This window comes from Lissotriton vulgaris, chromosome 7, assembly GCF_964263255.1.
Source record: "Lissotriton vulgaris chromosome 7, aLisVul1.2, whole genome shotgun sequence".
NCBI classification, from domain to species: domain Eukaryota; kingdom Metazoa; phylum Chordata; class Amphibia; order Caudata; family Salamandridae; genus Lissotriton; species Lissotriton vulgaris.
In genome coordinates, this window is record NC_141695.1 from 434,062,947 (window position 1) to 434,207,125 (window position 144,179).

The following is a 144,179-nucleotide window of genomic DNA, read 5'->3' on the forward strand; positions in this document are numbered from 1 at the left end:
CAAAGGTGGCAGACCAGGTGGGGAAGATGCTGACACAGCCTCCGACAGACTTGATAAGCGCATTATTGCGGCCCTGGATGATACAGCTCCCCTCTATAAAAAAAAACCCTATGGCAGGCCCCATAAATCGGCCCCTTGGTTTAGTGATGAACTCCGCCTAGCCAAGGCGGAATGTAAGAAACTAGAAAGATAATGGAGGGTGGCGTACTTAGATCAAGCCAAACTAAAATATATAGTAAATTTCAATGGGGTACACCCTAAGAAATCTCTGACCTGGGTCAGTATAGGTAGTTACAGTAAAAATGGTCAGAGTCTATCGATTCGTGAGAACAATAAATGTTAAGCAAGTAATTAATCAAAATGTAGAACAAGACAATGTTATATCCAAAGTGTGCTTACACTATTTATTCCTTAATTCAGCATAGTATAAATCAGGTACCTGGTTCAATTCCATGGGTACCTTGACACAAGAGGTATCTTTACATGCAGACACAGGAGATACAATAATCAATTACGTCATTGAAACATATGTACACCAGTAGGTGTTATTCTTATATTGAATACACCGTTAATAAGCTTCATATAGAAAAACCAAACATTTTGCGCCAATTATTTACATGAATGTCGCGCTCAGAGTGATAGAAATAGGGGAATAGTTAGGTGGGATAGGTGTGATAGGAAACAGGTGAGGACTAGGTAAAGGTGGTTGTGACTAAAAGCAATCACAGTGGCATAAAATAAACCCTTTACAGTCTGTAGTTCGATCTGAAGTTCCCATATACACATATGCATAGGATTCGTATTACTCTGTAGATTTAATCCTATGATTGGAGATTGGTTGTGATCAGGTCTACGTTTCGACCCCCAGGTTTAAAGGGTAGGTTTGATCCTCATAGTGGGGTCTTCATCAGGACGGGGCAGAGCAGGAGCGCCTATGAATAATAATTCTGAATGAGTGTATCATATATTAAAAAAAAAAAAAAACTGAAAAGCACACTGCGGAAACACATCAATGGTTATGAATGGCTTACTTTAGCAGAGGCCCTTATGTGGCCATAATGGTAGGACCACCATGGGTTCCTTTCTTTCGGGGTGGTTACTCCGCCTTTGTCTGAAAGGGGAGAGTTAAATTACTAGCCAAACTCGGTTAAAGCGTGGAGTACGCATTAATTATCAAAAGGTCCTGAGGGGGTACTTACTGGGATTAAAAGCTTTTCATCCAAAGGGTTGTTTCTCTTTTGTGAAGGTTCACAGCTAATTCACCGATTATGTGGTCGTGGTTCTCGCACCACACGCGATTCTGAAGGAAGAGGAAATCGCCAAGTGTTAAAGGCAGTTGCCTCGATATGTGGGGCACATTTTTTCAAAATGCCGATATTGTATATCGCCTTATCTTTAAAGATCGGCGCTAGAATGCAGCGCTAGTCATAGAACTAAATTACACGGTAGTATGTTGCTAACATATAGCATTACACATGAGAGCTTGGAAGCGCTGCTGTATATAGCGCGCACCAGGTCTCCCTAGTTGCTGGGACCCGAGGCTGGAAAATAGCTCACCGTAAAGTCTTGACAGCAGTGGCTGTCTATCAAATGCTTCTTCCTCGTATGCCGGCTGTGTCTGAGCCGCGAGGTGCAGCCGCCGGATACTTACTGGAGGCTCGACTGCTCATGGCCAATCGGAGCGCATGGACGTAGGGGAGCGTCTACAAAGTCCTGCTGATGGGTGAACACGTTAGGGACTGTACGGCAAAATGGTTAGATTCTGATGCATACACGCAGCGTGTGGGGTGAAAATTAGCGGTAATGCATGTATCTAGGGAAAGCACAGTCTTTCAGTAATTGCATATGGATAAAGTGAGGACAAAGCAAGGCTTATTACAGTTTCTTCTATTGCAAAATACCTAAACAAGTGTCACATTCTATGCACAATTACATCGCCTAATGGGTTTAGAGAGTTATGAACTTAATGTTACCACATATTTAAGATAAGGGCAGTATTAAATAGTACATGACCGCTAGCATGGTATAGCTAATCTTGGTGGAAAATCTTCTGAGCATAGAAAAACAGGTATCATAACACACAGATAAGGTTCACATTTCTACATATCCTGTCGCTATTGACTGAGTAGTGCCATTTGAGAGAAGGTGGCATCCTGCTCATTGAGGCCATTTTGCACAGAATTAAACAACTGCATCCACTTACATTCACGTAGGTTTAGGATTGAGTCTATGTCTCCACCCCGGGCACCAAGTGTAATCTTCTCAATGACCACCCATTGGAGGGATTCAGGTGTATGGGCCATTGTAATGAAATGTTCAACTAGGGGTGCTCCTGTAGTTTGACACCTTATCCTGCTGCAGTGTTGCAGTATCCGGTTTTTTACCCTTTGTTTAGTCTGACCTATGTAGATTTGTCCACATGGACAGAAAATGGCATAAATCACTCCCTGACTATTGCAATTGGTTAGTGTTTTCAGATGGATGGTCAGATTGTTATGTGTGATTACCTTCGTTTCTATACACATTGTGCAGGCTTTGCATTTGGTACATTTGTAATTACCCACTGTGGTGGGTAGATTCCACATAGTTTGTATAGTGGGTGCTGGAGGGGTGTCGAGTAGTGAACGTACAACGTAGTCTCTGACGCTTTTAGCTTTTTTGAATGCATGCATCGGAGGATTGGGTGTCTCTATTGTCTCTGCTACGATGTGCCAATGCTTGTTGATCGCCTTGCGGATCTCGTTACTCTTGCTACAGTATGTAGTTACACAGATCATCTTATCTTCAGACGGTGTGCGTTCTTTGGGTATCAGTAAAGATGCTCTATCACTGAACCAAGCTCTCTTACGAGCTCTCTTAACCAATCTCTTGGGGTATCCTCTGTCAATTAACCGAGAAATAAGATCATCAGATTCAGTAAAGTAATCATCCTTCATGGTGCAGTTCCTCCGGATCCGGAGGAACTGTCCAAAGGGAAGGTTGTCCCTTAGGGCCCTGGTGTGGTGGCTTGAATATCTTAGTAACGTATTCCGTTCAGACTGCTTCCTATAGAGTGTGGTATAAAGTAATCCTTCATGCTCCTTGATGCTAATGTCCAAGAAATCAATGGAGTGGTTACTGCTGCTGCTGGTAAATTGAATGTCTTGTGATTGGGTGTTCAACCATCGGATAAATTCATCAAGCTCCTCCTCTTGTCCAATCCAGATCATCAGGATATCGTTGATATACCTGCGGTATTCCTTAATTTTATTGGCAAATGGATTATGAGGTGACAGGATGTAGTTCTGCTCAAATTCACTCATATATATAATGGCTAGGTCCGGGGCGAATGCTGCCCCCATCGCCACTCCCTTACATTGCATGTAATATTTGTCCTGGAATATGAAGAAATTCTTCGTCATCGCGATCTCCAAAAGGTCGATCAAGAATTCTGTAGGTACCTCCGCTGGTTGGGGCCTAGTGGACAGTGCTCTTCGTATAGTAATCAAAGCTGGTAGTTGAGGGATACTTGTGTACAATGACACGATGTCCATTGTTACAAGGAGTTGAGTGTTCTTGTCAAAGGGTTGTTGATCCATGAGGTTGATGACCTGCATGGTGTCCCTCAAATAGGTGGGGGTTGCCTCTGCCAAGGGTTTCAAGAAAATGTCAATGTACTTACAGAGTGGTTCCAGGAGGGATCCACACCCTGAAATAATCGGTCTACCAGGTGGTTTAATAGGGTTCTTGTGAACCTTTGGTAACACATAGATGGTAGGGGTGCGAGGTTGGTCCACGTTTAAAAAGGCATATTCTTTTTCAGTCAGAAAGCCAACATCCTTGGCTTTTTCAGTAAGCAATTGAATTTGACGCCGAATCTCCATTGTGGGATTCATAGCTACCGGCCGGTAGCTTGTCCTATCGCTTAATTGGTAGTTAATCTCTTGTCTGTAGTCATTGACATCCATAATGACTACTGCTCCCCCTTTATCGGCTGGCTTGATGACCAATGTTCTGTTTTCCTTAAGTTCTTCCAGGGCGGCTCGCTCTTCCTTAGTAACGTTGTGTTTCACGTATTGCTTGTTGTTACATGCCTTGAGGACATCCCTGAGGACCAGACTTTCATAGGTCAAAATACGGTGGTCAGTCATGGCGGTATGCGGGGTGGAGGTGGACGGTGGTCTTAAGTCGGTGAATGATCTATTCGGAAGGGGGGTTTTGTGCATGAAGAAGCTTTTGAGTCTTATCTTGCGAAAGAATTTTGTTAGTTCTGTTTTCAAGTTAAACAAATTCGCATGGGATGTGGGGACGAATGATAGACCCTTACTCAAGATCCTCATTTGATCCTCTGACAGCATTTGACCGGACAGATTCATAATGGGATTCTCTTTAATCACCAACGGTAGGTTTTCCTCCTGGTGTTTATCTCCCCGTGATTGTCCTGCTGGAATCTCACTTGCTTGTTGCTGTATCCCTGCTGTCTTGAGTCGTCCCAGTTCCTGGGGTTCTCCGGGTTCTGGCCTCTGGTTGGGCGTCTGTTCTGATGATCTGGATTGGACAAGAGGAGGAGCTTGATGAATTTATCCGATGGTTGAACACCCAATCACAAGACATTCAATTTACCAGCAGCAGCAGTAACCACTCCATTGATTTCTTGGACATTAGCATCAAGGAGCATGAAGGATTACTTTATACCACACTCTATAGGAAGCAGTCTGAACGGAATACGTTACTAAGATATTCAAGCCACCACACCAGGGCCCTAAGGGACAACCTTCCCTTTGGACAGTTCCTCCGGATCCGGAGGAACTGCACCATGAAGGATGATTACTTTACTGAATCTGATGATCTTATTTCTCGGTTAATTGACAGAGGATACCCCAAGAGATTGGTTAAGAGAGCTCGTAAGAGAGCTTGGTTCAGTGATAGAGCATCTTTACTGATACCCAAAGAACGCACACCGTCTGAAGATAAGATGATCTGTGTAACTACATACTGTAGCAAGAGTAACGAGATCCGCAAGGCGATCAACAAGCATTGGCACATCGTAGCAGAGACAATAGAGACACCCAATCCTCCGATGCATGCATTCAAAAAAGCTAAAAGCGTCAGAGACTACGTTGTACGTTCACTACTCGACACCCCTCCAGCACCCACTATACAAACTATGTGGAATCTACCCACCACAGTGGGTAATTACAAATGTACCAAATGCAAAGCCTGCACAATGTGTATAGAAACGAATGTAATCACACATAACAATCTGACCATCCATCTGAAAACACTAACCAATTGCAATAGTCAGGGAGTGATTTATGCCATTTTCTGTCCATGTGGGCAAATCTACATAGGTCAGACCAAACAAAGGGTAAAGAACCGGATACTGCAACACTGTAGCAGGATAAGGTGTCAAACTACAGGGGCACCCCTAGTTGAACATTTCATTACAATGGCCCATACACCTGAATCCCTCCAATGGGTGGTCATTGAGAAGATTACACTTGGTGCCCGGGGTGGAGACATAGACTCAATCCTAAACCTACGTGAATGTAAGTGGATGCAGTCATTTAATTCTGTGCAAAATGGCCTCAATGAGCAGGATGCCACCTTCTCTCAAATGGCACTACTCAGTCAATAGCGACAGGATATGTAGAAATGTGAACCTTATCTGTGTGTTATGATACCTGTTTTTCTATGCTCAGAAGATTTTCCACCAAGATTAGCTATACCATGCTAGCGGTCATGTACTATTTAATACTGCCCTTATCTTAAATATGTGGTAACATTAAGTTCATAACTCTCTAAACCCATTAGGCGATGTAATTGTGCATAGAATGTGACACTTGTTTAGGTATTTTGCAATAGAAGAAACTGTAGTAAGCCTTGCTTTGTCCTCACTTTATCCATATGCAATTACTGAAAGACTGTGCTTTCCCTAGATACATGCATTACCGCTAATTTTCACCCCACACGCTGCGTGTATGCATCAGAATCTAACCATTTTGCCGTACAGTCCCTAACGTGTTCACCCATCAGCAGGACTTTGTAGACGCTCCCCTACGTCCATGCGCTCCGATTGGCCATGAGCAGTCGAGCCTCCAGTAAGTATCCGGCGGCTGCACCTCGCGGCTCAGACACAGCCGGCATACGAGGAAGAAGCATTTGATAGACAGCCACTGCTGTCAAGACTTTACGGTGAGCTATTTTCCAGCCTCGGGTCCCAGCAACTAGGGAGACCTGGTGCGCGCTATATACAGCAGCGCTTCCAAGCTCTCATGTGTAATGCTATATGTTAGCAACATACTACCGTGTAATTTAGTTCTATGACTAGCGCTGCATTCTAGCGCCGATCTTTAAAGATAAGGCGATATACAATATCGGCATTTTGAAAAAATGTGCCCCACATATCGAGGCAACTGCCTTTAACACTTGGCGATTTCCTCTTCCTTCAGAATCGCGTGTGGTGCGAGAACCACGACCACATAATCGGTGAATTAGCTGTGAACCTTCACAAAAGAGAAACAACCCTTTGGATGGAAAGCTTTTAATCCCAGTAAGTACCCCCTCAGGACCTTTTGATAATTAATGCGTACTCCACGCTTTAACCGAGTTTGGCTAGTAATTTAACTCTCCCCTTTCAGACAAAGGCGGAGTAACCACCCCGAAAGAAAGGAACCCATGGTGGTCCTACCATTACGGCCACATAAGGGCCTCTGCTAAAGTAAGCCATTCATAACCATTGATGTGTTTCCGCAGTGTGCTTTTCAGTTTTTTTTTTTTTTAATATATGATACACTCATTCAGAATTATTATTCATAGGCGCTCCTGCTCTGCCCCGTCCTGATGAAGACCCCACTATGAGGATCAAACCTACCCTTTAAACCTGGGGGTCGAAACGTAGACCTGATCACAACCAATCTCCAATCATAGGATTAAATCTACAAAGTAATACGAATCCTATGCATATGTGTATATGGGAACTTCAGATCGAACTACAGACTGTAAAGGGTTTATTTTATGCCACTGTGATTGATTTTAGTCACAACCACCTTTACCCAGTCCTCACCTGTTTCCTATCACACCTATCCCACCTAACTATTCCCCTATTTCTATCACTCTGAGCGCGACATTCATGTAAATAATTGGCGCAAAATGTTTGGTTTTTCTATATGAAGCTTATAAACGGTGTATTCAATATAAGAATAACACCTACTGGTGTACATATGTTTCCATGACGTAATTGATTATTGTATCTCCTGTGTCTGCATGTAAAGATACCTCTTGTGTCAAGGTACCCATGGAATTGAACCAGGTACCTGATTTATACTATGCTCAATTAAGGAATAAATAGTGTAAGCACACTTTGGATATAACATTGTCTTGTTCTACATTTTGATTAATTACTTGCTTAACATTTATTGTTCTCACGAATCGATAGACTCTGACCATTTTTACTGTAACTACCTAAACTAAAATATATAGGCAGAAGCAGGGAATATCACAACCTAATCAGGCGCGCTAAAACCAACTACTTTTCAGGCAAGATTGGAGAATCTCATAATTCCACCAAAGAGCTATTTAAAATCTATAAAGAAATCTCCATTTGCAGCTCCTCTGTTGACCCTTCCTTGTTCTCAGTTGAGTCCTGTAACCGTATTGCCACCTAATTCTCTGATAAAGTGGCTAATACCTACTCCGCTTTTACAGGGGGTAAGGAAAAGGCAACAGAGTTCAGGGAAAATCTTGAACTAGATGAAGGTACAAGTAGGTTAGGCAATTTTATTACTCCATCCTCTAATGAGCTGCAACGGATTTGCCGCTCTATTAAATCTGGGTCTCCCTGCGACCCGGCATCACCAAAACTTCTTGGAGGAAGTATTGAAACCCTAGAACCGTACATTAGAGATGTCCTTGATATCTCTTTTAAGACCTGCATTATACCTAAAAAGTGGAAACAAGCTATTGTGCTCCCGCTTAAAAAAAAACCGAACCTCAGCTGGGATAGAATGGACAACTTGAGACCTATTTCCCTTCTCCCTTACATGGCCAAGGTAGCTGAAAAGGTGGTCAATCTTCAACTTATGACCTTTGTGGATGAATTCAATCTTCTCCACCCCACTCAGTTTGGATTCCGCCCACGCCACTCTACGGAGTCTGCGTTGCTCCTGGCCACTGAGACCATCAGGCAAGGAGTAGATGAGGGACAAACCATGGCACTCATCTTGCTCGACCTAAGTGCCGCCTTTGACACTGTAGCACATTCCATCTTGCTACAGTGTCTCAACAAGGGTGGAATCAATGGGAGGGCACTCAGGTGGATACAGTGCTTTCTGACGGAGAGAGGCTTTCAGGTAGACAGGGCGAACACTTCTCTAGGAGGTGCAATCTCGATCAAGGGGTTCCCCAGGGATCTGCCCTAAGCCCCACCCTGTTCAACCTTTACGCCTCTCCTGTAGCCACTATTGTGGAAAGATATGACATCCAACTCATATCTTACGCGGACGACACGCAGATGGCCATCTACCTATCGCGGGCGCCCGGAATTGCAGCCAACTTCAGTGCTTGCATGCAGGAGCTAGCCTCCTGGATGTCTAACAACTGCCTGAAGTTGAATGGCTCCAAGACTGAGGTGCTCGTGGTGGGGGGGTGGGGGGGTCCATCTGTGTGGTCCCCAGCATGGTGGCCAGACTGCATGAGCCCTACTCCTGTGCCATGTCAACAGGCCAAAAATCTTGGGGTACTATTTGACTCCGAACTGTCATTTGCTCCCCAGATTAATCGGGTAGTGGGAATGTGCTTTGGGATACTTAAGACCTTACTTAAGGTCATGGACTTGCTCCCTGCTGATGATAGACAGACCCTTGTGCACGCCTTGGTTACATCGAGACTCGACTATGCCAACCTTCTTTACTTGGGTAGTACGGTCGGCAGTCTCAACCGTCTCCAAGTATTGCAGAATGCGACAGCCCGGCTGGTGCTAAGGCTTCCTAGGAGAACTTCTTCTAAAGCTGCTCTAAAGTCCCTTCATTGGCTGCCGATCCGTGAAAGGATCAAATTAAAAGCCCTTTGCATTTGCCATCGCATCTTGGGAGGTAGAGCACCTGCCCCCCTAAACTGTCTTATCACCCCCTACAGATCTGAGCGGATGCTTAGATCTTCTGGCACTGGCCTGGTCGTAGTCCCAAAAATCCGTAGAGCCCGCATGGGGGGCAGATCGTTCAGACTTCTTGCAGCCAAGAATTGGAACCTTCTACCGACCGAATTACGCCTTGAACCCTCTGAGGCCAAATTTCGTAGAGCCCTCGAAACACACCTGTTTCGCCTAGCACTGCCTTAAATTGGTCTCCCCTCCACACACTCAGTCTCAGCGCAGGGACACGCCGGAGAGCGTAACTAAGCGCTTTATAAAATTCCAAAATAAATAAAAAAACTGTTATTTTTTGAGCTATCCAGAAAGGCATTTGCTCACGTTTAGTAGGCATTTTACCCTTAACTACATCTAGCGTTTGTGATGTTATTTTAGTTGAAAAACCCTGAATTTGTCCTGCTTGTGTGGCCCTTGTTGGCTGGAGTGTGAGTGTCCTCATCATAAACTGTGTCAGGTTTCTGTAAAGTTGTATTATTTCTTTATGAAGTGGCTGTAAGTCTGCCACTGGCATTAGGTCAATGTCTGGATGCGTAGTGTAGGCCGCTAGGGCTGGCCATGTTGTTCCATCTCTTCTGAGCGGACCGAGTCTCACTTTATCTTTGTTTGTGGGAGGGCGCCTTTAAACCAGTTTATGTGCTCCTGGTAGGTGAGCGGAATTTCAATGTAGTCATACGGACAGTATTCGTCTGGTGTTTCATCCTCAGTGTAAGAATTAAATGTTATTGATTGTGCTCCTGCTTGCGGGAATTTAAGGCAGGAATAAAAGACCTCTGTTCTACAAGATTTGTGTGCCTCAATCACGAAAGTGACTGTGCCTCCCCTAGCTGTTAAACCATAGTCTGCTAGTTTCAGAGTGTGGGCAGTTCTAACATTTTCTCAAATGTTTATTTCACCTTCTTGTTCTTACTCCCTAACTGCAGCACGTTATGCTGGTGCAGACTGCAGAGGCATCTTTGTCATCCATTATTTTGAAAGAAGCAATTTTAAAGAAACTTAGGGAATGTTTTATGCATAATAGGAACAATTTTTCCTTCAAGCTTGATAAACCTACAGCCAATACGTAGGATATGCCTACTTAGCTGTGGCTGATAATTCCCTTCGCACTCCAGACGTCTCTGGGGAAATGTTTGTATGGGTCTCTAAAGATAGCACGACTGAACTACTCAGATTTGACCGTTAGATAAGTACCAAACCAACGTTGGCGGTGCCATGTCGTGTAATTCCTATAAACGTATATAGGATCTGCGCGTTTAGACAACATACACTGTAGGATTGGTGTCCAGACTGATTCTAGACACCCCTACCGGGTATGTGTGCCTGGTTACCAGGTAACTCAGTGTCACTAGAAACCCATCTTACCAAGGAGAGAATAGTTCTTGGCAACTATCAAACATGATAACTCTGTCCCGTCGGGGATCGTAGAAACAGTACATTACTTTTCGCTCAGTCACTCATGCTCACTTTGTCTTAAAGAAATACACAGAATAAACGGTTGGGACATTTCAATAAGCATTTGTTGAACCAGCTTCATTCTAGAGTAAAATAGGTGTGCTGAGACAATCATAAGACAGAAACAGATATAAATGATTATAAGCAGCAACAGAGTAAAAGGATGGTAGATTTCTACCATAGTGCTAAAACAATTAATACAGGCAGGTATATAAAATACATGACAGTTAAAACGCGTACTCCTACAATGCGACCCTAACTAGATGTACCTAAGTGTACCTAGCATGTATCTAGGTGTGTAGCCAAGAATCCATCTAGGATATGGTAAAAACCCTATTACCTGAAGTGAGAGATTGTGGGACCTCATCTTGGTCTTGAGATGGACACCCCACAAGGGTTGTCAGACCACTGCGAGCTTGAGTGTCTGCGTGCAGGAGCCTCAGCGCCTCGCATCAGTGTGTCAGCATGGAAATCCTTTTTCTTGTCTCTCTTCCTAAGCAAAGATATGGGGCCAGATGTAGGTAGGCTATTACCTGTCGGTAGTGGCCGAAATCAGCCGTTACCGATCGTTAATAGGCTTTCAAGCTGTAGGAGGCTTAAAAAGAAGGATTCAGTAATTTACCAAATCAGTAATTTAAGGAATCGGTAAATTACCGAATTCTTAAATACCGATTCGGTAAATTACCGAATCCTGATATGTAGGGAGCACTCAAATGAGTGATTTTCCCATTTTAGGATTCGCTATTTACCACCAACTACAAATTGGTGGTAAATAATGAAAACCTTTGAAAAAGCATTTTTTTTGCTTTTCCAACAGTGCCATGTTGCAGACATACCTGTCTTTAGGGCATGTATGTCTGCAACATGTGCTCCCATACACAATTGAGGGGTGCAACAGGGTGTCAAAGTGACACCCTGCCACCCTTCAATGTTTTCCCCCTTTTACCGAATCGGTAAATACCGATTCGGTAATTGACATTCATTCCTATGGGCCACCAGGCCCATAGGAATGAATGGCAATTACCGAATCGGTATTTACCGATTCGGTAATTACCGCATTTTAATGATTCAGTAATTTTTAGCCTACATACCATTTTCCAAATTTAAAATACCGAATCGGTATGATTCGGTATTTTAAAGTCGGTAAAATGTAATTACCTACATCTGGCCCAATGTGTTTACATACCTAAAGTGGTATCCTCAGGGGTTCTACCTTGCTGTGTCATGTCGGACTTAGGATGATGTTAGGAATGACCCTTATACATAGTTATTATGCAGGAGATGGTAGTCCTACTGAGTATCCAAGAATCCTCATGCATAATCAAGAGGCTAATTTACAGGGAAACCCCCACGTCCTGTAAGCAGTACCATAAATAGGTAAAAAGGTCAGTCCCAAGAACCGTTATGTAGTGTAATGGTAGGGAGAATATAGGTGAAAGGTTAGGATGCTACCTGAGCCTATATTGGGGTACCTATATGGAACATAACAACATAGGGCTGTAGCGCTATTGCTGTTGTAATTCAGCTGTAGTTTCTCCGTAAAAGTGGAGGTCCGTCACCCCACTGCTCAGAACCAGCAGTTGAAATATAAAATGATAATAAAACAATGTAATTATCATGTTATTTTTCAGTGACTGTCTGAGTCATGGAAGTGTAGGGTGTGCGGGGTGGCATGGCAGGGAGGAGTGGTGGCCACTGTAAGTGTGTATGTGGATTTGGCCGGCCATCTTTTAATGGCCAAACCGACATGTGCACTAATATTTCTCCAACCCAGCAGTGTTGCACAGAAAAGGCAAAGGCTCATTTTGCCTGAGCAAGCATCAAATCAGGCTGCTCAGGCCAATCCAGTTGCTTCACTCATGCTTGGTAATAGCATGAGAGCAGCATCTGGATTGGGTGGGGAAACTGTGTGGCCCATGAGGCAGAGGAGCACCGAGACAGCCGGCAGCGTTAACGGCAGGTAATTCTTTTTTACTTATTATTCCCCCCTCGCTGCCTCACCACTTTATATTGGCAGCCGCCGCCACTGTTGTCAGTAACACCAGAGGACTGCTACTCTGTGACTGATGTCACTGCATCAAGATGCTGACTAGATGGTACCATTGACATGAGGATGAGCAGCCATTAGACACCATCTTTTAGGATCAGAATACTGCCTAATGGATGGTGTCAGTAACAAATGCAAAAAGAAAAAGATGATGATTTGAATGCTTGAATTAATGTCAGCTACTGGCAATCACTCATGGCTGCATCCCAATCCAATTAACATAGATGCAGCAGCTAATGCAAATGCTGTCATTGTGATCAGGATGCTGCTGATTGGGTGATATAATTTATACCAGGGTGCTGCACACTGGCTCTCCTAGTAAGCCTCTCCTGGTAAGCCCAATGCTCCTATTGGGCTTACCAGAAAAATGATGTTACCTTGGCAGTGATGGTAATAAATCACATCAGAGGACAGTTATTCCACGAGTCAAAAAGCTGTCAGAAGGGAAAAGAAGAAACAAAAACAGAGTGTCAACCTCCATAGATGGTAACGGTGCTCATGCACTAACTATAATATGTGCAATAGTGCAATACAAGGCCAGATGAAGATTATTCTGAAGGGCACTCTTAAATTAGGAGGTGGGGTGGAATAAAGCAACCCTAAGCACGCCAAAGAAGTTAAAAGAGGTAAAAGGTTGGGGCTGCAGGGACCACAGGTGAATTAAAATGTATCATCAACAAATGCGTTCAGCAGCGGGAGATACGTGTTTAAATTGACACCGGCATGCAGGAAATGGCATGCAGCATAGATGCGACTGCCAACGGTAGATCAAAGGCTAAGAGAATAGTAGCCGTGCGAAATAGCTTAAGACCGTGAGAGCCCCAGCATTGAATCAATGAGATTCACGTGGACTGAATCTTTCAAAAGCCAAACCATTTGCTAATTAACACGCGTGCGGAGGGAAGTGAAACCACAGGCATGTAAAATTGACCCTTGACAATGGAACAATGTCATTTGTAGCGGGTAATAATTAAATTACAACAACCCGCATACAAGCGAGGAGGGGCAATGAAGTGCCTGTGGGAGACGATGAAAGCACAGGAGTGAATATTAAAAAAAAAAAACACAGAGCTGGTTGCTGCTGCGTTTTACCTCAGTCGGGCCAGCGTTGATAGTGAACAGCGGCACCCGAGTGAAAGGAGGGTATTTAAATTACCAACACCTGATGACTTGTGAGTCGTCAGCGGCCTGCCGTCAATTAGCAGTAACCAAGGAGCACCTGTGTGCTATACTGATTTTAAAGGCGAGGTTGAGGAGATTAACTCAAATATTCACAGTGATTGTGATTGTGTTTACAGTCTAACCAGATTAGGCAATAGCGAAAACCGGATTATGCAAGTTTAGTCAATTATTGCATTGAAAAAGTCATATTATGTCCTAAGATGTACCGTTTCTGTTTACAAACATTACAAAGTAACAAATACATCAAATGTTACAGCATATCTCACAGTGAAAATTAGAACATTCTTCACTCGTTTATATTTCAATGCATGATCATTTCCATATGTGGATAATACAACAATAACAAGGACAATCACCCCAGCAAAAAAGGGGGGAAATCTCAATTATCTGTGGACCGTGTTGTGGCATGTCACATAAAGGGAACAAGCACAATTGTTTAAATACAAAATTTCACTCAAGTTTTTCTGTTCCTAGCAGGATCATGAGCATCAAACAAACCCCATCTTTAGATTGAAGAAATGGCCATTTTCTACGTCTACCAGAGAGTGAAAGGTTCACGTAACATGTAACCAATAGAGAATTGTAAAAACGCATATGATAAATGTACAGTTTTGGGGTCTGCAGCTAGGAGAGAAAAAGGATCATGTTTCACCATTAAAAAATTGCAAACTACAAATGATGGATCCACATATGAGGTCTATAGTTCATAGCTGGGGAAGAGAGAGCCAATGCTTTAGGTACATTGTGTTGGGTGTAACAGGATAAACGGATGAGTGGACCAAAAAGATATGAGCCATGCTATCGTGAATAAGATTCAACTCCTTGATCGAATGCCCAATTGTCTGGTGGTCTCCTCCAGTCGTTCAGACCATGATTTACAGTGTATCCATCTGCATTCTTTGAAGTTGAGGGATGATGTCATATCACCACTATTCCCAATAAGGTGTGCATGCAGGTGCACGCGCACACACACAGGGCATCCCGAGAGAGTGTTCAGTCCACCACTTTAAAAAGCGAGCGGTGCGAAAAACAGGCATTCCCTGGATGTGGTTTTGCCCACGTGTGTCAGGAGTGCAGGTAAGGCTGGCTTGGGTCTTGCTGTTTTTTTGGCACTGTGCTAGGCAGATTGTTGGCTTTTGTTTAAGTATTCATGTTAATCACAGCCTATTCAGGAGCTGTGATTAACATGAATACTTAAACAAAAGCCCACAATCTTCCCCGCACCACGTTTTACTACCAAAATAGCAAGTTTAAAAACATAGCGTGTACTTTCAGAAAGTACACACTGTGTTTTTAAACTTGCTGTAATCCTGTTAGTAAAGCACGGCTGTGTGAGAGATTGTGTGCTTTTGTTTAAGTATTCATGTTAATCACAGCTCGTGAAGGGGCTGTGATTAGCATGAATACTTAAACAAAAGCCCACAATCTTCCCCACACTGGAGAGATAGCCAGGGCCGGCTCTAGGAGGGGTGGGGACCTGAGGGGGCGTCATTTGTGCAAGTATTTTGCCATTTAAAAAGCACCTGCTGCGGCAGAGTTCCTGGCCTCCAACAATTATCAGCCATCAATTAAAATGCCAAGATAACTCTGGTGATTAATGTCTTCCTGGAAAGAGACAGAGTTTTCACTCATCCAAAGGGAATAGTGCAGTGGGTCAAAATGACTGCTGCTGGAGGAGCTTCACGCGCATCCAAGATGGCCGTGAGCTCGGGGCTCCCAAGACCCCCGCCACCACTGGGAATATCCTGACTAAAATCCTGTCCTACTAAATCGGAATTGCGTGACAGAAAGGAGGTGGCATCGAAATGAGCGGTTCTGCGACCGGTTCCGACATTGGACGGCAAAGTAGTGGGGTCGGCAAGTTTGGGGCCTTCGACCGGAAGGTGACCAGGGTGTTGGGTGTGATTCTACCCAGACCCGAGTTGAACAACAGGGGGCTTGGGCACCGGAAGTGGCCGGTCCCAACCCCATCTTGGTTGCCGGTCGCGGTCGCTTTAGTAGGGGAGACCCCCCCTTTGAGGCCCCCCGCGCCTGCACACCAGTCGACTGTGGACGAGTGCAACGGCATCGGATGTGGTGGTATCAGAACCGACTACGATTGCACAAGTAGAGTTCGGAGAGACGGAATTTCCTGGGAGCTCGCCGAGGTGCTGAGGGTATTTCGTGGCCTCGGAGAACAGGGGGCCCTGCTCCAGAAGTTGTGATGGCGACCAAACCTGAGGTGGAGAAGTCCCAGGCTAAATCTACTAGAGGAACCCCTCAAGTGCAGTTCAATAAATTGGATCGATATACGATGCCTAAGGGCTCACCCGTAGGGTCTAGTCGTACGCAAGATGGTGGGACTGATGCCTCTGGTTCCAATCCTGAAGTCACACCACACGATGTGATGGCGGCCATCGATGGTGTTAAAACATCTCTAGGCCAAAGAATTGAATCGCTGGATCATAAGTTGGATACGGTGACCATAGAGGTCTATCTGAATCAGACTGACCTCACTAAAACGAGTGAAAAGGTGAAGTCCGTGGATATCAAGACGGCGAGCCTGACTGATGATGTGATGGAACTTCAGCGGGAGGTGCGAAGCCTGAAGGCAGCTGGAGAGGCCGCGAGTCACCAGTTGTAAGAATTCGAAGGAAGGGCCCGGAGAAATAATGTGCGTCTTACTGGGGTCCCGGAAAAAGCTGAGGGACGGGCCCCCGATTTGTTTGTTGAAGACATTATTCTGAACCAACTGCAACCTGGAGGCCTGAGTACATTTTTCACAGTTGAGAGGGCGCATAGGGTTCCTGGCGGTCAGCTGCGACCAGGCGTCCCTCCTCGACCGTTGATTGTAAGGATCCTCAATTTTAGGGACAGGGATGCGATTTTGCAGGCTTCCAGGTCGAAGGGGCCCTTGAAGTTAGAAAATTCGACTCTTAACTTCTATCCGGACTTCACTCAGAAAGTACAGAGACAGCGGAAAAGCTTTCTTGGAGTTAAGCAGCGGCTTCGGGACAAAGGCTACAAGTATGCTATGCTGTTCCCTGCTAAGCTCCGAGTTGAGGCTCATGAAAAGGTTTGGGTTTTTTGACAATCCTGAGGTGGCGTCGGACTGGGTTGATGGTCTTCAGACACAGACGGAGCCGCGGGGGCACAGTGGCGAGGATGAAGGAGAGGCACAGGAACAGTGATTTCATGGGTGGCAAGAGACTGTGGTGTGGGGGCGATGATGTGGGAGGGGGGGTTGAGGGGGAAATTTTAATTGTGTGCTCGCTCTTCTGGTGTAGGACATGAGATTGAATTCAATTCGACCGGGGGAACTCATTCCCGCTGTCTGTGTGGGACACTTGTATTGACCAGAGGGGTAGATATGTGGGGGTATCTGGGCAGGTTGGGGGCCGGACTGTTGTCTTGTTGTGGGTATATGTGCCACCTGGCCTGCAGAACGACACCTATCGTGATCTGGGCAGCGTTTTCTCTCCCTACCTCTTGGGGATTTAGTGATCGGCGGCGACTTTAATTCAGTTTTAGATGGTGAATTGGATCGTAGCCCGTCCCGCGTGCTTCGACAATCACAAAAATGGTTGCCGGATTTTCTGGCACCTCTGGGTCTGATTGATAGTTGGCGTGCACGTAACCCGACAGCCACGCATTATACTCATGTCTCGGCGGCTCATGGTAGCCTCTCTAGGATGGACTACATGTTGCTTCCGGCGGTGATGGCGCCTAAAATTCGGGAGGCGCGTTACCTCGGGAGAGGAATATCTGATCATTCCCCATTGTGGGTGTCTCTTGACCTAGAGCTGCCGGCAGTTGGCAGGGTTGCTCCCCTTAGTGCGTGGCACCTGAAGGATCCCGGCATTAAGAAAGAAGTTCTTCGGATGTCGGATTGGTATTTTCGGGAGAATATAGGATCGGTAGGTTCCGCTCAAACCCTTTGGGAAGCGTATAAGACCGTGGAGAGGGGGGAAGTGTTGTCCCTGGTGGCCGGGAAGAAAAAGAAGGTACAAGTGGAAATGGTTCGTAAGGAGGCCGAAATTGCGTGCTTGGAAAAGAAAGTGACCGAGACACATGCGCCGGCTGATCTTCATCAGTTACGCCTCCGTGAGGAAGAGTATAGAGTGGTAGTCAGAGATAAGGCGGTAGCGAGCCATGCGGCGGTCCAGAGTCATATTTATGAACATGGAGACAAGGCCGGAAAGTTGATTGCAAGGTTTGAGCATGGGGAGCGGACCTCTGTATTGGTGCCGGAGTTGGAGGGGTCGGAGTCGCAGACGCTTACGGATCCACAGGACGTGGCAGATGAGTTTGCTGATTATTATCAGAAAGTTTACACGGCCGGGAGTGCTTTTACAGTGGCTGAAAATTGTGAGACGATCAGGGACATTGCTATGCCTTGTTTGTCGGAGGAGGATAAGGGTTTCCTTGATTCCGCGCTGACGGATGATGAGGTTGCCCAAGCGATTAGGCAGATAAAATCTGGTTAGGCGACTGGTCCGAACGGGATCCCTATCGAATTGTATAAGTTAAGTGCTAATAAACTAACTCCATATGTTCGCGCCATGTTTATGGAAAGTAAGGAGTGCGGCGAGCTCCCATATGATCAGCGTATCGCTAATGTGGTGGTTCTGTATAAAGCGGGCAAACCTAAGACGCAATGCTCCTCCTATAGGCCCATATCATTCCTCAATGCAGAGCCTAAGATATTGGCCAATCTCCTGGCGACCAGGTTAGTCAAGGTGATCACGTCCTTAATTCATTCGGACCAGTCTGGCTGTGTTGGAAAAGCTGGGCTTTGGGAGTGAATCCATTAGTTGGGTGTGCTTACTGTACACTAAGCCCCTGGCTAGAGTGATTGTCAACAACTGCAAGTCTCGTGATTTTCAGTTGGGAAAGGGCACTAGACAGGGATGCCCTCTGTCCCCCCTCCTTTTTGTGCTCGCTATGGAGCCGTTGGCTGCGTGGGTGCGATGGGACAGGTCGATTCGGGGCCTGCGGTGGACTTCCGACTGGGAAGACAAGATTTCGTTATATGCCGATGATGTGTTGCTCTACCTTACCAGGCCTAATGAGTCCTTTGGGGCTTTTCTGGATGTATTGGCTATCTTTAGCAGATATTCTGGCTTGGTCATCAATTGGGCCAAGTCGGTGATTTTCATAGTGGTCGGGGAGCCTCCGGTGGTCCTGCGGTCGTGCCCTGTGCGGATTGAAACGACTAGGTTTTGATATCTGGGTATCTATATCACGCTCGATCCGAGGTTGTGCTATGAGAATAACCTGGCTGCTCCGTTAAGTAGGTGTAGGGTGGACGAGGGCCGTTTTGTTCAAGATGATGGCCCTCCCGCGGTTCTTGTATGTACTACAGAACTCGATGGACCCGATGCCGGCGGCCTATTTCAGGGAGATAGAGGCCCTCCAGAGGCAGCTCCTTTGGGGTGGTAGTGCGCGTATAGCTTTCAGCAAGTTGACTCTCCCTTAGTACGATGGTGGGATTGGGCTTCCGGATATCCGTAAGTATTACTGGGCCTCTCAATTGGCTGCAGTAAACAATATAGTCTATGGGATTCCAGGTGACCCGGGTTACGCTATGGACCGGGGTCAAGCCCCCGGTGGAATGATTGACAGAGCTTTATACTCAAGACCTGGCAAGTTCCCCCTGACTGGTCCAACTGCCAATGTGATATGGGTGTGGCACGTGGCTAATAAATGTTTAGGATGGGAAGGTAGACTTACATTGGCCACCCCTCTGTTCAATTCTGAGAAGTTAGGTTGTATGTGGAAGACCAAGGGCTTCGATAAGTGGGACCTCATGGGCATTTCTAGGATTAGGGACGTCTGGGGTAAGGACGCTATTCATACATTTGAGTCCCTGGTAAAACAATATAACTTGCATCAAAACGAATATTTTCGCTATCTACAGGTGAGGCACGCCTTAACTACACATGACCCAAGGGGTGCGGTTCTCCCGGAGGCGTCCCATCTGGAGGTTTTTTTTTTATTTTATTTTTTAAATGAGATTTCCATTGAAATGAATGGGCAGTGCATGACAAGTTACCCTTGTCATTAGCATCCAAGAGGTTAACAAAAAAAAGAAAAAAAAATGACTGCTGCTAAGAATTGAGCCAGTAACTGTCAAACAGCTGCATGTAAACTGTAAGTATTGTTAGAGCTTTATGTTTTTTTTACCCAGTCTTTCATCATCCTAATCTTGCCAACAGGGCAATTTGGGTAGAAAACAATTCTTGTTATTAAAGTGAACCCCTAACACTGGTGTTACATCTTAAATTCTGAATTTATATAAGGACTCTTAAACTATATTGCCTACTAGTATTGATGACATGTTACTCCTACACTACACCTTGTAGTCCTGTCTAATGTAAAATTTCCCATACACCGATTTACATACCTATGATTGTCTCTGTCCATTGTGTGTGTGATGTAAAGTGCTCTGACACCTTACCATGGTATGAGTGGTGCTATTAAACTAAATAAATCCGAGAGACAGTAATTCTGGAGACTTGAGGGGCACTGTTAAAAGGCGGTGGTAACGGAATCTGTGGGGAAGGTGGTCATTGGGGGCGTTAACAAACATTGTTGCACAGGCCGCCACCAGTGCTAAAGCCGGCCCTGGAGCTAGCTCACCTGTTATTCCTCTTTTGGGGCTCTCTCTTTAACTCTTCTCTGACTTCGGGCCTCTTTTCTTCTACCTTCAAATCAGCGGTTCTTCTTCTTTAACAAAAGCAGCCTTCTTTCGCTCCTAATGACATCTCTAATTTCCGGTCTATCTGCTGCCTTAGAAAATTTGGGAATATATTGTGTTTTCTCAAATTTCCCTTTCTCTTCAGAAGGGCTTCCGTCGTGGTAATTCGCCAAAATACACTTTACTTTCAGTTTCTAACTCAAAGCTCCGTGCTTGTCATCACAAACACTCTTGACTTATTATTGACTTATTATTCTTCTTGACATTTCTGCTGCTTTGATACAGCTGATCATTCTTTCCTTATCTACATGTCGGGGCTCTAGTACTACTCTTCACTGGTTTCATTCTTCTCCTGCTTAGTTTCCTGGAAATAAAAACAGCATCCCCAGCAGGCCAGTTGTCCCGGGGGCGTGGTTCTAGTCCTCTGGTCTTCTCATTGTGCACTATGTCTTTCATTTCTTTGACTTTCTCTTCCATCGTCATGCTGACGGCTCTGTTTCTGCTTTTCTTCCATATCTGACATCCTACTTGAACGTATTTATGCATGTTAATCGACTGCTGAAAACAGGATTACTATGTACTTTAAAAAACGTAATAGTAAAACAAATAAGATCCTCTTATTCCCAGCTTCAGCTTCTATTACCACCCATTGTCCTATCGTTTTATATATATCACTATTCCCACTTGCTCCTCAGTTAGAAATCCTGGTGTTATGTTTAAATATTCTCTGACTTTCTCAGAACAGTTGTGTTCTGTGGTCACTTCTTGCTATTTACATCCCCATAATATCCAGAAAGTCAAATCCTTTCTCCCCTTCTCCTCCATCCTCCTCCTGGTCCCGTGCCTGGCCCTTCCTCGAATCAAGTGCTTTCCTTCTTTGTATGTTGACGTCCCTCAATCGCTGCTCTCCCTACTCCAAAGCTACAAAAACGTTTGTGTGCGCCTCCTCGTTTCTCTTAACTATCTGACTCCGACTTCTTATTTAGCTCAGTTTCTTTGCTCAATGCTTTCCTTCTAGCTTAGATTTTGTTATCTTTGTGTTATCTTCAAGGGTCTTTACTCTCTTGCCCCAGCTAACTTACTTGATGTCTCGGTGTACTCCAATTCTTTCTCTTAGTTTTGGTTCCACATCTATGTAGTTTCTATTTTAATTGTTTCTTCACACTTTCACTTCTTCACATTGTCGCCTCCTAATCTGTTAAATAATCTTCCACTTTCTTTTCTCCCTGCTCCTATCTTTTCTGGTTCTAGGGCAGTTTCCAGTCCTTTCAGCTACCGCCTGGCCCTTCGACATTGTAGCGGTGAGCATCTCCAGGACCTGCGGTGTACCCACTCTCTACTGGGCCTCTGCAGGAGGAGATGCAATGGTAAGGGTGTATTGACCCATAGTAAAGGGCAGACCTTGGTGAACATTTTATTCACATGCAGCAGTGGAGCACAAACCCTCTGATGATAGTCAATTGACGATACGCGGGGGCCAGTTAGTTTTCAGCATAGCCAACTGGGTCAAAGGAAGTCTTCAAAGAGCAGCATTTTTGTAGATGGCTCACAAGTGGATGTATGACGGTACAACGCATACTTTTACAACGCGTACCGTTACGACGCAGGATTTACAACGCAAGTCATTACAACGGCTTGTGTTGGGGGGCGCTGGATAGTTAATAGTTTAATTTACTATTCCAACTCCAGTCCCCGTGGATAGTAGGGAAGGTGTTGGATAGTAAATTAAACTATTCCCTATCCTAGAGCGCCCTCCAGGGAAAGTCGTTGTAACGATTTTCGTTGTAAAAGCTGCGTGGTAATGGTACCGCGTTGAAAAACATTCGTTGTAAAGGATGTTTCCCCTCACAAGTGCTCCCCAACAGGCCTTCAGTTCTGACAATCATCTAGCTCCCTGCTGTATATATAAAAGTAAGTAATCAAAACTGTTCTGTAGTTTTGAGTAAAATTTACTTAAATTTGAGATTGGGAATGAAACTCTGTGGTTTGCAACCACTAAACTTCTCCAGGAGGGCCTTCTCAATTCCATCAGAGTATTGAAATTATGTGTTCTTTTCAGATTCATTTAGTTTGGGCAGTGACGCTTGTTTGGAGCCCAGAGACACATTCACAGTATTTAGGTGTACTCTGGGTAAACAATATATATTATATGATCCACTCCTTAATTCATTTTACCATCTTCTTAAAAATAGTGTGCATTGCTTTTATTATGGAGCTAATCCTCGTCAGATTCCAGGTCTTGGCCTACTCGTCGGTCACAGGAATTCTAATTGTTATGTCTGTCAGTAGACAAGACTTTTACATTTTAGTTGAACTATATATAAAGTAAAACTTGCTATAAGACACTTTCAGCAGTCTTCTTCGACCATTGATCTCTTGTTGCATCATTCACATTTTTCTCCCTCCCACCGTAGCATACAACATGAGCCAATGGATCAGCCCCCTGCAGCCATTGGATAACTTCAGTGTGAGTGACGGCATTCTACTCTTTCACAAGAGCACATTCCCACCCAAAGTAGTAACCTTCAGTAACAGGTACTGGTATAGCAATGTATGTTTTTCGGGACAATAAAATATCTCTGCTTTTTTGTTATATTGTCCAGTGCCTAGTAGCTCCACCAACAACTAAGTCATAGCTGCCAAGGTTTTAGATTGTCATGTGTGACATTTTCATAAATTAAGTGTTATTACGAGTGACATCTCAACCGCTATGAGCGACACTTGTGAGCAAGTATACCTAGACTGAATAAGCGCTACAAATAACCAAGGGCCAGATGTAGGTAGGCAAATACCGGTCGGTTACGGCCGAAATTCGGTAATTTTGGCCTGTACCGACCGGTATTTGGAAAATGAGATGTAGGTGGGCATTTTACGGATTCGTTAATTTACCGAATCGGTATTTTAAGGAATCGGTAAATTACCGATTCCTTAAAATACCGAATCAGTAAATTACCGATTTTGCTATGTAGGGAGCACTCAAATGAGTGCTTTTCCCCTTTTAGGATTCGTTATTTACCACCAACTACAAGTTGGTTGTAAATAATAAAAACTTAGAAAAAGCATTTTTTTGCTTTTCCAACAGTGCCATGTTGCAGACATACATGCCCTTAGGGCATGTATGTCTGCAACATGTGCACCCATACACAATTGAGGGGTGCACCAGGGTGTCAAAGTGGCATTCAGTCCTATGGGCCTCTAGGCAATTACCAATTCAGTAATTCGGTAATTACCGAAACATACTGATTCGGTAATGTTTTCGGTACAAATACCTACATCCCATTTGGCTGTTCCTAAATACCGAATCAATATGATTCAGCATTTAAGAATCGGTAATCTGGGATTACCTACATCGGGCCCCAAGTGTTAACTGCATAAAATACTGGTGTGGAGCGCATTTTCACCCAGTCTGTACTGGGCAAAGCATACACATAGCCTAGCGTTTAGGGTCTCTGTTTCGTGCCTGCACTCAGCAGTGCTACATAGTAAAGTGTACAGATGTCCTATTCAATTAAACAGTGGCCATGCTTGCTTACTGGGCTTCGCTATCCGAATGACCCATGACTCTACCTGAAAGTATCCACGTCACAATATCAATTTAGGAAAGGATTGCCTTACCATCATCCAGGTATGCATGTCTAATGCCTGCTGCTGAGATCCTGGACACCTTCAGATGCAGCATATTGGGCTCCTACAACCCTTTTAACTAATTCTCGCATTTCGCTTTTCGCGCATTGCAGGCAGCGACTCTTGTGCTTTTCTAAACCTGAAGTGTACTTACCTGTGTAACCAATTCATGTCATGGTGTGTGTATCCAAATTGCAAATCTGCCTTAAGCCCCTTAACGTGGGTTGTATGTGTAGAAATGCATCGTCTTTTCAGTTTTTTTAAAGTAAAAATTTTAAGTGATATTTGGCGCTGCGCACAAGCGCGGTCTGGTTCCTGGCGCACATAGCCTTGGCTGCAGTACACAGAGAGCCTACACTGCTGCACACAGAGGAAAAGAATTAGAGGGAACATTGCATATCACCCCCTCTAGAATGTTGGAAGATCCTTTTTAAGACCCAGCACCTGAGGCTTTCCACCTCATGTCCCATCTCCAAAAAGTTGTCTACAAGGAGGGGCCTCCTGTACCTTGCAACGCAGCCTACTACAGTGCTGTAAGATTCTGTTCTTCCTTCTGTGTCGTTTGGCCAGTGTATATTTGGTCACAAGGACATCTGATGGCATAAATAACCTTGACGCTGTTACAATTTGTATGATGAGATAGTTAGAAAATCCGCCCTTGGTGTGTGAAAGTAGATCTTTCGATCGTCAGTCCACAGGCCTTGCAATTGCTGCATTTGTAGTGGCCAGTTAGCTGTGGTAGCTGCAGTTGAGTCCTGATATAGGGTGGTATAGGTGGCGCTAAGTATGAGCTCATGACATAATGTCTGACATTCTCCGACCTTTGTAAGGGAAACACCGGATCCGATGGTGAGTTGATTTCCGTGGAAGCAAGGTTCCAATGCTTTTTGATGATCTTCTTGGTTTCTTGGCTTCTGGTGTTAAAATTTGTCACACAGACCAGCTTCTCTTCCCTCTCCGTCTTTGTCCACATCACTAATAGGGATTCTGTCGGACAGTACCAGACTATCTTCCGTGCTCGGTTGAGCAATCCTTTGGGGTAACCCATGATAAAGGCCACACATTAGACCAGATTTTCTCTACTCTCCCGGTTGAGGTGACAGCACTGCTGCCGGTATTATGGTCCGACCATCGACTAGCCTATTTTTTAATACTAGGCACCAAGAAACCAGCAGCTAATGCCATGAGACAGCAGGGATGTGCCTTTAGGGCATATCATCGGGTGACCCCGGAGTTGTTAGCCCAGGCCCTCCAGAATCATCCCGTCTCCTACACCGGTGACCTGTATAATGACCTGGAAATCCTGCAGACCTGGCTCATAGATAGGCTGAACGAGTTTGCCCCTGTGCTGCCCCTTCGAACCACCGCGAAACGGGTTTCGGCACCATGGTTCACTGAAGTGCTGGCGCATTCCCGTAGGCAGTGTAAAGTTGCCGAACGGACGTGGAGGGCTCAGTATGATACCGAGGCGAGGTTGACCTATAGATCTATGATCAAATCTTACCATCGTATAGTATTTCAGGAAAAAAAATGCTACTTCGCTAGGAGAATCGAGGAAGCAGCAAACTCCTGTTAGGGAATTCACAACTACGCGCTCTAACTCAGTTCAGGAAGCTCCGTCCGAGACTTGGGCTGCCACCATAGCCAATTTTTTCACTACAAAAATTAGGCTGATACAGGATTCTTTTCCCATTAGGCCGACGGTCAATTCTATGAACCTTCCGGAGGGACCAGCCCATCCATTCCCCTCTGGTCCTGTGCTGGCGGTTTTTCCGCCACTAACGATGTCTTCGTCACTAACACTTATGACGAATCTTAAATCTGGATCGCCACGTGATCCTTGCCCGGCTAAATTCCTAGCTAAAATGACAGCTACTGTCAACCCTGTAGCCAACCCCATCCTGAATCTTTCCCTTAGTCAGGGGGCTATCCCGCAGTCCTGGAAGCAGGCCATGGTCATCACTCTCCTCAAAAAACCGAGCCTTGCCCCAGAAGTCCCTGCCAATTATAGGCCCATCTCGCTCCTTCCGGCATTTACTAAAATTCTGGAGAAGCATGTACATGGTGTGCTCTCCAATTTCTTGGAGTCCCATGAGCTATTACATCCCTCTCAATCAGGCTTCCGCCCCAATTTGAGCACAGAAACAGCGCTATTGGAGGTTTCGGAGGTCGTTAAGGAGACACTGGATGTTGGAGGCAGGGTGATGTTGGTCATGTTGGACTTGTCGGCGGCTTTTGACACCGTCCCCCACGAGGATCTCCTCGTAAGACTCCATGAGATCGGTCTGAGGGGGACGGTGCTCAACTGGTTTTGTTCTTTTCTAGCCAACCGCCGACAAACGGTCTGGGTCTCCCCTGGATCCGCCTAGATGTCGCCTCTGGGAGTCGGAGTTCCTCAGGGCTCTGTGCTGAGCCCAACTCTATTTAACATCTTTATGACCCCTTTGGCGACATTGGTGGAGTCCTTCGGGGCCCAGATCGTATCCTACGCCGATGACACCCAGCTTCTCTTTACCTGCCGGAAGGGTGAAGATTTCGATGGTGAAAGTATCCGTGAGTGCCTTGGGGCTGTTTTTAATTGGTTCCAGCTGAACAGCCTCAAGTGCAACTCAGACAAATCTGAGATACTTTTCTTTGGATGCTCATCTGATCCGGATTGGCATGGGTGGTGGCCTGCCGACATGTTCCCTCCAGCTCATTCATCCCAGTCAGCCAAGAACCTGGGAATTAAAATCGACAACGGGCTGACGCTCAAATCCCAGGTGATGGCTCTTACAGGAACATGTTTTGGCATTCTTAGGATGCTCCGGAAGTTCTTTCCGCTACTTTCGGAGGAACACAGGAGAACAACTGTTCAGGCCCTCATTGGATCCAGATTGGATTATGCTAACATCTTATACCTTGGCCTTCCGGAGTACCTCCTACAACGTCTACAGGTGGCCCAGAATGCTGCCGCTCGAGCCATCTTCGGCCTTCATAGGCGAGCCAGCGCCTCCAGCCTATTGCAAGATTTACATTGGCTCCCAATCCGGAAACGGATAATATTCAAGGCTATGACGCTGGCCCATAAAGCTCTGCATGCCACGCGAGCTCAATACTTGCAAAGGAGGCTGGCTTTTTACCATCCGGCACGATCTTTGAGATCGGAGTCCCTGTTTTTGGCGGTAGTCCCCCGAGTAAAAAAAAGCTCGCACTGTAGGACGATCATTTAGGCTGCTAGCTCCTCAGATGTGGAACTCCCTTCCTCTGACCCTGCGTTCCACGCCTAATTTACTTGCGTTCAGGAAGGGTTTAAAGACTTGGCTCTTTACCTGTTAGAGACTTCCTACCCTATTCAGTATTGTGCCTGCTTGTTTTTATTTTCTCTGTTATGTTTGTCTGTTTCCTTCTTAGGTCATATAGTACAAAGCGCCGGGACACTCCTCGGAGTAGCCGCGCGCTATAGAAGACCTATTTAACATTAACATTTAACATTTAACATAACCTCTTTCCCTAAGTCTGGCGATCGGGGTATTAGTTTCTTTGAAAAAGTCTGATCTTCGAGAGCAGGTTCTCCGGACCCTTAAGAACTGTCTGTAAGGTAAGTTATCCCGAAGACTCCTTGGATGGTGAGAGGAATATTTCAGCAAGGTGTGGCTCCCAGTAGATTTCCTATATAGGGTTGTATAGATCAAACCTTCTTCAATCTTGAGCAAGAGGTCTAGAACAGATCGATTTCCCGTTGTAGTTCCTTGTGATTTGAATATCCTATGATCTTCAGTTGAGCCATAGTCGGAAATCGATTAGATTGAGTTCTGTCCCTCTCCATAACATTATGACATCATTAATATAACGCTTCCATAGCATGATGTTATCAATGAAAGGGTTATCTGTGTGGTATATGTGTTTGTCTTCATATCTATCCATATACAGATTAGCCAGACTGGGAGCAAATCTGGCTCCCGTAGCTACTCACTTACATTTGAAGTAAAATATCTTTTGAAATATAAAGAAGTTCATAGTCATGGCAATCTCAAGCAGATTGTGTAGGGATCCAGTGCGGAATTGGTCTCTTATCTAGTACCTTGCGTATGCATTCAATGGCTTGGTCTTGTGGGATGCTAGTGTATAATGAAGCCACATCCAAGCTGACTAAGACTTGTGTTGATGTTTCGAAAGGCTAACTCTCCATTATATGGATGATGTGCATTGTGTTGCGCACGTAGGACTTCCTTTCTCATACCCAGAGTTGTAAGAAACTGTCGATGAACTGGTTTAGAGGTTCCAAGATGGACCCACAGCCAAATTTAATTGGTCTTTCGGTGGGTGGGTCAAGTTTTTATTAATCTTCATGAGAGTGTCAATGGTCCGTATTCTAAGGTGCTTCTTGTTGAGAAAGGTATACTCCGGTTCACCGAGGTATCCCTCCTCCAATCCTCTTAGTGTGAGTTGGTGAATCAATTCTGACACCTCCATGGTGGGGTCCTGATTCAATCTGGTATAACTGTCTGGGCAACTGATTTGTCGTATTTCGGCCACGTAATCCTCAGTATTCTGCACCACAACTGCACCACCTTTATCTGCAACCTTAATTCCAATCACGTGTTGGTTTTCAAGGAGTCGAGTGCTTGGTTCTCTTCTTTTGTTACGTTGTAATGAATGTACTTTGTGCTGTCCCATAGAGCCATTACTTCTTTGGCCCTTGGTGTGTGAAAGTAAATCCTTAGATCGTCAGTTTTCAGGCCGTGCAACTACTGCATTTGTAGTGGCCAGTGAGCGGTGGTAGCTGTAGTTGAGTCCTGATATCGGGTGGTATAGGTGGCGCCAAGTATGAGCTCATGACATAATCTCTGACATTCTTTGCCCTTTGGAAGGGAAACACTGGATCCGATGGTGCTTTGATTTCCGTGGAAGCAAGGCTCCAATGCTTTTTGATGATCTTCTTGGTTTCTCTCGGACAGTACCAGACTCTCTTCCGTGCTCGGTTGAGCAATCCTTTGGGGTAACCTCTTTCCCTTAATCTGGCGATCAGGGTATCAGTTTCTTTAAAATAGTCTGATCATCGAGAGCAGTTCCTCCGGACCCTTAAGAACTGTCCGTAAGGTAAGTTATACTGAAGACTCCTTGGATGGTGAGAGGAATATTTCCGCAAGGTGTTGCGCTCAGTATATTTCCTATATAGGGTGGTGAGAATCAGACCTTCTTCAATCTTGAGCTCATACTTGGTGACACCTATACCACCCGATATCAGGACTCAACTGCAGCTACCACAGCTAACTGCCACTTCAAATGCAGTAGTTGCAAGGCCTGTAGAATGACGATCGAAAGTTCTATTTTCACACACCAAGGGCGGATTTTCCAACTATCTCATCATACAAATTGTAACAGGGCCAATGTTATTTATGCCATCAAATGTCCTTGTGACCAAATATACATTGGCCAAATGACGCAGAGAGTGAAGAGAAGAATCTTAGAGCACTGTAGTAGGCTGCGTTGAAAGATACAGGGGGCCCGCCTAGTAGACCACTTTTCGGGGATGGGATATCAGGTGAAAAGCCTCAGGTGCTGGGCCGTAGAAATGATCTTCCAACATTCTAGAGGGGGTGATATGACATCATCCCTCAACTTCAAGGAATGCAGATGGATTCATACTTTGAACACTATAAACCATGGTCTGAAAGAAATCGAGGAGGCCAACAGACAATTGGGCCTTCTAACAAGGAGATGAATCTAATTCTCAATAGTATGGCTCATATCTGGTTGCTCCACCAATCCGTCTACTCTTGTTACACCCAACACAATGCACCTGAAGCATCGTCTATCTCTTCCCCAGCTATGAACTATGGACCTCATATGTGGCTCCATCATTTGTAGTTTGCAATTTTCTAATGGTGAAACATGATCCTTTTTCTTTCCTAGCTGTGGACTCCAAAACTGCATATTCATCATATCCGTTTTTACAATTCTAAATTGTTACATGTAATGTGAACCTTTCACTCTCTAGTAGACCTGGAAAATAGCCATTGCTTCAATCGATTAATGGGGTTTCTTTGATGCTCATGATCCTGCTAGGAAGGATAAAAAACAGAGAAATGCTGTATTTAAATAATTGTGCTTGTTCCCTTTATGTGACATGCCACAACACGATCTACAGATAATTGAGAGTTCCCCTCTTTTTGTTTGCTGGGATGAGTGGCCTTGTTATTGTTGTGTTATCCAGATTTGGAAATGATTAGAAATTGAAATCTAAACGAGTGAATAATTTTCAAATTTTCAATGTGTGATATGCTGTAACATTTGATGTATTTGTTACATTTTAATGTTTGTAAACAGAAACAGTACGCCTTAGGACACAATACAACCTTTTCAGTGCAATAATTGACTAAGCTAGCATAATCTGCTTTTCGATTCGATTTGAAAAATCTTTATTTCGATCACAAGATCATAAAAGATGCATTACATTTCATACAAAATTTAAAAACGTATTAAACAACATTAGTGATCCAACTGTTAAAAATGGTAAAATAGAGTGCCGCAATTTCAGTCTATCTCAAGTCGTCTAATCTTTTTATACAAGCCTTTTTACCCATCGACTTCGAGCATACCACATAGAATTTAAAAATTTAGACAGGGAAAAAACTACAATAGGGGATAAGTCTGTCTTTAAAACTCTATTGTCGGTTTGGAAAGATCTAAATCCCATATTCCTGAGCAAAGGGACTAGCCAGTATTTCCTGCTCCTCTCATAGCCCTTACAGAAAAAGACTACATGAACATCATTCTCCTTTGGATGTGCACATACCGGACAAGTTTCTTTGGAGGAGCGGCATGACCAGGATGCAGTGAATGATGCTAAGGGAAGAGTTCCATATCTCCATTGGAGAAATAATTTCCTAGTTAATACTGGAGACATGGCATCTAAAACACTTTCAAGCTGATAGGAGTCTTTAGCTTTTGTGAACAGGTAGGTCAAATATCCTTCTCGTGTACCATCGATGGCTCTAGTGAGCTTGAGTTCTTGATAAGCTCTCACAAGTACCTTTTTGGGATCTTTGGACAGGTGTTTAGAGGGTCCAACCATAGTTCCGGGAAACCAATTTCCTCCAGCATTCCCTTAATGTAAGTCATCCACGGGATTCTCCTGGCGTTGGGTAACTGCAGGAATTCCTGTAGCTCCGCCCTATAGTTTGGGAGGTCTGAGCTACACCATAGATGCCTCCAAAATGTCAAAGGTTTAAGACCTAGCTCCTCCTTTATTGGTCGGATGCCCAAGTCCAATCTAAGGGGAAGTAATGGAGTGCTCTGTGGGAGGGCAACAATCTGTCTCAGGAATTTATTCTCCGTTGATTGTAATTTAGACGATTGAATATGACCCCACAGCTCGCCCCCATATGTGACACCCGCCCAGGCTTGTGCTTTGTAAATATGAATAATGGGGGTAAGTGGCCGGTAGGGAGATTTGTTCACCAGTCTCATAGTGCCACCTGCCAACTGAGCCAGTTTGATGTTCACTTTTGACTGGTGAGTCGACCACGTTAAATGTTCATTGAGAGTGATCCCCAAGTATTCAATAGTATGCACTCGTTCTAATTGGACTGTGCCCAGCCTATGTGGAGCACGATTATGGGGGTTAGGATTAAGAATCATGTATTTAGTTTTCTGTGGGTTAATTTCAAGTCCCCGCTCTGAGCAGAACTGCAAAAATCCGTCCAGGACATGTTGAATGCCCATAGGGGATTTAGACAGCAGCAGGGTGTCATCTGCAAACATAATTGCAGGCACCCTGCTGCCGGTCAGTTTTGGGGCGTCAGTGTTGGCGATCCTGGTCAGGTGGGCAACGACCCCGTTCACAAAGAGGCAAAACAGGGTCGGTGCAAGCACGCAACCCTGTCTTACCCCTCTGCGAACGGGGAACCTTTCGGTTAATTTGCCACCTCTGCCACACCTCACGCGGGCATAGTTGTTATGATGTAATCTCATCAGGATTGCCAAAATATCTCCAGGGACATTCAGCTCCTCCATGACTCTCCACAATTTCGCTCTAGGTACCAAATCAAATGCGGCACGTAAGTCTACGAAGACAGTATACAAGGTGCCGCCCTCAATTACAGCTGTTCTCCAATAAAGGAGATTCAGCCTAAAAATTTGGTCTATTGTCGATACACCCTGTCTAAACCCCGCCTGATAGGGGGTCAGGATACCCATCTCATCTGTCCAGGCCTGTAGCCGGTCCAAAATCAGTCTTCCAAAAAGCTTTTGGGATATATCAATAAGACTGATTGGACGGTAGTTGGCTGGGAGCAGAGGGGACCCCTTTTTGTAAATTGGGACCACCTCTGCTCCCAGCCAAGTATCAGGAACCTCCATTCCCCCCAAGATGGCATTAAATATCAATGTGAGATATGGGGCCCATATCTCTGGTTCCTGCTTAAACAGGTCCCCAGGTACCCCATCGAGGCCAGGTGCTTTCCCTGCGGATAAACCAGTGATGGCCTCCCTCACCTCTTTTTCAGTGAAGGGAACCCCCCCAGTTGGATCAGAAGCCGTTGTACTGCCTGCTATGTTGGGAGACCCTTCTTCTTCAGAATACAGCGCCTGAAAATGACTCTGCCATATGTTAGGGGCTATATTGGGCTCAATTGCTGAGGATAAGTCCTCTGTGCCATTAGAGACTATGCGCCAAAATTTGCGGGAGTCCCTATTGGTTAGTGATCTAGCGAGGTTTTCCCAATAATCTTGGTCCCATTCAGCCCTCGCGTTCTCCAGGAGCTTTTTATAAGATTTTCTCCTGGCTTGAATTTCTTCCTTACTATGGCGTCCTTTTATTGCAAGTAGCAATTTGGCCTTAGATTCCCTGCAAGTGGCGTTATACCAGGTCGTCTTAGCCGGGGGGCCTTTTCTTTTCCCTGACGTTGAGAACAAGTCCAGCTCTAGGGTACTAATTAAATCTGCATGTGTTTGTGCAAGCTTTTCTCTGTTATCAGCACCTTGCTCCTCCTTCCCTATCTGAAAGGCCCTCTCCAGGAGCGGTGTAATCCTTGCGTATAGCTTTGGTATTCTGTCTACGCTATTAGCCAATTTCTCCCACCTGACTTTTCTCCGATTGTTTTCGAGTAGGAGTCCTGACTTGTCTTTGTCCGTTCCATAGGATGTGGCCTCATGCCCCGGTATGGAATAGGACAATTCCAAGGCGTTGTGGTTGCTATCCGTTCTTTCAGTGACTTTAAAGTCAACTATTTGTGACCACATAGACAATTTAACGAGGATATAATCCAGTCTCGATTCACTACCCATTTTGTTATAGGTGTGAATACTAGGAATGTCCGATTTACAGCGGCCATTGCAGGCCCTTAGACCTTGGTTTAAAGTGAGGGCAGTTATCTGCAGGGCCAGGGGGTCCAGGCCCTGGGGGGAGGGGCCACCGTCTCTGGGACAAGCCAACATGAATCTTCCTCGAAAGAGGGGCCATCACGTAGGCCTGGTAGTGGTTCGTACTGTGAATTTAGATCGCCTCCCACCAGGCACGCGAGTTCCCATGGGATGCCTTCTAGGAACGCAGAAAGTTCCTCTATGGTACTAGATTCTTTTGACATGGGTACTGGCCTTGAATATATGTTAACAACTACCAGCTTCGAGGAGTTTGGCCACTCTAATAGGACAGCCAGTATGTCGTCAGAGGCGGTCTCTAAACAGGTAGCGTGGCAGCCTAGGTCCGTTGCTACCCATGTCGCAAGTCCTCCCGATGGCCTGCCCCTTCCCCCCCACTTAGCGGGTTTGGAAAAGGCTGCGTAACCCTGGAATGATAATTCCTCACGCGCCCAGGTCTCCTGGAAAAGTATTATATTTTTGGAGCTGATGTAAGAGCCCCACTCTATGGAGTCAATTTTATTGGCTAGGCCGGCCACATTCCATGAAATCAAGGTTATAGGGTGCAGTTTGGTAGTGGCTGGTCCTGTAGTGGTGGAATTGTCAGCATTATCCTCCATAGACGCCAACTGACTTATGGAGGAATGGCTCATGTCGGATATTATATTAATAGGGGTCACAATAGGATCCTCCCTGCTTAATTCTGGGGCTAAATTGGGTTCCACTATATTTTTTGCCCTTGTTGGTATGACGGGTAGTGGGAGTGCACTAATCTTGGTCCCGGGAGGTATTGGTAATTCTCCCCCCTCTTCGTCCAATTGTCAGTCAACCATTTCCAAACTACTATATCTGTTGTAAGTAGGGAAAGGCTGGGTAATGTATTCTGTGGGGCCCCGGGATTCCTCTCATGAATCCTCCCCCACCACCCCTCCTCCTTGTGATAGTTTTCCAGCCAGCCTCCTCCCCATACGGTAAGAAATGGTCTGTAGGTCGTCCCCTATGTTGAGGAGGGACATTTCTCTCCCTACGACAACTTTCCCAATCGTCCAGCAGTTCTTGATGGTGCCCCCATCTCTGATCCTCTAAATTGTAAAGGCTTGATGGATAGAAAAATGAGAGAGGCAGTGGTTGAATGTTACTGCCAAAATCATCAGAAGCCCAAGCGCAAATATATGCAGCTGTATTCTGCTCTCTAAAGATAACCAGAACGCAATCTCCCCTTATAGATTTTTTGGAGTAACCCACCCACGTGGCCCGCCTGACCATGGAGATATCACTGGTTATTCCTCTCGGGAGTGGTCTATTTGTGGAGAGCCAGCTAATAACTTTATTCCTAAGTGAAGTTGTTGATTCAAATGTCAGAGGTTTTAATTCCAGCACCCCCGCCAGGACTAAGGTGTAAGGGGCTGCTTCTGGGGGAAGGTTGACGGATTTTTGTTTGCGGGTGGGGTTAGATTTCTCTCCCGTAGATGGTGGATCGCCCTTAGTATCAGTCAGGGCCAGAGCAGTATCTTTGGGGAGGGGAATAGTTTTTGGGGTGGCAGTTACTGTATGATGAGTTGTAGTGGGGGCATTGTTGGCGTTTAGGGGTTGCAGTGTCTTGTTTGGAATGACTTGAGGAGTTTTGGGATTTGTGGGGGGTAGCTTGTTTTTAATAGCTGTGGGGGGTTCGTTGCCCTTTTTAGACTTTGGTTCTGGTCCCCCTTTTACTGCTTTAACTCCACTGATATCAAGTTTCCTCGAATCAGCGAGTTGTACAGTGGATTTCTCAGTGATGACTAATCTAGCTTCGATCTTGATCAGTCTAGCTTCGAGGGGGCTCAGTAGGAACCTAAGAAGTGTGCCTATGTCCTCCAGTGTGATTTCATCGGTGGAGTTATCCACTAGAGTGATGTTAGTAGGCGGTGGTAATGGCGTTGTATTATGGATTCTGGGGGGAGTTGTTGTTCCCGGCTTCTCTAGGATGGTAGCAGTGATGGCTCCTTTCCCCCCTTTACCTCTCGGCTGTTTGGGTTTTGGTGACTTTATCCTATTATCTTCTTTGTTTTGGGCCCCCCTCTTCCTTTTTTGTATTGCCCCTTCCCTCACCCCCCTGTCTCTCTCTGAGCTGAACTCTTTATCGTTAGCTGCCTCTGTATTATTATCTAATGTTGTTAGAGGGATTACTGCTGGAGTTTGAGGCAATTGCGTATTAGGTAGAGCCATTATGCTCATGTCCTCAAATTCACTCGGGGCTTCGATAGTAAAGTCGGGGTCAGTTGTAGTGATACTTGGGAGTAGACACGATGCTAGATGGGTCCTTTCACTGTTTAACGCTTCGGCTCTGCCTTCTGGGGTTCTGGCTTGAGCCATTGGGCCCATTGAGGATCTCCTGACCCAGTCTATTTCCTGAGAGATTCTTCTCTCCAGAACCTCAATTTCCTCAATCAGAAGGGATCCAGCTTTGGCGAAATAAGTGTCGATGGGACCCTTTGCGGCTACAGCCGCAGCTAAAGAAGTTTTACTTCTAGTTTCTCTAGTGCTCATTGCTCTGATAGTTGGGAGTCCTGAGTATAACAATGAAAGGGGGGGGGGCTGGGCCGGACTCTCTCGTACTCGAACGGCCTCAAACGGCCCGCTCTTTGCCCAGTCTTCGCCCGCGCCTCCGTCCGGGCGCGTCCCGCGTTCGCGTTAGGAGGCTGGGCTAAGTAGGAGGAGGGGGGCGGGAAGAGGCACCATGTGCGCGGAATGATGTTGCGCAAGCGCTCCTGGTCCTCGCAGTCCCGCTCCCGGTCGCTGGACGTGGTTTCCTTGATGCAGGTGGTGACTGAGCACACGGGCTCCCAAGTCACAGGCAAGTCACTGTTAAGCTGGGTTCAGAGGGCAGGAAAGATTCAACGAAGAGTGGGAGCTCGCACAGCGTAAATATTCCAGACGGTAACGTGAAGTTGAAGGGTTGTAGTGTGCAACCAGAGTATGACACCGTCTGGCCAGGCAGTGTGGAGAGTCAACAATAGAATTCAGGGGTCCCCCTGCTGGGAGGGGAACACTCTAGTGCACAACAAAAGGACCGTAGTCTTATTCCATTGACAAATTGGTCAAGAGTCTATATGTTTACTTTCATAGGTTTTTATTCACTTCATGTGAATATTTTCCTTGTATTCATATTCATCTTTATATTTCAAAGCAAACTGGTGTTATGGCACACTGGGTAAATCCACATTAGTAGTCCTCAACAAAAGTCCCGATGCATTTCGGGCCAGAGCCCTTTCTCAAGGGAATACTCTACAATGAAAACATAGAATGAAACCAGAGTCAGTATATGGGCGTGAAAACAACCGAGACAAGTCAGTCTGGTGCATGCAAAAAGCGGTGAAAAAATAATACGAAAATAAAAGCTGAGCCACTCACAGAGTTAAAAAAGTGAATCCGCTGGAAAACGGTAGTCTAAAGTGATAAAATGAAGTAGACGGAACCGCGTTCAAAGTGAATTGAAAGTTCTAGGTGTGCACAAACCCAGTAGTGAAAGAAACGTTAAGACGCGCGTGTCTATAGTCAGATACCCAGTTTCCAACGTGAATGACAACCTCGTGCATATTAAAAATAAAGCGGGAGACAAACTTCCCTAATGTTACTTACTAGGTGAAGTTGAAAGAAATGCCTCGCGATGTGCCGACGAGACAGAGGTGCAACCATTCGGTATACGCGTGTGTGTTAAATATCTAGGTAGTAAACAAGGAAGAGGGGTGGTGAAGCGCGGGTGGTAAAAATAAAAAACGGACCATGCAGTGCGAAGGAGAAACGAAAAAATCGGCCTCCATGATGGAATAGTCAAAAGAAAACAGTAGGACATGATGAAAAATGTAAGCAAAGGTTCATAGAGTAACAAAGATGTAAAACAATTATAAATAACATAAAAATTCGATGCGATCATTCAGCCCGTTGGGCACCATCGTGGCAAGGTATCGGATCCAGAAATTTTCTCGCTTTAGAAGATTGTTCTTGTTGTTCTGGGTGATTTGAACTTGTTCCAAAACCTGGAATTTTAATTGAGCAACAGTGTGTCTGAATTCGGTAAAGCGAGAAGCCACACTTGATTTAATGTTGTTGGTGCGGATGTTGCTTTTATGTTCTAAAATCCTGGTGCGGATTTTTCTCTCAGTGTGGCCTACATAGCATTTGCCGCACGGACACTTGAGAAGATAAATGACATTATTGGAATTGCAGGTGGCATTCACTTTGAGTCACTTTGAGTCTGATGGAGTGTCCTTTCATGGGGTGGCATATGATGTTACCGGTGATGCAATTGTTACAATTCGAACAGTTATAACAAGGTTTCAATCCCTTGTATACCGTGAGTCTATCTTCCTGGTTGGATTTACACAAAAGATCTTTCAGGTTTCTCCCTCTTGTATAGGCAAAGATGGGTGGTTGTTTAAAAAGACCCATGAAGTCTGGTTCTAGTGTCAGAATAGACCAATGTTTTCGTATAATAGCTTGAAATCTGTTTGAAGTATTAGAATACTTGGATACCACGACCATCCGGTCAGATTGATCTTTGGACTTTGGTTGCAACAAGGCAGACCTACTTATTTTCTCACTTCTAGACATTGCTAAATCCAAGATCGGTGGAGGGTATCCTCTGGCCTTTAAACGTTCAAGGGTGTACTTCATTTGTGATTTACATTGATCTTCTTCAGAGACTATGCGTTTGATGCGCAGTAATTGTGCATAGGGGAGATTATTCTTCAAACCAGGGCGATGAAAACTCTTATAATGGAGGGTAGAGTTTCTATCCGTGGGTTTACGGTATACCGTAGTGAACCACTCTCCTGTATTCCTGTGTATTTCAACATCAAGGTAATGTACTTGTCTTTCACTGTGTTCCCAAGTGAATAAAAACCTATGAAAGTAAACATATAGACTCTTGACCAATTTGTCAATGGAATAAGACTACGGTCCTTTTGTTGTGCACTAGAGTGTTCCCCTCCCAGCAGGGGGACCCCTGAATTCTATTGTTGGCAGGAAAGATTCCTCAGCAGTCCGACTGCGAGCGGCTCCCGCGAAGCGGTGGCCGCGAGTCGTTTTGAGCTCACAGGGAGGAGGGGGCGGGAAGAGGCACCAGGTGCGCGGAATGATGTTGCGCAAGCGCTCCTGGTCCTCGCAGTCCCGCTCCCGGTCGCTGGACGTGGTTTCCTTGATGCAGGTGGTGACTGAGCACACGGGCTCCCAAGTCACAGGCAAGGCACTGTTAAGCTGGGTTCAGAGGGCAGGAAAGATTCCTCAGCAGCACTATTGACTAATCAGGTTAGACTGTAAACTCAATCACTGTCTCAGTATTTGAGTTCATCTCACCAACCTCGCCTTTAAAAACACCACAGCACACAGGTGCCCCTCGTTACTGCTAATTGAAGGCAGGCCACGGATGACTCACACGTCATCAGGTGTTATTAATATAAATACCCTCCTTTCCCTCGGGTGCCGGCTGTTCACTTTCAAAGCTGGCTCGACTGAGGTAAGACGCACCAGCAACCTGCTATGCACTTTTTACCGGAATATTCACTTCTGTGCTTTCATCGTCTCACATGGGCACTTCATTGCCCCTCCTCGTTTGTACGCGGGTTGTTGTGATTTAATTATTACCCGCTACGAACTGCATTGTTCCTTCGACAAGGGTCGATTTCACATGCCTGTGGGTTCACTTCCCTCTGCAAGCTTGTGGTTTTAATTAGCGCATGGCCTGGCATTGTAAAGATTCAGTCCACGTCACTCTTGTTGATTCAACGCTAGGGTTTTTACTGTCTTGAGCTATTTCGCACGGCTACTATTCTCTTAGCCTTTGATCTACCGTTGCCATTTCCTGCATGCCGGTGTCAATATAAACGTGCATCTCCCGTGGCTGAACGCGGTCCCTGGAGCTTTTCCCCATCAGACAGCTTTTTGACTCGTGGAATAACTGTCCTCTGGTGTGATCCATTACCCTCACTGCCAAGGTAACTTTTCAATCATTTTTCTGGCAAGCCCAATGAGACACCTGTCTAGCTGCGCCTATTCTTATCCTTGGTCTCCATTACTCCCTACAGAATCCAACCTTTGGTGGATTATACCCTGAAGAATTCTACTGGCTATCATTACCAGCCTCACTGGTAGGTCCCACTGACCATCGGTTTTTCCTACCTGCATCATGTGTAAAACACCTTACTCATGGATGAATTATTTCATCTGCACCAGCTGTCCCCCGTGTCCTGAGGAAGACCCACCGTGACTCCCTCTTCAATCACACACTTCTCCGGGTTGAAACATCGAAGTACCTGTACAATCCATCCCCTACCTTCTCCACTCTCCTTGAAAGGCAGATCTAGCAGTATATGGATTGCAGATTCATGTGTTTAGGGATGGATGTCCACTGAATTGAACATTTTGGATACCTTTTGTACAGCACTGTACATAGCTTATTCACGTAAAGCACCTTTCCACCTCTAGCTCACCTCATCACCTATTAGTTAGCCTTGCATCGTTTTTCAAAAATCTTTCTTTGCTTGGGACAACCTTACTATGTTATAACCAGAAAAATTATAAAAAAGAAAAGTGATCAAGCTGTTAATATACTAACTTTTGATGAATTCAAATTAGGTGTGTTCTCCTTTCTCATGCCAAAATATTTATGACACATTAAAATAATTTCTCTACCCGACAGAATCAACATTAGCATATACTCTAGACGCCCAGATTCTGAGGGTCACTGGGTCACCCCATTATACTTGATGCGCTGGGTACAGCTAGCAACATGAAGAAGTTGCATTACAATGAAATGTAATGAAAATTACTCTTTTATAGCGCATGGCTACCCGGAGTCATCCCAGCGCTTGAAGCTGCGACAAAAAAGGGTCTGAGGTGAACCGGGGTCAAGTATTCGTTAGTTTCCAGGGAAGAGCCAAGTTTTTATTTTCTTACGAAATGAAAAATGATTGGGCTCCTGACGAAGTGGGGGGGGGGGGGGGGGGGGGGGGCATAGAGTTCCACAACTTTGAAGTGTTATAGGAGAAGAGGCGGCCACCCGTACGAGCCTTGTTGATTCTGTTGACTTGTGCCAGGTTAAGATCGTTGGAGCGGAGGTTTCTGGTAGTTTTGTGAGGTTTGATCAGATTGGTAAGAATAGGGGGGCCTTTGACTTGCAGGATTTTATGGGCAATACAGAGGGCTTTGAAATGTACCCGTTCTTTAATCGGTAACCAGTGGAGTGATCTTAGCGCTGGCTTGGCTGAGGAGCGGTGGTTAGTGCTCGTCAGCAATCTGGCTGCTGAATTCTGGACCACCTGTAGTTTCTGGATCACAGAAACCGGAGCTCCCAGGTAGAGCGCGTTACCGTAGTCGAGCCTCAACAAAATCATGGCTTGGACCAGGATTTTTTTGGCTCTATCAGGAAGTTGAGGGAGGATTTTACGTATGGATTTTAGCAAGCCAAAGCAGGTGGCCGCATTTTTTCTGGCTTGTAATTTTGAATGAGAGGTCATCATCTAACCAGAAGTCTAAGCTCTTGATCACGCTTTTTGGAGTTGGACTAGCACCCATAGAAGGGGGCCACAGCGTTGGGGAATTAAATGATGCCTTTCTGCCCAATAACATCAGTTCAGTCTTCTGGTTATTGAGTTTGAGCTGAGACTGGCCCATCCACTTTGATACCTCCTAAAGACAGTCACTAAGGCTCGTGCGGGACAGATCAGCCTGGTTCAGAGAGACCACGAGCTGAGTGTCATCAGCATAGCTGATTAGTTAAATTCCGTAGGGGGCCACTATCTCAGCTAAGGGGGACATATACACATTAAAAAGTGTGGGGCTAAGGGAGGAGCCCTGTGGGACCCCACACTGCAAGCGTAGCGGCGAGGAGTGGCAGTCTCCTTCAAATACTTTAAAATACCTCTCGCAAAGAAAGGATTCAAGCCAAGAAAGAGCTTTTCCCGAGACTCCAATTTCTTTTAGGCGGGCTAAAAGGATACGGTGGCTTACCGTATCAAAGGCGGCACTAAGGTCTAGGAGGATGATGGCCACATTGCCACCTGTGTCCAGGATCCTCATAGACTCTTCCATCACCTTAAGAAGTGCCGTCTCCGTGCCTTGACCCGGACGGAAGCCTGTTTGAGAGGGATGGAGTAAATTGGAGGCTTCCAGGAATGAGGACAGTTGATGGTTTATAAATTTTTCTGCCAGTTTACTAATGCCCGGGAGAAGGGAGATGGGGCGGTAATTGGATAGGTCTCCAGGGTCAAGGTTGGGTTTTTTTAACAGTGGTTTGACCATGGCCATTTTCCAGTCCCATGGGACTGTGCCTGTTTCAATCGAGATGTTGATCAGGTTGATGACTGGAGACGCCACAATAGGCAGGGCTTGTTTCAAGGTGTTAATTGGAACAGGGTCAAGGGGGGAGCCACTTTTAATTGAGTTGAGGAGAGGGGTAGCAATTCCTTGGTGAGCGGGATGAAAGAAGAGAGTTCGGGGGAGGAACCCTGGGAGAGAGGTTTGGGTAACTGGAGTGATTCGGGGTGGTGATGGGTGGGAGGCCCAGAAGAATATTTTGAATTTTAGTGTGAAAGAAGAGTGCAAGTTATTCACAGCGGGACCCTGATGCTTTTGGGGCAAGGCGGGGTCAGGGGGTTTCAACAGAGTTTTGACAATTCTGAAGATCTTTTTCGATGAGTTGGGGGATGCAATGATTTTCTCTGCGTAGAAGGCTTTTTTTGTTGCCTTTAATGCAGCTTTATAGGCTTTGATGGAGGCTCTATATTTAGTTTTTGTCTCTGGATCAAGTCTTTCCTCCATAGTTGTGTCCTGCAATGTGTTTCAGTTCATTTTAGATTGGTGCTGCTCATTTGGTGCTTCCAGAAGCATTAACACACTCATCAATGGGGGCTCCCCCTGCATTGCACTGATTTACTGCAAGACTTGTGCTCCACCAAGTTCTGAAAGTCTTACACTGCCTCCTTGTAGGCTCAACTACAGACATCTTTGTTTCAAATATGCATAGATTGGGCTTTGGGACAGCCTCTTGCTCATGATTTAATTGCTTTGTTGCCTAGCTCAGTTGTGTGCTCCTGATTCAATTGTTTCCCTGTCTATTCTTGTATTTGTCTAGCCCAGGAGTATTTCCGCCTCACTGTGTTTTGAGTAGATGGGTTGTATCCCCACATCACATTCTTGATGGGACTCTGCATTTAATTTGGTTTAAACACCTCATAGGAGTGCATTTGCTTCCTTACTTTCTCCCCAAAGTCTTCTTTTCTAAACTTAATATTTCATTATGTTTTTTACAAGGGCCCAACAGCTCAAAATTGCTGCCAGGCCACATGATCCCTACTTAATGCTTTGCACCACTTCCTTCCCTTTTTACATTGTAATTTACCAGTCTAAGATGGCTATTTAGAAGCAGGGGATGAGCTGATCACACATCGCTCCAATGAACACTACGCTAGAAAAGGTGTATGATGTACTGGTAAAGGGTGTGGGTTAGACACATGAACCAGTTGGTGAAGGGAGATCTAAACCATGGAGAACTGACTTTAAGCCTGATAGCACTATTTGGTATGCAGAGAGCCATTGCATGACTGGGCATATTGGTATATTAGCATATCTGTTTATAAAACAACAAGAGAGTAGCCAGAAAATTAAAATGCCCCCCACTTTGACCCATACCTCAAATACCATTGGGTGACCGAAGTGAGAAAGCACTGCCAACTCTAAATGAGGTCCCTTCATCCCAACTTACATTCATCTATCTCTACATCCTTTATGCCTTCCATGCTTCTATCCATCTCTTCATGCTTCCATCCGTCCTTCCTTCACCATTATGTCCATCCACCATTCATCATTACTCTTTTATCCATTATTCTAACCTTACACTCACACTTTCAGCCATTCATCTATCCTTTTCGCATTCAGAATCCCTTCTATTTTATCCATACATTATTTCACTCACATTTTATCAATTCACCCATTTATCCAAACATCCATTTATCCATCCACATATTAATCAAGCGTGTTATCCTTGCCGCCATTCTTTCTTCCACCCACCCATGCAATATTGTTTTACATTTCATCCAAAAATCCTTTCACCCTTACATTCATCTTTTCATTCTTTTGGCCATTTCTTCTTGTCACAGTTTCTTTCTTCTTTTCATGTTTTTCAGTTCACTCTTCCTCCTCTCTCTCACACTCTCAGTAGTCAGTGTAGCGTGGGTGATTCGGGCGCTCTATAAGCCACATAAATAAATAAAATAAATTAATTTATTTTTGAAATTCTTGGGAGTAGATTGATCTGCTCTCTTAGTTAGAGGTTTATAGTAAGTCATGTGAATTTCATATCCCATAAATAGTACTTGAAATGTGTAATGGCCAATTGAAAGCATTTGCTTCTCTCAATAGCTGAATAATTTTGTACTGCATTTTTAATAAGCATGGGCGAAAAATCCGTTTCGCGGGCGAATTTGCGGATTTTTGACGATTTCGCGATCCGTAAATCGCGCGAATTTACCCAATAATCCGCAAATTCGCAAGCTACGAATTATTTTGCTTGGTCGCACTTGAAAAACTACAAGACGCCCAAGGGCAAACGTATGCGCTTTACAAATCGTATAAATAAATAAATAAATAAATAAATAAATTGCGTGTGCTGCGCCATTTTTGATCTTGCTGCGTGATCGGGCGAGAGTTTTTCGAACGCAATTACGTCATCGCGGCTTGCCATCTTGCACGACGAGAGTTTGACAACGAGAGTACGTCATGAATGCCCGCGACGGCGCGCAGCTGACTTCCGGCGGGAGGTTTGAACCAGGGGCGTAACAAACGCCCCCGCAGGCCCCGCACTGCGGGGGGGCCTCACTCTCTACAGTTAATAAAGGGGCCCCCAGGGGGCCTCGGCCCCCTCAGCTCTTCTGAGAGCTGTGAGAGAGGTCTGCGCTGAAGCAAGCCTCTCTCCCTCTGCGTCTGAAGCAGGTGCAGCCTGCTCGGAGCCCTTCGCCCCCTCCCTCTGACTGAAGAGAAACAAAGTATCAATATACATTGTTTCACTTCAGTCAGAGCCAGAGGCAGTCACGGAAAGAGGATGGGGGCACCAGAGACAGCAGTCTCCACTGCTCCTCTGAGGCAGCACAGAGCCCGGCCCCCACTCTCTCCTCTCGATAAACAAAGCCCACCCCACAAGAAAAGAGAAGAGACAGGGACAAGGATGGGGTGGGGGGCCCACCCCACAGGAGAAGAGAGCAGCACAGAGCCCGGCCCCCACTCTAAACAAAGCGCACCCCACAAGAAAAGAGAAGAGACAGGGACAAGGATGGGGTGGGGGGCCCACCCCACAGGAGAAGAGAAGAGACAGGGACAAGGGGGCCCCACCCCACAAGAGAAGAGAAGAGACAGGGACAAGGATGGGGTGGGGGGCCCACCCCACAGGAGAAGAGAAGAGACAGGGACAAGGGGGCCCCACCCCACAAGAGAAGAGAAGAGACAGGGACAAGGATGGGGTGGGGGGCCCACCCCACAAGAGAAGAGAAGAGACAGGGACAGGCCCCCATCCGAGAAGAGACAGGGACAAGGATGGGGTGGGGGGCCCACCCCACAAGAGAAGAGAAGATACAGGGACAAGGATGGGGTGGGGGGCCCACCCCACAAGAGAAGAGAAGAGACAGGGACAGGCCCCCATCCGAGAAGAGACAGGGACAAGGATGGGGTGGGGGGACCACCCCACAAGAGAAGAGAAGATACAGGGACAAGGATGGGGTGGGGGCCCCACCCCACAAGAGAAGAGAAGAGAAGAGACAGGGACAGGCCCCCATCCGAGAAGAGACGGGGACAAGGATGGGGTGGGGGCCCACCCACAAGAGAAGAGAAGAGACAGGGACAAGGATGGGGTGGGGGCCCCACCCCACAAGAGAAGAGAAGAGAAGAGACAGGGACAGGCCCCCATCCGAGAAGAGACAGGGACAAGGATGGGGTGGGGGGCCCACCCACAAGAGAACAGAAGAGACAGGGACAAGGATGGGGTGGGGGGCCCACCCCACAATAGAAGAGAAGAGAGGGTGGGGGGCCCACCCCACAAGAGAAGAGAAGAGACAGGGACAAGGATGGGGTGGGGGCCTCAGAGAGCAAGAGCAAGAGACAGCACAGAGCAGTGCTCGGGACCCTGACAAGGGTGGGAGTGGGGGCCCCCAGACAGAGTATTCTCCAGGGCAAAGCTCCCATGAGAAGGGACGAGGCAGCAAAATGGTGCCCTCAGGTAAGCACGCTTGTTAGTACACACCATGGGCGTCCGCAGGGAGAGGGAAATGGGGGGCTGAGAAGGGTGCAAGGCAGAGGGGGAGAAGGGCGCATGGCAGAGGGGGAGAAGGATGCATGGTAGAGAAGGGTGCAAGGCAGAGGGGAGAAGGGTGCAAGGCAGAGGGGAGAAGGGTGCAAGGCAGAGGGGAGAAGGGTGCAAGGCAGAGGGGAGAAGGGTGCAAGGCAGAGAGGAGAAGGGTGCAAGGCAGAGAAGAGAAGGGTGCAAGGCAAAGAGGAGAAGGGTGCAAGGCAAAGAAGAGAAGGGTGCAAGGAAGAGAGGAGAAGGGTGCAAGGTAGAGAAGGGTGCAAGGCGGAGGGGGAGAAGGGTGCTAGGTAGAGAGGAGAAGGGTGCAAGGCGGAGGGGAGAAGGGTGCAAGGCGGAGGGGAGAAGGGTGCAAGGCAGATAGGAGAAGGGTGCAAGGCAAAGAGGAGAAGGGTGCAAGGCAGAGAAGGGTGCAAGGCAAAGAGGAGAAGGGTGCAAGGCAAAGAGGAGAAGGGTGCAAGGCAGAGAAGAGAAGGGTGCAAGGCAAAGAGGAGAAGGGTGCAAGGCAAAGAGGAGAAGGGTGCAAGGAAGAGAGGAGAAGGGTGCAAGGTAGAGAAGGGTGCAAGGTAGAGAGGAGAAGGGTGCAAGGCGGAGGGGAGAAGGGTGCAAGGCAGATAGGAGAAGGGTGCAAGGCGGAGGGGAGAAGGGTGCAAGGCGGAGGGGAGAAGGGTGCAAGGTGAAGGGGAGAAGGGTGCAAGGCAGAGGGGAGAAGGGTGCAAGGCAGAGGGGAGAAGGGTGCAAGGCAGAGGGGAGAAGGGTGCAAGGCAGAGGGGAGAAGGGTGCAAGGTAGAGAAGGGTGCAAGGCAGAGGGGGAAAAGGGTGCATGGCAGATGGGATAAGGGTGAAAGGCAGAGGGGAGAAGGGTGAAAGGCAGAGGGGAGAAGGGTGCAATGCAGAGGGGAGAAGTGCGCAAGGCAGAGGGGAGAAGGGTGCAAGGCAGAGGGGAGAAGGGTGCAAGGGGGAGAGGAGAAGGGTGCAAGGTAGAGAAGGGTGCAAGGCAGAGGGTAGAAGGGTGCAAGGCAGAGGGGAGAAGGGTGCAAGGGAGAGAGGAGAAGGGTGCAAGGTAGAGAAGGGTGCAAGGCAGAGGGGGAAAAGGGTGCATGGCAGATGGGATAAGGGTGAAAGGTAGAGGGGAGAAGGGTGAAAGGCAGAGGGGAGAAGGGTGCAATGCAGAGGGGAGAAGTGTGCAAGGCAGAGAAGAGAAGGGTGCAAGGCAAAGAGGAGAAGGGTGCAAGGCAAAGAGGAGAAGGGTGCAAGGAAGAGAGGAGAAGGGTGGAAGGTAGAGAAGGGTGCAAGGCGGAGGGGGAGAAGGGTGCAAGGTAGAGGGGAGAAGGGTGCAAGGTAGAGGGGAGAAGGGTGCAAGGTAGAGGGGAGAAGGGTGCAGGGCGGAGGGGAGAAGGGTGCAAGGCAGAGGGGAGAAGGGTGCAAGGTGGAGGGGAGAAGGGTGCAAGGCGGAGGGGAGAAGGGTGCAAGGCAGAGGGGAGAAGGGTGCAAGGCAGAGGGGAGAAGGGTGCAAGGCAGAGGGAGAAGGGTAGAGAAGGGTGCAAGGCGGAGGGGGAGAAGGGTGCATGGCAGATGGGAGAAGGGTGAAAGGCAGAGGGGAGAAGGGTGCAAGGAAGAGAGGAGAAGGGAGCAAGGTAGAGAAGGGTGCAAGGCAGAGGGGGAGAAGGGTGCAAGGCAGAGGTGAGAAGGGTGCAAGGCAGAGGTGAGAAGGGTGCAAGGCAGAGAGGAGAAGGGTGCAAGGCAAAGGGGAGAAGGGTACAAGGCAAAGGGGAGATGGGTGCAAGGCAGAGGGGAAAAGGATGCAGGGTAGAGAAGGGTGCAAGGCGGCGGGGGAGAAGGGTGCAAGGTGGAGGGGGAGAAGGGTGCAAGGCAGAGAGGAGAAGGATGCAAGGTAAGTGTTACTTATAACGGCTGTATTGGTGGCAGTGGCATAACAATCGCCCCGCATCCCCTGCAGTATGGCGGGTCGCTGGCCTGAGAGCTCTAGACTGGCACGGAGAATGGGAGGGGGCCCCCTCCATGTAGTTTGCAGGGGGGCCCCCTCATGTTTTGTTACGCCACTGGTTTGAACAGCTCGAGTTCCCGAAATTGCAAAAATTGCAATTCTGCACAAGAAATCCACCGCAGGAAGCATAAACCTTGTGAAAATGATTATTTTGATCAGAATAACTCCTCAGATTGACATTTGGCTGCACTTTTTGGTGCAGGAGTCAATTTTTTGGGGTGGGGTGGGAGGAAGGAAGTGCCTCAGAGTCTCCAACTTCCTGTTCCTGTCCAGCAGGCTCCTCCCAGTGCTTTGTCCATGTACTGGCAACTTTTCATTTGGCTGTTGAGCTGGAAGGATTACTTTTTCTTGCTGCTGGTGGATATTTGTATTTGAGGACTTTTTGGACTTTGGAGTTTGGATCACTTTTGAACTTGAGATTTTACAAGTAAGTTGGTGTTGTTTGTTTGGGGCATTGCAGTTGAGGCAACTCCAGTTCTAAAACTTTTTTCACAACTTTAACAAAATATATATTGTGGTGGGTAGCTAGCCACAGTATCCAGTAGGCCCCGGGTTAGTCATGGGTGCATGATACAACTGTTTCTCTGATTTTTTTTAAACTTAATTCTCATTTATGTCATGGAATTTTAGCTCACTGTTATATGTTTTTTTAATTTTATTTTGAGGTGCCTGTAAAGCCTCTCTAGCCAGTAGGCCCAGGGGTAGAGAGTGGTGCATGGACCAAGTCTTTCTGTGGGGTGTCTTGAATTTAAACATCATTGAGGGCATGGGATTGTGGTGATTTGTATGTGTTTTTCGATTTTTGCGGGTGTTGTTGGGGACTGGCCATGTGGGTGGGGGCCATTTTGAGTGCTGGTACAGGCAGGGCCTGGCCATGTGCCTAGTCTTTCTGTGGGGTGTCTTGAATTTAAACATCATTGAGGGCATGGATGGCATGGGAATGTGGTGATTTTTATGTGTTTTTCGATTTTTGGGGGTGTTGTTGGGACTGGCCATGTGGGTGGGGGCCATTTTGAGTGCTGGTACAGGCAGGGCCTGGCATGTACTGGGGGGCAAGGGGCCATTTTGAAGGCAGGCAGTGTTCTCAGGCCTGCACCCATTTTGCCTAGCTTTCATCCATTATGCCTAGCTTTCATCCATTATGCCCAGGGGTACTCGGTGGTGCATGGGCCTGGTCTTTCTGTGGGGTGTCTTGAATTTAAGCATCATTGAGGGCATGGATGGCATGGGATTGTGGTGATTTTTATGTGTTTTTTGATTTTTGGGGGTGTTGTTGGGACAGGACATGTGGGTGGGGGCCATTTTGAGTGCTGGTACAGGCAGGACCTGGCCATGTGATGGGGGGCAAGGGGCCATTTTGAAGGCAGGCGGTGTTCTCAGGCCTGTACCCATTTTGCCTAGCTTTCAGCCATTATGCCCAGGGGTACTCAGTGGTGCAGGGGCCTAGTCTTTCTGTGGGGTGTCTTGAATTTAAACATCATTTAGGGCATGGATGGCATGGGATTGGGGTGATTTTTATGTGTTTTTCGATTTTTGGGGGGTGTTGTTTTGTGGACTGGCCATGTGGGTGGGGGCCATTTTGAGTGCTGGTACAGGCAGGGCCTGACCATGTGCTGGGGGGCAAGGGGCCATTTTGAAGGCAGGCAGTGTTCTCAGGCCTGCACCCATTTTGCCTAGCTTTTATCCATTTTGCCCAGGGGTACTCAGTGGTGCATGGGCCTAGTCTTTCTGTGGGGTGTCTTGAATTTAAACATCATTGAGGGCATGGATGGCATTGGATTGTGGTGATTTTTATGTGTTTTTCGATTTTTGGGGGTGTTGTTGGGACTGGCCATGTGGGTGGGGGCCATTTTGAGTGCTAGTACAGGCAGGGCCTGGCCATGTGCTGGAGGGCAAGGGCCATTTTGAAGGAAGGCAGTGTTCAAGGGCCTGTACTGATTTTGTCTAGCTTTCACCCATTATGCCTAGCTTTCATCCATTATGCCCAGGGGTACTCAGTGGTGCATGGGCCTAGTCTTTCTGTGGGGTGTCTTGAATTTAAACATAATTGAGGGCATGGATGGCATGGGATTGTGGTGATTTGTATGCGTTTTCGATTTTTGGGGGTGTTGGTGAGACTGGCCATGTGGGTGGCGGCCATTTTGAGTGCTGGTACAGGCAGGGCCTGGCCATGTGCTGGGGGGCAAGGGGCCATTTTGAGCACAGGCAGTGTTCTCAGGCCTGTACCCATTTTGCCTAGCTTTCATCCATTATGCCCAGGGGTACTCAGTGGTGCATGGGCCTAGTCTTTCTGTGGGTTGTCTTGAATTTAAGCATCATTGAGGGCATGGATGGCATGGGATTGTGGTGATTTTTATGTGTTTTTCAATTTTTGGGGGTGTTGTTGGGACAGGACATGTGGGTGGGGGCCATTTTGAGTGCTGGTACAGGCAGGGCCTGGCCATGTGCTGGAGGGCAAGGGGCCATTTTGAAGGCAGGCAGTGTTCTCAGGCCTGCACCCATTTTGCCTAGCTTTCATCCATTAATGCCCAGGGTACTCAGTGGGGCATGGGCCTAGTCTTTCTGTGGGGTGTCTTGAATTTAAACATTGAGGGCATGGATGGCATGGAATTGTGCTGATTTTTATGTGTTTTTCGATTTTTGGGGGTGTTGTTGGGAAAGGCCATGTGGGTGGGGGGCATTTTGAGTGCTGGTGCAGGCAGGGCCTGCCATGTGCTGGGGGGGGGGGGGGCAAGGGGCCATTTTGAAGGCAGGCAGTGTTCTCAGGCCTGCACCCATTTTGCCTAGCTTTCATCCATTATGCCTAGCTTTCATCCATTATGCCCAGGGGTACTCAGTGGTACATGGGCCTAGTCTTTCTGTGGGGTGTCTTGAATTTAAACATCATTGAGGGCATGGATGGCATGGGATTGTGGTGATTTTAATGTGTTTTTCGATTTTTGGGGAAGTTCTTGGGACTGGCCATGTGGGTGGGGGCCATTTTGAGTGCTGGTACAAGCAGGGCTTGGCCATGTGCTGGGGGGCAAGGGGCCATTTTGAAGGCAGGCAGTGTTCTCAGGCCGGCACCCATTTTGCCTAGCTTTCATCCATTATGCCTAGCTTTCATCCATTATGCCCAGGGGTACTCAGTGGTGCATGGGCCTAGTCTTTCTGTGGGGTGTTTTGAATTTAAACATCATTGAGGGCATGGATGGCATGGGATTGTGGTGATTTTTATGTGTTTTTCGATTTTTGGGGGTGTTGTTGGGACTGGCCATGTGGGTGGGGGCCATTTTGAGTGCTGGTACAGGCAGGGCCTGGCCATGTGCTGGGGGCAAGGGGCCATTTTGAAAGCAGGCAGGGTTCTCAGGCCTGCACCCATTTTGCCTAGCTTTCATCCATTATGCCCAGGGGTACTCAGTGGTGCATGGGCCTAGTCCTTCTGTGGGGTGTCTTGAATTTAAACATCATTGAGGGCATGGATGGCATGGGATTGTGGTGATTTTAATGTGTTTTTTGATTTTTGGGGGTGTTCTTGGGACTGGCCATGTGGGTGGGGGCCCTTTTGAGTGCTGGTACAGGCAGGGTTTAGCCATGTGCTGGGGGGCAAGGGGCCATTTTGAAGGCAGGCAGTGTTCTCAGGCCTGCATCCATTTTGCCTAGCTTTCATCCATTATGCCTAGCTTTCATCCATTATGCCCAGGGGTACTCAGTGGTGCATGGGCCTAGTCTTTCTGTGGGGTGTTTTGAAATTAAACATCATTGAGGGCATGGATGGCATGGGATTGTGGTGATTTTTATGTGTTTTTCGATTTTTGGGGGTGTTGTTGGGACTGGCCATGTGGGTGGGGGCCATTTAGAGTGCTGGTACAGGCAGGGCCTGGCCAAGTGCTGGGGGGCAAGGGGCCATTTTGAAGGCAGGCAGTGTTCTCAGGCCTGCACCCATTTTGCCTAGCTTTAATCAATTATGCCCAGGGGTACTCAGTGGTGCAAGGGCCTAGCTTTCTGTGGGGTGTCTTGAATTTAAACATCATTGAGGGCATGGATGGCATGGGATTGTGGTGATTTTTATGTGTTTTTGGATTTTTGGGGGTGTTGTTGGGACTGGCCATGTGGGTGGGGGCCATTTTGAGTGCTGGTACAGGCAGGGCCTGGCCATGTGCTGGGGACAAGGGGCCATTTTGAAGGCAGACAGTGTTCTCAGGCCTGCACCCATTTTGCCTAACTTTCATCCATTATGCCCAGGGTTACTCAGTGGTGCATGGGCCTAGTCTTTCCGTGGGGTGTCTTGAATTTAAACATCATTGAGGGCATGGATGGCATGGGATTGTGGTGATTTTAATGTGTTTTTTGATTTTTGGGGGTGTTCTTGGGACTGGCCATGTGTGTGGCGGCCATTTTGAGTGCTAGTACAGGCAGGGCCTGGCCATTTGCTGGGGGGCAAGGGGCCATTTTGAAAGAAGGCAGTGTTCAAGGGCCTGTACCCATTTTGCCTAGCTTTCATCCATTATGCCTAGCGTTCATCCATTATGCCCAGGGGGACTCAGTGATGCATTGGCCTAGTCTTTCTGTGAGGTTTATTGAATTTAAATATCATTGAGGGCATGGATGGCATGGGATTGTGGTGATTTGTATGTGTTTTTCGATTTTTGGGGTGTTGTTGGGACTGGCCATGTGGGTGGGGGCCATTTTGAGTGCTGATACATGCAGGGCCTGGCCATGTGCTGGGGGGCAGGGGGACATTTTGAAGGCAGGCAGGGTTCTCAGGCCTGCACCCATTTTGCCTAGCTTTCATCCATTATGCCTAGATTTAATCCATTATGCCCAGGGGTACTCAGTGGTGCATGGGTCTAGTCTTTCTGTGGGGTGTTTTGAATTTAAACATCATTGAGGGCATGGATGGCATGGGATTGTGGTGATTTTTATGTGTTTTTCGATTTTTGGGGGTGTTGTTGGGACTGGCGATGTGGGTGGCGGCCATTTTGAGTGCTAGTACAGGCAGGGCCTGGCCATGTGCTGGGGGGCAAGGGGCCATTTTGAAGGGCCTGTACCCATTTTGCCTAGCTTTCATCCATTATGCCTAGCTTTCATCCATTATGCCCAGGGGTACTCAGTGGTGCATGGGCCTAGTCTTTCTGTGGGGTGTCTTGAATTTAAACATCATTGTGGGCATGGATGGCATGGGATTGTGGTGATTTGTATGTGTTTTCGATTTTTGGGGGTGTTGTTGGGACTGGCCATGTGGGTGGCGGCCATTTTGAGTGCTGGTACAGGCAGGGCCTGGCCATGTGCTGTGGGGCAAGGGGCCATTTTGAAGGCAGGCAGTGTTCTCAGGCCTGTACCCATTTTGCCTAGCTTTCATCCATTCTGTCCATGGGTACTCCGTGGTGCATGGGCCTAGTCTTTCTGTGGGGTGTCTTGAATTTAAACATCATTGAGGGCATTGATGGCATGGGATTGTGGTGATTTTAATGTGTTTTTTGATTTTTGGGGGTGTTGTTGGGACTGGCCATGTGGGTGGGGGCCATTTTGAGTGCTGGTACAGGCAGGGCCTGGCCATGTGCTGGGGGGCAAGGGGCCATTTTGAAGGGCCTGTACCCATTTTGCCTGGCTTTCATCCATTATGCCTAGCTTTCATCCATTCTGTCCATGGGTACTCCGTGGTGCATGGGCCTAGTCTTTCTGTGGGGTGTCTTGAATTTAAACATCATCGAGGGCATGGATGGCATGGGATTGTGGTGATTTTAATGTGTTTTTCGATTTTTGGGGGTGTTGTTGGGACTGGCCATGTGGGTGGGGGCCATTTTGAGTGCTGGTACAGGCAGGGCCTGGCCATGTGCTGGGGGGCAAGGGGCCATTTTGAAGGGCCTGTACCCATTTTGCCTAGCTTTCATCCATTATGCCTAGCTTTCATCCATTATGCCCAGGGGTACTCAGTGGTGCATGGGCCTAGTCTTTCTGTGGGGTGTCTTGAATTTAAACATCATGGATGGCATGGGATTGTGGTGATTTGTATGTGTTTTCGATTTTTGGGGGTGTTGGTGGGACTGGCCATGTGGGTGGCGGCCATTTTGAGTGCTGGTACAGGCAGGGCCAGGCCATGTGCTGGGGGGCAAGGGGCCATTTTGAAGGCAGGCAGTGTTCTCAGGCCTGTACCCATTTTGCCTAGCTTTCATCCATTATGCCCAGGGGTACTCAGTGGTGCATGGGCCTAGTCTTTCTGTGGGGTGTCTTGAATTTAAACATCATGGATGGCATGGGATTGTGGTGATTTGTATGTGTTTTCGATTTTTGGGGGTGTTGTTGGGAAAGGCCATGTGGGTGGGGGGCATTTTGAGTGCTGGTACAGGCAGGGACTGGACATGTGCTGGGGGGCAATGGGCCATTTTGAAGGCAGGCGGTGTTCTCAGGCCTGCACCCATTTTGCCTAGCTCTCATCCATTATGCCAAGGGGTACTCGGTGGTGCATGGGCCTAGTCTTTCTGTGGGGTGTCTTGAATTTAAACATCATTGAGGGCATGGATGGCATGGAATTGTGGTGATTTTTATGTGTTTTTCGATTTTTGGGGGTGTTGTTGGGACTGGCCATGTGGGTGGGGGCCATTTTGAGTGCTGGTGCAGGCAGGGCCTGCCATGTGCTGGGGGGGGGGGCAAGGGGCCATTTTGAAGGCAGGCAGTGTTCTCAGGCCTGCACCCATTTTGCCTAGCTTTCATCCATTATGCCTAGCTTTCATCCATTATGCCCAGGGGTTCTCAGTGGTACATGGGCCTAGTCTTTCTGTGGGGTGACCTGAATTTAAACATCATTGAGGGCATGGACGGCGTGGGATTGTGGTGATTTTTATGTGTTTTTCGATTTTTGGGGGTGTTGTTGGGACTGGCCATGTGAGTGGGGGCCATTTTGAGTGCTGGTGCAGGCAGGGCCTGGCCATGTGCTGCGGGAAAAGGGGCCATTTTGAAGGCAGGCAGTGTTCTTAGGCCTGCAGGCAGTGTTCTCAGGCCTGCACCCATTTTGCCTAGCTTTCATCCATTATGCCCAGGGGTACACTCAGTGGTGCATGGGCCTAGTCTTTCTGTGGGGTGTTTTGAATTTAAACATCATTGAGGGCATGGATGGCATGGGATTGTGGTGATTTTTATGTGTTTTTTGATTTTTGGGGGTGTTGTTGGGACAGGACATGTGGGTGGGGGCCATTTTGAGTGCTGGTACAGGCAGGACCTGGCCATGTGATGGGGGGCAAGGGGCCATTTTGAAAGCAGGCGGTGTTCTCAGGCCTGCACCCATTTTGCCTAGCTTTCATCCATTATGCCCAGGGGTACTCAGTGGTGCAGGGGCCTAGTCTTTCTGTGGGGTGTCTTGAATTTAAACATCATTTAGGGCATGGATGGCATGGGATTGGGGTGATTTTTATGTGTTTTTCGATTTTTGGGGGGTGTTGTTTTGTGGACTGGCCATGTGGGTGGGGGCCATTTTGAGTGCTGGTACAGGCAGGGCCTGACCATGTGCTGGGGGGCAAGGGGCCATTTTGAAGGCAGGCAGTGTTCTCAGGCCTGCACCCATTTTGCCTAGCTTTTATCCATTTTGCCCAGGGGTACTCAGTGGTGCATGGGCCTAGTCTTTCTGTGGGGTGTCTTGAATTTAAACATCATTGAGGGCATGGATGGCATGGGATTGTGGTGATTTTTATGTGTTTTTCGATTTTTGGGGGTGTTGTTGGGACTGGCCATGTGGGTGGGGGCCATTTTGAGTGCTAGTACAGGCAGGGCCTGGCCATGTGCTGGAGGGCAAGGGCCATTTTGAAGGAAGGCAGTGTTCAAGGGCCTGTACTGATTTTGTCTAGCTTTCACCCATTATGCCTAGCTTTCATCCATTATGCCCAGGGGTACTCAGTGGTGCATGGGCCTAGTCTTTCTGTGGGGTGTCTTGAATTTAAACATAATTGAGGGCATGGATGGCATGGGATTGTGGTGATTTGTATGCGTTTTCGATTTTTGGGGGTGTTGGTGAGACTGGCCATGTGGGTGGCGGCCATTTTGAGTGCTGGTACAGGCAGGGCCTGGCCATGTGCTGGGGGGCAAGGGGCCATTTTGAGCACAGGCAGTGTTCTCAGGCCTGTACCCATTTTGCCTAGCTTTCATCCATTATGCCCAGGGGTACTCAGTGGTGCATGGGCCTAGTCTTTCTGTGGGTTGTCTTGAATTTAAGCATCATTGAGGGCATGGATGGCATGGGATTGTGGTGATTTTTATGTGTTTTTCAATTTTTGGGGGTGTTGTTGGGACAGGACATGTGGGTGGGGGCCATTTTGAGTGCTGGTACAGGCAGGGCCTGGCCATGTGCTGGAGGGCAAGGGGCCATTTTGAAGGCAGGCAGTGTTCTCAGGCCTGCACCCATTTTGCCTAGCTTTCATCCATTAATGCCCAGGGTACTCAGTGGGGCATGGGCCTAGTCTTTCTGTGGGGTGTCTTGAATTTAAACATTGAGGGCATGGATGGCATGGAATTGTGCTGATTTTTATGTGTTTTTCGATTTTTGGGGGTGTTGTTGGGAAAGGCCATGTGGGTGGGGGGCATTTTGAGTGCTGGTGCAGGCAGGGCCTGGCTGGGGGGGGGGGGGGCAAGGGGCCATTTTGAAGGCAGGCAGTGTTCTCAGGCCTGCACCCATTTTGCCTAGCTTTCATCCATTATGCCTAGCTTTCATCCATTATGCCCAGGGGTACTCAGTGGTACATGGGCCTAGTCTTTCTGTGGGGTGTCTTGAATTTAAACATCATTGAGGGCATGGATGGCATGGGATTGTGGTGATTTTAATGTGTTTTTCGATTTTTGGGGAAGTTCTTGGGACTGGCCATGTGGGTGGGGGCCATTTTGAGTGCTGGTACAAGCAGGGCTTGGCCATGTGCTGGGGGGCAAGGGGCCATTTTGAAGGCAGGCAGTGTTCTCAGGCCGGCACCCATTTTGCCTAGCTTTCATCCATTATGCCTAGCTTTCATCCATTATGCCCAGGGGTACTCAGTGGTGCATGGGCCTAGTCTTTCTGTGGGGTGTTTTGAATTTAAACATCATTGAGGGCATGGATGGCATGGGATTGTGGTGATTTTTATGTGTTTTTCGATTTTTGGGGGTGTTGTTGGGACTGGCCATGTGGGTGGGGGCCATTTTGAGTGCTGGTACAGGCAGGGCCTGGCCATGTGCTGGGGGCAAGGGGCCATTTTGAAAGCAGGCAGGGTTCTCAGGCCTGCACCCATTTTGCCTAGCTTTCATCCATTATGCCCAGGGGTACTCAGTGGTGCATGGGCCTAGTCCTTCTGTGGGGTGTCTTGAATTTAAACATCATTGAGGGCATGGATGGCATGGGATTGTGGTGATTTTAATGTGTTTTTTGATTTTGGGGGTGTTCTTGGGACTGGCCATGTGGGTGGGGGCCTTTTGAGTGCTGGTACAGGCAGGGTTTAGCCATGTGCTGGGGGGCAAGGGGCCATTTTGAAGGCAGGCAGTGTTCTCAGGCCTGCATCCATTTTGCCTAGCTTTCATCCATTATGCCTAGCTTTCATCCATTATGCCCAGGGGTACTCAGTGGTGCATGGGCCTAGTCTTTCTGTGGGGTGTTTTGAAATTAAACATCATTGAGGGCATGGATGGCATGGGATTGTGGTGATTTTTATGTGTTTTTCGATTTTTGGGGGTGTTGTTGGGACTGGCCATGTGGGTGGGGGCCATTTAGAGTGCTGGTACAGGCAGGGCCTGGCCAAGTGCTGGGGGGCAAGGGGCCATTTTGAAGGCAGGCAGTGTTCTCAGGCCTGCACCCATTTTGCCTAGCTTTAATCAATTATGCCCAGGGGTACTCAGTGGTGCAAGGGCCTAGCTTTCTGTGGGGTGTCTTGAATTTAAACATCATTGAGGGCATGGATGGCATGGGATTGTGGTGATTTTTATGTGTTTTTGGATTTTTGGGGGTGTTGTTGGGACTGGCCATGTGGGTGGGGGCCATTTTGAGTGCTGGTACAGGCAGGGCCTGGCCATGTGCTGGGGACAAGGGGCCATTTTGAAGGCAGACAGTGTTCTCAGGCCTGCACCCATTTTGCCTAACTTTCATCCATTATGCCCAGGGTTACTCAGTGGTGCATGGGCCTAGTCTTTCCGTGGGGTGTCTTGAATTTAAACATCATTGAGGGCATGGATGGCATGGGATTGTGGTGATTTTAATGTGTTTTTTGATTTTTGGGGGTGTTCTTGGGACTGGCCATGTGTGTGGCGGCCATTTTGAGTGCTAGTACAGGCAGGGCCTGGCCATTTGCTGGGGGGCAAGGGGCCATTTTGAAAGAAGGCAGTGTTCAAGGGCCTGTACCCATTTTGCCTAGCTTTCATCCATTATGCCTAGCGTTCATCCATTATGCCCAGGGGGACTCAGTGATGCATTGGCCTAGTCTTTCTGTGAGGTTTATTGAATTTAAATATCATTGAGGGCATGGATGGCATGGGATTGTGGTGATTTGTATGTGTTTTTCGATTTTTGGGGTGTTGTTGGGACTGGCCATGTGGGTGGGGGCCATTTTGAGTGCTGATACATGCAGGGCCTGGCCATGTGCTGGGGGGCAGGGGGACATTTTGAAGGCAGGCAGGGTTCTCAGGCCTGCACCCATTTTGCCTAGCTTTCATCCATTATGCCTAGATTTAATCCATTATGCCCAGGGGTACTCAGTGGTGCATGGGCCTAGTCTTTCTGTGGGGTGTTTTGAATTTAAACATCATTGAGGGCATGGATGGCATGGGATTGTGGTGATTTTTATGTGTTTTTCGATTTTTGGGGGTGTTGTTGGGACTGGCCATGTGGGTGGCGGCCATTTTGAGTGCTAGTACAGGCAGGGCCTGGCCATGTGCTGGGGGGCAAGGGGCCATTTTGAAGGGCCTGTACCCATTTTGCCTAGCTTTCATCCATTATGCCTAGCTTTCATCCATTATGCCCAGGGGTACTCAGTGGTGCATGGGCCTAGTCTTTCTGTGGGGTGTCTTGAATTTAAACATCATTGTGGGCATGGATGGCATGGGATTGTGGTGATTTGTATGTGTTTTCGATTTTTGGGGGTGTTGTTGGGACTGGCCATGTGGGTGGCGGCCATTTTGAGTGCTGGTACAGGCAGGGCCTGGCCATGTGCTGTGGGGCAAGGGGCCATTTTGAAGGCAGGCAGTGTTCTCAGGCCTGTACCCATTTTGCCTAGCTTTCATCCATTCTGTCCATGGGTACTCCGTGGTGCATGGGCCTAGTCTTTCTGTGGGGTGTCTTGAATTTAAACATCATTGAGGGCATTGATGGCATGGGATTGTGGTGATTTTAATGTGTTTTTTGATTTTTGGGGGTGTTGTTGGGACTGGCCATGTGGGTGGGGGCCATTTTGAGTGCTGGTACAGGCAGGGCCTGGCCATGTGCTGGGGGGCAAGGGGCCATTTTGAAGGGCCTGTACCCATTTTGCCTGGCTTTCATCCATTATGCCTAGCTTTCATCCATTCTGTCCATGGGTACTCCGTGGTGCATGGGCCTAGTCTTTCTGTGGGGTGTCTTGAATTTAAACATCATCGAGGGCATGGATGGCATGGGATTGTGGTGATTTGTATGCGTTTTCGATTTTTGGGGGTGTTGGTGAGACTGGCCATGTGGGTGGCGGCCATTTTGAGTGCTGGTACAGGCAGGGCCTGGCCATGTGCTGGGGGGCAAGGGGCCATTTTGAGCACAGGCAGTGTTCTCAGGCCTGTACCCATTTTGCCTGGCTTTCATCCATTATGCCCAGGGGTACTCAGTGGTGCATGGGCCTAGTCTTTCTGTGGGTTGTCTTGAATTTAAGCATCATTGAGGGCATGGATGGCATGGGATTGTGGTGATTTTTATGTGTTTTTCAATTTTTGGGGGTGTTGTTGGGACAGGACATGTGGGTGGGGGCCATTTTGAGTGCTGGTACAGGCAGGGCCTGGCCATGTGCTGGAGGGCAAGGGGCCATTTTGAAGGCAGGCAGTGTTCTCAGGCATGCACCCATTTTGCCTAGCTTTCATCCATTAATGCCCAGGGTACTCAGTGGGGCATGGGCCTAGTCTTTCTGTGGGGTGTCTTGAATTTAAACATTGAGGGCATGGATGGCATGGAATTGTGCTGATTTTTATGTGTTTTTCGATTTTTGGGGGTGTTGTTGGGAAAGGCCATGTGGGTGGGGGGCATTTTGAGTGCTGGTGCAGGCAGGGCCTGCCATGTGCTGGGGGGGGGGGGGGGCAAGGGGCCATTTTGAAGGCAGGCAGTGTTCTCAGGCCTGCACCCATTTTGCCTAGCTTTCATCCATTATGCCTAGCTTTCATCCATTATGCCCAGGGGTACTCAGTGGTACATGGGCCTAGTCTTTCTGTGGGGTGTCTTGAATTTAAACATCATTGAGGGCATGGATGGCATGGGATTGTGGTGATTTTAATGTGTTTTTCGATTTTTGGGGAAGTTCTTGGGACTGGCCATGTGGGTGGGGGCCATTTTGAGTGCTGGTACAAGCAGGGCTTGGCCATGTGCTGGGGGGCAAGGGGCCATTTTGAAGGCAGGCAGTGTTCTCAGGCCGGCACCCATTTTGCCTAGCTTTCATCCATTATGCCTAGCTTTCATCCATTATGCCCAGGGGTACTCAGTGGTGCATGGGCCTAGTCTTTCTGTGGGGTGTTTTGAATTTAAACATCATTGAGGGCATGGATGGCATGGGATTGTGGTGATTTTTATGTGTTTTTCGATTTTTGGGGGTGTTGTTGGGACTGGCCATGTGGGTGGGGGCCATTTTGAGTGCTGGTACAGGCAGGGCCTGGCCATGTGCTGGGGGCAAGGGGCCATTTTGAAAGCAGGCAGGGTTCTCAGGCCTGCACCCATTTTGCCTAGCTTTCATCCATTATGCCCAGGGGTACTCAGTGGTGCATGGGCCTAGTCCTTCTGTGGGGTGTCTTGAATTTAAACATCATTGAGGGCATGGATGGCATGGGATTGTGGTGATTTTAATGTGTTTTTTGATTTTTGGGGGTGTTCTTGGGACTGGCCATGTGGGTGGGGGCCTTTTGAGTTCTGGTACAGGCAGGGTTTAGCCATGTGCTGGGGGGCAAGGGGCCATTTTGAAGGCAGGCAGTGTTCTCAGGCCTGCATCCATTTTGCCTAGCTTTCATCCATTATGCCTAGCTTTCATCCATTATGCCCAGGGGTACTCAGTGGTGCATGGGCCTAGTCTTTCTGTGGGGTGTTTTGAAATTAAACATCATTGAGGGCATGGATGGCATGGGATTGTGGTGATTTTTATGTGTTTTTCGATTTTTGGGGGTGTTGTTGGGACTGGCCATGTGGGTGGGGGCCATTTAGAGTGCTGGTACAGGCAGGGCCTGGCCAAGTGCTGGGGGGCAAGGGGCCATTTTGAAGGCAGGCAGTGTTCTCAGGCCTGCACCCATTTTGCCTAGCTTTAATCAATTATGCCCAGGGGTACTCAGTGGTGCAAGGGCCTAGCTTTCTGTGGGGTGTCTTGAATTTAAACATCATTGAGGGCATGGATGGCATGGGATTGTGGTGATTTTTATGTGTTTTTGGATTTTTGGGGGTGTTGTTGGGACTGGCCATGTGGGTGGGGGCCATTTTGAGTGCTGGTACAGGCAGGGCCTGGCCATGTGCTGGGGACAAGGGGCCATTTTGAAGGCAGACAGTGTTCTCAGGCCTGCACCCATTTTGCCTAACTTTCATCCATTATGCCCAGGGTTACTCAGTGGTGCATGGGCCTAGTCTTTCCGTGGGGTGTCTTGAATTTAAACATCATTGAGGGCATGGATGGCATGGGATTGTGGTGATTTTAATGTGTTTTTTGATTTTTGGGGGTGTTCTTGGGACTGGCCATGTGTGTGGCGGCCATTTTGAGTGCTAGTACAGGCAGGGCCTGGCCATTTGCTGGGGGGCAAGGGGCCATTTTGAAAGAAGGCAGTGTTCAAGGGCCTGTACCCATTTTGCCTAGCTTTCATCCATTATGCCTAGCGTTCATCCATTATGCCCAGGGGGACTCAGTGATGCATTGGCCTAGTCTTTCTGTGAGGTTTATTGAATTTAAATATCATTGAGGGCATGGATGGCATGGGATTGTGGTGATTTGTATGTGTTTTTCGATTTTTGGGGTGTTGTTGGGACTGGCCATGTGGGTGGGGGCCATTTTGAGTGCTGATACATGCAGGGCCTGGCCATGTGCTGGGGGGCAGGGGGACATTTTGAAGGCAGGCAGGGTTCTCAGGCCTGCACCCATTTTGCCTAGCTTTCATCCATTATGCCTAGATTTAATCCATTATGCCCAGGGGTACTCAGTGGTGCATGGGCCTAGTCTTTCTGTGGGGTGTTTTGAATTTAAACATCATTGAGGGCATGGATGGCATGGGATTGTGGTGATTTTTATGTGTTTTTCGATTTTTGGGGGTGTTGTTGGGACTGGCCATGTGGGTGGCGGCCATTTTGAGTGCTAGTACAGGCAGGGCCTGGCCATGTGCTGGGGGGCAAGGGGCCATTTTGAAGGGCCTGTACCCATTTTGCCTAGCTTTCATCCATTATGCCTAGCTTTCATCCATTATGCCCAGGGGTACTCAGTGGTGCATGGGCCTAGTCTTTCTGTGGGGTGTCTTGAATTTAAACATCATTGTGGGCATGGATGGCATGGGATTGTGGTGATTTGTATGTGTTTTCGATTTTTGGGGGTGTTGTTGGGACTGGCCATGTGGGTGGCGGCCATTTTGAGTGCTGGTACAGGCAGGGCCTGGCCATGTGCTGTGGGGCAAGGGGCCATTTTGAAGGCAGGCAGTGTTCTCAGGCCTGTACCCATTTTGCCTAGCTTTCATCCATTCTGTCCATGGGTACTCCGTGGTGCATGGGCCTAGTCTTTCTGTGGGGTGTCTTGAATTTAAACATCATTGAGGGCATTGATGGCATGGGATTGTGGTGATTTTAATGTGTTTTTTGATTTTTGGGGGTGTTGTTGGGACTGGCCATGTGGGTGGGGGCCATTTTGAGTGCTGGTACAGGCAGGGCCTGGCCATGTGCTGGGGGGCAAGGGGCCATTTTGAAGGGCCTGTACCCATTTTGCCTGGCTTTCATCCATTATGCCTAGCTTTCATCCATTCTGTCCATGGGTACTCCGTGGTGCATGGGCCTAGTCTTTCTGTGGGGTGTCTTGAATTTAAACATCATCGAGGGCATGGATGGCATGGGATTGTGGTGATTTTAATGTGTTTTTCGATTTTTGGGGGTGTTGTTGGGACTGGCCATGTGGGTGGGGGCCATTTTGAGTGCTGGTACAGGCAGGGCCTGGCCATGTGCTGGGGGGCAAGGGGCCATTTTGAAGGGCCTGTACCCATTTTGCCTAGCTTTCATCCATTATGCCTAGCTTTCATCCATTATGCCCAGGGGTACTCAGTGGTGCATGGGCCTAGTCTTTCTGTGGGGTGTCTTGAATTTAAACATCATGGATGGCATGGGATTGTGGTGATTTGTATGTGTTTTCGATTTTTGGGGGTGTTGGTGGGACTGGCCATGTGGGTGGCGGCCATTTTGAGTGCTGGTACAGGCAGGGCCAGGCCATGTGCTGGGGGCAAGGGGCCATTTTGAAGGCAGGCAGTGTTCTCAGGCCTGTACCCATTTTGCCTAGCTTTCATCCATTATGCCCAGGGGTACTCAGTGGTGCATGGGCCTAGTCTTTCTGTGGGGTGTCTTGAATTTAAACATCATGGATGGCATGGGATTGTGGTGATTTGTATGTGTTTTCGATTTTTGGGGGTGTTGTTGGGAAAGGCCATGTGGGTGGGGGGCATTTTGAGTGCTGGTACAGGCAGGGACTGGACATGTGCTGGGGGGCAATGGGCCATTTTGAAGGCAGGCGGTGTTCTCAGGCCTGCACCCATTTTGCCTAGCTCTCATCCATTATGCCAAGGGGTACTCGGTGGTGCATGGGCCTAGTCTTTCTGTGGGGTGTCTTGAATTTAAACATCATTGAGGGCATGGATGGCATGGAATTGTGGTGATTTTTATGTGTTTTTCGATTTTTGGGGGTGTTGTTGGGACTGGCCATGTGGGTGGGGGCCATTTTGAGTGCTGGTGCAGGCAGGGCCTGCCATGTGCTGGGGGGGGGGGGCAAGGGGCCATTTTGAAGGCAGGCAGTGTTCTCAGGCCTGCACCCATTTTGCCTAGCTTTCATCCATTATGCCTAGCTTTCATCCATTATGCCCAGGGGTTCTCAGTGGTACATGGGCCTAGTCTTTCTGTGGGGTGACCTGAATTTAAACATCATTGAGGGCATGGACGGCGTGGGATTGTGGTGATTTTTATGTGTTTTTCGATTTTTGGGGGTGTTGTTGGGACTGGCCATGTGAGTGGGGGCCATTTTGAGTGCTGGTGCAGGCAGGGCCTGGCCATGTGCTGCGTGAAAAGGGGCCATTTTGAAGGCAGGCAGTGTTCTTAGGCCTGCAGGCAGTGTTCTCAGGCCTGCACCCATTTTGCCTAGCTTTCATCCATTATGCCCAGGGGTACTCAGTGGTGCATGGGCCTAGTCTTTCTGTGGGGTGTTTTGAATTTAAACATCATTGAGGGCATGGATGGCATGGGATTGTGGTGATTTTTATGTGTTTTTCGATTTTTGGGGGTGTTGTTGGGACTGGCCATGTGGGTGGGGGCCATTTTGAGTGCTGGTACAGGCAGAGCCTGGCCATGTGCTGGGGGCAAGGGGCCATTTTGAAAGCAGGCAGGGTTCTCAGGCCTGCACCCATTTTGCCTAGCTTTCATCCATTATGCCCAGGGGTACTCAGTGGTGCATGGGCCTAGTCTTTCTGTGGGGTGTCTTTAATTTAAAAATCATTGAAGGCATGGATGGAATGGGTTTGTGGTGATTTTAATGTGTTTTTTGATTTTTGGGGGTGTTCTTGGGACTGGCCATGTGGGTGGGGGCCATGTTGAGTGCTGGTACAGGCAGGGCTTAGCCATGTGCTGGGGGGCAAGGGGCCATTTTGAAGGCAGGCATTGTTCTCAGGCCTGCACCCATTTTGCCTAGCTTTCATCCATTATGCCTAGCTTTCATCCATTATGCCCAGGGGTACTCAGTGGTGCATGGGCCTAGTCTTTCTGTGGGGTGTTTTGAAATTAAACATCATTGAGGGCATGGATGGCATTGGATTGTGGTGATTTTTATGTGTTTTTCGATTTTTGGGGGTGTTGTTGGGACTGGCCATGTGGGTGGGGGCCATTTAGAGTGCTGGTACAGGCAGGGCCTGGCCAAGTGCTGGGGGGCAAGGGGCCATTTTGAAGGCAGGCAGTGTTCTCAGGCCTGCACCCATTTTGCCTAGCTTTAATCAATTATGCACAGGGGTACTCAGTGGTGCATGGGCCTAGCTTTCTGTGGGGTGTCTTGAATTTAAACATCATTGAGGGCATGGATGGCATGGGATTGTGGTGATTTTAATGTGATTTTTGATTTTTGGGGGTGTTCTTGGGACTGGCCATGTGGGTTGCGGCCATTTTGAGTGCTAGTACAGGCAGGGCCTGGCCATTTGCTGGGGGGCAAGGGGCCATTTTGAAGGAAGGCAGTGTTCAAGGGCCTGTACCCATTTTGCCTAGCTTTCATCCATTATGCCTAGCTTTCATCCATTATGCCCAGGGGTACTCAGTGGTGCATGGGCCTAGTCTTTCTGTGGGGTGTCTTGAATTTAAACATCATTGAGGGCATGGATGGCATGGGATTGTGGTGATTTGTATGCGTTTTCGATTTTTGGGGGTGTTGGTTGGACTGGCCATGTGGGGGGCTGCCATTTTGAGTGCTGGTACAGGCAGGGCCTGGCCATGTGCTGGGGGGCAAGGGGCCATTTTGAAGGCAGGCAGTGTTCTCAGGCCTGTACCCATTTTCCCTAGCTTTCATCCATTCTGTCCAGGGGTACTCCGTGGTGCATGGGCCTAGTCTTTCTGTGGGGTGTCTTGAATGTAAACATCATTGAGGGCATGGATGGCATGGGATTGTGGTGATTTGTATGCGTTTTTCGATTTTTCGGGGTGTTGTTGGGACTGGCCATGTGGGTGGGGGCCATTTTGAGTGATGGTACAGGCCGGGCCTGGCCATGTGCTGGGGGGCAAGGGGCCATTTTGAAGGCAGGCAGTGTTCTCAGACCTGCACCCATTTTTCCTAGCTTTCATCCATTATGCCTAGCGTTCATCCATTATGCCCAGGGGGACTCAGTGATGCATTGGCCTAGTCTTTCTGTGAGGTTTCTTGAATTTAAACATCATTGAGGGCATGGATGGCATGGGATTGTGGTGATTTGTATGTGTTTTTCGATTTTTGGGGTGTTGTTGGGACTGGCCATGTGGGTGGGGGCCATTTTGAGTGCTGGTACAGGCAGGGCCTGGACATTTGTGCTGGGGGCAGGGGGACATTTTGAAGGCAGGCAGTGTTCTCAGGCCTGCACTCATTTTGCCTAGCTTTCATCCATTATGCCTAGTTTTAATCCATTATGCCCAGGGGTACTCAGTGGTGCATGGGGCTAGTCTTTCTGTGGGGTGTTTTGAATTTAAACATCATTGAGGGCATGGATGGCATGGGATTGTGGTGATTTTTATGTGTTTTTCAATTTTTGGGGGTGTTGTTGGGACTGGCCATGTGGGTGGTGGCCATTTTGAGTGCTAGTACAGGCAGGGCCTGGCCATATGCTGGGGGGCAAGGGGCCATTTTGAAGGGCCTGTACCCATTTTGCCTAGCTTTCATCCATTATGCCTAGCTTTCATCCATTATGCCCAGGGGTACTCAGTGGTGCATGGGCCTAGTCTTTCTGTGGGGTGTCTTGAATTTAAACATCATTGTGGGCATGGATGGCATGGGATTGTGGTGATTTTTATGTGTTTTCGATTTTTGGGGGTGTTGTTGGGACTGGCCATGTGGGTGGCGGCCATTTTGAGTGCTGGTACAGGCAGGGCCTGGCCATGTGCTGGGGGGCAAGGGGCCATTTTGAAGGCAGGCAGTGTTCTCAGGCCTGTACCCATTTTGCCTAGCTTTCATCCATTCTGTCCATGGGTACTCCGTGGTGCATGGGCCTAGTCTTTCTGTGGGATGTCTTGAATTTAAACATCATTGAGGGCATAGATGGCATGGGATTGTGGTGATGTTTATGTGTTTTTCGATTTTGGGGTGTTGTTGGGACTGGCCATGTGGGTGGGGGCAATTTTGAGTGCTGGTACAGGCAGGGCCTGGCTATGTGCTGGGGGGCAAGGGGTCATTTTGAAGGCAGACAGTGTTCTCAGGCCTGTACCCATTTTGCCTAGCTTTTATCCATTATGCCCAGGGGTACTCAGTGGTGCATGGGCCTAGTCTTTCCGTGGGGTGTCTTGAATTTAAACATCATTGAGGGCATGGATGGCATGGGATTGTGGTGATTTTAATGTGTTTTTTGATTTTTGGGGGTGTTCTTGGGACTGGCCATGTGGGTGGTGGCCATTTTGAGTGCTAGTACATTCAGGGCCTGGCCATTTGCTGGGGGGCAAGGGGCCATTTTGAAGGAAGGCAGTGTTCAAGGGCCTGTACCCATTTTGCCTAGCTTTCATCCATTATGCCTAGCTTTCATCCATTATGCCCAGGGGTACTCAGTGGTGCATGGGCCTAGTCTTTCTGTGGGGTGTCTTGAATTTAAACATCATTGTGGGCATGGATGGCATGGGATTGTGGTGATTTGTATGTGTTTTCGATTTTTGGGGGTGTTGTTGGGACTGGCCATGTGGGTGGGGGCCATTTTGAGTGCTGGTACAGGCAGGGCCTGGCCATGTTCTGGGGGGCAAGGGGCCATTTTGAAGGGCCTGTACCCATTTTGCCTAGCTTTCATCCATTATGCCTATCTTTCATCCATTATGCCCAGGGGTACTCAGTGGTGCATGGGCATAGTCTTTCTGTGGGGTGTCTTGAATTTAAACATCATGGATGGCATGGGATTGTGGTGATTTGTATGTGTTTTCGATTTTTGGGGGTGTTGGTGGGACTGGCCATGTGGGTGGGGGCCATTTTGAGTGATGGTACAGGCCGGGCCTGGCCATGTGCTGGGGGGCAAGGGGCCATTTTGAAGGCAGGCAGTGTTCTCAGACCTGCACCCATTTTGCCTAGCTTTCATCCATTATGCCTAGCGTTCATCCATTATGCCCAGGGGGACTCAGTGGTGCATGGGCCTAGTCTTTCTGTGTGGTGTCTTGAATTTAAACATCATTGAGGGCATGGATGGCATGGGATTGTGGTGATTTTTATGTGTTTTTCGATTTTTGGGGTGTTGTTGGGACTGGCCATGTGGGTGGGGGCCATTTTGAGTGCTGGTACAGGCAGGGCCTGGACATTTGTGCTGGGGGCAGGGGGACATTTTGAAGGCAGGCAGTGTTCTCAGGCCTGCACTCATTTTGCCTAGCTTTCATCCATTATGCCTAGATTTAATCCATTATGCCCAGGGGTACTCAGTGGTGCATGGGCCTAGTCTTTCTGTGGGGTGTTTTGAATTTAAACATCATTGAGGGCATGGATGGCATGGGATTGTGGTGATTTTTATGTGTTTTTCGATTTTTGGGGGTGTTGTTGGGACTGGCCATGTGGGTGGCGGCCATTTTGAGTGCTAGTACAGGCAGGGCCTGGCCATGTGCTGGGGGGCAAGGGGCCATTTTGAAGGGCCTGTACCCATTTTGCCTAGCTTTCATCCATTATGCCTAGCTTTCATCCATTATGCCCAGGGGTACTCAGTGGTGCATGGGCCTAGTCTTTCTGTGGGGTGTCTTGAATTTAAACATCATTGTGGGCATGGATGGCATGGGATTGTGGTGATTTGTATGTGTTTTCGATTTTGGGGGGTGTTGTAGGGACTGGCCATGTGGGTGGGGGCCATTTTGAGTGCTGGTACAGGCAGGGCCAGGCCATGTGCTGGGGGGCAAGGGGCCATTTTGAAGGGCCTGTACCCATTTTGCCTAGCTTTCATCCATTATGCCTAGCTTTCATCCATTATGCCCAGGGGTACTCAGTGGTGCATGGGCCTAGTCTTTCTGTGGGGTGTTTTGAATTTAAACATCATGGATGGCATGGGATTGTGGTGATTTGTATGTGTTTTCGATTTTTGGGGGTGTTGGTGGGACTGGCCATGTTGGTGGCGGCCATTTTGAGTGCTGGTACAGGCAGGGCCAGGCCATGTGCTGGGGGGCAAGGGGCCATTTTGAAGGCAGGCAGTGTTCTCAGGCCTGCACCCATTTTGCCTAGCTTTCATCCATTATACCTAGCTTTCATCCATTATGCCCAGGGGTACTCAGTGGTGCATGGGCCTAGTCTTTCTGTGGGGTGTTTTGAAATTAAACATCATTGAGGGCATGGATGGCATGGGATTGTGGTGATTTTTATGTGTTTTTTGATTTTTGGGGGTGTTGTTGGGACTGGCCATGTGGGTGGGGGCCATTTAGAGTGCTGGTACAGGCAGGGCCTGGCCAAGTGCTGGGGGGCAAGGGGCCATTTTGAAGGCAGGCAGTGTTCTCAGGCCTGCACCCATTTTGCCTAGCTTTAATCAATTATGCACAGGGGTACTCAGTGGTGCATGGGCCTAGCTTTCTGTGGGGTGTCTTGAATTTAAACATCATTGAGGGCATGGATGGCATGGGATTGTGGTGATTTTAATGTGATTTTTGATTTTTGGGGGTGTTCTTGGGACTGGCCATGTGGGTTGTGGCCATTTTGAGTGCTAGTACAGGCAGGGCCTGGCCATTTGCTGGGGGGCAAGGGGCCATTTTGAAGGAAGGCAGTGTTCAAGGGCCTGTACCCATTTTGCCTAGCTTTCATCCATTATGCCTAGCTTTCATCCATTATGCCCAGGGGTACTCAGTGGTGCATGGGCCTAGTCTTTCTGTGGGGTGTCTTGAATTTAAACATCATTGAGGGCATGGATGGCATGGGATTGTGGTGATTTGTATGTGTTTTCGATTTTTGGGGGTGTTGGTTGGACTGGCCATGTGGGGGGCTGCCATTTTGAGTGCTGGTACAGGCAGGGCCTGGCCATGTGCTGGGGGGCAAGGGGCCATTTTGAAGGCAGGCAGTGTTCTCAGGCCTGTACCCATTTTCCCTAGCTTTCATCCATTCTGTCCAGGGGTACTCCGTGGTGCATGGGCCTAGTCTTTCTGTGGGGTGTCTTGAATGTAAACATCATTGAGGGCATGGATGGCATGGGATTGTGGTGATTTGTATGCGTTTTTCGATTTTTCGGGGTGTTGTTGGGACTGGCCATGTGGGTGGGGGCCATTTTGAGTGATGGTACAGGCCGGGCCTGGCCATGTGCTGGGGGGCAAGGGGCCATTTTGAAGGCAGGCAGTGTTCTCAGACCTGCACCCATTTTTCCTAGCTTTCATCCATTATGCCTAGCGTTCATCCATTATGCCCAGGGGGACTCAGTGATGCATTGGCCTAGTCTTTCTGTGAGGTTTCTTGAATTTAAACATCATTGAGGGCATGGATGGCATGGGATTGTGGTGATTTGTATGTGTTTTTCGATTTTTGGGGTGTTGTTGGGACTGGCCATGTGGGTGGGGGCCATTTTGAGTGCTGGTACAGGCAGGGCCTGGACATTTGTGCTGGGGGCAGGGGGACATTTTGAAGGCAGGCAGTGTTCTCAGGCCTGCACTCATTTTGCCTAGCTTTCATCCATTATGCCTAGTTTTAATCCATTATGCCCAGGGGTACTCAGTGGTGCATGGGGCTAGTCTTTCTGTGGGGTGTTTTGAATTTAAACATCATTGAGGGCATGGATGGCATGGGATTGTGGTGATTTTTATGTGTTTTTCAATTTTTGGGGGTGTTGTTGGGACTGGCCATGTGGGTGGTGGCCATTTTGAGTGCTAGTACAGGCAGGGCCTGGCCATATGCTGGGGGGCAAGGGGCCATTTTGAAGGGCCTGTACCCATTTTGCCTAGCTTTCATCCATTATGCCTAGCTTTCATCCATTATGCCCAGGGGTACTCAGTGGTGCATGGGCCTAGTCTTTCTGTGGGGTGTCTTGAATTTAAACATCATTGTGGGCATGGATGGCATGGGATTGTGGTGATTTTTATGTGTTTTCGATTTTTGGGGGTGTTGTTGGGACTGGCCATGTGGGTGGCGGCCATTTTGAGTGCTGGTACAGGCAGGGCCTGGCCATGTGCTGGGGGGCAAGGGGCCATTTTGAAGGCAGGCAGTGTTCTCAGGCCTGTACCCATTTTGCCTAGCTTTCATCCATTCTGTCCATGGGTACTCCGTGGTGCATGGGCCTAGTCTTTCTGTGGGATGTCTTGAATTTAAACATCATTGAGGGCATAGATGGCATGGGATTGTGGTGATGTTTATGTGTTTTTCGATTTTGGGGTGTGGTTGGGACTGGCCATGTGGGTGGGGGCAATTTTGAGTGCTGGTACAGGCAGGGCCTGGCTATGTGCTGGGGGGCAAGGGGCCATTTTGAAGGCAGACAGTGTTCTCAGGCCTGTACCCATTTTGCCTAGCTTTCATCCATTCTGTCCATGGGTACTCCGTGGTGCATGGGCCTAGTCTTTCTGTGGGATGTCTTGAATTTAAACATCATTGAGGGCATAGATGGCATGGGATTGTGGTGATGTTTATGTGTTTTTCGATTTTGGGGTGTGGTTGGGACTGGCCATGTGGGTGGTGGCCATTTTGAGTGCTAGTACATTCAGGGCCTGGCCATTTGCTGGGGGGCAAGGGGCCATTTTGAAGGAAGGCAGTGTTCAAGGGCCTGTACCCATTTTGCCTAGCTTTCATCCATTATGCCTAGCTTTCATCCATTATGCCCAGGGGTACTCAGTGGTGCATGGGCCTAGTCTTTCTGTGGGGTGTCTTGAATTTAAACATCATTGTGGGCATGGATGGCATGGGATTGTGGTGATTTGTATGTGTTTTCGATTTTTGGGGGTGTTGTTGGGACTGGCCATGTGGGTGGGGGCCATTTTGAGTGCTGGTACAGGCAGGGCCTGGCCATGTTCTGGGGGGCAAGGGGGCATTTTGAAGGGCCTGTACCCATTTTGCCTAGCTTTCATCCATTATGCCTAGCTTTCATCCATTATGCCCAGGGGTACTCAGTGGTGCATGGGCATAGTCTTTCTGTGGGGTGTCTTGAATTTAAACATCATGGATGGCATGGGATTGTGGTGATTTGTATGTGTTTTCGATTTTTGGGGGTGTTGGTGGGACTGGCCATGTGGGTGGGGGCCATTTTGAGTGATGGTACAGGCCGGGCCTGGCCATGTGCTGGGGGGCAAGGGGCCATTTTGAAGGCAGGCAGTGTTCTCAGACCTGCACCCATTTTGCCTAGCTTTCATCCATTATGCCTAGCGTTCATCCATTATGCCCAGGGGGACTCAGTGGTGCATGGGCCTAGTCTTTCTGTGTGGTGTCTTGAATTTAAACATCATTGAGGGCATGGATGGCATGGGATTGTAGTGATTTTTATGTGTTGTTCGATTTTTGGGGTGTTGTTGGGACTGGCCATGTGGGTGGGGGCCATTTTGAGTGCTGGTACAGGCAGGGCCTGGACATTTGTGCTGGGGGCAGGGGGACATTTTGAAGGCAGGCAGTGTTCTCAGGCCTGCACTCATTTTGCCTAGCTTTCATCCATTATGCCTAGATTTAATCCATTATGCCCAGGGGTACTCAGTGGTGCATGGGCCTAGTCTTTCTGTGGGGTGTTTTGAATTTAAACATCATTGAGGGCATGGATGGCATGGGATTGTGGTGATTTTTATGTGTTTTTCGATTTTTGGGGGTGTTGTTGGGACTGGCCATGTGGGTGGCGGCCATTTTGAGTGCTAGTACAGGCAGGGCCTGGCCATGTGCTGGGGGGCAAGGGGCCATTTTGAAGGGCCTGTACCCATTTTGCCTAGCTTTCATCCATTATGCCTAGCTTTCATCCATTATGCCCAGGGGTACTCAGTGGTGCATGGGCCTAGTCTTTCTGTGGGGTGTCTTGAATTTAAACATCATTGTGGGCATGAATGGCATGGGATTGTGGTGATTTGTATGTGTTTTCGATTTTGGGGGGTGTTGTAGGGACTGGCCATGTGGGTGGGGGCCATTTTGAGTGCTGGTACAGGCAGGGCCAGGCCATGTGCTGGGGGGCAAGGGGCCATTTTGAAGGGCCTGTACCCATTTTGCCTAGCTTTCATCCATTATGCCTAGCTTTCATCCATTATGCCCAGGGGTACTCAGTGGTGCATGGGCCTAGTCTTTCTGTGGGGTGTTTTGAATTTAAACATCATGGATGGCATGGGATTGTGGTGATTTGTATGTGTTTTCGATTTTTGGGGGTGTTGGTGGGACTGGCCATGTTGGTGGCGGCCATTTTGAGTGCTGGTACAGGCAGGGCCAGGCCATGTGCTGGGGGGCAAGGGGCCATTTTGAAGGCAGGCAGTGTTCTCAGGCCTGCACCCATTTTGCCTAGCTTTCATCCATTATACCTAGCTTTCATCCATTATGCCCAGGGGTACTCAGTGGTGCATGGGCCTAGTCTTTCTGTGGGGTGTTTTGAAATTAAACATCATTGAGGGCATGGATGGCATGGGATTGTGGTGATTTTTATGTGTTTTTTGATTTTTGGGGGTGTTGTTGGGACTGGCCATGTGGGTGGGGGCCATTTAGAGTGCTGGTACAGGCAGGGCCTGGCCAAGTGCTGGGGGCAAGGGGCTATTTTGAAGGCAGGCAGTGTTCTCAGGCCTGCACCCATTTTGCCTAGCTTTAATCAATTATGCCCAGGGGTACTCAGTGGTGCATGGGCCTATCTTTCTGTCGGGTGTCTTGAATTTAAACATCATTGAGGGCATGGATGGCATGGGATTGTTTTGATTTTTATGTGTTTTTCGATTTTTGGGGGTGTTCTTGGGACTGGCCATGTGGGTGGGGGCCATTTTGAGTGCTGGTACAGGCAGGGACTGGACATGTGCTGGGGGGCAAGGGGCCATTTTTAAGGCAGGCAGTGTTCTCAGGCCTGCACCCATTTTGCCTAGCTCTCATCCATTATGCCAAGAGGTACTCGGTGGTGAATGTGCCTAGTCTTTCTCTGGGGTACCTTGCATTTAAACATCGTTGAGGGCATGGGTGGCATGGGATTGTGGTGATTTATATGTGTTTTTGGATTTTTGGGGGTGTTGTTGGGACTGGCCATGTGGGTGGGGGCCATTTTGAGTGCTGGTACAGGCAGGGCCTGGCCATGTGCTGGGGACAAGGGGCCATTTTGAAGGCAGACCGTGTTCTCAGGCCTGCACCCATTTCGCCTAACTTTCATCCATTATGCCCAGGGGTACTCAGTGGTGCATGGGCCTAGCTTTCTGTGGGGTGTCTTGAATTTAAACATCATTGAGGGCATGGATGGCATGGGATTGTGGTGATTTTAATGTGATTTTTGATTTTTGGGGGTGTTCTTGGGACTGGCCATGTGGGTTGCGGCCATTTTGAGTGCTAGTACAGGCAGGGCCTGGCCATTTGCTGGGGGGCAAGGGGCCATTTTGAAGGAAGGCAGTGTTCAAGGGCCTGTACCCATTTTGCCTAGCTTTCATCCATTATGCCTAGCTTTCATCCATTATGCCCAGGGGTACTCAGTGGTGCATGGGCCTAGTCTTTCTGTGGGGTGTCTTGAATTTAAACATCATTGAGGGCATGGATGGCATGGGATTGTGGTGATTTGTATGTGTTTTCGATTTTTGGGGGTGTTGGTTGGACTGGCCATGTGGGGGGCTGCCATTTTGAGTGCTGGTACAGGCAGGGCCTGGCCATGTGCTGGGGGGCAAGGGGCCATTTTGAAGGCAGGCAGTGTTCTCAGGCCTGTACCCATTTTGCCTAGCTTTCATCCATTCTGTCCAGGGGTACTCCGTGGTGCATGGGCCTAGTCTTTCTGTGGGGTGTCTTGAATGTAAACATCATTGAGGGCATGGATGGCATGGGATTGTGGTGATTTGTATGCGTTTTTCGATTTTTCGGGGTGTTGTTGGGACTGGCCATGTGGGTGGGGGCCATTTTGAGTGATGGTACAGGCCGGGCCTGGCCATGTGCTGGGGGGCAAGGGGCCATTTTGAAGGCAGGCAGTGTTCTCAGACCTGCACCCATTTTTCCTAGCTTTCATCCATTATGCCTAGCGTTCATCCATTATGCCCAGGGGGACTCAGTGATGCATTGGCCTAGTCTTTCTGTGAGGTTTCTTGAATTTAAACATCATTGAGGGCATGGATGGCATGGGATTATGGTGATTTGTATGTGTTTTTCGATTTTTGGGGTGTTGTTGGGACTGGCCATGTGGGTGGGGGCCATTTTGAGTGCTGGTACAGGCAGGGCCTGGACATTTGTGCTGGGGGCAGGGGGACATTTTGAAGGCAGGCAGTGTTCTCAGGCCTGCACTCATTTTGCCTAGCTTTCATCCATTATGCCTAGTTTTAATCCATTATGCCCAGGGGTACTCAGTGGTGCATGGGGCTAGTCTTTCTGTGGGGTGTTTTGAATTTAAACATCATTGAGGGCATGGATGGCATGGGATTGTGGTGATTTTTATGTGTTTTTCGATTTTTGGGGGTGTTGTTGGGACTGGCCATGTGGGTGGTGGCCATTTTGAGTGCTAGTACAGGCAGGGCCTGGCCATGTGCTGGGGGGCAAGGGGCCATTTTGAAGGGCCTGTACCCATTTTGCCTAGCTTTCATCCATTATGCCTAGCTTTCATCCATTATGCCCAGGGGTACTCAGTGGTGCATGGGCCTAGTCTTTCTGTGGGGTGTCTTGAATTTAAACATCATTGTGGGCATGGATGGCATGGGATTGTGGTGATTTTTATGTGTTTTCGATTTTTGGGGGTGTTGTTGGGACTGGCCATGTGGGTGGCGGCCATTTTGAGTGCTGGTACAGGCAGGGCCTGGCCATGTGCTGGGGGGCAAGGGGCCATTTTGAAGGCAGGCAGTGTTCTCAGGCCTGTACCCATTTTGCCTAGCTTTCATCCATTCTGTCCATGGGTACTCCGTGGTGCATGGGCCTAGTCTTTCTGTGGGATGTCTTGAATTTAAACATCATTGAGGGCATAGATGGCATGGGATTGTGGTGATGTTTATGTGTTTTTCGATTTTGGGGTGTTGTTGGGACTGGCCATGTGGGTGGGGGCAATTTTGAGTGCTGGTACAGGCAGGGCCTGGCTATGTGCTGGGGGGCAAGGGGTCATTTTGAAGGCAGGCAGTGTTCTCAGGCCTGTACCCATTTTGCCTAGCTTTTATCCATTATGCCCAGGGGTACTCAGTGGTGCATGGGCCTAGTCTTTCCGTGGGGTGTCTTGAATTTAAACATCATTGAGGGCATGGATGGCATGGGATTGTGGTGATTTTAATGTGTTTTTTTTATTTTTGGGGGTGTTTTTGGGACTGGCCATGTGGGTGGTGGCCATTTTGAGTGCTAGTACATTCAGGGCCTGGCCATTTGCTGGGGGGCAAGGGGCCATTTTGAAGGAAGGCAGTGTTCAAGGGCCTGTACCCATTTTGCCTAGCTTTCATCCATTATGCCTAGCTTTCATCCATTATGCCCAGGGGTACTCAGTGGTGCATGGGCCTAGTCTTTCTGTGGGGTGTCTTAAATTTAAACATCATTGTGGGCATGGATGGCATGGGATTGTGGTGATTTGTATGTGTTTTCGATTTTTGGGGGTGTTGTTGGGACTGGCCATGTGGGTGGGGGCCATTTTGAGTGCTGGTACAGGCAGGGCCTGGCCATGTTCTGGGGGGCAAGGGGCCATTTTGAAGGGCCTGTACCCATTTTGCCTAGCTTTCATCCATTATGCCTAGCTTTCATCCATTATGCCCAGGGGTACTCAGTGGTGCATGGGCATAGTCTTTCTGTGGGGTGTCTTGAATTTAAACATCATGGATGGCATGGGATTGTGGTGATTTGTATGTGTTTTCGATTTTTGGGGGTGTTGGTGGGACTGGCCATGTGGGTGGGGGCTATTTTGAGTGATGGTACAGGCCGGGCCTGGCCATGTGCTGGGGGGCAAGGGGCCATTTTGAAGGCAGGCAGTGTTCTCAGACCTGCACCCATTTTGCCTAGCTTTCATCCATTATGCCTAGCTTTCATCCATTATGCCCAGGGGTACTCAGTGGTGCATGGGCCTAGTCTTTCTGTGGGGTGTCTTGAATTTAAACATCATTGTGGGCATGGATGGCATGGGATTGTGGTGATTTGTATGTGTTTTCGATTTTTGGGGGTGTTGTAGGGACTGGCCATGTGGGTGGGGGCCATTTTGAGTGCTGGTACAGGCAGGGCCAGGCCATGTGCTGGGGGGCAAGGGGCCATTTTGAAGGGCCTGTACCCATTTTGCCTAGCTTTCATCCATTATGCCTAGCTTTCATCCATTATGCCCAGGGGTACTCAGTGGTGCATGGGCCTAGTCTTTCTGTGGGGTGTTTTGAATTTAAACATCATGGATGGCATGGGATTGTGGTGATTTGTATGTGTTTTCGATTTTTGGGGGTGTTGGTGGGACTGGCCATGTTGGTGGCGGCCATTTTGAGTGCTGGTACAGGCAGGGCCAGGCCATGTGCTGGGGGGCAAGGGGCCATTTTGAAGGCAGGCAGTGTTCTCAGGCCTGCACCCATTTTGCCTAGCTTTCATCCATTATACCTAGCTTTCATCCATTATGCCCAGGGGTACTCAGTGGTGCATGGGCCTAGTCTTTCTGTGGGGTGTTTTGAAATTAAACATCATTGAGGGCATGGATGGCATGGGATTGTGGTGATTTTTATGTGTTTTTTGATTTTTGGGGGTGTTGTTGGGACTGGCCATGTGGGTGGGGGCCATTTAGAGTGCTGGTACAGGCAGGGCCTGGCCAAGTGCTGGGGGCAAGGGGCCATTTTGAAGGCAGGCAGTGTTCTCAGGCCTGCACCCATTTTGCCTAGCTTTAATCAATTATGCCCAGGGGTACTCAGTGGTGCATGGGCCTATCTTTCTGTCGGGTGTCTTGAATTTAAACATCATTGAGGGCATGGATGGCATGGGATTGTTTTGATTTTTATGTGTTTTTCGATTTTTGGGGGTGTTCTTGGGACTGGCCATGTGGGTGGGGGCCATTTTGAGTGCTGGTACAGGCAGGGACTGGACATGTGCTGGGGGGCAAGGGGCCATTTTTAAGGCAGGCAGTGTTCTCAGGCCTGCACCCATTTTGCCTAGCTCTCATCCATTATGCCAAGAGGTACTCGGTGGTGAATGTGCCTAGTCTTTCTCTGGGGTACCTTGCATTTAAACATCGTTGAGGGCATGGGTGGCATGGGATTGTGGTGATTTATATGTGTTTTTGGATTTTTGGGGGTGTTGTTGGGACTGGCCATGTGGGTGGGGGCCATTTTGAGTGCTGGTACAGGCAGGGCCTGGCCATGTGCTGGGGACAAGGGGCCATTTTGAAGGCAGACCGTGTTCTCAGGCCTGCACCCATTTCGCCTAACTTTCATCCATTATGCCCAGGGGTACTCAGTGGTGCATGGGCCTAGTCTTTCTGTGGGGTGTCTTGAATTTAAACATCATTGAGGGCATGGATGGCATGGGATTGTGGTGATTTTTATGTGTTTTTCGATTATTGGGGGTGTTGTTGGGACTGGCCATGTGGGTGGGGGGCATTTTGAGTGCTGGTACAGGCAGGGACTGGACATGTGCTGGGGGCAAGGGGCCATTTTGAAGGCAGGCGGTGTTCTCAGGCCTGCACCCATTTTGCCTAGCTCTCATCCATTATGCCAAGGGGTACTCGGTGGTGCATGGGCCTAGTCTTTCTTTGGGGTGTCTTGAATTTAAACATTATTGAGGGCATGGATGGCATGGGATTGTGGTGATTTTAATGTGTTTTTCGATTTTTGGGGGTGTTGTTGGGACAGGCCATGTGGGTGGGGGCCATTTTGAGTGCTGGTGCAGGCAGGGCCTGCCATGTGCTGGGGGGGGGGGGCAAGGGGCCATTTTGAAGGCAGGCAGTGTTCTCAGGCCTGCACCCATTTTGCCTAGCTTTCATCCATTATGCCTAGCTTTCATCCATTATGCCCAGGGGTTCTCAGTGGTACATGGGCCTAGTGTTTCTGTGGGGTGTCCTGAATTTAAACATCATTGAGGGCATGGACGGCGTGGGATTGTGGTGATTTTTATGTGTTTTTCGATTTTTGGGGGTGTTATTGGGACTGGCCATGTGAGTGGGGGCCATTTTGAGTGCTGGTACAGGCAGGGCCTGGCCATGTGCTGCAGGAAAAGGGGCCATTTTGAAGGCAGGCAGTGTTCTTAGGCCTGCAGGCATTGTTCTCAGGCCTGCACCCATTTTGCCTAGCTTTCATCCATTATGCCTAGCTTTCATCCATTATGCCCAGGGGTACTCAGTGGTGCATGGGCCTAGTCTTTCTGTGGGGTGTTTTGAAATTAAACATCATTGAGGGCATGGATGGCATTGGATTGTGGTGATTTTTATGTGTTTTTCGATTTTTGGGGGTGTTGTTGGGACTGGCCATGTGGGTGGGGGCCATTTAGAGTGCTGGTACAGGCAGGGCCTGGCCAAGTGCTGGGGGGCAAGGGGCCATTTTGAAGGCAGGCAGTGTTCTCAGGCCTGCACCCATTTTGCCTAGCTTTAATCAATTATGCGCAGGGGTACTCAGTGGTGCATGGGCCTAGCTTTCTGTGGGGTGTCTTGAATGTAAACATCATTGAGGGCATGGATGGCATGGGATTGTGGTGATGTTTATGTGTTTTTCGATTTTTGGGGTGTTGTTGGGACTGGCCATGTGGGTGGGGGCCATTTTGAGTGCTGGTACAGGCAGGGCCTGGCTATGTGCTGGGGACAAGGGGCCATTTTGAAGGCAGACAGAGGTCTCAGGCCTGCACCCATTTTGCCTAACTTTCATCCATTATGCCCAGGGGTACTCAGTGGTGCATGGGCCTAGTCTTTCTGTGGGGTGTCTTGAATTTAAACATCATTGAGGGCATAGATGGCATGGGATTGTGGTGATGTTTATGTGTTTTTCGATTTTTGGGGTGTTGTTGGGACTGGCCATGTGGGTGGGGGCCATTTTGAGTGCTGGTACAGGCAGGGCCTGGCTATGTGCTGGGGGGCAAGGGGTCATTTTGAAGGCAGGCAGTGTTCTCAGGCCTGCACCCATTTTGCCTAGCTTTTATCCATTATGCCCAGGGGTACTCAGTGGTGCATGGGCCTAGTCTTTCCGTGGGGTGTCTTGAATTTAAACATCATTGAGGGCATGGATGGCATGGGATTGTGGCGATTTTAATGTGTTTTTTGATTTTTGGGGGTGTTCTTGGGACTGGCCATGTGGGTTGCGGCCATTTTGAGTGCTAGTCCAGGCAGGGCCTGGCCATTTGCTGGGGGGCAAGGGGCCATTTTGAAGGAAGGCAGTGTTCAAGGGCCTGTACCCATTTTGCCTAGCTTTCATCCATTATGCCTAGCTTTCATCCATTATGCCCAGGGGTACTCAGTGGTGCATGGGCCTAGTCTTTCTGTGGGGTGTCTTGAATTTAAACATCATTGAGGGCATGGATGGCATGGGATTGTGTTGATTTGTATGTGTTTTCGATTTTTGGGGGTGTTGGTTGGACTGGCCATGTGGGGGGCGGCCATTTTGAGTGCTGGTACAGGCAGGGCCTGGCCATGTGCTGGGGGGCAAGGGGCCATTTTGAAGGCAGGCAGTGTTCTCAGGCCTGTACGCATTTTGCCTAGCTTTCATCCATTCTGTCCAGGGGTACTCCGTGGTGCATGGGCCTAGTCTTTCTGTGGGGTGTCTTGAATGTAAACATCATTGAGGGCATGGATGGCATGGGATTGTGGTGATTTGTATGCGTTTTTCGATTTTTGGGGGTGTTGTTGGGACTGGCCATGTGGGTGGGGGCCATTTTGAGTGATGGTACAGGCCGGGCCTGGCCATGTGCTGGGGGGCAAGGGGCCATTTTGAAGGCAGGCAGTGTTCTCAGGCCTGCACTCATTTTGCCTAGCTTTCATCCATTATGCCTAGTTTTAATCCATTATGCCCAGGGGTACTCAGTGGTGCATGGGGCTAGTCTTTCTGTGGGGTGTTTTGAATTTAAACATCATTGAGGGCATGGATGGCATGGGATTGTGGTGATTTTTATGTGTTTTTCGATTTTTGGGGGTGTTGTTGGGACTGGCCATGTGGGTGGTGGCCATTTTGAGTGCTAGTACAGGCAGGGCCTGGCCATGTGCTGGGGGGCAAGGGGCCATTTTGAAGGGCCTGTACCCATTTTGCCTAACTTTCATCCATTATGCCTAGCTTTCATCCATTATGCCCAGGGGTACTCAGTGGTGCATGGGCCTAGTCTTTCTGTGGGGTGTCTTGAATTTAAACATCATTGTGGGCATGGATGGCATGGGATTGTGGTGATTTTTATGTGTTTTCGATTTTTGGGGGTGTTGTTGGGACTGGCCATGTGGGTGGCGGCCATTTTGAGTGCTGGTACAGGCAGGGCCTGGCCATGTGCTGGGGGGCAAGGGGCCATTTTGAAGGCAGGCAGTGTTCTCAGGCCTGTACCCATTTTGCCTAGCTTTCATCCATTCTGTCCATGGGTACTCCGTGGTGCATGGGCCTAGTCTTTCTGTGGGATGTCTTGAATTTAAACATCATTGAGGGCATAGATGGCATGGGATTGTGGTGATGTTTATGTGTTTTTCGATTTTGGGGTGTTGTTGGGACTGGCCATGTGGGTGGGGGCAATTTTGAGTGCTGGTACAGGCAGGGCCTGGCTATGTGCTGGGGGGCAAGGGGTCATTTTGAAGGCAGGCAGTGTTCTCAGGCCTGTACCCATTTTGCCTAGCTTTTATCCATTATGCCCAGGGGTACTCAGTGGTGCATGGGCCTAGTCTTTCCGTGGGCTGTCTTGAATTTAAACATCATTGAGGGCATGGATGGCATGGGATTGTGGTGATTTTAATGTGTTTTTTGATTTTTGGGGGTGTTTTTGGGACTGGCCATGTGGGTGGTGGCCATTTTGAGTGCTAGTACATTCAGGGCCTGGCCATTTGCTGGGGGGCAAGGGGCCATTTTGAAGGAAGGCAGTGTTCAAGGGCCTGTACCCATTTTGCCTAGCTTTCATCCATTATGCCTAGCTTTCATCCGTTATGCCCAGGGGTACTCAGTGGTGCATGGGCCTAGTCTTTCTGTGGGGTGTCTTGAATTTAAACATCATTGTGGGCATGGATGGCATGGGACTGTGGTGATTTGTATGTGTTTTCGATTTTTGGGGGTGTTGTTGGGACTGGCCATGTGGGTGGGGGCCATTTTGAGTGCTGGTACAGGCAGGGCCTGGCCATGTTCTGGGGGGCAAGGGGCCATTTTGAAGGGCCTGTACCCATTTTGCCTAGCTTTCATCCATTATGCCTAGCTTTCATCCATTATGCCCAGGGGTACTCAGTGGTGCATGGGCATAGTCTTTCTGTGGGGTGTCTTGAATTTAAACATCATGGATGGCATGGGATTGTGGTGATTTGTATGTGTTTTCGATTTTTGGGGGTGTTGGTGGGACTGGCCATGTGGGTGGGGGCCATTTTGAGTGATGGTACAGGCCGGGCCTGGCCATGTGCTGGGGGGCAAGGGGCCATTTTGAAGGCAGGCAGTGTTCTCAGACCTGCACCCATTTTGCCTAGCTTTCATCCATTATGCCTAGCGTTCATCCATTATGCCCAGGGGGACTCAGTGGTGCATGGGCCTAGTCTTTCTGTGTGGTGTCTTGAATTTAAACATCATTGAGGGCATGGATGGCATGGGATTGTGGTGATTTTTATGTGTTTTTCGATTTTTGGGGTGTTGTTGGGAATGGCCATGTGGGTGGGAGCCATTTTGAGTGCTGGTACAGGCAGGGCCTGGACATTTTGAAGGCAGGCAGTGTTCTTAGGCCTGCAGGCATTGTTCTCAGGCCTGCACCCATTTTGCCTAGCTTTCATCCATTATGCCTAGCTTTCATCCATTATGCCCAGGGGTACTCAGTGGTGAATGGGCCTAGTCTTTCTGTGGGGTGTTTTGAAATTAAACATCATTGAGGGCATGGATGGCATTGGATTGTGGTGATTTTTATGTGTTTTTCGATTTTTGGGGGTGTTGTTGGGACTGGCCATGTGGGTGGGGGCCATTTAGAGTGCTGGTACAGGCAGGGCCTGGCCAAGTGCTGGGGGGCAAGGGGCCATTTTGAAGGCAGGCAGTGTTCTCAGGCCTGCACCCATTTTGCCTAGCTTTAATCAATTATGCGCAGGGGTACTCAGTGGTGCATGGGCCTAGCTTTCTGTGGGGTGTCTTGAATTTAAACATCATTGAGGGCATGGATGGCATGGGATTGTGGTGATTTTTATGTGTTTTTGGATTTTTGGGGGTGTTGTTGGGACTGGCCATGTGGGTGGGGGCCATTTTGAGTCCTGGTACAGGCAGGGCCTGGCCATGTGCTGGGGACAAGGGGCCATTTTGAAGGCAGACAGAGGTCTCAGGCCTGCACCCATTTGCCTAACTTTCATCCATTATGCCCAGGGGTACTCAGTGGTGCATGGGCCTAGACTTTCTGTGGGGTGTCTTGAATTTAAACATCATTGAGGGCATAGATGGCATGGGATTGTGGTGATGTTTATGTGTTTTTCGATTTTTGGGGTGTTGTTGGGACTGGCCATGTGGGTGGGGGCCATTTTGAGTGCTGGTACAGGCAGGGCCTGGCTATGTGCTGGGGGGCAAGGGGTCATTTTGAAGGCAGGCAGTGTTCTCAGGCCTGCACCCATTTTGCCTAGCTTTTATCCATTATGCCCAGGGGTACTCAGTGGTGCATGGGCCTAGTCTTTCCGTGGGGTGTCTTGAATTTAAACATCATTGAGGGCATGGATTGCATGGGATTGTGGTGATTTTAATGTGTTTTTTGATTTTTGGGGGTGTTCTTGGGACTGGCCATGTGGGTTGCGGCCATTTTGAGTGCTAGTCCAGGCAGGGCCTGGCCATTTGCTGGGGGGCAAGGGGCCATTTTGAAGGAAGGCAGTGTTCAAGGGCCTGCACTCATTTTGCCTAGCTTTCATCCATTATGCCTAGATTTAATCCATTATGCCCAGGGGTACTCAGTGGTGCATGGGCCTAGTCTTTCTGTGGGGTGTTTTGAATTTAAACATCATTGAGGGCATGGATGGCATGGGATTGTGGTGATTTTTATGTGTTTTTCGATTTTTGGGGGTGTTGTTGGGACTGGCCATGTGGGTGGCGGCCATTTTGAGTGCTAGTACAGGCAGGGCCTGGCCATGTGCTGGGGGGCAAGGGGCCATTTTGAAGGGCCTGTACCCATTTTGCCTAGCTTTCATCCATTATGCCTAGCTTTCATCCATTATGCCCAGGGGTACTCAGTGGTGCATGGGCCTAGTCTTTCTGTGGGGTGTCTTGAATTTAAACATCATTGTGGGCATGGATGGCATGGGATTGTGGTGATTTGTATGTGTTTTCGATTTTTGGGGGTGTTGTAGGGACTGGCCATGTGGGTGGGGGCCATTTTGAGTGCTGGTACAGGCAGGGCCAGGCCATGTGCTGGGGGGCAAGGGGCCATTTTGAAGGGCCTGTACCCATTTTGCCTAGCTTTCATCCATTATGCCTAGCTTTCATCCATTATGCCCAGGGGTACTCAGTGGTGCATGGGCCTAGTCTTTCTGTGGGGTGTTTTGAATTTAAACATCATGGATGGCATGGGATTGTGGTGATTTGTATGTGTTTTCGATTTTTGGGGGTGTTGGTGGGACTGGCCATGTTGGTGGCGGCCATTTTGAGTGCTGGTACAGGCAGGGCCAGGCCATGTGCTGGGGGGCAAGGGGCCATTTTGAAGGCAGGCAGTGTTCTCAGGCCTGCACCCATTTTGCCTAGCTTTCATCCATTATACCTAGCTTTCATCCATTATGCCCAGGGGTACTCAGTGGTGCATGGGCCTAGTCTTTCTGTGGGGTGTTTTGAAATTAAACATCATTGAGGGCATGGATGGCATGGGATTGTGGTGATTTTTATGTGTTTTTTGATTTTTGGGGGTGTTGTTGGGACTGGCCATGTGGGTGGGGGCCATTTAGAGTGCTGGTACAGGCAGGGCCTGGCCAAGTGCTGGGGGCAAGGGGCCATTTTGAAGGCAGGCAGTGTTCTCAGGCCTGCACCCATTTTGCCTAGCTTTAATCAATTATGCCCAGGGGTACTCAGTGGTGCATGGGCCTATCTTTCTGTCGGGTGTCTTGAATTTAAACATCATTGAGGGCATGGATGGCATGGGATTGTTTTGATTTTTATGTGTTTTTCGATTTTTGGGGGTGTTCTTGGGACTGGCCATGTGGGTGGGGGCCATTTTGAGTGCTGGTACAGGCAGGGACTGGACATGTGCTGGGGGGCAAGGGGCCATTTTTAAGGCAGGCAGTGTTCTCAGGCCTGCACCCATTTTGCCTAGCTCTCATCCATTATGCCCAGGGGTACTCAGTGGTGCATGGGCCTAGTCTTTCTGTGGGGTGTTTTGAAATTAAACATCATTGAGGGCATGGATGGCATGGGATTGTGGTGATTTTTATGTGTTTTTTGATTTTTGGGGGTGTTGTTGGGACTGGCCATGTGGGTGGGGGCTATTTAGAGTGCTGGTACAGGCAGGGCCTGGCCAAGTGCTGGGGGCAAGGGGCCATTTTGAAGGCAGGCAGTGTTCTCAGGCCTGCACCCATTTTGCCTAGCTTTAATCAATTATGCCCAGGGGTACTCAGTGGTGCATGGGCCTATCTTTCTGTCGGGTGTCTTGAATTTAAACATCGTTGAGGGCATGGGTGGCATGGGATTGTGGTGATTTATATGTGTTTTTGGATTTTTGGGGGTGTTGTTGGGACTGGCCATGTGGGTGGGGGCCATTTTGAGTGCTGGTACAGGCAGGGCCTGGCCATGTGCTGGGGACAAGGGGCCATTTTGAAGGCAGACCGTGTTCTCAGGCCTGCACCCATTTCGCCTAACTTTCATCCATTATGCCCAGGGGTACTCAGTGGTGCATGGGCCTAGTCTTTCTGTGGGGTGTCTTGAATTTAAACATCATTGAGGGCATGGATGGCATGGGATTGTGGTGATTTTTATGTGTTTTTCGATTATTGGGGGTGTTGTTGGGACTGGCCATGTGGGTGGGGGCCATTTTGAGTGCTGGTACAGGCAGGGACTGGACATGTGCTGGGGGCAAGGGGCCATTTTGAAGGCAGGCGGTGTTCTCAGGCCTGCACCCATTTTGCCTAGCTCTCATCCATTATGCCAAGGGGTACTCGGTGGTGCATGGGCCTAGTCTTTCTTTGGGGTGTCTTGAATTTAAACATCATTGAGGGCATGGATGGCATGGGATTGTGGTGATTTTAATGTGTTTTTCGATTTTTGGGGGTGTTGTTGGGACAGGCCATGTGGGTGGGGGCCATTTTGAGTGCTGGTGCAGGCAGGGCCTGCCATGTGCTGGGGGGGGGGGGGCAAGGGGCCATTTTGAAGGCAGGCAGTGTTCTCAGGCCTGCACCCATTTTGCCTAGCTTTCATCCATTATGCCTAGCTTTCATCCATTATGCCCAGGGGTTCTCAGTGGTACATGGGCCTAGTCTTTCTGTGGGGTGTCCTGAATTTAAACATCATTGAGGGCATGGACGGCGTGGGATTGTGGTGATTTTTATGTGTTTTTCGATTTTTGGGGGTGTTATTGGGACTGGCCATGTGAGTGGGGGCCATTTTGAGTGCTGGTACAGGCAGGGCCTGGCCATGTGCTGCAGGAAAAGGGGCCATTTTGAAGGCAGGCAGTGTTCTTAGGCCTGCAGGCATTGTTCTCAGGCCTGCACCCATTTTGCCTAGCTTTCATCCATTATGCCTAGCTTTCATCCATTATGCCCAGGGGTACTCAGTGGTGAATGGGCCTAGTCTTTCTGTGGGGTGTTTTGAAATTAAACATCATTGAGGGCATGGATGGCATTGGATTGTGGTGATTTTTATGTGTTTTTCGATTTTTGGGGGTGTTGTTGGGACTGGCCATGTGGGTGGGGGCCATTTAGAGTGCTGGTACAGGCAGGGCCTGGCCAAGTGCTGGGGGGCAAGGGGCCATTTTGAAGGCAGGCAGTGTTCTCAGGCCTGCACCCATTTTGCCTAGCTTTAATCAATTATGCGCAGGGGTACTCAGTGGTGCATGGGCCTAGCTTTCTGTGGGGTGTCTTGAATTTAAACATCATTGAGGGCATGGATGGCATGGGATTGTGGTGATTTTTATGTGTTTTTGGATTTTTGGGGGTGTTGTTGGGACTGGCCATGTGGGTGGGGGCCATTTTGAGTCCTGGTACAGGCAGGGCCTGGCCATGTGCTGGGGACAAGGGGCCATTTTGAAGGCAGACAGAGGTCTCAGGCCTGCACCCATTTGCCTAACTTTCATCCATTATGCCCAGGGGTACTCAGTGGTGCATGGGCCTAGACTTTCTGTGGGGTGTCTTGAATTTAAACATCATTGAGGGCATAGATGGCATGGGATTGTGGTGATGTTTATGTGTTTTTCGATTTTTGGGGTGTTGTTGGGACTGGCCATGTGGGTGGGGGCCATTTTGAGTGCTGGTACAGGCAGGGCCTGGCTATGTGCTGGGGGGCAAGGGGTCATTTTGAAGGCAGGCAGTGTTCTCAGGCCTGCACCCATTTTGCCTAGCTTTTATCCATTATGCCCAGGGGTACTCAGTGGTGCATGGGCCTAGTCTTTCCGTGGGGTGTCTTGAATTTAAACATCATTGAGGGCATGGATTGCATGGGATTGTGGTGATTTTAATGTGTTTTTTGATTTTTGGGGGTGTTCTTGGGACTGGCCATGTGGGTTGCGGCCATTTTGAGTGCTAGTCCAGGCAGGGCCTGGCCATTTGCTGGGGGGCAAGGGGCCATTTTGAAGGAAGGCAGTGTTCAAGGGCCTGTACCCATTTTGCCTAGCTTTCATCCATTATGCCTAGCTTTCATCCATTATGCCCAGGGGTACTCAGTGGTGCATGGGCCTAGTCTTTCTGTGGGGTGTCTTGAATTTAAACATCATTGAGGGCATGGATGGCATGGGATTGTGGTGATTTGTATGTGTTTTCGATTTTTGGGGGTGTTGGTTGGACTGGCCATGTGGGGGGCGGCCATTTTGAGTGCTGGTACAGGCAGGGCCTGGCCATGTGCTGGGGGGCAAGGGGCCATTTTGAAGGCAGGCAGTGTTCTCAGGCCTGTACGCATTTTGCCTAGCTTTCATCCATTCTGTCCAGGGGTACTCCGTGGTGCATGGGCCTAGTCTTTCTGTGGGGTGTCTTGAATGTAAACATCATTGAGGGCATGGATGGCATGGGATTGTGGTGATTTGTATGCGTTTTTCGATTTTTGGGGGTGTTGTTGGGACTGGCCATGTGGGTGGGGGCCATTTTGAGTGATGGTACAGGCCGGGCCTGGCCATGTGCTGGGGGGCAAGGGGCCATTTTGAAGGCAGGCAGTGTTCTCAGACCTGCACCCATTTTTCCTAGCTTTCATCCATTATGCCTAGCGTTCATCCATTATGCCCAGGGGGACTCAGTGATGCATTGGCCTAGTCTTTCTGTGAGGTTTCTTGAATTTAAACATCATTGAGGGCATGGATGGCATGGGATTGTGGTGATTTTTATGTGTTTTTCGATTTTTGGGGGTGTTGTTGGGACTGGCCTTGTGGGTGGTGGCCATTTTGAGTGCTAGTACAGGCAGGGCCTGGCCATGTGCTGGGGGGCAAGGGGCCATTTTGAAGGGCCTGTACCCATTTTGCTTAGCTTTCATCCATTATGCCTAGCTTTTATCCATTATGCCCAGGGGTACTCAGTGGTGCATGGGCCTAGTCTTTCTGTGGGGTGTCTTGAATTTAAACATCATTGTGGGCATGGATGGCATGGGATTGTGGTGATTTGTATGTGTTTTCGATTTTTGGGGGTGTTGTTGGGAAAGGCCATGTGGGTGGGGGGCATTTTGAGTGCTGGTGCAGGCAGGGCCTGCCATGTGCTGGGGGGGGGGGGCAACAGGCCATTTTGAAGGCAGGCAGTGTTCTCAGGCCTGCACCCATTTTGCCTAGCTTTCATCCATTATGCCTAGCTTTCATCCATTATGCCAAGTGGTTCTCAGTGGTGCATGGGCCTAGTCTTTCTGTGGGGTGTCCTGAATTTAAACATCATTGAGGGCATGGATGGCGTGGGATTGTGGTGATTTTTATGTGTTTTTCGATATTTGGGGGTGTTGTTGGGACTGGCCATGTGGGTGGGGGCCATTTTGAGTGCTGGTACAGGCAGGGCCTGGCCATGTGCTGGGGGGCAAGGGGCCATTCTGAAAGCAGGCAGGGTTCTCAGGCCTGCACCCATTTTGCCTAGCTTTAATCCATTATGCCCAGGGGTACTCAGTGGTGCATGGGCCTAGTCTTTCTGTGGGGTGTCTTGAATTTAAACATCATTGAGGGCATGGATGGCATGGGATTGTGGTGATTTTAATGTGTTTTTTGATTTTTGGGGGTGTTCTTGGGAATGGCCATGTGGGTGGGGGCCATTTAGAGTGCTGGTACAGGCAGGGCCTGGCCAAGTGCTGGGGGGGCAAGGGGCCATTTTGAAGGCAGGCAGTGTTCTCAGGCCTGCACCCATTTTGCCTAGCTTTAATCAATTATGCCCAGGGGTACTCAGTGGTGCATGGGCCTATCTTTCTGTGGGGTGTCTTGAATGTAAACATCATTGAGGGCATGGATGGCATGGGATTGTTTTGATTTTTATGTGTTTTTCGATTTTTGGGGGTGTTCTTGGGACTGGCCATTTGGGTGGGGGCCATTTTGAGTGCTGGTACAGGCAGGGACTGGACATGTGCTGGGGGGCAAGGGGCCATTATGAAGGCAGGCAGTGTTCTCAGGCCTGCACCCATTTTGCCTAGCTCTCATCCATTATGCCAAGGGGTACTCGGTGGTGCATGGGCCTAGTCTTTCTGTGGGGTGTCTTGCATTTAAACATCGTTGAGGGCATGGGTGGCATGGGATTGTGGTGATTTTTATGTGTTTTTCGATTTTTGGGGGTGTTGTTGGGACTGGCCATGTGGGTGGGGGCCATTTTGAGTGCTGGTACAGGCAGGGACTGGACATGTGCTGGGGGGCAAGGGGCCATTTTGAAGGCAGGCGGTGTTCTCAGGCCTGCACCCATTTTGCCTAGCTCTCATCCATTATGCCAAGGGGTACTCGGTGGTGCATGGGCCTAGTCTTTCTGTGGGGTGTCTTGAATTTAAACATCATTGAGGGCATGGATGGCATGGGATTGTGGTGATTTTAATGTGTTTTTCGATTTTTGGGGGTGTTGTTGGGACTGGCCATGTGGGTGGGCACCATTTTGAGTGCTGGTACAGGCAGGGACTGGACATGTGCTGGGGGGCAAGGGGCCATTATGAAGGCAGGCAGTGTTCTCAGGCCTGCACCCATTTTGCCTAGCTCTCATCCATTATGCCAAGGGGTACTCAGTGGAGCATGGGCCTAGTCTTTCTGTGGGGTGTCTTGAATTTAAACATCATTGAGGGCATGGATGGCATGGAATTGTGGTGATTTTTATGTGTTTTTCGATTTTTGGGGGTGTTGTTGGGAAAGGCCATGTGGGTGGGGGCCATTTTGAGTGCTGGTGCAGGCAGGGCCTGCCATGTGCTGGGGGGGGGCAAGGGGCCATTTTGAAGGCAGGCAGTGTTCTCAGGCCTGCACCCATTTTGCCTAGCTTTCATCCATTATGCCCAGGGGTACTCAGTGGTGCATGGGCCTAGTCTTTCTGTGGGGTGTCTTGAATTTAAACATCATTGAGGGCATGGATGGCATGGGATTGTGGTGATTTTAATGTGTTTTTCGATTTTTGGGGGTGTTCTTGGGACTGGCCATGTGGGTGGGGGCCATTTTGAGTGCTGGTACAGGCAGGGCCTGGCCAAGTGCTGGGGGGCAAGGGGCCATTTTGAAGGCAGGCAGTGTTCTCAGGCCTGCACCCATTTTGCCTAGCTTTAATCAATTATGCGCAGGGGTACTCAGTGGTGCATGGGCCTAGCTTTCTGTGGGGTGTCTTGAATTTAAACATCATTGAGGGCATGGATGGCATGGGATTGTGGTGATTTTTATGTGTTTTTGGATTTTTGGGGGTGTTGTTGGGACTGGCCATGTGGGTGGGGGCCATTTTGAGTCCTGGTACAGGCAGGGCCTGGCCATGTGCTGGGGACAAGGGGCCATTTTGAAGGCAGACAGAGGTCTCAGGCCTGCACCCATTTGCCTAACTTTCATCCATTATGCCCAGGGGTACTCAGTGGTGCATGGGCCTAGACTTTCTGTGGGGTGTCTTGAATTTAAACATCATTGAGGGCATAGATGGCATGGGATTGTGGTGATGTTTATGTGTTTTTCGATTTTTGGGGTGTTGTTGGGACTGGCCATGTGGGTGGGGGCCATTTTGAGTGCTGGTACAGGCAGGGCCTGGCTATGTGCTGGGGGGCAAGGGGTCATTTTGAAGGCAGGCAGTGTTCTCAGGCCTGCACCCATTTTGCCTAGCTTTTATCCATTATGCCCAGGGGTACTCAGTGGTGCATGGGCCTAGTCTTTCCGTGGGGTGTCTTGAATTTAAACATCATTGAGGGCATGGATTGCATGGGATTGTGGTGATTTTAATGTGTTTTTTGATTTTTGGGGGTGTTCTTGGGACTGGCCATGTGGGTTGCGGCCATTTTGAGTGCTAGTCCAGGCAGGGCCTGGCCATTTGCTGGGGGGCAAGGGGCCATTTTGAAGGAAGGCAGTGTTCAAGGGCCTGTACCCATTTTGCCTAGCTTTCATCCATTATGCCTAGCTTTCATCCATTATGCCCAGGGGTACTCAGTGGTGCATGGGCCTAGTCTTTCTGTGGGGTGTCTTGAATTTAAACATCATTGAGGGCATGGATGGCATGGGATTGTGGTGATTTGTATGTGTTTTCGATTTTTGGGGGTGTTGGTTGGACTGGCCATGTGGGGGGCGGCCATTTTGAGTGCTGGTACAGGCAGGGCCTGGCCATGTGCTGGGGGGCAAGGGGCCATTTTGAAGGCAGGCAGTGTTCTCAGGCCTGTACGCATTTTGCCTAGCTTTCATCCATTCTGTCCAGGGGTACTCCGTGGTGCATGGGCCTAGTCTTTCTGTGGGGTGTCTTGAATGTAAACATCATTGAGGGCATGGATGGCATGGGATTGTGGTGATTTGTATGCGTTTTTCGATTTTTGGGGGTGTTGTTGGGACTGGCCATGTGGGTGGGGGCCATTTTGAGTGATGGTACAGGCCGGGCCTGGCCATGTGCTGGGGGGCAAGGGGCCATTTTGAAGGCAGGCAGTGTTCTCAGACCTGCACCCATTTTTCCTAGCTTTCATCCATTATGCCTAGCGTTCATCCATTATGCCCAGGGGGACTCAGTGATGCATTGGCCTAGTCTTTCTGTGAGGTTTCTTGAATTTAAACATCATTGAGGGCATGGATGGCATGGGATTGTGGTGATTTTTATGTGTTTTTCGATTTTTGGGGGTGTTGTTGGGACTGGCCTTGTGGGTGGTGGCCATTTTGAGTGCTAGTACAGGCAGGGCCTGGCCATGTGCTGGGGGGCAAGGGGCCATTTTGAAGGGCCTGTACCCATTTTGCTTAGCTTTCATCCATTATGCCTAGCTTTTATCCATTATGTCCAGGGGTACTCAGTGGTGCATGGGCCTAGTCTTTCTGTGGGGTGTCTTGAATTTAAACATCATTGTGGGCATGGATGGCATGGGATTGTGGTGATTTGTATGTGTTTTCGATTTTTGGGGGTGTTGTTGGGAAAGGCCATGTGGGTGGGGGGCATTTTGAGTGCTGGTGCAGGCAGGGCCTGCCATGTGCTGGGGGGGGGGGCAACAGGCCATTTTGAAGGCAGGCAGTGTTCTCAGGCCTGCACCCATTTTGCCTAGCTTTCATCCATTATGCCTAGCTTTCATCCATTATGCCAAGTGGTTCTCAGTGGTGCATGGGCCTAGTCTTTCTGTGGGGTGTCCTGAATTTAAACATCATTGAGGGCATGGATGGCGTGGGATTGTGGTGATTTTTATGTGTTTTTCGATATTTGGGGGTGTTGTTGGGACTGGCCATGTGGGTGGGGGCCATTTTGAGTGCTGGTACAGGCAGGGCCTGGCCATGTGCTGGGGGGCAAGGGGCCATTCTGAAAGCAGGCAGGGTTCTCAGGCCTGCACCCATTTTGCCTAGCTTTAATCCATTATGCCCAGGGGTACTCAGTGGTGCATGGGCCTAGTCTTTCTGTGGGGTGTCTTGAATTTAAACATCATTGAGGGCATGGATGGCATGGGATTGTGGTGATTTTAATGTGTTTTTTGATTTTTGGGGGTGTTCTTGGGAATGGCCATGTGGGTGGGGGCCATTTAGAGTGCTGGTACAGGCAGGGCCTGGCCAAGTGCTGGGGGGGCAAGGGGCCATTTTGAAGGCAGGCAGTGTTCTCAGGCCTGCACCCATTTTGCCTAGCTTTAATCAATTATGCCCAGGGGTACTCAGTGGTGCATGGGCCTATCTTTCTGTGGGGTGTCTTGAATGTAAACATCATTGAGGGCATGGATGGCATGGGATTGTTTTGATTTTTATGTGTTTTTCGATTTTTGGGGGTGTTCTTGGGACTGGCCATTTGGGTGGGGGCCATTTTGAGTGCTGGTACAGGCAGGGACTGGACATGTGCTGGGGGGCAAGGGGCCATTATGAAGGCAGGCAGTGTTCTCAGGCCTGCACCCATTTTGCCTAGCTCTCATCCATTATGCCAAGGGGTACTCGGTGGTGCATGGGCCTAGTCTTTCTGTGGGGTGTCTTGCATTTAAACATCGTTGAGGGCATGGGTGGCATGGGATTGTGGTGATTTTTATGTGTTTTTCGATTTTTGGGGGTGTTGTTGGGACTGGCCATGTGGGTGGGGGCCATTTTGAGTGCTGGTACAGGCAGGGACTGGACATGTGCTGGGGGGCAAGGGGCCATTTTGAAGGCAGGCGGTGTTCTCAGGCCTGCACCCATTTTGCCTAGCTCTCATCCATTATGCCAAGGGGTACTCGGTGGTGCATGGGCCTAGTCTTTCTGTGGGGTGTCTTGAATTTAAACATCATTGAGGGCATGGATGGCATGGGATTGTGGTGATTTTAATGTGTTTTTCGATTTTTGGGGGTGTTGTTGGGACTGGCCATGTGGGTGGGCACCATTTTGAGTGCTGGTACAGGCAGGGACTGGACATGTGCTGGGGGGCAAGGGGCCATTATGAAGGCAGGCAGTGTTCTCAGGCCTGCACCCATTTTGCCTAGCTCTCATCCATTATGCCAAGGGGTACTCAGTGGAGCATGGGCCTAGTCTTTCTGTGGGGTGTCTTGAATTTAAACATCATTGAGGGCATGGATGGCATGGAATTGTGGTGATTTTTATGTGTTTTTCGATTTTTGGGGGTGTTGTTGGGAAAGGCCATGTGGGTGGGGGCCATTTTGAGTGCTGGTGCAGGCAGGGCCTGCCATGTGCTGGGGGGGGGCAAGGGGCCATTTTGAAGGCAGGCAGTGTTCTCAGGCCTGCACCCATTTTGCCTAGCTTTCATCCATTATGCCCAGGGGTACTCAGTGGTGCATGGGCCTAGTCTTTCTGTGGGGTGTCTTGAATTTAAACATCATTGAGGGCATGGATGGCATGGGATTGTGGTGATTTTAATGTGTTTTTCGATTTTTGGGGGTGTTCTTGGGACTGGCCATGTGGGTGGGGGCCATTTTGAGTGCTGGTACAGGCAGGGCTTGGCCATGTGCTGGGGGCAAGGGGCCATTTTGAAGGCAGGCAGTGTTCTCAGGCCTGCACCCATTTTACCTAGCTTTCATCCATTATGCCTAGCTTTCATCCATTATGCCCAGGGGTATTCAGTGGTGCATGGGCCTAGTCTTTCTGTGGGGTGTTTTGAATTTAAACATCATTGAGGGCATGGATGGCATAGGATTGTGGTGATTTTTATGTGTTTTTCTATTTTTGGGGGTGTTGTTGGGACTGGCCATGTGGGTGGGGGCCATTTTGAGTGCTGGTACAGGCAGGGCCTGGCCATGTGCTGGGGACAAGGGGCCATTTTGAAGGCAGACAGTGTTCTCAGGCCTGCACCCATTTTGCCTAGCTTTCATCCATTATGCCCAGGGGTACTCAGTGGTGCATGGGCCTATCTTTCTGCGGGGTGTCTTGAATTTACACATCATTGAGGGCATGGATGGCATGGGATTGTGGTGATTTTTATGTGTTTTTCGTTTTTTGGGGGTGTTGTTGGGAAAGGCCATGTGGGTGGGGGCCATTTTGAGTGCTGGTGCAGGCAGGGCCTGCCATGTGCTGGGGGGGGGGGCAAGGGGCCATTTTGAAGGCAGGCAGTGTTCTCAGGCCTGCACCCATTTTGCCTAGCTTTCATCCATTATGCCTAGCTTTCATCCATTATGCCCAGGGGTTCTCCGCGGTGAATTGGCCTAGTCTTTCTGTGGGGTGTCCTGAATTTAAACATCATTGAGGGCATGGATGGCGTGGGATTGTGGTGATTTTTATGTGTTTTTCGATTTTTGGGGGTGTTGTTGGGACTGGCTATGTGGGTGGGGGCCATTTTGAGTGCTGGTATAGGCAGGGCCTGGCCATGTGCTGCGGGGCAAGGGGCCATTTTGAAGGCAGGCAGTGTTCTTAGGCCTGCAGGCAGTGTTCTCAGGCCTGCACCCATTTTGCCTAGCTTTCATCCATTATGCCCAGGGGTACTCAGTGGTGCATGGGCCTAGTCTTTCTGTGGGGTGTCTTGAATTTAAACATCATTGAGGGCATGGATGGCATGGGATTGTGGTGATTTTAATGTGTTTTTCGATTTTTGGGGGTGTTCTTGGGACTGGCCATGTGGGTGGGGGCCATTTTGAGTGCTGGTACAGGCAGAGCTTGGCCATGTGCTGGGGGGCAAGGGGCCATTTTGAAGGCAGGCAGTGTTCTCAGGCCTGCACCCATTTTACCTAGCTTTCATCCATTATGCCTAGCTTTCATCCATTATGCCCAGGGGTATTCAGTGGTGCATGGGCCTAGTCTTTCTGTGGGGTGTTTTGAATTTAAACATCATTGAGGGCATGGATGGCATAGGATTGTGGTGATTTTTATGTGTTTTTCGATTTTTGGGGGTGTTGTTGGGACTGGCCATGTGGGTGGGGGCCATTTTGAGTGCTGGTACAGGCAGGGCCTGGCCATTTGCTGGGGGGCAAGGGGCCATTTTGAAGGAAGGCAGTGTTCAAGGGCCTGTACCCATTTTGCCTAGCTTTCATCCATTATGCCTAGCTTTCATCCATTATGCCCAGGGGTACTCAGTGGTGCATGGGCCTAGTCTTTCTGTGGGGTGTCTTGAATTTAAACATCATTGAGGGCATGGATGGCATGGGATTGTGGTGATTTGTATGTGTTTTCGATTTTTGGGGGTGTTGGTTGGACTGGCCATGTGGGGGGCGGCCATTTTGAGTGCTGGTACAGGCAGGGCCTGGCCATGTGCTGGGGGGCAAGGGGCCATTTTGAAGGCAGGCAGTGTTCTCAGGCCTGTACCCATTTTGCCTAGCTTTCATCCATTCTGTCCAGGGGTACTCCGTGGTGCATGGGCCTAGTCTTTCTGTGTGGTGTCTTGAATTTAAACATCATTGAGGGCATGGATGGCATGGGATTGTGGTGATTTTTATGTGTTTTTTGATTTTTGGGGTGTTGTTGGGACTGGCCATGTGGGTGGGGGCCATTTTGAGTGCTGGTATAGGCAGGGCCTGGACATTTGTGCTGGGGGCAGGGGGACATTTTGAAGGCAGGCAGTGTTCTCACCCTGCACTCATTTTGCCTAGCTTTCATCCATTATGCCTAGATTTAATCCATTATGCCCAGGGGTACTCAGTGGTGCATGGGCCTAGTCTTTCTGTGGGGTGTTTTGAATTTAAACATCATTGAGGGCATGGATGGCATGGGATTGTGGTGATTTGTATGTGTTTTTCGATTTTTGGGGTGTTGTTGGGACTGGCCATGAGGGTGGGGGCCATTTTGAGTGCTGATACATGCAGGGCCTGGCCATGTGCTGGGGGGCAGGGGGACATTTTGAAGGCAGGCAGGGTTCTCAGGCCTGCACCCATTTTGCCTAGCTTTCAACCATTATGCCCAGGGGTACTCAGTGGTGCATGGGCCTAGTCTTTCTGTGTGGTGTCTTGAATTTAAACATCATTTTGGGCATGGATGGCATGGGATTGTGGTGATTTTTATGTGTTTTTCGATTTTTGGGGTGTTGTTGGGACTGGCCATGTGGGTGGGGGCCATTTTGAGTGCTGGTATAGGCAGGGCCTGGACATTTGTGCTGGGGGCAGGGGGACATTTTGAAGGCAGGCAGTGTTCTCAGGCCTGCACTCATTTTGCCTAGCTTTCATCCATTATGCCTAGATTTAATCCATTATGCCCAGGGGTACTCAGTGGTGCATGGGCCTAGTCTTTCTGTGGGGTGTTTTGAATTTAAACATCATTGAGGGCATGGATGGCATGGGATTGTGGTGATTTGTATGTGTTTTCGATTTTTGGGGGTGTTGTTGGGACTGGCCATGTGGGTGGCGGCCATTTTGAGTGCTGGTACAGGCAGGGCCTGGCCATGTGCTGGGGGGCAAGGGGCCATTTTGAAGGCAGGCAGTGTTCTCAGGCCTGTACCCATTTTGCCTAGCTTTCATCCATTCTGTCCATGGGTACTCCGTGGTGCATGGGCCTAGTCTTTCTGTGGGGTGTCTTGAATTTAAACATCATCGAGGGCATGGATGGCATGGGATTGTGGTGATTTTCATGTGTTTTTCGATTTTTGGGGCTGTTGTTGGGACTGGCCATGTGGGTGGGGGCCATTTTGAGTGCTGGTACAGGCAGGGCCTGGCCATGTGCTGGGGGGCAAGGGGCCATTTTGTAGGGTCTGTACCCATTTTGCCTAGCTTTCATCCATTATGCCTAGCTTTCATCCATTATGCCCAGGGGTACTCAGTGGTGCATGGGCCTAGTCTTTCTGTGGGGTGTCTTGAATTTAAACATCATGGATGGCATGGGATTGTGGTGATTTGTATGTGTTTTCGATTTTTGGGGGTGTTGTTGGGACTGGCCATGTGAGTGGGGGCCATTTTGAGTGCTGGTACAGGCAGGGCCAGGCCATGTGCTGGGGGGCAAGGGGCCATTTTGAAGGCAGGCAGTGTTTTCAGGCCTGTACCCATTTTGCCTAGCTTTCATCAATTATGCCCAGGGGTACTCAGTGGTGCATGGGCCTAGTCTTTCTGTGGGGTGTCTTGAATTTAAACATCATGGATGGCATGGGATTCTGGTGATTTGTATGTGTTTTCGATTTTTGGGGGTGTTGTTGGGACTGGCCATGTGAGTGGGGGCCATTTTGAGTGCTGGTACAGGCAGGGCCTGGCCATGTGCTGCAGAAAAAGGGGCCATTTTGAAGGCAGGCAGTGTTCTTAGGCCTGCAGGCAGTGTTCTCAGGCCTGCACCCATTTTGCCTAGCTTTCATCCATTATGCCCAGGGGTACTCAGTGGTGCATGGGCCTAGTCTTTCTGTGGGGTGTTTTGAATTTAAACATCATTGAGGGCATGGATGGCATGGGATTGTGGTGATTTTTATGTGTTTTTCGATTTTTGGGGGTGTTGTTGGGACTGGCCATGTGGGTGGGGGCCATTTTGAGTGCTGGTACAGGCAGAGCCTGGCCATGTGCTGGGGGCAAGGGGCCATTTTGAAAGCAGGCAGGGTTCTCAGGCCTGCACCCATTTTGCCTAACTTTCATCCATTATGCCCAGGGGTACTCCGTGGTGCATGGGCCTAGTCTTTCCGTGGGGTGTCTTGAATTTAAACATCATTGAGGGCATGGATGGCATGGGATTGTGGTGATTTTAATGTGTTTTTTGATTTTTGGGGGTGTTCTTGGGACTGGCCATGTGGGTTGCGGCCATTTTGAGTGCTAGTACAGGCAGGGCCTGGCCATTTGCTGGGGGGCAAGGAGCCATTTTGAAGGAAGGCAGTGTTCAAGGGCCTGTACCCATTTTGCCTAGCTTTCATCCATTATGCCTAGCTTTCATCCATTATGCCCAGGGGTACTCAGTGGTGCATGGGCCTAGTCTTTCTGTGGGGTGTCTTGAATTTAAACATCATTGAGGGCATGGATGGCATGGGATTGTGGTGATGTGTATGTGTTTTCGATTTTTGGGGGTGTTGGTTGGACTGGCCATGTGGGGGGCGGCCATTTTGAGTGCTGGTACAGGCAGGGCCTGGCCATGTGCTGGGGGGCAAGGGGCCATTTTGAAGGCAGGCAGTGTTCTCAGGCCTGTACCCATTTTGCCTAGCTTTTATCCATTCTGTCCAGGGGTACTCCGTGGTGCATGGGCCTAGTCTTTCTGTGGGGTGTCTTGAATGTAAACATCATTGAGGGCATGGATGGCATGGGATTGTGGTGATTTGTATGCGTTTTTCGATTTTTGGGGGTGTTGTTGGGACTGGCCATGTGAGTGGGGGCCATTTTGAGTGATGGTACAGGCCGGGCCTGGCCATGTGCTGGGGGGCAAGGGGCCATTTTGAAGGCAGGCAGTGTTCTCAGACCTGCACCCATTTTTCCTAGCTTTCATCCATTATGCCTAGCGTTCATCCATTATGCCCAGGGGGACTCAGTGATGCATTGGCCTAGTCTTTCTGTGAGGTTTCTTGAATTTAAACATCATTGAGGGCATGGATGGCATGGGATTGTGGTGATTTGTATGTGTTTTTCGATTTTTGGGGTGTTGTTGGGACTGGCCATGTGGGTGGGGGCCATTTTGAGTGCTGATACATGCAGGGCCTGGCCATGTGCTGGGGGGCAGGGGGACATTTTGAAGGCAGGCAGGGTTCTCTGGCCTGCACCCATTTTGCCTAGCTTTCATCCATTATGCCCAGGGGTACTCATTGGTGCATGGGCCTAGTCTTTCTGTGTGGTGTCTTGAATTTAAACATCATTGAGGGCATGGATGGCATGGGATTGTGGTGATTTTTATGTGTTTTTCGATTTTTGGGGTGTTGTTGGGACTGGCCATGTGGGTGGGGGCCATTTTGAGTGCTGGTACAGGCAGGGCCTGGACATTTGTGCTGGGGGCAGGGGGACATTTTGAAGGCAGGCAGTGTTCTCAGGCCTGCACTCATTTTGCCTAGCTTTCATCCATTATGCCCAGGGGTACTCAGTGGTGCATGGGGCTAGTCTTTCTGTGGGGTGTTTTGAATTTAAACATCATTGAGGGCATGGATGGCATGGGATTGTAGTGATTTTTATGTGTTTTTCGATTTTTGGGGGTGTTGTTGGGACTGGCCATGTGGGTGGTGGCCATTTTGAGTGCTAGTACAGGCAGAGCCTGGCCATGTGCTGGGGGGCAAGGGGCCATTTTGAAGGGCCTGTACCCTATTTGCCTAGCTTTCATCCATTATGCCTAGCTTTCATCCATTATGCCCAGGGGTACTCAGTGGTGCATGGGCCTAGTCTTTCTGTTGGGTGTCTTGAATTTAAACATCATGGATGGCATGGGATTGTGGTGATTTGTATGTGTTTTCGATTTTTGGGGGTGTTGGTGGGACTGGCCATGTGGGTGGCGGCCATTTTGAGTGCTGGTACAGGCAGGGCCAGGCCATGTGCTGGGGGGCAAGGGGCCATTTTGAAGGCAGGCAGTGTTCTCAGGCCTGTACCCATTTTGCCTAGCTTTCATCCATTATGCCCAGGGGTACTCAGTGGTGCATAGGCCTAGTCTTTCTGTGGGGTGTCTTGAATTTAAACATCATGGATGGCATGGGATTGTGGTGATTTGTATGTGTTTTCGATTTTTGGGGGTGTTGTTGGGAAAGGCCATGTGGGTGGGGGGCATTTTGAGTGCTGGTGCAGGCAGGGCCTACCATGTGCTGGGGGGGGGGGAGGGGGCGGGCAAGGGGCCATTTTGAAGGCAGGCAGTGTTCTCAGGCCTGCACCCATTTTGCCTAGCTTTCATCCATTATGCCTAGCTTTCATCCATTATGCCCAGTGGTTCTCAGTGGTGCATGGGCCTAGTCTTTCTGTGGGGTGTCCTGAATTTAAACATCATTGAGGGCATGGATGGCGTGGGATTGTGGTTATTTTTATGTGTTTTTCGATATTTGGGGGTGTTGTTGGGACTGGCCATGTGGGTGGGGGCCATTTTGAGTGCTGGTACAGGCAGGGCCTGGCCATGTGCTGGGGGGCAAGGGGCCATTTTGAAAGCAGGCAGGGTTCTCAGGCCTGCACCCATTTTGCCTAGCTTTAATCCATTATGCCCAGGGGTACTCAGTGATGCATGGGCCTAGTCTTTCTGTGGGGTGTCTTGAATTTAAACATCATTGAGGGCATGGATGGCATGGGATTGTGGTGATTTTAATGTGTTTTTTGGGGGTGTTCTTGGGAATGGCCATGTGGGTGGGGGCCATTTTGAGTGCTGGTACAGGCAGGGCTTAGCCATGTGCTGGGGGGCAAGGGCCATTTTGAAGGCAGGCAGTGTTCTCAGGCCTGCACCCATTTTGCCTAGCTTTAATCCATTATGCCTAGCTTTCATCCATTATGCCCAGGGGTACTCAGTGGTGCATGGGCCTAGTCTTTCTGTGGGGTGTTTTGAAATTAAACATCATTGAGGGCATGGATGGCCTGGGATTGTGGTGATTTTTATGTGTTTTTTGATTTTTGGGGGTGTTGTTGGGACTGGCCATGTGGGTGGGGGCCATTTAGAGTGCTGGTACAGGCAGGGCCTGGCCAAGTGCTGGGGGGCAAGGGGCCATTTTGAAGGCAGGCAGTGTTCTCAGGCCTGCACCCATTTTGCCTAGCTTTAATCAATTATGCCCAGGGGTACTCGGTGGTGCATGGGCCTATCTTTCTGTAGGGTGTCTTGAATTTAAACATCATTGAGGGCATGGATGGCATGGGATTGTTTTGATTTTTATGTGTTTTTCGATTTTTGGGGGTGTTCTTGGGACTGGCCATGTGGGTGGGGGCCATTTTGAGTGCTGGTACAGGCAGGGACTGGACATGTGCTGGGGGGCAAGGGGCCATTTTGAAGGCAGGCAGTGTTCTCAGGCCTGCACCCATTTTGCCTAGCTCTCATCCATTATGCCAAGGGGTACTCGGTGGTGAATGGGCCTAGTCTTTCTGTGGGGTACCTTGCATTTAAACATCGTTGAGGGCATGGGTGGCATGGGATTGTGGTGATTTTTATGTGTTTTTGGATTTTTGGGGGTGTTGTTGGGACTGGCCATGTGGGTGGGGGCCATTTTGAGTGCTGGTACAGGCAGGGACTGGACATGTGCTGGGGGGCAAGGGGCCATTTTGAAGGCAGGCAGGGTTCTCAGGCCTGCACCCATTTTGCCTAACTTTCATCCATTATGCCCAGGGGTACTCAGTGGTGCATGGGCCTAGTCTTTCTGTGGGGTGTCTTGAATTTAAACATCATTGAGGGCATGGATGGCATGGGATTGTGGTGATTTTAATGTGTTTTTTGATTTTTGGGGGTGTTCTTGGGACTGGCCATGTGGGTTGCGGCCATTTTGAGTGCTAGTACAGGCAGGGCCTGGCCATTTGCTGGGGGGCAAGGGGCCATTTTGAAGGAAGGCAGTGTTCAAGGGCCTGTACCCATTTTGCCTAGCTTTCATCCATTATGCCTAGCTTTCATCCATTATGCCCAGGGGTACTCAGTGGTGCATGGGCCTAGTCTTTCTGTGGGGTGTCTCGAATTTAAACATCATTGAGGGCATGGATGGCATGGGATTGTGGTGATTTGTATGTGTTTTCGATTTTTGGGGGTGTTGGTTGGACTGGCCATGTGGGGGGCGGCCATTTTGAGTGCTGGTACACGCAGGGCCTGTCCATGTGCTGGGGGGCAAGGGGCCATTTTGAAGGCAGGCAGTGTTCTCAGGCCTGTACCCATTTTGCCTAGCTTTCATCCATTCTGTCCAGGGGTACTCAGTGGTGCATGGGCCTATCTTTCTGTCGGGTGTCTTGAATTTAAACCTCATTGAGGGCATGGATGGCATGGGATTGTTTTGATTTTTATGTGTTTTTCGATTTTTGGGGGTGTTCTTGGGACTGGCCATGTGGGTGGGGGCCATTTTGAGTGCTGGTACAGGCAGGGACTGGACATGTGCTGGGGGCAAGGGGCCATTTTGAAGGCAGGCAGTGTTCTCAGGCCTGCACCCATTTTGCCTAGCTCTCATCCATTATGCCAAGGGGTACTCGGTGGTGAATGGGCCTAGTCTTTCTGTGGGGTACCTTGCATTTAAACATCGTTGAGGGCATGGGTGGCATGGGATTGTGGTGATTTTTATGTCTTTTTGGATTTTTGGGGGTGTTGTTGGGACTGGCCATGTGGGTGGGGGCTATTGTGAGTGCTGGTACAGGCGGGGACTGGACATGTGCTGGGGGGCAAGGGGCCATTTTGAAGGCAGGCGGTGTTCTCAGGCCTGCACCCATTTTGCCTAGCTCTCATCCATTATGCCAAGGGGTACTCGGTGGTGCATGGGCCTAGTCTTTCTGTGGGGTGTCTTGAATTTAAACATCATTGAGGGCATGGATGGCATGGAATTGTGGTGATTTTTATGTGTTTTTCGATTTTTGGGGGTGTTGTTGGGACTGGCCATGTGGGTGGGGGCCATTTTGAGTGCTGGTGCAGGCAGGGCCTGCCATGTGCTGGGGGGGGGGCAAGGGGCCATTTTGAAGGCAGGCAGTGTTCTCAGGCCTGCACCCATTTTGCCTAGCTTTCATCCATTATGCCTAGCTTTCATCCATTATGCCCAGGGGTTCTCAGGGGTACATGGGCCTAGTCTTTCTGTGGGGTGTCCTGAATTTAAACATCGAGGGCATGGACGGCGTGGGATTGTGGTGATTTTTATGTGTTTTTCGATTTTTGGGGGTGTTGTTGGGACTGGCCATGTGAGTGGGGGCCATTTTGAGTGCTGGTACAGGCAGGGCCTGGCCATGTGCTGCAGGAAAAGGGGCCATTTTGAAGGCAGGCAGTGTTCTTAGGCCTGCAGGCAGTGTTCTCAGGCCTGCACCCATTTTGCCTAGCTTTCATCCATTATGCCCAGGGGTACTCAGTGGTGCATGGGCCTAGTCTTTCTGTGGGGTGTTTTGAATTTAAACATCATTGAGGGCATGGATGGCATGGGATTGTGGTGATTTTTATGTGTTTTTCGATTTTTGGGGGTGTTGTTGGGACTGGCCATGTGGGTGGGGGCAATTTTGAGTGCTGGTACAGGCAGAGCCTGGCCATGTGCTGGGGGCAAGGGGTCATTTTGAAGGCAGGCAGTGTTCTCAGGCCTGCACCCATTTTGCCTAGCTTTTATCCATTATGCCCAGGGGTACTCAGTGGTGCATGGGCCTAGTCTTTCCGTGGGGTGTCTTGAATTTAAACATCATTGAGGGCATGGATGGCATGGGATTGTGGTGATTTTAATGTGTTTTTTGATTTTTGGGGGTGTTCTTGGGACTGGCCATGTGGGTGGTGGCCATTTTGAGTGCTAGTACAGGCAGGGCCTGGCCATGTGCTGGGGGGCAAGGGGCCATTTTGAAGGGCCTGTACCCATTTTGCCTAGCTTTCATCCATTATGCCTAGCTTTCATCCATTATGCCCAGGGGTACTCAGTGGTGCATGGGCCTAGTCTTTCTGTGGGGTGTCTCGAATTTAAACATCATTGTGGGCATGGATGGCATGGGATTGTGGTGATTTGTATGTGTTTTCGATTTTTGGGGGTGTTTTTGGGACTGGCCATGTGGGTGGCGGCCATTTTGAGTGCTGGTACAGGCAGGGCCTGGCTATGTGCTGGGGGACAAGGGGCCATTTTGAAGGCAGGCAGTGTTCTCAGGCCTGTACCCATTTTGCCTAGCTTTCATCCATTCTGTCCATGGGTACTCCGTGGTGCATGGGCCTAGTCTTTCTGTGGGGTGTCTTGAATTTAAACATCATTGAGGGCATAGATGGCATGGGATTGTGGTGATGTTTATGTGTTTTTCGATTTTTGGGGTGTTGTTGGGACTGGCCATGTGGGTGGGGGCAATTTTGAGTGCTGGTACAGGCAGGGCCTGGCTATGTGCTGGGGGCAAGGGGTCATTTTGAAGGCAGGCAGTGTTCTCAGGCCTGTACCCATTTTGCCTAGCTTTTATCCATTATGCCCAGGGGTACTCAGTGGTGCATGGGCCTAGTCTTTCCGTGGGGTGTCTTGAATTTAAACATCATTGAGGGCATGGATGGCATGGGATTGTGGTGATTTTAATGTGTTTTTTGATTTTTGGGGGTGTTCTTGGGACTGGCCATGTGGGTGGTGGCCATTTTGTGTGCTAGTACAGGCAGGGCCTGGCCATTTGCTGGGGGGCAAGGGGCCATTTTGAAGGAAGGCAGTGTTCAAGGGCCTGTACCCATTTTGCCTAGCTTTCATCCATTATGCCTAGCTTTCATCCATTATGCTCAGGGGTACTCAGTGGTGCATGGGCCTAGTCTTTCTGTGGGGTGTCTTGAATTTAAACATCATTGAGGGCATGGATGGCATGGGATTGTGGTGATTTGTATGTGTTTTCAATTTTTGGGGGTGTTGGTTGGACTGGCCATGTGGGGGGCGGCCATTTTGAGTGCTGGTACAGGCAGGGCCTGGCCATGTGCTGGGGGCAAGGGGCCATTTTGAAGGCAGGCAGTGTTCTCAGGCCTGTACCCAGTTTGCCTAGCTTTCATCCATTCTGTCCAGGGGTACTCCGTGGTGCATGGGCCTAGTCTTTCTGTGGGGTGTCTTGAATTTAAACATCATTGAGGGCATGGATGGCATGGGATTGTGGTGATTTGTATGAGTTTTTCGATTTTTGGGGGTGTTGTTGGGACTGGCCTTGTGGGTGGGGGCCATTTTGAGTGATGGTACAGGCCGGGCCTGGCCATGTGCTGGGGGGCAAGGGGCCATTTTGAAGGCAGGCAGTGTTCTCAGACCTGCACCCATTTTGCCTAGCTTTCATCCATTATGCCTAGCGTTCATCCATTATGCCCAGGGGGACTCAGTGATGCATTGGCCTAGTCTTTCTGTGAGGTTTCTTGAATTTAAACATCATTGAGGGCATGGATGGCATGGGATTGTGGTGATTTGTATGTGTTTTTCGATTTTTGGGGTGTTGTTGGGACTGGCCATGTGGGTGGGGGCCATTTTGAGTGCTGGTACAGGCAGGGCCTGGCCATGTGCTGGGGGGCAAGGGGCCATTTTGAAGGGCTTGTACCCATTTTGCCTAGCTTTCATCCATTATGCCTAGCTTTCATCCATTATGCCCAGGGGTACTCAGTGGTGCATGGGCCTAGTCTTTCTGTGGGGTGTCTTGAATTTAAACATCATTGTGGGCATGGATGGCATGGGATTGTGGTGATTTGTATGTGTTTTCGATTTTTGGGGGTGTTGTTGGGACTGGCCATGTGGGTGGCGGCCATTTTGAGTGCTGGTACAGGCAGGGCCTGGCCATGTGCTGGGGGGCAAGGGGCCATTTTGAAGGCAGGCAGTGTTCTCAGGCCTGTACCCATTTTGCCTAGCTTTCATCCATTCTGTCCATGGGTACTCCGTGGTGCATGGGCCTTGTCTTTCTGTGGGGTGTCTTGAATTTAAACATCATCGAGGGCATGGATGGCATGGGATTGTGGTGATTTTAATGTGTTTTTCGATTTTTGGGGGTGTTGTTGGGACTGGCCATGTGGGTGGGGGCCATTTTGAGTGCTGGTACAGGCAGGGCCTGGCCATGTGCTGGGGGGCAAGGGGCCTTTCTGAAGGGCCTCTACCCATTTTGCCTAGCTTTCATCCATTATGCCTAGCTTTCATCCATTATGCCCAGGGGTACTCAGTGGTGCATGGGCCTAGTCTTTCTGTGGGGTGTCTTGAATTTAAACATCATGGATGGCATGGGATCGTGGTGATTTGTATGTGTTTTCGATTTTTGGGGGTGTTGGTGGGACTGGCCATGTGGGTGGTGGCCATTTTGAGTGCTGGTACAGGCAGGGCCAGGCCATGTGCTGGGGGGCAAGGGGCCATTTTGAAGGCAGGCAGTGTTCTCAGGCCTGTACCCATTTTGCCTAGCTTTCATCCATTATGCCCAGGGGTACTCAGTGGTGCATGGGCCTAGTCTTTCTGTGGGGTGTCTTGAAATTAAACATCATGGATGGCATGGGATTGTGGTGATTTGTATGTGTTTTCGATTTTTGGGGGTGTTGTTGGGAAAGGCCATGTGGGTGGGGGGCATTTTGAGTGCTGGTGCAGGCAGGGCCTACCATGTGCTGGGGGGGGGGGCAAGGGGCCTTTTTGAAGGGCCTCTACCCATTTTGCCTAGCTTTCATCCATTATGCCTAGCTTTCATCCATTATGCCCAGGGGTACTCAGTGGTGCATGGGCCTAGTCTTTCTGTGGGGTGTCTTGAATTTAAACATCATGGATGGCATGGGATCGTGGTGATTTGTATGTGTTTTCGATTTTTGGGGGTGTTGGTGGGACTGGCCATGTGGGTGGTGGCCATTTTGAGTGCTGGTACAGGCAGGGCCAGGCCATGTGCTGGGGGGCAAGGGGCCATTTTGAAGGCAGGCAGTGTTCTCAGGCCTGTACCCATTTTGCCTAGCTTTCATCCATTATGCCCAGGGGTACTCAGTGGTGCATGGGCCTAGTCTTTCTGTGGGGTGTCTTGAAATTAAACATCATGGATGGCATGGGATTGTGTTGATTTGTATGTGTTTTCGATTTTTGGGGGTGTTGTTGGGAAAGGCCATGTGGGTGGGGGGCATTTTGAGTGCTGGTGCAGGCAGGGCCTACCATGTGTTGGGGGGGGGGCAAGGGGGCATTTTGAAGGCAGGCAGTGTTCTCAGGCCTGCACCCATTTTGCCTAGCTTTCATCCATTATGCCTAGCTTTCATCCATTATGCCCAGTGGTTCTCAGTGGTGCATGGGCCTAGTCTTTCTGTGGGGTGTCCTGAATTTAAACATCATTGAGGGCATGGATGGTGTGGGATTGTGGTGATTTTTATGTGTTTTTTGATATTTGGGGGTGTTGTTGGGACTGGCCATGTGGGTGGGGGCCATTTTGAGTGCTGGTACAGGCAGGGCCTGGCCATGTGCTGGGGGGCAAAGGGCCATTTTGAAAGCAGGGAGGGTTCTCAGGCCTGCACCCATTTTGCCTAGCTTTAATCCATTATGCCCAGGGGTACTCAGTGGTGCATGGGCCTAGTCTTTCTGTGGGGTGTCTTGAATTTAAACATCATTGAGGGCATGGATGGCATGGGATTGTGGTGATTTTAATGTGTTTTTTGATTTTTGGGGGTGTTCTTGGGAATGGCCATGTGGGTGGGGGCCATTTTGAGTGCTGGTACAGGCAGGGCTTAGCCATGTGCTGGGGGGCAAGGGCCATTTTGAAGGCAGGCAGTGTTCTCAGGCCTGCACCCATGTTGCCTAGCTTTCATCCATTATGCCTAGCTTTCATCCATTATGCCCAGGGGTACTCAGTGGTGCATGGGCCTAGTCTTTCTGTGGGGTGTTTTGAAATTAAACATCATTGAGGGCATGGATGGCATGTGATTGTGGTGATTTTTATGTTTTTTTTATATTTTTGGGGGTGTTATTGGGACTGGCCATGTGGGTGGGGGCCATTTAGAGTGCTGGTACAGGCAGGGCCTGGCCAAGTGCTGGGGGGCAAGGGGCCATTTAGAAGGCAGGCAGTGCTCTCAGGCCTGCACCCATTTTGCCTAGCTTTAATCAATTATGCCCAGGGGTACTCAGTGGTGCATGGGCCTATCTTTCTGTCGGGTGTCTTGAATTTAAACATCATTGAGGGCATGGATGCATAGGATTGTTTTGATTTTTATGTGTTTTGGGATTTTTGGTGGTGTTGTTGGGACTGGCCATGTGGGTGGGGGCCATTTTGAGTGCTGGTGCAGGCAGGGCCTGCCATGTGCTGGGGGGGGGGGCAAGGGGCCATTTTGAAGGCAGGCAGTGTTCTCAGGCCTTCACCCATTTTGCCTAGCTTTTATCCATTATGCCTAGCTTTCATCCATTATGCCCAGGGTTACTCAGTGGTGCATGGGTCTAGTCTTTCTGTGGGGTGTCTTGAATTTAAACATCATTGAGGGCATAGATGGCATGGGATTGTGGTGATTTTAATGTGTTTTTTGATTTTTGGGGGTGTTCTTGGGACTGGCCATGTGGGTTGCGGCCATTATGAGTGCTAGTACAGGCAGGGCCTGGCCATTTGCTGGGGGGCAAGGGGCCATTTTGAAGGGAGGCAGTGTTCAAGGGCCTGTACCCATTTTGCCTAGCTTTCATTCATTATGCCTAGCTTTCATCCATTATGCCCAGGGGTACTCAGTGGTGCATGGGCCTAGTCTTTCTGTGGGGTGTCTTGAATGTAAACATCATTGAGGGCATGGATGGCATGTGATTGTGGTGATTTGTATGCGTTTTTCGATTTTTGGGGGTGTTGTTGGGACTGGCCATGTGGGTGGGGGCCAATTTGAGTGATGGTACAGGCCGGGCCTGGCCATGTGCTGGGGGGCAAGGGGCCATTTTGAAGGCAGGCAGTGTTTTCAGACCTGCACCCATTTTTCCTAGCTTTCATCCATTATGCCTAGCGTTCATCCATTATGCCCAGGGGGACTCAGTGATGCATTGGCCTAGTCTTTCTGTGAGGTTTCTTGAATTTAAACATCATTGAGGGCATGGATGGCATGGGATTGTGGTGATTTGTATGTGTTTTTCGATTTTTGGGGTGTTGTTGGGACTGGCCATGTGGGTGGGGGCCATTTTGAGTGCTGATACATGCAGGGCCTGGCCATGTGCTGGGGGCAGGGGGACATTTTGAAGGCAGGCAGGGTTCTCAGGCCTGCACCCATTTTGCCTAGCTTTCATCCATTATGCCCAGGGGTATTCATTGGTGCATGGGCCTAGTCTTTCTGTGTGGTGTCTTGAATTTAAACATCATTGAGGGCTTGGATGGCATGGGATTGTGGTGATTTTTATGTGTTTTTCGATTTTTGGGGTGTTGTTGGGACTGGCCATGTGGGTGGGGGCCATTTTGAGCGCTGGTACAGGCAGGGCCTGGACATTTGTGCTGGGGGCAGGGGGACATTTTGAAGGCAGGCAGTGTTCTCAGGCCTGCACTCATTTTGCCTAGCTTTCATCCATTATGCCTAGATTTAATCCATTATGCCCAGGGGTACTCAGTGGTGCATGGGCCTAGTCTTTCTGTGGGGTGTTTTGAATTTAAACATCATTGAGGGCATGGATGGCATGGGATTGTGGTGATTTTTATGTGTTTTTCAATTTTTGGGGGTGTTGTTGGGACTGGCCATGTGGGTGGTGGCCATTTTGAGTGCTAGTACAGGCAGGGCCTGGCCATGTGCTGGGGGGCAAGGGGCCATTTTGAAGGGCCTGTACCCATTTTGCCTAGCTTTCATCCATTATGCCTAGCTTTCATCCATTATGCCCAGGGGTACTCAGTGGTGCATGGGCCTAGTCTTTCTGTGGGGTGTCTTGAATTTAAACATCATTGTGGGCATGGATGGCATGGGATTGTGGTGATTTGTATGTGTTTTCGATTTTTGGGGGTGTTGTTGGGACTGGCCATGTGGTTGGCGGCCATTTTGAGTGCTGGTACAGGCAGGGCCTGGGGGGCAAGGGGCCATTTTGAAGGCAGGCAGTGTTCTCAGGCCTGTACCCATTTTGCCTAGCCTTCATCCATTCTGTCCATGGGTACTCCGTGGTGCATGGGCCTAGTCTTTCTGTGGGGTGTCTTGAATTTAAACATCATTGAGGGCATGGATGGCATGGGATTGTGGTGATTTTAATGTATTTTTCGATTTTTGGGGGTGTTGTTGGGACTGGCCATGTGGGTGGGGGCCATTTTGAGTGCTGGTACAGGCAGGGCCTGGCCATGTGCTGGGGGGCAAGGGGCCATTTTGAAGGGCCTGTACCCATTTTGCCTAGCTTTCATCCATTATGCCTAGCTTTCATCCATTATGCCCAGGGGTACTCAGTGGTGCATGGGCCTAGTCTTTCTGTGGGGTGTCTTGAATTTAAACATCATGGATGGCATGGGATTGTGGTGATTTGTATGTGTTTTGGATTTTTGGGGGTGTTGGTGGGACTGGCCATGTGGGTGGCGGCCATTTTGAGTGCTGGTACAGGCAGGGCCAGGCCATGTGCTGGGGGCAAGGGGCCATTTTGAAGGCAGGCAGTGTTCTCAGGCCTGTACCCATTTTGCCTAGCTTTCATCCATTATGCCCAGGGGTACTCAGTGGTGCATGGGCCTAGTCTTTCTGTGGGGTGTCTTGAATTTAAACATCATGGATGGCATGGGATTGTGGTGATTTGTATGTGTTTTTGATTTTTGGGGGTGTTGTTGGGAAAGGCCATGTTGGTGGGGGGCATTTTGAGTGCTGGTGCAGGCAGGGCCTGCCATGTGCTGGGGGGGGGGGGGGGGGGGGGGGGGCGGGGGCAACGGGCCATTTTGAAGGCAGGCAGTGTTCTCAGGCCTGCACCCATTTTGCCTAGCTTTCATCCATTATGCCTAGCTTTCATCCATTATGCCAAGTGGTTCTCAGTGGTGCATGGGCCTAGTCTTTCTGTGGGGTGTCCTGAATTTAAACATCATTGAGGGCATGGATGGCGTGGGATTGTGGTGATTTCTATGTGTTTTTCGATATTTGGGGGTGTTGTTGGGACTGGCCATGTGGGTGGGGGCCATTTTGAGTGCTGGTACAGGCAGGGCCTGGCCATGTGCTGGGGGGCAAGGGGCCATTCTGAAAGCAGGCAGGGTTCTCAGGCCTGCACCCATTTTGCCTAGCTTTAATCCATTATGCCATGGGGTACTCAGTGGTGCATGGGCCTAGTCTTTCTGTGGGGTGTCTTGAATTTAAACATCATTGAGGGCATGGATGGCATGGGATTGTGGTGATTTTAATGTGTTTTTTGATTTTTGGGGGTGTTCTTGGGAATGGCCATGTGGGTGGGGGGCATTTTGAGTGCTGGTACAGGCAGGGCTTAGCCATGTGCTGGGGGGCAAGGGCCATTTTGAAGGCAGGCAGTGTTCTCAGGCCTGCACCCATTTTGCCTAGCTTTCATCCATTATGCCTAGCTTTCATCCATTATGCCCAGGGGTACTCAGTGGTGCATGCGCCTAGTCTTTCTGTGGGGTGTTTTGAAATTAAACATCATTGAGGGCATGGATGGCATGGGATTGTGGTGATTTTTATGTGTTTTTTGATTTTTGGGGGTGTTGTTGGGACTGGCCATGTGGGTGGGGGCCATTTAGAGTGCTGGTACAGGCAGGGCCTGGCCAAGTGCTGGGGAGCAAGGGGCCATTTTGAAGGCAGGCAGTGTTCTCAGGCCTGCACCCATCTTGCCTAGCTTTAATCAATTATGCCCAGGGGTACTCAGTGGTGCATGGGCCTATCTTTCTGTGGGGTGTCTTGAATGTAAACATCATTGAGGGCATGGATGGCATGGGATTGTTTAGATTTTTATATGTTTTTCGATTTTTGGGGGTGTTCTTGGGACTGGCCATGTGGGTGGGGGCCATTTTGAGTGCTGGTACAGGCAGGGACTGGACATGTGCTGGGGGGCAAGGGGCCATTATGAAGGCAGGCAGTGTTCTCAGGCCTGCACCCATTTTGCCTAGCTCTCATCCATTATGCCAAGGGGTACTCGGTGGTGCATGGGCCTAGTCTTTCTGTGGAGTGTTTTGAAATTAAACATCGTTGAGGGCATGGATGGCATGGGATTGTGGTGATTTTTATGTGTTTTTTGATTTTTGGGGGTGTTGTTGGGACTGGCCATGTGGGTGGGGGCCATTTAGAGTGCTGGTACAGGCAGGGCCTGGCCAAGTGCTGGGGGGCAAGGGGCCATTTTGAAGGCAGGCAGTGTTCTCAGGCCTGCACCCATTTTGCCTAGCTTTAATCAATTATGCCCAGGGGTACTCAGTGGTGCATGGGCCTATCTTTCTGTGGGGTGTCTTGAATGTAAACATCATTGAGGGCATGGATGGCATGGGATTGTTTTGATTTTTATGTGTTTTTCGATTTTTGGGGGTGTTCTTGGGACTGGCCATGTGGGTGGGGGCCATTTTGAGTGCTGGTACAGGCAGGGACTGGACATGTGCTGGGGGGCAAGGGGCCATTATGAAGGCAGGCAGTGTTCTCAGGCCTGCACCCATTTTGCCTAGCTCTCATCCATTATGCCAAGGGGTACTCGGTGGTGCATGGGCCTAGTCTTTCTGTGGGGTGTCTTGCATTTAAACATCGTTGAGGGCATGGGTGGCATGGGATTGTGGTGATTTTTATGTGTTTTTGGATTTTTGGGGGTGTTGTTGGGACTGGCCATGTGGGTGGGGGCCATTTTGAGTGCTGGTACAGGCAGGGCCTGGACATGTGCTGGGGACAAGGGGCCATTTTGAAGGCAGACAGTGTTCTCAGGCCTGCACCCATTTTGCCTAACTTTCATCCATTATGCCCAGGGGTACTCAGTGGTGCATGGGCCTAGTCTTTCTGTGGGGTGTCTTGAATTTAAACATCATTGAGGGCATGGATGGCATGGGATTGTGGTGATTTTTATGTGTATTTCGTTTTTTTGGGGTGTTGTTGGGACTGGCCATGTGGGTGGGGGCCATTTTGAGTGCTGGTACAGGCAGGGACTGGACATGTGCTGGGGGGCAAGGGGCCATTTTGAAGGCAGGCGGTGTTCTCAGGCCTGCACCCATTTTGCCTAGCGTACCAGCACTCAAAATGGCCCCCACCCACATTGCCAGTCCCAAGAACACCCCCAAAAATCGAAAAACACATTAAAATCACCACAATCCCATGCCATCCATGCCCTCAATGATGTTTAAATTCAAGACACCCCACAGAAAGACTAGGCCCATGCACCACTGAGTACCCCTGGGCATAATGGATGAAAGCTAGGCAAAATGGGTGCAGGCCTGAGAACACTGCCTGCAGGCCTAAGAACACTGCCTGCCTTCAAAATGGCCCCTTGCCCCCCAGCACATGGCCAGGCCCTGCCTATACCAGCACTCAAAATGGCCCCCACCCACATAGCCAGTCCCAACAACACCCCCAAAAATCGAAAAACACATAAAAAACACCACAATCCCACGCCATCCATGCCCTCAATGATGTTTAAATTCAGGACACCCCACAGAAAGACTAGGCCAATTCACCACGGAGAACCCCTGGGCATAATGGATGAAAGCTAGGCATAATGGATGAAAGCTAGGCAAAATGGGTGCAGGCCTGAGAACACTGCCTGCCTTCAAAATGGCCCCTTGCCCCCAGCACATGGCCAAGCCCTGCCTGTACCAGCACTCAAAATGGCCCCCACCCACATGGCCAGTCCCAAGAACACCCCCTAAAATCGAAAAACACATTAAAATCACAACAATCCCATGCCATCCATGCCCTCAATGATGTTTAAATTCAAGACACCCCACAGAAAGATAGGCCCATGCACCACTGAGTACCCCTGGGAATAATGGATGAAAGCTAGGCAAAATGGGTGCAGGCCTGAGAACACTGTCTGCCTTCAAAATGGCCCCTTGTCCCTAGCACATGGCCAGGCCCTGCCTGTACCAGCACTCAAAATGGCCCCCACCCACATGGCCAGTCCCAACAACACCCCCAAAAATCGAAAAACACATAAAAAACACCACAATCCTATGCCATCCATGCCCTCAATGATGTTTAAATTCAAAACACCCCACACAAAGACTAGGCCCAAGCACCACTGAATACCCCTGGGCATAATGGATGAAAGCTAAGCATAATGGATGAAAGCTAGGTAAAATGGGTGCAGGCCTGAGAACACTGCCTGCCTTCAAAATGGCCCCTTGCCCCCAGCACATGGCCAAGCCCTGCCTGTACCAGCACTCAAAATGGCCCCCACCCACATGGCCAGTCCCAAGAACACCCCCTAAAATCGAAAAACACATTAAAATCACCACAATCCCATGCCATCCATGCCCTCAATGATGTTTAAATTCAAGACACCCCACAGAAAGACTAGGCCCACGCACCACTGAGTACCCCTGGGCATAATGGATGAAAGCTAGGCAAAATGGGTGCAGGCCTGAGAACACTGCCTGCCTTCAAAAGGGCCCTTGCCCCCTCCCCCCCCCCAGCACATGGCAGGCCCTACCTGCACCAGCACTCAAAATGGCCCCCACCCCCATGGCCAGTCCCAACAACACCCCCAAAAATCGAAAAACACATAAAAATCACCACAATTCCATGCCATCCATGCCCTCAATGATGTTTAAATTCAAGACACCCCACAGAAAGACTAGGCCCATGCCCCACTGAGTACCGCTGGGCATTAATGGATGAAAGCTAGGCAAAATGGGTGCAGGCCTGAGAACACTGCCTGCCTTCAAAATGGCCCCTTGCCCCCCAGCACATTGCCAGGCCCTGCCTGTACCAGCACTCAAAATGGTGCCCACCCACATGGCCAGTCCCAACAACACCCCCGAAAATCGAAAAACACATTAAAATCACCACAATCCCATGCCATCCATGCCCTCAATGATGTTTAAATTCAAGACACCCCACAGAAAGACTAGGCCCATGCACCACCGAGTACCCCTTGGCATAATGGATGAGTACAGGCAGAGCTTGGCCATGTGCTGGGGGGCAAGGGGCCATTTTGAAGGCAGGCAGTGTTCTCAGGCCTGCACCCATTTTACCTAGCTTTCATCCATTATGCCTAGCTTTCATCCATTATGCCCAGGGGTATTCAGTGGTGCATGGGCCTAGTCTTTCTGTGGGGTGTTTTGAATTTAAACATCACTGAGGGCATGGATGGCATAGGATTGTGGTGATTTTTATGTGTTTTTCGATTTTTGGGGGTGTTGTTGGGACTGGCCATGTGGGTGGGGGCCATTTTGAGTGCTGGTACAGGCAGGGCCTGGCCATGTGCTGGGGGGCAAGGGGCCATTTTGAAAGCAGGCAGGGTTCTCAGGCCTGCACCCATTTTGCCTAGCTTTCATCCATTATCCCCAGGGGTACTCAGTGGTACATGGGCCTAGTCTTTCTGTGGGGTGTCTTGAATTTAAACATCATTGAGGGCATGGATGGCTTGGGATTGTGGTGATTTTAATGTGTTTTTTGATTTTTGGGGGTGTTCTTGGGACTGGCCATGTGGGTGGTGGCCATTTTGAAGGCAGGCAGTGTTCTCAGGCCTGCACCAATTTTGCCTAGCTTTCATCCATTATGCCCAGGGGTACTCAGTGGTGCATGGGCCTAGTCTTTCTGTGGGGTGTTTTGAAATTAAACATCATTGAGGGCATGGATGGCATGGGATTGTGGTGATTTGTATGTGTTTTTTGATTTTTGGGGGTGTTCTTGGGACTGGCCATGTGGGTGGTGGCCATTTAGAGTGCTGATACAGGCAGGGCCTGGCCAAGTGCTGGGGGGCAAGGGGCCATTTTGAAGGCAGGCAGTGTTCTCAGGCCTGCACCCATTTTGCCTAGCTTTAATCAATTATGCCCAGGGGTACTCAGTGGTGCATGGGCCTATCTTTCTGTGGGGTGTCTTGAATTTAAACATCGTTGAGGGCATGGATGCATGGGATTGTGGTGATTTTTATGTGTTTTGGGATTTTTGGGGGTGTTGTTGGGACTGGCCATGTGGGTGGGGGCCATTTTGAGTGCTGGTACAGGCAGGGCCTGGACATTTGTGCTGGGGGGCAAGGGGCCATTTTGAAGGCAGGCAGTGTTCTCAGGCCTGCACCCATTTTGCCTAGCTTTCATCCATTATGCCTAGCTTTCATCCATTATGCCCAGGGGTACTCAGTGGTGCATGGGCCTAGTCTTTCTGTGGGGTGTTTTGAATTTAAACATCATTGAGGGCATGGATGGCATAGGATTGTGGTGATTTTTATGTGTTTTTCGATTTTTGGGGTTGTTGTTGGGACTGGCCATGTGGGTGGGGGCCATTTTGAGTGCTGGTACAGGCAGGGCCTGGCCATGTGCTGGGGGGCAAGGGGCCATTTTGAAAGCAGGCAGGGTTCTCAGGCCTGCACCCATTTTGCCTAGCTTTCATCCATTATGCCCAGGGGTACTCAGTGGTACATGGGCCTAGTCTTTCTGTGGGGTGTCTTGAATTTAAACATCATTGAGGGCATGGATGGCTTGGGATTGTGGTGATTTTAATGTGTTTTTTTATTTTTGGGGGTGTTCTTGGGAATGGCCATGTGAGTGGGGGCCATTTTGAGTGCTGGTACAGGCAGGGCTTAGCCATGTGCTGGGGGGCAAGGGGCCATTTTGAAGGCAGGCAGTGTTCTCAGGCCTGCACCCATTTTGCTTAGCTTTCATCCATTATGCCCAGGGGTACTCAGTGGTGCATGGGCCTAGTCTTTCTGTGGGGTGTTTTGAAATTAAACATCATTGAGGGCATGGATGGCATGGGATTGTGGTGATTTTTATGTGTTTTTTGATTTTTGGGGGTGTTGTTGGGACTGGCCATGTGGGTGGTGGCCATTTAGAGTGCTGGTACAGGCAGGGCCTGGCCAAGTGCTGGGGGGCAAGGGGCCATTTTGAAGGCAGGCAGTGTTCTCAGGCCTGCACCCATTTTGCCTAGCTTTAATCAATTACGCCCAGGGGTACTCAGTGGTGCATGGGCCTATCTTTTTGTGGGGTGTCTTGAATTTAAACATCGTTGAGGGCATGGATGCATGGGATTGTGGTGATTTTTATGTGTTTTGGGATTTTTGGGGGTGTTGTTGGGACTGGCCATGTGGGTGGGGGCCATTTTGAGTGCTGGTACAGGCAGGGCCTGGACATTTGTGCGGGGGGGCAAGGGGCCATTTTGAAGGCAGGCAGTGTTCTCAGGCCTGCACGCATTTTGCCTAGCTTTCATCCATTATGCCTAGCTTTCATCCATTATGCCCAGGGGTACTCAGTGGTGCATGGGCCTAGTCTTTCTGTGGGGTGTTTTGAAATTAAACATCATTGAGGGCATGGATGGCATGGGATTGTGGTGATTTTTATGTGTTTTTTGATTTTTGGGGGTGTTGTTGGGACTGGCCATGTGGGTGGGGGCCATTAGAGTGCTGGTACAGGCAGGGCCTGGCCAAGTGCTGGGGGGCAAGGGGCCATTTTGAAGGCAGGCAGTGTTCTCAGGCCTGCACCCATTTTGCCTAGCTTTAATCAATTATGCCCAGGGGTACTCAGTGGTGCATGGGCCTATCTTTCTGTGGAGTGTCTTGAATTTAAACATCATTGAGGGCATGGATGGCATGGGATTGTGGTTATTTTTATGTGTTTTTCGATTTTTGGGGGTGTTCTTGGGACTGGCCATGTGGGTGGGGGCCATTTTGAGTGCTGGTACAGGCAGGGACTGGACATGTGCTGGGGGGCAAGGGGCCATTTTGAAGGCAGGCAGTGTTCTTAGGCCTGCAGGCAGTGTTCTCTGGCCTGCACCCATTTTGCCTAGCTTTCATCCATTATGCCTAGCTTTCATCCATTATGCCCAGGGGTACTCAGTGGTGCATGGGCCTAGTCTTTCTGTGGGGTGTTTTGAATTTAAACATCATTGAGGGCATGGATGGCATAGGATTGTGGTGATTTTTATGTGTTTTTCGATTTTTGGGGGTGTTGTTGGGACTGGCCATGTGGGTGGGGGCCATTTTGAGTGCTGGTCCAGGCAGGGCCTGGCCATGTGCTGGGGGGCAAGGGGCCATTTTGAAAGCAGGCAGGGTTCTCAGGCCTGCACCCATTTTGCCTAGCTTTCATCCATTATGCCCAGGGGTACTCAGTGGTACATGGGCCTAGTCTTTCTGTGGGGTGTCTTGAATTTAAACATCATTGAGGGCATGGATGGCTTGGGATTGTGGTGATTTTAATGTGTTTTTTTATTTTTGGGGGTGTTCTTGGGAATGGCCATGTGAGTGGGGGCCATTTTGAGTGCTGGTACAGGCAGGGCTTAGCCATGTGCTGGGGGGCAAGGGGCCATTTTGAAGGCAGGCAGTGTTCTCAGGCCTGCACCCATTTTGCTTAGCTTTCATCCATTATGCCCAGGGGTACTCAGTGGTGCATGGGCCTAGTCTTTCTGTGGGGTGTTTTGAAATTAAACATCATTGAGGGCATGGATGGCATGGGATTGTGGTGATTTTTATGTGTTTTTTGATTTTTGGGGGTGTTGTTGGGACTGGCCATGTGGGTGGTGGCCATTTAGAGTGCTGGTACAGGCAGGGCCTGGCCAAGTGCTGGGGGGCAAGGGGCCATTTTGAAGGCAGGCAGTGTTCTCAGGCCTGCACCCATTTTGCCTAGCTTTAATCAATTACGCCCAGGGGTACTCAGTGGTGCATGGGCCTATCTTTTTGTGGGGTGTCTTGAATTTAAACATCGTTGAGGGCATGGATGCATGGGATTGTGGTGATTTTTATGTGTTTTGGGATTTTTGGGGGTGTTGTTGGGACTGGCCATGTGGGTGGGGGCCATTTTGAGTGCTGGTACAGGCAGGGCCTGGACATTTGTGCGGGGGGGCAAGGGGCCATTTTGAAGGCAGGCAGTGTTCTCAGGCCTGCACGCATTTTGCCTAGCTTTCATCCATTATGCCTAGCTTTCATCCATTATGCCCAGGGGTACTCAGTGGTGCATGGGCCTAGTCTTTCTGTGGGGTGTTTTGAAATTAAACATCATTGAGGGCATGGATGGCATGGGATTGTGGTGATTTTTATGTGTTTTTTGATTTTTGGGGGTGTTGTTGGGACTGGCCATGTGGGTGGGGGCCATTAGAGTGCTGGTACAGGCAGGGCCTGGCCAAGTGCTGGGGGGCAAGGGGCCATTTTGAAGGCAGGCAGTGTTCTCAGGCCTGCACCCATTTTGCCTAGCTTTAATCAATTATGCCCAGGGGTACTCAGTGGTGCATGGGCCTATCTTTCTGTGGAGTGTCTTGAATTTAAACATCATTGAGGGCATGGATGGCATGGGATTGTGGTTATTTTTATGTGTTTTTCGATTTTTGGGGGTGTTCTTGGGACTGGCCATGTGGGTGGGGGCCATTTTGAGTGCTGGTACAGGCAGGGACTGGACATGTGCTGGGGGGCAAGGGGCCATTTTGAAGGCAGGCAGTGTTCTTAGGCCTGCAGGCAGTGTTCTCTGGCCTGCACCCATTTTGCCTAGTTTTCATCCATTATGCCCAGGGGTACTCAGTGGTGCATGGGCCTAGTCTTTCTGTGGGGTGTCTTGAATTTAAACATCATTGAGGGCATGGATGGCATGGGATTGTGGTGATTTTAATGTGTTTTTCGATTTTTGGGGGTGTTCTTGGGACTGGCCATGTGGGTGGGGGCCATTTTGAGTGCTGATACAGGCAGGGCTTGGCCATGTGCTGGGGGCAAGGGGCCATTTTGAAGGCAGGCAGTGTTCTCAGGCCTGCACCCATTTTACCTAGCTTTCATCCATTATGCCTAGCTTTCATCCATTATGCCCAGGGGTATTCAGTGGTGCATGGGCCTAGTCTTTCTGTGGGGTGTTTTGAATCTAAACATCATTGAGGGCATGGATGGCATAGGATGGTGGTGATTTTTATGTGTTTTTCTATTTTTGGGGGTGTTGTTGGGACTGGCCATGTGGGTGGGGGCCATTTTGAGTGCTGGTACAGGCAGGGCCTGGCCATGTGCTGGGGGGCAAGGGGCCATTTTGAAAGCAGGCAGGGTTCTCAGGCCTGCACCCATTTTGCCTAGCTTTCATCCATTATGCCCAGGGGTACTCGGTGGTACATGGGCCTAGTCTTTCTGTAGGGTGTCTTGAATTTAAACATCATTGAGGGCATGGATGGCTTGGGATTGTGGTGATTTTAATGTGTTTTTTGATTTTTGGGGGTGTTCTTGGGACTGGCCATGTGGGTGGGGGCCATTTTGAGTGCTGGTACAGGCAGGGACTGGACATGTGCTGGGGGGCAAGGGGCCATTTTGCAGGCAGTGTTCTTAGGCCTGCAGGCAGTGTTCTCTGGCCTGCACCCATTTTGCCTAGTTTTCATCCATTATGCCCAGGGGTACTCGGTGGTGCATGGGCCTAGTCTTTCTGTGGGGTGTCTTGCATTTAAACATCGTTGAGGGCATGGGTGGCATGGGATTGTGGTGATTCTTATGTGTTTTTGGATTTTTGGGGGTGTTGTTGGGACTGGCCATGTGGGTGGGGGCCATTTTGAGTGCTGGTACAGGCAGGGCCTGGCCATGTGCTGGGGACAAGGGGCCATTTTGAAGGCAGACAGTGTTCTCAGGCCTGCACCCATTTTGCCTAACTTTCATCCATTATGCCCAGGGGTACTCAGTGGTGCATTGGCCTAGTCTTTCTGTGGGGTGTCTTGAATTTAAACATCATTGAGGGCATGGATGGCATGGGATTGTGGTGATTTTTATGTGTTTTTCGATTTTTTGGGGTGTTGTTGGGACTGGCCATGTGGGTGGGGGCCATTTTGAGTGCTGGTACAGGCAGGGACTGGACATGTGCTGGGGGGCAAGGGGCCATTTTGAAGGCAGGCGGTGTTCTCAGGCCTGCACCCATTTTGCCTAGCTCTCATCCATTATGCCAAGGGGTACTCGGTGGTGCATGGGCCTAGTCTTTCTGTGGGGTGTCTTGAATTTAAACATCATTGAGGGCATGGATGGCATGGGATTGTGGTGATTTTAATGTGTTTTTCGATTTTCGGGGGTGTTGTTGGGACTGGCCATGTGGGTGGGCACCATTTTGAGTGCTGGTACAGGCAGGGCCTGGCCTTGTGCTGGGGGGCAAGGGGCCATTTTGAAGGCAGGCAGTGTTCCCAGGCCTGCACCCATTTTGCCTAGCTTTAATCCATTAATGCCCAGCGGTACTCAGTGGGGCATGGGCCTAGTCTTTCTGTGGGGTGTCTTGAATTTATACATCATTGAGGGCATGGATGGCATGGAATTGTGGTGATTTTTATGTGTTTTTCGATTTTTGGGGGTGTTGTTGGGACTGGCCATGTGGGTGGGGGCCATTTTGAGTGCTGGTGCAGGTAGGGCCTGCCATGTGCTGGGAGGGGGGGGGGGGGGCAAGGGCCCTTTTGAAGGCAGGCAGTGTTCTCAGGCCTGCACCCATTTTGCCTAGCTTTCATCCATTATGCCCAGGGGTACTCAGTGGTGCGTGGGCCTAGTCTTTCTGTGGGGTGTCTTGAATTTAAACGTCATTGAGGGCATGGATGGCATGGGAATGTGGTGATTTGTAATGTGTTTTTCGATTTTTGGGGGTGTTCTTGGGACTGGCCATGTGGGTGGGGGCCATTTTGAGTGCTGGTACAGGCAGGGCTTGGCCATGTGCTGGGGGCAAGGGGCCATTTTGAAGGCAGGCAGTGTTCTCAGGCCTGCACCCATTTTACCTAGCTTTCATCCATTATGCCTAGCTTTCATCCATTATGCCCAGGGGTATTCAGTGGTGCATGGGCCTAGTCTTTCTGTGGTGTGTTATGAATTTAAACATCATTGAGGGCATGGATGGCATACGATTGTGGTGATTTTTATGTGTTTTTCGATTTTTGGGGGTGTTGTTGGGACTGGCCATGTGGGTGGGGGCCATTTTGAGTGCTGGTACAGGCAGGGCCTGGCCATGTGCTGGGGACAAGGGGCCATTTTGAAGGCAGACAGTGTTCTCAGGCCTGCACCCATTTTGCCTAGCTTTTATCCATTATTCCCAGGGGTACTCAGTGGTGCATGGGCCTATCTTTCTGTGGGGTGTCTTGAATTTAAACATCATTGAGGGCATGGATGGCATGGGATTGTGGTGATTTTTATGTGTTTTTCGATTTTTGGGGGTGTTGTTGGGAAAGGCCATGTGGGTGGGGGCCATTTTGAGTGCTGGTGCAGGCAGGGCCTGCCATGTGCTGGGGGGGGGGCAAGGGGCCATTTTGAAGGCAGGCAGTGTTCTCAGGCCTGCACCCATTTTGCCTAGCTTTCATCCATTATGCCTAGCTTTCATCCATTATGCCCAGGGGTTCTCCGTGGTGAATTGGCCTAGTCTTTATGTGCGGTGTCCTGAATTTAAACATCATTGAGGGCATGGATGGCGTGGGATTGTGGTGTTTTTTATGTGTTTTTCGATTTTTGGGGGTGTTGTTGGGACTGGCTATGTGGGTGGGGGCCATTTTGAGTGCTGGTATAGGCAGGGCCTGGCCATGTGCTGGGGGGCAAGGGGCCATTTTGAAGGCAGGCAGTGTTCTCAGGCCTGCACCCATTTTACCTAGCTTTCATCCATTATGCCTAGCTTTCATCCATTATGCCCAGGGGTATTCAGTGGTGCATGGGCCTAGCCTTTCTGTGGGGTGTTTTGAATTTAAACATCATTGAGGGCATGGATGGCATAGGATTGTGGTGATTTTTATGTGTTTTTCGATTTTTGGGGGTGTTGTTGGGACTGGCCATGTGGGTGGGGGCCATTTTGAGTGCTGGTACTGGCAGGGCCTGGCCATGTGCTGGGGGGCAAGGGGCCATTTTGAAAGCAGGCAGGGTTCTCAGGCCTGCACCCATTTTGCCTAGCTTTCATCCATTATGCCCAGGGGTACTCAGTGGTACATGGGCCTAGTCTTTCTGTGGGGTGTCTTGAATTTAAACATCATTGAGGGCAAGGATGGCTTGGGATTGTGGTGATTTTAATGTGTTTTTTGATTTTTGGGGGTGTTCTTGGGACTGGCCATGTGGGTGGTGGCCATTTTGAAGGCAGGCAGTGTTCTCAGGCCTGCACCAATTTTGCCTAGCTTTCATCCATTATGCCCAGGGGTACTCAGTGGTGCATGGGCCTATCTTTCTGTGGGGTGTCTTGAATTTAAACATCATTGAGGGCATGGGTGGCATGGGATTGTGGTGATTTGTATGTGTTTTTTGATTTTTGGGGGTGTTCTTGGGACTGGCCATGTGGGTGGTGGCCATTTAGAGTGCTGGTACAGGCAGGGCCTGGCCAAGTGCTGGGGGGCAAGGGGCCATTTTGAAGGCAGGCAGTGTTCTCAGGCCTGCACCCATTTTGCCCTGCTTTAATCAATTATGCCCATGGGTACTCAGTGGTGCATGGGCCTATCTTTCTGTGGGGTGTCTTGAATTTAAACATCGTTGAGGGCATGGATGCATCGGATTGTGGTGATTTTTATGTGTTTTGGGATTTTTGGGGGTGTTGTTGGGACTGGCCATGTGGGTGGGGGCCATTTTGAGTGCTGGTACAGGCAGGGCCTGGACATTTGTGCTGGGGGGCAAGGGGCCATTTTGAAGGCAGGCAGTGTTCTCAGGCCTGCACCCATTTTGCCTAGCTTTCATCCATTATGCCTAGCTTTCATCCATTATGCCCAGGGGTACTCAGTGGTGCATGGGCCTAGTCTTTCTGTGGGGTGTTTTGAATTTAAACATCATTGAGGGCATGGATGGCATAGGATTGTGGTGATTTTTATGTGTTTTTCGATTTTTGGGGGTGTTGTTGGGACTGGCCATGTGGGTGGGGGCCATTTTGAGTGCTGGTACAGGCATGGCCTGGCCATGTGCTGGGGGGCAAGGGGCCATTTTGAAAGCAGGCAGGGTTCTCAGGCCTGCACCCATTTTGCCTAGCTTTCATCCATTATGCCCAGGGGTACTCAGTGGTACATGGGCCTAGTCTTTCTGTGGGGTGTCTTGAATTTAAACATCATTGAGGGCATGGATGGCTTGGGATTGTGGTGATTTTAATGTGTTTTTTTATTTTTGGGGGTGTTCTTGGGAATGGCCATGTGAGTGGGGGCCATTTTGAGTGCTGGTACAGGCAGGGCTTAGCCATGTGCTGGGGCGCAAGGGGCCATTTTGAAGGCAGGCAGTGTTCTCAGGCCTGCACCCATTTTGCTTAGCTTTCATCCATTATGCCCAGGGGTACTCAGTGGTGCATGGGCCTAGTCTTTCTGTGGGGTGTTTTGAAATTAAACATCATTGAGGGCATGGATGGCATGGGATTGTGGTGATTTTTATGTGTTTTTTGATTTTTGGGGGTGTTGTTGGGACTGGCCATGTGGGTGGTGGCCATTTAGAGTGCTGGTACAGGCAGGGCCTGGCCAAGTGCTGGGGGGCAAGGGGCCATTTTGAAGGCAGGCAGTGTTCTCAGGCCTGCACCCATTTTGCCTAGCTTTAATCAATTACGCCCAGGGGTACTCAGTGGTGCATGGGCCTATCTTTCTGTGGGGTGTCTTGAATTTAAACATCGTTGAGGGCATGGATGCATGGGATTGTGGTGATTTTTATGTGTTTTGGGATTTTTGGGGGTGTTGTTGGGACTGGCCATGTGGGTGGGGGCCATTTTGAGTGCTGGTACAGGCAGGGCCTGGACATTTGTGCTGGGGGGCAAGGGACCATTTTGAAGGCAGGCAGTGTTCTCAGGCCTGCACCCATTTTGCCTAGCTTTCATCCATTATGCCTAGCTTTCATCCATTATGCCCAGGGGTACTCAGTGGTGCATGGGCCTAGTCTTTCTGTGGGGTGTTTTGAATTTAAACATCATTGAGGGCATGGATGGCATAGGATTGTGGTGATTTTTATGTGTTTTTCGATTTTTGGGGGTGTTGTTGGGACTGGCCATGTGGGTGGGGGCCATTTTGAGTGCTGGTACAGGCAGGGCCTGGCCATGTGCTGGGGGGCAAGGGGCCATTTTGAAAGCAGGCAGGGTTCTCAGGCCTGCACCCATTTTGCCTAGCTTTCATCCATTATGCCCAGGGGTACTCAGTGGTACATGGGCCTAGTCTTTCTGTGGGGTGTTTTGAAATTAAACATCATTGAGGGCATGGATGGCTTGGGATTGTGGTGATTTTAATGTGTTTTTTGATTTTTGGGGGTGTTCTTGGGACTGGCCATGTGGGTGGTGGCCATTTTGAAGGCAGGCAGTGTTCTCAGGCCTGCACCAATTTTGCCTAGCTTTCATCCATTATGCCCAGGGGTACTCAGTGGTGCATGGGCCTAGTCTTTCTGTGGGGTGTTTTAAAATTAAACATCATTGAGGGCATGGATGGCATGGGATTGTGGTGATTTGTATGTGTTTTTTGATTTTTGGGTGTTTTCTTGGGACTGGCCATGTGGGTGGTGGCCATTTAGAGTGCTGGTACAGGCAGGGCCTGGCCAAGTGCTGGGGGGCAAGGGGCCATTTTGAAGGCAGGCAGTGTTCTCAGGCCTGCACCCATTTTGCCTAGCTTTCATCCATTATGCCCAGGGGTACTCAGTGGTACATGGGCCTAGTCTTTCTGTGGGGTGTCTTGAATTTAAACATCATTGAGGGCAAGGATGGCTTGGGATTGTGGTGATTTTAATGTGTTTTTTGATTTTTGGGGGTGTTCTTGGGACTGGCCATGTGGGTGGTGGCCATTTTGAAGGCAGGCAGTGTTCTCAGGCCTGCACCAATTTTGCCTAGCTTTCATCCATTATGCCCAGGGGTACTCAGTGGTGCATGGGCCTATCTTTCTGTGGGGTGTCTTGAATTTAAACATCATTGAGGGCATGGATGGCATGGGATTGTGGTGATTTGTATGTGTTTTTTGATTTTTGGGGGTGTTCTTGGGACTGGCCATGTGGGTGGTGGCCATTTAGAGTGCTGGTACAGGCAGGGCCTGGCCAAGTGCTGGGGGGCAAGGGGCCATTTTGAAGGCAGGCAGTGTTCTCAGGCCTGCACCCATTTTGCCCTGCTTTAATCAATTATGCCCTGGGGTACTCAGTGGTGCATGGGCCTATCTTTCTGTAGGGTGTCTTGAATTTAAACATCGTTGAGGGCATGGATGCATCGGATTGTGGTGATTTTTATGTGTTTTGGGATTTTTGGGGGTGTTGTTGGGACTGGCCATGTGGGTGGGGGCCATTTTGAGTGCTGGTACAGGCAGGGCCTGGACATTTGTGCTGGGGGGCAAGGGGCCATTTTGAAGGCAGGCAGTGTTCTCAGGCCTGCACCCATTTTGCCTAGCTTTCATCCATTATGCCTAGCTTTCATCCATTATGCCCAGGGGTACTCAGTGGTGCATGGGCCTAGTCTTTCTGTGGGGTGTTTTGAATTTAAACATCATTGAGGGCATGGATGGCATAGGATTGTGGTGATTTTTATGTGTTTTTCGATTTTTGGGGGTGTTGTTGGGACTGGCCATGTGGGTGGGGGCCATTTTGAGTGCTGGTACAGGCATGGCCTGGCCATGTGCTGGGGGGCAAGGGGCCATTTTGAAAGCAGGCAGGGTTCTCAGGCCTGCACCCATTTTGCCTAGCTTTCATCCATTATGCCCAGGGGTACTCAGTGGTACATGGGCCTATCTTTCTGTGGGGTGTCTTGAATTTAAACATCGTTGAGGGCATGGATGCATGGGATTGTGGTGATTTTTATGTGTTTTGGGATTTTTGGGGGTGTTGTTGGGACTGGCCAAGTGGGTGGGGGCCATTTTGAGTGCTGGTACAGGCAGGGCCTGGACATTTGTGCGGGGGGGCAAGGGGCCATTTTGAAGGCAGGCAGTGTTCTCAGGCCTGCACGCATTTTGCCTAGCTTTCATCCATTATGCCCAGGGGTACTCAGTGGTGCATGGGCCTAGTCTTTCTGTGGGGTGTTTTGAAATTAAACATCATTGAGGGCATGGATGGCATGGGATTGTGGTGATTTTTATGTGTTTTTTGATTTTTGGGGGTGTTGTTGGGACTGGCCATGTGGGTGGGGGCCATTAGAGTGCTGGTACAGGCAGGGCCTGGCCAAGTGCTGGGGGGCAAGGGGCCATTTTGAAGGCAGGCAGTGTTCTCAGGCCTGCACCCATTTTGCCTAGCTTTAATCAATTATGCCCAGGGGTACTCAGTGGTGCATGGGCCTATCTTTCTGTGGAGTGTCTTGAATTTAAACATCATTGAGGGCATGGATGGCATGGGATTGTGGTTATTTTTATGTGTTTTTCGATTTTTGGGGGTGTTCTTGGGACTGGCCATGTGGGTGGGGGCCATTTTGAGTGCTGGTACAGGCAGGGACTGGACATGTGCTGGGGGGCAAGGGGCCATTTTGAAGGCAGGCAGTGTTCTTAGGCCTGCAGGCAGTGTTCTCTGGCCTGCACCCATTTTGCCTAGTTTTCATCCATTATGCCCAGGGGTACTCAGTGGTGCATGGGCCTAGTCTTTCTGTGGGGTGTCTTGAATTTAAACATCATTGAGGGCATGGATGGCATGGGATTGTGGTGATTTTAATGTGTTTTTCGATTTTTGGGGGTGTTCTTGGGACTGGCCATGTGGGTGGGGGCCATTTTGAGTGCTGATACAGGCAGGGCTTGGCCATGTGCTGGGGGCAAGGGACCATTTTGAAGGCAGGCAGTGTTCTCAGGCCTGCACCCATTTTACCTAGCTTTCATCCATTATGCCTAGCTTTCATCCATTATGCCCAGGGGTATTCAGTGGTGCATGGGCCTAGTCTTTCTGTGGGGTGTTTTGAATCTAAACATCATTGAGGGCATGGATGGCATAGGATTGTGGTGATTTTTATGTGTTTTTCTATTTTTGGGGGTGTTGTTGGGGCTGGCCATGTGGGTGGGGGCCATTTTGAGTGCTGGTACAGGCAGGGCCTGGCCATGTGCTGGGGACAAGGGGCCATTTTGAAGGCAGACAGTGTTCTCAGGCCTGCACCGATTTTGCCTAGCTTTCATCCATTATGCCCAGGGGTACACAGTGGTGCATGGGCCTAGTCTTTCTGTGGGGTGTTTTGAAATTAAACATCATTGAGGGCATGGATGGCATGGGATTGTGGTGATTTTTATGTGTTTTTTGATTTTTGGGGGTGTTGTTGGGACTGGCCATGTGGGTGGGGGCCATTTAGAGTGCTGGTACAGGCAGGGCCTGGCCAAGTGCTGGGGGGCAAGGGGCCATTTTGAAGGCAGGCAGTGTTCTCAGGCCTGCACCCTTTTTGCCTAGCTTTAATCAATTATGCCCAGGGGTACTCAGTGGTGCATGGGCCTATCTTTCTGTGGGGTGTCTTGAATTTAAACATCATTAAGGGCATGGATGGCATGGGATTGTGCTGATTTTTATGTGTTTTTCGATTTTTGGGGGTGTTGTTGGGAAAGGCCATGTGGGTGGGGGCCATTTTGAGTGCTGGTGCAGGCAGAGCCTGCCATGTGCTGGGGGGGGGGGCAAGGGGCCATTTTGAAGGCAGGCAGTGTTCTCAGGCCTGCACCCATTTTGCCTAGCTTTCATCCATTATGCCTAGCTTTCATCCATTATGCCCAGGGCTTCTCCGTGGTGAATTGACCTAGTCTTTCTGTGGGGTGTCCTGAATTTAAACATCACTGAGGGCATGGATGGCGTGGGATTGTGGTGATTTTTATGTGTTTTTCGATTTTTGGGGGTGTTGTTGGGACTGGCTATGTGGGTGGGGGCCATTTTGAGTGCTGGTACAGGCAGGGCCTGGCCATGTGCTGGGGGACAAGGGGCCATTTTGAAGGCAGGCAGTGTTCTTAGGCCTGCAGGCAGTGTTCTCAGGCCTGCACCCATTTTGCTTAGCTTTCATCCATTATGCCCAGGGGTACTCAGTGGTGCATGGGCCTAGTGTTTCTGTGGGGTGTTTTGAAATTAAACATCATTGAGGGCATGGATGGCATGGGATTGTGGTGATTTTTATGTGTTTTTTGATTTTTGGGGGTGTTGTTGGGACTGGCCATGTTGGTGGTGTCCATTTAGAGTGCTGGTACAGGCAGGGCCTGGCCAAGTGCTGGGGGGCAAGGGGCCATTTTGAAGGCAGGCAGTGTTCTCAGGCCTGCACCCATTTTGCCTAGCTTTAATCAATTATGCCCAGGGGTACTCAGTGGTGCATGGGCCTATCTTTTTGTGGGGTGTCTTGAATTTAAACATTGTTGAGGGCATGGATGCATGGGATTGTGGTGATTTTTATGTGTTTTGGGAGTGTTGTTGGGACTGGCCATGTGGGTGTGTCGTAATTGGCCCGGCCGCATTAGCGATTAGCTGAAACTACACGTTGTCCTCCTCTAACTTGGCTATATACGATAACGCCATTTTGAATGTTGCAGCGGCCATCTTAGACCATGAGCGGCCTCGTGGCCGACGTGCCCTTTAGTCCTTTGTCCATCCCACTGACCACTCTTGTCTGCCCAGCAACAGGCTATTTTTAGCACTGGTCAAGCCACACATGCGCAGTTCCCACTGACCCGTAAACCTTCAGGAATGTGCCGCTAACTGACCAGTGGGTTTGAAACCCTCCAATGAGCTGGCAGTATTCCAAACCATGACCATATATGTCCCTAAAACTGTGTCTTACTTGTGCCGCCTATCTTTTATTGCCCCAAAATTGTATATAAACGGGGTCACACCGGTGTTCGGGGTGATACCTCTTGCATTACCGAAGGGTGCTGTTTGAGTGTACCACCACCCCATGGGGTCTTAATAAACTTGTTCTTTGCATTTTACAGTTTCCGTGCCAACAGTTCTTGTGTGTAAGTGGGTAATCCTTGGAGCGTGTAGGCCTTGGGAACCCCGAAATACTTCAATTGGCGACCACGAAGGGACTCATCGGCGACTCGGATGCCCGAAGGAGAGGTCGTGACGAAGGCTTGGAAACCCGCCATGGGCGCGCGCTGCCACGAGTGACCCGAGTCTTGGCTGCCACGGTGTTTTTTCCTTTCCTTCCGATCTGACCTTCCAGGTGGCGCCGGTCTCCGACTGAGTCTTTGAAGTGTCTGCAACGCTGTGAAAGTGCCGTTTGGCTGATTTGGCTTACAAGACCTTGGCAGTTGGAATCTGGACAGTTGGGAATTTGGTAAGCTTTGTGTTCGGTAAGGTAGTCTTCGGACGCTTACTGAAGTTCTGCGATTTGTGTTCGGTAAGATAGTCTTCGGACGCTTACTGAAGTTCTGTGATTTGTGAGCGGTGAGGTAGTCTTCGGACGCTTGCCGAGTCCTATGATCTTTGATTTGGGTTAGCTAACATTGTGAATTTGTGATCTTTGAACTTATATGTGTAGTGCACTTCACATAGGCAGGCATGTAGAGATGTTTCTCTAACTTTTTTTTTCCCTTTGAGCGGCACAATCGTGTGGAGAACTGTAAGTGCCATTTTGTTCGGTGTCACGCTTTCGTGATACCTTTTGAACATGCCTGTTTTCAGTACACTCCGCGGAATGTGTTGTTTAGGAGAAGGTGCCTCAATTAGGTTAGCGGAATCACAGCCGGCTCCCCCAGAGGGAACTCCAAATAGGGACATGTATATAAAGTTTGGCCTTCCACCTATTATGTACAGTAAATTATGGCAAAAGTACACCAAGGCCGATCCTGAATTGCAATGGCCCCTACACGGGTCGTACGATTTGAGTAAAATACAATTTGTAGAGCAATGTATGTTTCAACGCAGGTCTAGACAAAACATGTTTGATTGTGTGCGAATGTGGGAGAAAGCGGCGCGTGAGCGAATGAAGCGTGAGGTTGCCTTGGCGGACAAAGAGCAGCGCAAGGCTGCTCGGGATAAGGCTTTACAGCTTGAGGAAAAGGAGGCTCAGGAGAAGAAAGAAAGGGAGGAACGGGAACGTAATTTGCAAACGACTGGTCAGTTTCCTATTCGCCGACCGCTTTATCCTGTCCTTAATAATGAAATTGATGATTTTTCTTTGTTAGATCGGTCACCGCCTCCGTACGTTACGCCGACGGCTCCAGCTGTGGATTCTGATGATGGCGGACAGGATAAGTCGGGCAAGAAGGGCGTATCTGCTCTCAGGTTTACTGCGGAGAGGTCCTCTCATCTACGTAGTTGGGCTCGTAAAGTGAATAAGCGTACTGTTACTCAGGATCAATTGATATCAGAAAAAACAGGGTGGACGGATCTCGAATTGATGTATTTTCTGTCTTCCTTGGCTGATGAGGTTGTGAGCGCATATCGTGACCTTTCTGATACGTTAGAGCCCAAAGTGTTGTCAGTATATCGTGAAAATTTGACTAAAGGTGATTTTGATCTTTCAGATGTTGATGACCTGTTTGCGCAATTGATCAAGCTGCGGGATGAGACAACTCGATTGCGGGAGGAGCGGAAAAGGAAACAAAAGGAGTCTGAATTGGAGCATGATGGGCAGGCCAGAGAGTGTTCTCTCCGTGGTTCAGATAAGAGTTCTGCGTTGCATGTTATGCCTATGCGTGAAGCTGCGCCTTTGTATGTTCCACCAAAAGGGGAAGGTACGGATGATGATAAGTTGTCGAAGGATGCGAAGGGGTATTTTGTGTATAATTGGGTATATACGCCATGGAATAGAGCAGATGTCATGGCATTGAAAAATTCTTTACCTGATCTTCGGAAGAATCCGGCGGCATTTTATGAAGGGGTGGAGGGGGCTATATCGTCTTGTGTAATGACTCTTGTAGATATAGATTTGTTTTTTGGGCTAATTTTACCACCCGATATGTGGAGGCAAATTCGTAAAACTAATGATGAAACGATTTTGGGGGGGACATGGAAAGAAATAAATGCTGCAGATTTAGATAGAGAACCAGCATGTAAGCCTTGTCAGCTAATATTAGACCTTCCGGCAGCTATTTTGGATAAATTGAAAACGCTTGTTCCCTCCAAAAAGATTGATTGGACTATGTTAACGTCGTGTAAACAGAAACCTGATGAAACGGTTTCAGATTTCTTCACGCGCTTCGAGGAGGCCTTTCATGATTACAGTGGTCAATCTTTAACAGACGATACGGGTCGGCATTTGTTTGTAGATAAGTATGTGGCTAATCTCCTACCAGAGATTGCAAAGCGATTGAAGTCGAGTGAAAGTTCCTGGGCCACGGCGACCCCTGCGTCCTTGTTAACTATGGCTCAGTATTATGAGCGGCAGGAAGTGGAGGCTAAAGAAAGTGTAGAGAAGAAGGCGAAGGAATTGAAAACGAAGGTGATGTTGGCACAGGTTCGGGGAACACAGGGTAGAGGGAGTGATAGAGGTAGACGAGGTGGTGGAAACGCATCGTATGGTCGTACGGATATTGCGGAGGATCAGTGTGCCTATTGTAAGGAGTTTGGGCATTGGGCCGAAGATTGTCCGGTACTTCGTGAACAGCGTAGTCAGCGTGGTCGAGGCAGTGGAAGGTCAAGAGGAGGTTATACTGGACTGAGAGGTGGCGGAGGTGATCGTAGACAGATTGAGGAGAGGGGCCGTGGCCAGGACGAACGAAATACGTTTGATAGACGGAATCAATATCAGATTTCGGAAGGAGAGAATGTGGAACATCAGGATTATGTGCATGCATAGGATTGCGTAGGATGGGGTAAGGAATCAGTTGAAGTGCCGGTAGATCAGCAAGGTCCATATGTAACAGCGGGTATTTTGGGTTCTACTGATCAATTTCTAGTCGACACAGGAGCTACTCGTAGCGCTCTGTCGAAAAACTTGGTTCCGAGGGCTCCCCTGTCTGGCGAAATGATTACGTGTGTAGGGTTTGATGGCACACCCTCCCCCAGCCCATTGTCCAAGCCCCTTGCACTATGCATTGACAAATACTTTAGTTTTGGGCAATTTTTGTTATCACCCCATACCCCAGACAATATCCTGGGCATTGATTTGCTTAAATACTTCCGAGCGACTATACGCTGCGCTCCAGAGGGAGTGCGGGTTATTCTGAACGACAACTACCCTGACCCTGATGATTGCCCTGACCCTGACAGATTTTATGCCATTTTAGATATCCCTGCTTTGGCCTCTCTGCCGCACACGTTGTGGGCGACATCAGATACGGATGTGGGAGAGATGCGCATTCCACCAATACACATTACTGTTAAGGAGGGGGCCCCTCTACCACGAGTACCACAGTATAAGATCTCGAAGGAAGGTGAAATTGCATTGACACATATTGTTCAGGATTTGATTTCTGCAGGGGTGGTGGAGGAGGTCCCTTATAATGTCTGTAACAGCCCTATTCTACCGATTCTTAAGAGAGACTCAGATGGCAAGATCTATCGATTTATTATTGATTTGCGTGAAATAAATAAAATTGTCATTCCCCAATACCCAGTGGTGTCCGATATCACGACTTTGCTTACTTTGGTTCCACCGACGGCCACCACCTTTAGCGTTATTGACTTAAAGAATGCGTTCTTTTCCATTCCTGTTCACCCAGATAGTAGATATCTGTTTGGTTTTACGCTCAATAATAAATCGTATAGATTTTGTCGTGTTCCCCAAGGATATACTGAAAGCCCTAGTATCTACAGCCAGGCTTTGAAACGACAACTAGATTCCTTTAAATTGCAGTCTGGCGTTGCGCTCATCCAGTACGTGGATGACCTTTTGCTCACCGCCGACTCCTATGCGCAATGTGAACAGAGTACGCTTGCATTGCTTTCCTTTTTGGCACAAAACAATCACAAGGTTTCCAAGAAAAAGCTTCAATACTGTAGACCCCAGGTGACCTACCTCGGTCATCTGTTGTCTAAGGAGGGGCGGGCATTAACATCTGACCGAATTCAAGCAATTTTAGACACACCAGTCCCCCGCACGCAGAGAGATGTGCGTGCCTTCATAGGGTTGACGTCCTTTTGTAGGCAATGGATCATGGGTTTTTCACATATCATAAAGCCTTTGCTAGCATTACTGTCCAAAGCCACACCGATGCCTCTTGAGTGGACAGATGAATGTCAGAGAGCTTTTGAACAGTTGAGGCAGGCCCTTTGTTCCGCACCCGTGTTAGGGACACCAGACTACACGAAACTTTTCACATTATACGTACACTAGAATGATGGGTGTGCATTGTCAGTGTTAGTGCAGTTACACGGGGATAAGCAGAGACCATGTGCATACTTCTCTGCCATTTTGGATCCTGTAGCACGAGGGCTGCCTGGGTGTTTTCGAGCAGTAGCGGCAACAGCAGTAGCCATACGACAGAGTGAGGGCATAGTGTTATCACACAAATTGTTGGTGCTAGTCCCCCACGCGGTAGATGCCCTGTTAAACCAAACAAAGACCCAATACCTCACGAGTGCACGACTTACAGGATACGAGCTGACACTCTTAGCGCCACACATAACATTGAAAAGATGCGCTACTTTGAACCCTGCGACTTTATTGCCCTATCCGGCCGAGGAGGGTCAGGAAGAAAAACATCATGATTGTGTTTTCCTGACTGAGGAACAGACAAAGGGTTGTGTCGACTTACAGGATGTGCCACTTCCAGATGTGGATGGGGAACTGTGGGTTGATGGATCGTGTTTGAGGCTGTCAGATGGTACGACTTCCGCAGCATATGCGATCACGACTCTTAAGACGGTGGTCGAAACAGCTAGAATACCACAAAAATCGGCTCAGGCAGCAGAGCTGATAGCTTTAACAAGAGCCTGCGAATTGAGTGCTGGCCTATGTGTGAACATATACACGGACAGCCGGTATGCCTTTGGAGTGGCCCATGACTTCGGGCTTCTCTGGAGGGAACGCGGGTTCCTGACATCACACGGGGAGCACATTATGCACGGAGAGCTAGTGCGTGATCTCCTGAATGCGTTGCTCAGTCCTAAAAAAGTAGCGATAGTAAAGTGCAGTGCCCATAAGAAGATTACGGATAAAGTGGGTCAAGGAAATGCCTTTGCAGACAGCATAGCAAGGCAGACGGCTATGTCCCGAACTAGCTCCCCTATGTACGTGGTACAATCACAGGCTGAGAGATGGAGTGACGCTAGAGCAGAGATACGGGATATTAAAAAATCAGCTACAGAATCTGAACTTGCGGCTTGGGCAGCAGATGGGGTACTAGATGACGAAGGTTGTTGGAGAAGCAAAGACATGGAGAAGTGGAAATTGCCTGCGGCTTACTTACAGGCGATGGTCCAGATGACTCATGGACTGGCCCATGTCGGAGCTCTTGCAATCACTCGTCTTTTAACACGAGTTTGGGAACATCCTGAGATTGCGAATACTGCAAAGAGAGTAGTGCAGACTTGCCTGGTATGTTTGCAACACAATCCTGGGAAGGGGACCCATACTCCGAAAGGAGGGTTCGTTCCACCTTCTGCACCGTTTGAAGTGCTTCAAATGGATTACATCCAACTCGAGCGCTGCAACAACCTGAAGTACGTCCTAGTGGTGGTGTGTGCGTTTAGCAAATGGGTTGAGGCCTACCCCACGAAAGACAATACGGCTTTGACAACAGCTAAGGTGTTGCTTAAGGAATTCTTTCCTCGCTTTGGAGTTTGTAAATTTTTGTGGAGCGATAATGTGCCCCATTTTGTTGGAAAGATTGTGGAATATGTACTGAAGGGGTTAGGGATTCAGCAAAAGTTCCACGCTGTATTCCACCCTCAGTCAGCAGGTTTGGTCGAGCGGTACAATGCCACGTTGAAGCTTAAGCTGGCCAAAATTGTGGCGTCTACATCGTTGAAGTGGCCAGATGCGTTGCCGCTAGCACTGCTATCTCTCAGATCAGTACCCCACTCACGAACCGGCCTTACGCCCTATGAGGTGGTGTTTGGCCGCCCTATGAATATCTGGGGGGTGCCCAAGCTGCGATTAATACATGATGTGCCTTGTGTTATGATGAATGATTATTTGGCACGATTAACAAATGATTTGCTCTCTATTCATCAACAGGTTCGAGAAGCGCTCCCTGATAACTCCACTGGAGAGGGCCACGATCTTCGTCCTGGGGACCATGTAATGGTCCGTTCGTTTGAAAGAGCAAGCAGTTTGGAGCCCAGGTGGAAGGGCCCCGAGCAGGTCCTCCTGGCGACCCGCACCGCAGTACGAGTGATGAACAGGAAGCGGTGGGTGCATTCGACACATTGTCGTCGTGTCTCTCCGGATCTGGTGACTCCTGCTGTGTTGACTGATTATAAGGAGATCTTGGAGAAAGAAAAGAGCCCAGCTGTGACGTCGGCCGAAGTGGAGGGAGCCTTCCCGGACCAATCTGCTACCGGAAGAGAGCGTTACGATCTACGCCCACGATGAGAAGATTTTTGTTCCTTTTTAATGACTGGTTGGTTACCGCTCCAGGTTTGTGAAACGGAAACCGGGAATTCCAAGGGGGGGGGATCAGTTCTGCCAGAGTAGCGACACCCGTCTTGGCCCGGAGAAGAAAACAACGGCTACCTCGGAGTTCAGCACCGCATTTTTCTTTTTTTTTAGGTATACACGCACGTGTATCTGAGACAATTTGTGAAAACATTGTGAATAATTTGTGCCTCTTGAGACTTTGCACTAACTTTCTTGAACTATGGCACCAAAGGCATCTCGTGACAAGAAAATATTGGGTGCCTTTCTCTTTGTCTTGACCATTGTGGTGATTGCTGTTATAGCCTGGGTAGTCGAACTTGTGGTGCCTGTACGTGAACATTTGCTGCCGACTACCCCGGCACCGTCTGAACATTTCCATTTTACATTGCCTTTCCATGAAGAGCGCCATCGCCAAACGTACTTAAATAACAGCTTCATTCAGATTCTTCACCACACGCATAATATGACCAATACCTCTAACTGCTGGGTGTGCGGAATGTTGCCTGGGCACCAGAGGAGAGGGGGCACCCCACTTATTCCACTCCCGTTTTCACACAATGGGTCATGCAATGCCTGGTACACCCTCCTCTTTACTCTGAGATGGCCAACCAAAGGGGGGGTGCTTTTCCGTTTGAATAAAGTATGTTCCCATGACAAGGATGGGTTTCCTCGGGCTGAGGGTACATGTTTCGAATGGGAAGAGTACAGGCCTGACAACGTATCTGCTCCACGGGTATATAGCAATCAGCGAAATGTGAATGTATCTAGCGCTCATGTTATAAATGTTATTGCTACAAAAGCCGATTTATGTATTAGAAACAAGGGCACGATTGCAGTGGGGAAAAGCGAATGTAACATTACTCTCACGTTTGATAGCCCGAATGGCATTTCATTTGTTGCATCTCGAAATACATACTTTATCTGTGGAACGAAGGGGTACCATCAGCTTCCAGTGGGGTGGTTGGGCACGTGCTATGTATCGTTTGTGCTACCTCCTGTATTCATTGCCCCTCCAATGTACCACAACGATTACACGTTGTACCACGATTTCGTTTTGAACAGGGTTAAACGAACTGTTGCCCTAGAGGACATTGATCAAACGGACACTGCATTACAACAGTATGTGGATTTTAATTTGGGACTATTCTCCTTTGTGGGGGCTGCATTGAACAGTCGGAAAATTAGACGACTGACACGCGTTGTCGAGGCTGTTGCAAATGACACTGCCGTTGCCCTGGGGAATATTACCGAGGAACTACAGATTTCCAGAATTGTCACCCTCCAAAATCGAATGGTTTTGGATGTTGTTTTGGCTGATCGTGGGGGGGCATGTAGAATTATCGGAAGCAGCTGTTGCGTTTACGTCCCGGACAATTCCCCATCTGTGTATGATGCTATTTCCAAGCTGCATAAAATAGCTGCCGAAATACACCCGGACAATGGAACTTGGACACTTTCAGGATGGTTCTGGTCCATGATTGCAACTTGGGGCTGGAAACTGTTGACTATTCTCTGTATACTTGTGGGAGCAATGTTTTTTATATGCTTATGTATTCAATGCGGCCCAGCTTTATGTTCAATGTGTCTATCAACTTGCCTACCATCACGACGAGCTCTTGCTCACGACAAAATAATGCTACACAAAGAGGTGACACAAATTATGTTAATAGACGTTGAGGACGAACATCCTGACTATGTTCATTATGAGGTAGATTCAGCTAAACGCTAAAAGGGTCGTCTGTCGTAATTGGCCCGGCCGCATTAGCGATTAGCTGAAACTACACGTTGTCCTCCTCTAACTTGGCTATATACGATAACGCCATTTTGAATGTTGCAGCGGCCATCTTAGACCATGAGCGGCCTCGTGGCCGACGTGCCCTTTAGTCCTTTGTCCATCCCACTGACCACTCTTGTCTGCCCAGCAACAGGCTATTTTTAGCACTGGTCAAGCCACACATGCGCAGTTCCCACTGACCCGTAAACCTTCAGGAATGTGCCGCTAACTGACCAGTGGGTTTGAAACCCTCCAATGAGCTGGCAGTATTCCAAACCATGACCATATATGTCCCTAAAACTGTGTCTTACTTGTGCCGCCTATCTTTTATTGCCCCAAAATTGTATATAAACGGGGTCACACCGGTGTTCGGGGTGATACCTCTTGCATTACCGAAGGGTGCTGTTTGAGTGTACCACCACCCCATGGGGTCTTAATAAACTTGTTCTTTGCATTTTACAGTTTCCGTGCCAACAGTTCTTGTGTGTAAGTGGGTAATCCTTGGAGCGTGTAGGCCTTGGGAACCCCGAAATACTTCAGGTGGGGGCCATTTTGAGTGCTGGTACAGGCAGGGCCTGGACATTTGTGCTGGGGGGCAAGGGGCCATTTTGAAGGCAGGCAGTGTTCTCAGGCCTGCACCCATTTTGCCTAGCTCCCATCCATTATGCCAAGGGGTACTCGGTGGTGCATGGGCCTAGTCTTTCTGTGGGGTGTCTTGAATTTAAACATCGTTGAGGGTATGGATGGCATGGGATTGTGGTGATGTTTATGTGTTTTTGGATTTTTGGGGGTGTTGTTGGGACTGGCCATGTGGGTGGGGGCCATTTTGAGTGCTGGTACAGGCAGGGCCTGGCCATGTGCTGGGGACAAGGGGCCATTTTGAAGGCAGACAGTGTTCTCAGGCCTGCACCCATTTTGCCTAACTTTCATCCATTATGCCCAGGGGTACTCAGTGGTGCATGGGCCTAGTCTTTCTGTGGGGTGTTTTGAATTTAAACATCATTGAGGGCATGGATGGCATGGGATTGTGGTGATTTTTATGTGTTTTTCGATTTTTGGGGGTGTTGTTGGGACTGGCCGTGTGGGTGGGGGCCATTTTGAGTGCTGGTACAGGCAGGGCCTGGCCATGTGCTGGGGGGCAGAGGCCATTTTGAAGAAAGGCAGTGTTCTCAGGCCTGCACCCATTTTATCTAGCTTTCATCCATTATGCCCAGGGGTACTCAGTGGTGCAAGGGCCTAGTCTTTCTGTGGGGTGTCTTGAATTTGAACATCATTGAGGGCATGGATGGCAGGGGATTGTGGTGATTTTTATGTGTTTTTCGATTTTTGGGGATGTTGTTGGGTCTGGCCATGTGGGTGGGGGCCATTTTGAGTGCTGGTACAGGCAGGGCCTGGCCATGTGCTGGGGGGCAAGGGGCCATTTTGAAAGCAGGCAGGGTTCTCAGGCCTGCACCCATTTTGCCTAGCTTTCATCCATTATGCCCAGGGGTACTCAGTGGTACATGGGCCTAGTCTTTCTGTGGGGTGTCTTGAATTTAAACATCATTGAGGGCATGGATGGCTTGGGATTGTGGTGATTTTAATGTGTTTTTTGATTTTTGGGGGTGTTCTTGGGACTGGCCATGTGGGTGGTGGCCATTTTGAAGGCAGGCAGTGTTCTCAGGCCTGCACCAATTTTGCCTAGCTTTCATCCATTATGCCCAGGGGTACTCAGTGGTGCATGGGCCTAGCCTTTCTGTGGGGTGTTTTGAAATTAAACATCATTGAGGGCATGGATGGCATGGGATTGTGGTGATTTGTATGTGTTTTTTGATTTTTGGGGGTGTTCTTGGGACTGGCCATGTGGGTGGTGGCCATTTAGAGTGCTGGTACAGGCAGGGCCTGGCCAAGTGCTGGGGGGCAAGGGGCCATTTTGAAGGCAGGCAGTGTTCTCAGGCCTGCACCCATTTTGCCTAGCTTTAATCAATTATGCCCAGGGGTACTCAGTGGTGCATGGGCCTATCTTTCTGTGGGGTGTCTTGAATTTAAACATCGTTGAGGGCATGGATGCATGGGATTGTGGTGATTTTTATGTGTTTTGGGATTTTTGGGGGTGTTGTTGGGACTGGCCATGTGGGTGGGGGCCATTTTGAGTGCTGGTACAGGCAGGGCCTGGACATTTGTGCTGGGGGGCAAGGGGCCATTTTGAAGGCAGGCAGTGTTCTCAGGCCTGCACCCATTTTGCCTAGCTTTCATCCATTATGCCTAGCTTTCATCCATTATGCCCAGGGGTACTCAGTGGTGCATGGGCCTAGTCTTTCTGTGGGGTGTTTTGAATTTAAACATCATTGAGGGCATGGATGGCATAGGATTGTGGTGATTTTTATGTGTTTTTCGATTTTTGGGGGTGTTGTTGGGACTGGCCATGTGGGTGGTGGCCATTTAGAGTGCTGGTACAGGCAGGGCCTGGCCAAGTGCTGGGGGGCAAGGGGCCATTTTGAAGGCAGGCAGTGTTCTCAGGCCTGCACCCATTTTGCCTAGCTTTAATCAATTACGCCCAGGGGTACTCATTGGTGCATGGGCCTATCTTTCTGTGGGGTGTCTTGAATTTAAACATCGTTGAGGGCATGGATGCATGGGATTGTGGTGATTTTTATATGTTTTGGGATTTTTGGGGGTGTTGTTGGGACTGGCCATGTGGGTGGGGGCCATTTGAGTGCTGGTACAGGCAGGGCCTGGACATTTGTGCGGGGGGGCAAGGGGCCATTTTGAAGGCAGGCAGTGTTCTCAGGCCTGCACGCATTTTGCCTAGCTTTCATCCATTATGCCTAGCTTTCATCCATTATGCCCAGGGGTACTCAGTGGTGCATGGGCCTAGTCTTTCTGTGGGGTGTTTTGAAATTAAACATCATTGAGGGCATGGATGGCATAGGATTGTGGTGATTTTTATGTGTTTTTCGATTTTTGGGGGTGTTGTTGGGACTGGCCATGTGGGTGGGGGCCATTTTGAGTGCTGGTACAGGCAGGGCCTGGCCATGTGCTGGGGGGCAAGGGGCCATTTTGAAAGCAGGCAGGGTTCTCAGGCCTGCACCCATTTTGCTTAGCTTTCATCCATTATGCCCAGGGGTACTCAGTGGTGCATGGGCCTAGTCTTTCTGTGGGGTGTTTTGAAATTAAACATCATTGAGGGCATGGATGGCATGGGATTGTGGTGATTTTTATGTGTTTTTTGATTTTTGGGGGTGTTGTTGGGACTGGCCATGTGGGTGGTGGCCATTTAGAGTGCTGGTACAGGCAGGGCCTGGCCAAGTGCTGGGGGGCAAGGGGCCATTTTGAAGGCAGGCAGTGTTCTCAGGCCTGCACCCATTTTGCCTAGCTTTAATCAATTACGCCCAGGGGTACTCATTGGTGCATGGGCCTATCTTTCTGTGGGGTGTCTTGAATTTAAACATCGTTGAGGGCATGGATGCATGGGATTGTGGTGATTTTTATATGTTTTGGGATTTTTGGGGGTGTTGTTGGGACTGGCCATGTGGGTGGGGGCCATTTGAGTGCTGGTACAGGCAGGGCCTGGACATTTGTGCGGGGGGGCAAGGGGCCATTTTGAAGGCAGGCAGTGTTCTCAGGCCTGCACGCATTTTGCCTAGCTTTCATCCATTATGCCTAGCTTTCATCCATTATGCCCAGGGGTACTCAGTGGTGCATGGGCCTAGTCTTTCTGTGGGGTGTTTTGAAATTAAACATCATTGAGGGCATGGATGGCATGGGATTGTGGTGATTTTTATGTGTTTTTTGATTTTTGGGGGTGTTGTTGGGACTGGCCATGTGGGTGGGGGCCATCAGAGTGCTGGTACAGGCAGGGCCTGGCCAAGTGCTGGGGGGCAAGGGGCCATTTTGAAGGCAGGCAGTGTTCTCAGGCCTGCACCCATTTTGCCTAGCTTTAATCAATTATGCCCAGGGGTACTCAGTGGTGCATGGGCCTATCTTTCTGTGGAGTGTCTTGAATTTAAACATCATTGAGGGCATGGATGGCATGGGATTGTGGTTATTTTTCTGTGTTTTTCGATTTTTGGGGGTGTTCTTGGGACTGGCCATGTGGGTGGGGGCCATTTTGAGTGCTGGTACAGGCAGGGACTGGACATGTGCTGGGGGGCAAGGGGCCATTTAGAAGGCAGGCAGTGTTCTTAGGCCTGCAGGCAGTGTTCTCTGGCCTGCACCCATTTTGCCTAGTTTTCATCCATTATGCCCAGGGGTACTCAGTGGTGCATGGGCCTAGTCTTTCTGTGGGGTGTCTTGAATTTAAACATCATTGAGGGCATGGATGGCATGGGATTGTGGTGATTTTAATGTGTTTTTTCGATTTTTGGGGGTGTTCTTGGGACTGGCTATGTGGGTGGGGGCCATTTTGAGTGCTGATACAGGCAGGGCTTGGCCATGTGCTGGGGGCAAGGGGCCATTTTGAAGGCAGGCAGTGTTCTCAGGCCTGCACCCATTTTACCTAGCTTTCATCCATTATGCCTAGCTTTCATCCATTATGCCCAGGGGTATTCAGTGGTGCATGGGCCTAGTCTTTCTGTGGGGTGTTTTGAATCTAAACATCATTGAGGGCATGGATGGCATAGGATTGTGGTGATTTTTATGTGTTTTTCTATTTTTGGGGGTGTTGTTGGGACTGGCCATGTGGGTGGGGGCCATTTTGAGTGCTGGTACAGGCAGGACCTGGCCATGTGCTGGGGACAAGGGGCCATTTTGAAGGCAGACAGTGTTCTCAGGCCTGCACCGATTTTGCCTAGCTTTCATCCATTATGCCCAGGGGTACTCAGTGGTGCATGGGCCTAGTCTTTCTGTGGGGTGTTTTGAAATTAAACATCATTGAGGGCATGGATGGCATGGGATTGTGGTGATTTTTATGTGTTTTTTGATTTTTGGGGGTGTTGTTGGGACTGGCCATGTGGGTGGGGGCCGTTTAGAGTGCTGGTACAGGCAGGGCTTGGCCAAGTGCTGGGGGGCAAGGGGCCATTTTGAAGGCAGGCAGTGTTCTCAGGCCTGCACCCTTTTTGCCTAGCTTTAATCAATTATGCCCAGGGGTACTCAGTGGTGCATGGGCCTATCTTTCTGTGTGGTGTCTTGAATTTAAACATCATTAAGGACATGGATGGCATGGGATTGTGCTGATTTTTATGTGTTTTTCGATTTTTGGGGGTGTTGTTGGGAAAGGCCATGTGGGTGGGGGCCATTTTGAGTGCTGGTGCAGGCAGGGCCTGCCATGTGCTGGGGGGGGGGGGGGGGCAAGGGGCCATTTTGAAGGCAGGCAGTGTTCTCAGGCCTGCACCCATTTTGCCTAGCTTTCATCCATTATGCCTAGCTTTCATCCATTATGCCCAGGGCTTCTCCGTGGTGAATTGGCCTAGTCTTTCTGTGGGGTGTCCTGAATTTAAACATCACTGAGGGCATGGATGGCGTGGGATTGTGGTGATTTTTATGTGTTTTTCGATTTTTGGGGGTGTTGTTGGGACTGGCTATGTGGGTGGGGGCCATTTTGAGTGCTGGTACAGGCAGGGCCTGGCCATGTGCTGGGGGACAAGGGGCCATTTTGAAGGCA